Source organism: Mastacembelus armatus, chromosome 7 (assembly GCF_900324485.2).
Source record: "Mastacembelus armatus chromosome 7, fMasArm1.2, whole genome shotgun sequence".
NCBI lineage: Eukaryota > Metazoa > Chordata > Actinopteri > Synbranchiformes > Mastacembelidae > Mastacembelus > Mastacembelus armatus.
In genome coordinates, this window is record NC_046639.1 from 6,081,424 (window position 1) to 6,225,602 (window position 144,179).

General features: G+C 39.5%; 7 protein-coding genes across 11 annotated transcripts; 3 read left to right on the forward strand and 4 right to left on the reverse strand.

The window, feature by feature from the left end:
* Positions 1–3,398: 3,398 nt before the first annotated feature.
* On the reverse strand, positions 3,399–43,490 carry LOC113145097 (acid-sensing ion channel 1-like). The gene is made up of 10 exons (XM_026331470.1): positions 42,923–43,490; positions 36,839–37,034; positions 7,039–7,189; positions 6,696–6,823; positions 5,952–6,102; positions 5,762–5,818; positions 5,484–5,637; positions 4,624–4,715; positions 4,458–4,537; positions 3,399–3,974 (listed from the first exon to the last, which is right to left on the reverse strand). Exons 1-10 carry the CDS (start codon positions 43,282–43,284, stop codon positions 3,855–3,857), a joined length of 1,491 nt encoding a protein of 496 aa, XP_026187255.1. The 5' UTR covers positions 43,285–43,490; the 3' UTR covers positions 3,399–3,854.
* Positions 43,491–46,730: 3,240 nt separating this feature from the next.
* Positions 46,731–49,568, forward strand: spryd4 (SPRY domain containing 4). Its single transcript, XM_026331472.2, has 2 exons — positions 46,731–46,910; positions 48,074–49,568. Exons 1-2 carry the CDS (start codon positions 46,778–46,780, stop codon positions 48,613–48,615), a joined length of 675 nt encoding a protein of 224 aa, XP_026187257.1. The 5' UTR covers positions 46,731–46,777; the 3' UTR covers positions 48,616–49,568.
* Positions 49,519–61,521, reverse strand: gls2a (glutaminase 2a (liver, mitochondrial)). 2 transcript variants are annotated; one of them, XM_026331460.2, is made up of 18 exons: positions 61,116–61,521; positions 60,142–60,229; positions 58,637–58,758; positions 56,405–56,534; positions 56,247–56,326; positions 55,944–56,107; positions 55,442–55,500; positions 53,459–53,491; positions 53,309–53,367; positions 53,158–53,224; positions 52,987–53,037; positions 52,253–52,429; positions 51,995–52,126; positions 51,788–51,880; positions 51,584–51,645; positions 50,995–51,071; positions 50,764–50,827; positions 49,519–50,679 (listed from the first exon to the last, which is right to left on the reverse strand). In XM_026331460.2, exons 1-18 carry the CDS (start codon positions 61,325–61,327, stop codon positions 50,523–50,525), a joined length of 1,827 nt encoding a protein of 608 aa, XP_026187245.1. In that variant the 5' UTR covers positions 61,328–61,521; the 3' UTR covers positions 49,519–50,522. The 2 variants fall into 2 exon arrangements, with proteins under 2 accessions (XP_026187245.1, XP_026187244.1); XM_026331459.2 differs by having other exon boundaries at positions 60,142–60,232.
* A 7,766-nt stretch (positions 61,522–69,287) lies between these two features.
* Positions 69,288–90,951, forward strand: col2a1a (collagen, type II, alpha 1a). The gene is made up of 54 exons (XM_026331458.1): positions 69,288–69,381; positions 71,309–71,515; positions 72,588–72,604; positions 72,739–72,771; positions 73,530–73,562; positions 73,756–73,809; positions 74,243–74,344; positions 74,518–74,595; positions 75,184–75,228; positions 75,367–75,420; positions 75,634–75,687; positions 76,065–76,118; positions 76,249–76,302; positions 76,416–76,469; positions 76,605–76,649; positions 76,780–76,833; positions 76,978–77,022; positions 77,128–77,181; positions 77,661–77,759; positions 77,854–77,898; positions 78,039–78,137; positions 78,226–78,279; positions 78,402–78,509; positions 78,630–78,683; positions 78,855–78,953; positions 79,129–79,182; positions 79,885–79,983; positions 80,230–80,283; positions 80,386–80,439; positions 80,580–80,633; positions 80,869–80,922; positions 81,286–81,330; positions 81,561–81,659; positions 82,378–82,485; positions 82,636–82,689; positions 82,854–82,907; positions 83,068–83,121; positions 83,808–83,861; positions 83,976–84,083; positions 84,200–84,253; positions 85,182–85,235; positions 85,346–85,507; positions 85,705–85,812; positions 86,068–86,175; positions 86,350–86,403; positions 86,541–86,648; positions 86,783–86,836; positions 86,947–87,054; positions 87,143–87,196; positions 87,796–87,903; positions 88,027–88,315; positions 90,136–90,323; positions 90,440–90,682; positions 90,805–90,951. The coding sequence occupies exons 1-54, from the start codon at positions 69,288–69,290 to the stop codon at positions 90,949–90,951; spliced, it is 4,473 nt and encodes a 1,490-aa protein (XP_026187243.1).
* Positions 90,952–93,314: 2,363 nt separating this feature from the next.
* On the reverse strand, positions 93,315–99,093 carry aaas (achalasia, adrenocortical insufficiency, alacrimia). Of its 2 annotated transcripts, none has more exons than XM_026332689.1 (17): positions 98,976–99,093; positions 98,639–98,779; positions 98,297–98,424; positions 98,076–98,131; positions 97,891–97,982; positions 97,486–97,532; positions 96,804–96,902; positions 96,340–96,483; positions 96,102–96,222; positions 95,878–96,002; positions 95,557–95,617; positions 95,380–95,470; positions 94,872–94,965; positions 94,212–94,279; positions 94,028–94,109; positions 93,845–93,929; positions 93,315–93,544 (listed from the first exon to the last, which is right to left on the reverse strand). In XM_026332689.1, the coding sequence occupies exons 2-17, from the start codon at positions 98,747–98,749 to the stop codon at positions 93,389–93,391; spliced, it is 1,560 nt and encodes a 519-aa protein (XP_026188474.1). In that variant the 5' UTR covers positions 98,750–98,779; positions 98,976–99,093; the 3' UTR covers positions 93,315–93,388. The 2 variants fall into 2 exon arrangements, with proteins under 2 accessions (XP_026188474.1, XP_026188473.1); XM_026332688.1 differs by having other exon boundaries at positions 94,872–94,968.
* Positions 99,094–102,590: 3,497 nt separating this feature from the next.
* Positions 102,591–109,073, forward strand: map3k12 (mitogen-activated protein kinase kinase kinase 12). The gene is made up of 13 exons (XM_026333020.1): positions 102,591–103,053; positions 104,468–104,651; positions 104,756–104,947; positions 105,052–105,210; positions 105,496–105,654; positions 105,806–105,914; positions 106,165–106,274; positions 106,487–106,603; positions 106,719–106,853; positions 106,970–107,693; positions 107,788–107,855; positions 108,031–108,328; positions 108,918–109,073. Exons 1-13 carry the CDS (start codon positions 102,591–102,593, stop codon positions 109,071–109,073), a joined length of 2,874 nt encoding a protein of 957 aa, XP_026188805.1.
* Positions 109,074–110,901: 1,828 nt separating this feature from the next.
* On the reverse strand, positions 110,902–116,469 carry LOC113145840 (poly(rC)-binding protein 2-like). 3 transcript variants are annotated; one of them, XM_026332954.1, is made up of 13 exons: positions 116,331–116,469; positions 115,420–115,552; positions 115,215–115,238; positions 115,091–115,123; positions 114,831–114,947; positions 114,618–114,749; positions 114,411–114,539; positions 114,164–114,238; positions 113,937–113,978; positions 113,523–113,595; positions 113,358–113,413; positions 113,040–113,209; positions 110,902–112,128 (listed from the first exon to the last, which is right to left on the reverse strand). In XM_026332954.1, exons 2-13 carry the CDS (start codon positions 115,486–115,488, stop codon positions 112,092–112,094), a joined length of 957 nt encoding a protein of 318 aa, XP_026188739.1. In that variant the 5' UTR covers positions 115,489–115,552; positions 116,331–116,469; the 3' UTR covers positions 110,902–112,091. The 3 variants fall into 3 exon arrangements, with proteins under 3 accessions (XP_026188739.1, XP_026188738.1, XP_026188740.1); XM_026332953.1 differs by having other exon boundaries at positions 113,919–113,978; XM_026332955.1 differs by lacking the exon at positions 113,937–113,978.
* Between the last annotated feature and the right edge of the window lie 27,710 nt (positions 116,470–144,179).

Below are 144,179 nucleotides of genomic sequence, written 5' to 3' on the forward strand. Positions count from 1 at the left end.
AGTCACAAAAGCAACCACACAAAGATCACTGTGGGAAGAATTATTTGGTCTGGATGTCTCGAACAAAAGGGGACCTTGTTGCGTAAGAGCTGGACAGCAAACTGAGGAGAGAACATAGGAAGGAATTAAAGTTCAGATTCAGCAGTCTGGTTGTTATGAGCAAACACAAACAGAAAATCCAGCTTAGTTTGTTAAAAAAAAGTGTTTATGATAATATGTTTGTCACAAGTGCTTCCTCTTTGTATTAACCCATCTGAGCTCTGACACTCACTCATAGTGAAAATTGAAGGTTATATTAGTGATTCTGTGAAATGTGAATTAAAGGTGAAGTAACACACTAATGAGTGGTCACTAATCCGTCTCGCTGCAGTGTGCTGAGAATAGAAACAAGTTCATCAGGGCACTGATTGACACAGATGTTTATCACAGGAAATGTAAATACTATTTTTGAGTGTAATGTTAATGACCCTTCCTGAAGTATTTGTAAAAGAACAGCCATGACAACATGTTCACAATAACAATGCTAATATTTTATAGTGATGTTTGGAAGGTGTTGGTTTAGCATGAAGGTATTACATTTTACTATTATCATCAAACATACACAGCTGAGGTGTGTGGAAATGTCATGAGTTTTGGAGGCATTTTGACATAAAGTATTGTAGAAGTTAAACTTTTCATGTGATGATGGCACAGGCTGAATGTCAGCAGTTCAATGAAATAATTACAATTCATACAATTATGTATTATCAATAACTGTACAAAAGTTTGTAGCAATTGGTCCAAAAGCTGTTAAGATATTTTAGTCTGAAACCTACTGAAAATGGTAAATCAGTAGAAATTAGTGAGAACCATAGATGGTGAAGAGAAAGCTTTTGATTGTGCATTTCCCCCCCCCCATTTTACATGAGTTTAAATAATGACACAGAACACATTCAAGTGAATAAAAGTTACATAAACTTAGCATTTAATCTTTCATATAACAACTGCTTCAAGTTTATTCTTTATTTACACATCACCAGACTAAAATAATGAGCCTTTCATATCTTAAATAAAAACAGACAATTGAAAATGGAGACTAAAATACAGCAACAAAGCATTAAAAATACAGCGGCCAGAGAACCTGTTTTGAGATGTATGACCTCATGCAGTGGACGCTGGAAAACAACAATCTTGCTGTTCAGTTCTATTTACTGATGAATAGTCTCAGCGGTTATGATTATAGCAATACAAAGAAAAAAAGAAGAGAACATCATTTGGAGAAATAAACCATCTACAATTATATGTACAGAAAAATTGAATTGAAATGCACAGCAATATTTATATTAAATAAATTCAACTAGTACAACATCAGACAGATCAGACTATGCTAATACATTAAGATTATTATCCATAGTCACAGCAATATTTATGCTAAATTACAGTTGATTGCATGGTTGCGCTTGATAATAACACACAGCTACATAAAATTCCCATTTCCTGTTGAGAATAACATAGACTGGAATGAATGCAAGTAGATTATCTCCAGTAATATATTTTAAGATAGTTTGATGGTCTAAATGATAACAGATAACAGTGTTTTGGATATGAGGGCAACATTTTGAATTTTCCCATATCAGCTTCTGAATTTGGCACAGATGTCAGATAACATCACTCACAGGCACACAAATAAATACATGCTCACAATCTATAACCAAACACACAGACAGACGCTGACACAATCTGCAGTCATCAGTCTACCACATTTAAGATGCTACATGCAAATTAGAGCCCTAAAAGATGGTAAAAACACATTCAACATATTTATTCTTGTCATGTTAACACATCCAAAGGTAAATGCCCTTAAATGTGATGGACAACATTTACATACAAGTCCAAATGTATGACATTCCTTTAAATGTATGTACTGAAGTCTGGTTTGTACTCTTGCCTCTTCCCCTGCAATACCGTGCTGCCTGCCAGATAATTTATCTTTATTTTGAATCTCTAATGAGATCTGCAGTATAAAGTGATTGTCATCGAAAGGGACTTTGAAGTCGAACCATACAGTACTTAATACCCAGTTAACATGGAGAAAACTTTTAAGATATTTATTCATCTAGTTTGTGTACCTAAAATTTTATTTGCTGTGTACCCATCTCTTTCTTACATTCAAATAAAAAACTGTTTTTGTTCTATGTTCTTCAAAAAACATGGAAATGGATATGGACAGAGTTAGACAGGCAGAAATTCTCCTTTAAATATCAGGCTACAGTTGGGTCCATTTTTCTTAGTTTACCTTAGCAGAATGACTGCAAACAGTCAACCAGTTAGTCTGGATCTTCTGATAGGATCTGCAAACGGTTTGTTTTTTTACTAATTAAACTAACAAGCTATAATGAGTTAATTAGTGAGGTGTAGCAGTACTAGACCAGCCGTTTCCATTGTTCTTTGTGCCATTGCTGTTGAAGGTTCATATTTTATCAACACATACAAAAAAATGTAAAGTATCAATCTTCTCATCAAACTGCCATAAAGCAAATATGTGAATTAAGTTGACTGATTCTTAATTCGGTTGAGTACATTCAGGGATGTTGCTGTTCCACTCAGCTTATGGTGGCTAATGTTATTAATGTATAATGAAGGTTAGCAGGCCAGTTTTCTGACCCTATAACCTTTAGGTTGCACTACATATTCACATTTAACGTTATCCTGTTATGGTCACTTTAGTTGTAGTCTTTTTCACAGCAGACATCTTCATCACCTTCAACCTGTTGTATTTAGATTTGTATAGACAAAAATTTGCTTCGTTCATAAAGCCTTCATGGCACTGGCACCCTGCAATATGAGGTAGTACAGTATACTGGCACAGTGCACAGGGAGGGAGCACAGGCGTTAGATGATGCCACATGCCACTAATACAAAAGTGGAAATTTGCTGGTAAAGGAAAAGTCTTTTGAATTTCTGAAAACAAACCTTTAATATCTTGTTGTACAGGGCTCCTGTTTCCTAATCGTTTGGAAAGAACCATATAGTTTGGACCTAATTACAAGAAACACAAAGATCTGAAATGATGTTGTTACCTTAATTTGTTAAGTTTATTATTGACTTGAAGATTCATTTCTATGAGAGACATTGCTCTTTCTGACCCCTGTACATTTCAGAACAATTTCTTTGGATGACATATTTGACATTTTGTATGTGTAACTCACCTGCTATCATCTGAATAAATACTAAAAAAAGTTTGTGTCAGCTTAGGAAAGAGTACCAAATGATCACATTAATTCCTATACTTAGCAACAGATTATGGATATTTCCAGGAAACTTGTTAGGAATTTCAATTTGTGGACCCATGAAATAAAGCACTACCAACAAACCTTGAAGGACAGAAGTGAAAAACATAGAGCGCTAGAGACAAATTTCTAAACAAACCATGATGTTTTGAAATTCAAAATAAATCTGTCAGACCAGTTATTTTACAAAAGACTCCTTCAAATTGACATATGACAAACACCACTACACAGCTGGAGTTACTAATGCTGATTCACTGAACGCATTTGAACCTTTGCTTAGTACATGGTCTCCTTTGCTGTATCTGCTACTATGTTTTGAAAAGCTCTTTACAGATGACCATGCAGATATTCTAATGTTTCTGAATTCATCTCATGTCAATCACTGCTGTCTTGCTGTCAGTGTGGTCATGTCTTTACTTTTTAGCCACATTCCTGTATTCATCTTGTTCACAAAAACCTGCCCCAGGCACAGTCCACACACCTTCTCTGTTGCTTCAGCAGTCTGGGAAACTGTAATGAACAAAGTCCACGACACAGCTCAGGGACGAGGGAGTGCAGCACCGTCCTCCTCAAAGCTGCAAGAGCCTAATGAAAGTTACTGACGTGACACTTGACATCATCTAAGCTCAAGACTGTACCTTGGTCGTTGTTGTTGTGCTGCTTGTGCTTGTTATCAGAGCAGCGACTCAACTTGTACTTTATCACCTGAGAGATTAAAAAATAAACAATCAACAACCTACCATGGCTCCACAAAGTGCAAAGGAAAATAGAGACACCATGCTGAGTTTGTGTTATGGACTTTAGAAATAAAAATAAAAAATAGTCTGCTTTTTATATTTAGTTTTTTTCATGCAAATGTTCAAATATCCATTCAATTTTATCTTTTGTAAGCTTTATTTCTCAACATGAAAAATGCTGAGTCAAAGCCCTCTCCACTGCCATGAATAAAATTGTGGTGAAGAAATTCTGCACCCTTTTTGTCAGCCTAGATGTAATCAACATTTAAAAAAGAAGTCTAGAATTACTGGAATTTGCTTACAAATACAATCACAAACTAAACTGTTTAAAATGTTGACTGTACTATTATACCCCAAATTCTCTGAGAACTACTGAGAACACTACACCAGTGTCCGCGACGGTAGCACAAGAAAACAGCAGTATTATTCCACAATTTAAACTTTTTCTCACCTCATACAGGTAGTCAAATAGCTCCAGAATAGTAAGTATGCTTGCCCCAATGAAAAGTCCCATTTGGCCACCAATATCACCTGGAATAAGAAAATGTCAGATTATACTAAGAAAACCAATCTGTCAATCAATCAATCTTACATTAGGGGATTTATTGAAGCTGTACCTAAAAGGCCTGCTACTTCATATGCTTTCTTCTGTTCAATTGTTTCATAGTTGAGAGCCTCAAAAAAGATGTCCAAAACCAGGATATTCTCCCTGTGCAGAAAGAAGAAGCAAGTCAATACATTAATATCCTATTTTAGGTAACATTTAAAGCAGCGGATAAGTATATAAACATTTAGAGGTGTGATGTGTAAAATGTGAAAGCTTCATCTGGTGGTGAGATTGAAGAATGCAACCTTCTGAACAACCACCACCTCCCATTTCCAAATGTGAGGGAGGGTATGGTGGCCATCACCTTAAAAACAAAATATGATTCACTGTCTTGAGCTAGCTAGTGTTTGGTTTGACCATTGTAGGCTACTGTAGAAACATGGCAGCACAGAAAGGCTGCCTCTTCTCCTTATGTAGATTTAAAAAGCTCTTTCTAAGATTAGGAAAGTCAATGTTTTATTATTTAATTATTTTACAGTGATTACAACTAATAAGACAAGACAAGACAAAACAAGATAAAATAAGATAAGATACAATAAAATAAACTTTATCCACCCTCAAAGGGAAATTCAGGTAAGGACAACATATTTATGAATATTATATTCCATTTCTGCCAATAGATCCTTCTAAATATTAGATATTGAATCTTTAAGAAATAGTAAAAAGAACCAAAAAAAAAAACCAAAAACAAAAACAGCCAGTCATAAAGATTGTCTACAGTCACAAGAAAAACTAAAAGTCCTGCCTGAATCCACAGAAGCGCAGAACTGTGAAGAACCTGGACGTGTTTTAAAAATGAGCACAACTGTAACTATGTACTATGGCTCATCTCTCTCATGGATACCTTATATGGTAATATATAGTACTTACTTAATATACTGCTCAGATTTGTTGTATTTCTTTGCAAGATATTTAGCAGAGGCCTTGCTGGGAATCTTAACAAAGGACAGCTCTTTGCTGTATCTGGTCATGTTGCATGGTGTCTCACACACACAGAAATCAGTGTCTCTCTCCACAAGGAAACCTGAAGAGAAGAAAACCAGAGCTCAACTTGACCTTTGTTACAGATCTGCAAGCCGTGAAGATATCATGCAACAGTCTCGATGTGTGTGTCTAGTGTGTCAACATAGTTGTGGACTTTCTCTTACCAAGGGCTGGGTCAGCACATTCTTTGTACAGCTCAGGAGTGCAGTACGGTGCATCGCCTGCAGCCAAAGCAACACACACTCAAATCAAAGATTTTTTTTTCTGCTTTCCTTCCTTTTGAAGTGTGCACAGTAATTTTTAGTGGCACAATGACTGATGTAACTCTGATTTATGATTAGAATGATTTCCCACCAGGCATGTGCACCATGCGACAGTTGCAGTTGTCCACCAGGTAGCGAGTTTCACAGTCAATGCGACAGGCTGCGATGCTGTAACTGTCAAAGAAGTCTGAATCCATGGGTGTCACCTTACAGTCTCCCCAGGGTGGGGGAAGATATATCAGCTGCAACAACCACACAGAAAACATCATTACTTATGACACAAAACAATTGTTTTTCTCCAGTAATAGTTATGTAGTGATGTATGAATGTATGAATGAACAACAGTAAATCCTCACAATGTAGCTGGAGCCAATGCAGTTTTTATGTTTTGCTTAAAAAAATGTGAAGGATTGAGTTGATTGATTCATCTCTAGTGCACACACATTTTTCTTATGCAAAAAGGTTTATGACACTGTTGCGATCTTTTTGTTTGATTTTTGTTTTGTGAAGCAATCATTCTTCTGGATTAACAAAGTTTTTCAAATCTTGAAACATTTGCGAAAAGGTTGTTTAAGCAACAATGCAAATCATTGCCTGGATACAGCTCCTCAAATGTTTTTCTTTGTCAGTTATGATAATAAAATGTAAATGCTTATTCTTTGAACTGTTGAATGTGAAGACATCTCCAAATTGTGATTTGTCAACAAAGGCAGGTCACATGTTTCATGGCCTTGTTTGATTTTGGTGAGTATTGTTCATAAAACTGATGGATAAAAATACACAAATATGACCCAACCAGGATAATTTATCAAATAGCATAAACAAAAGTTCATACCCTTTGTTCTTGACAGGAAACAAATGTTTGAAACCCAGGTGCCACTCCGAACCCAAGCTGGTCAATGAAGGACGGCTCGTCCTGACTGTGGATCTGAACCTTGATTCCAGCTTCAAATGACGTCTCATCTACAGACATTGTGGGATCAACTTAATACGCTGTGAAACACTATTCCACTAATGAATCCAGACACTTGAAAGAGTATTGCCTTGTGTTTTGGAAGAGTTTTGTCTCTGAGGTAACCCACACACCAACACGGAAACCATGCACACATTTGCCCACACAAACTGCCAGATAACCAGATCTGGCAGCTCTTGAGTGGAGCAAATGATGTTCCCCTCACCTGTTTCTCCCCAGACTGGCAAGTACTCATCCTGCTGAATGTCCAACATCAGCTCGAGTCCATTACCCATACCTCCCTTTGTGGTGATAAGGAGAGGGCGTCCGTCACCACCTGCATTAAAGGTGTAACACTTCCCGTAGCGGGTGAAAACCTGAGAAACACAAGACAGAAGTTTCTACTCATCTATCCAGTGGTGGAAGTACACAGATCTTTTTCTTAAGTAAAGGTACCAAAACACAATATAAAAACACATTCAAAATCTTACAGAAGCAAAAGTACAGAAGTATTATAACTGAAATGTGGCTGTAATATCAAAAGTGCTCATTCTGCAGAAAAATATGCCACTGAGTGATAAAATTACACATCTAATAACTGAGGCATCTATGTAGTTTCTTTACATACAGTTATAGTTTAGTCTAGTGGTTTCCAAGATAGGTCGACCACTGTGAGAGGATTCATGGGAGGGGATAAAAGAAAAAACAAAGCTGTGATACACAAAACTGTATTTGTTAGTTGGACACTTCTATAATCTTTGCCGTTATAAAACAGTTTATGAGAGATTCAAGGGAAAATGTTTTCAAATAACAGACATCTGAAAACAAGTCACAGATTTTTGGAAAAAGTAGTTTTGATCTGATTATATATTGTGGTTTTTACACAGTTTTGATTTTGGATTTAAAACCCTTAAAATTAACTAGTATATTTCCCCATGAAATGTAGTGGAATTATAAAGTAAAATTTAAACAGAGATATTCAAACTATATGGACATACCTCAGTGCTTCAGAATAGCACTTGAGAAAATGTCTCTTGGTTCTTTCCACCATCGGGCATACGCCTTAAAAACTAGTTAGGAGACCTTTCATCCTGTTAAAGAGTTCAGTGCTTTTCCACTGGGGGTCAGTGTTTGTCTCTGTTTCTGCTGTCCGTGTGTGTGTGTGTGTGTGTGTGTGTGTGTGTGTGTGTGTGTGTGTGAGAGAGAGAGAGAGAGCGAGAGAGAGAGAGATAGAGATAGAAAGAGAAACAGAGAGAGAGAGGGGGAGAAAGAGCATGTGTGAAAGAAAGAAAGATGAGTGACGGCGAGTGAAAGAGAAGAAAGAGGAGAGACGTGGCATTCCCGTGGGTTTGTGGGTTACACAATCAACCCAATGAGGTGATGGAGACTGGCAGACTGGTGATTTAACATTCCCTCACATGCTCTTTATGGCACTTATAATGGACCTGATGTTACCATGGAGACCACGCATCCCAGCCAGGATGAATGTGGCCTTAATTTTTAAGGAAAGCCAATGCACAGATGTCAGTTTGAAGCTGTGTGGGATATCAGCAAAGGCCCATATGACAAGTTTTACAAAGCCACGAGTGCATGACAGTTAACTGACATCATGCCTGCTACCAATATTAAGCTTTCTTTAGCAAAGGCGTAATCTTGCATTTAGTGTTGTATGAGTTACATAACTCACAAAGGGAGAGTGAGAGTGTGGGAGAGCAGGAAGCAACGGAGGGCAAGGATGCAAAATGAAAGAGACAGAGAGAGAGAAAGAGGAGGGAGTTTAGCCGCTAACGCTCGAAGGAGGCTATTGTTCAGCATTATGGCACAGAATGACATATCTATGATTAGAAAGAACAAACCAACCAAGTAATTGTTGAGAAAGAGTTTGGGTCCTGCCACGGGCGGTTTAAACATTCTGGCCATCTATCATGTAAAGTCAGTGAGAGGCTGCTGGTTACAGAAGCACACATCAATGTGAGTGTGAAAAAACATTCTGCCGTTATCAAGAAAGGGAAATGAAAAGTACGGAAAGCCACAAAAAATACTGTGCACACATTTAGACTCTGACTGACAAACCTGAAAGGAATGTTTCCTTCAGATGAAATATTTGCTTTAAGTGAACAAGACAGAGTCACAGAGCCATGTTAGCGGCTCTGTGGTAGTATACTCCATCAGAACTACTATTCAGATGGTTACACAGCTTCAGAAACCCTGATCTCTCACACCTTTCTGATGTCAGAATTAGGACATTTTTATAGACATTTTCTATAAAGGGTATGAACTTCCCTCTGTGGCTGTTTTTTCATTCTTGGCACAACAAATAAATATCAACTTCCTCAATCGGAATCACAACTTGGACACTACATGAATGCTAACCTTAACAAGCTTCCGGAGATACAAGTACTCCTAAGATAGTGAATATGGTTTAGATGGTATCATGCTAACATCTACTAATTATCAAAAAGTTCAGCTAAGACTGATGGGAATATCATCGGTTGTATAATTTCTTTAAATGAACATGTCTAATGAACATAGCCTGCACAGCATGCGTACGGTAGATACTTCTTCTGCTTGTTATGATGAATGAATGAATTGAAGGAAGTTTTCTGCAGCAGAAATCATGTGGAACATGAAAACAAGATATTACGACAACGACAGAGGGAAACCGTGACTTCGGAAAGTTCAGGTTCAGCTTCATTAACTGTGATGTGTCACTTTTCACACTCTTGCCACAGTATTCACTCTGTGACCAATAAAGCTGTCACTCACACACGATTTCCCATGTACTGAAAAGCACTCAACAGTGCTCTGCTGCAATTAATCATTATGCGCATAATTATGCATATCAGTTTTTAGAACTACATTGGATTTTGAAATACTTTCTAAATCATGCACAGAACTGTGCACTTTGCCATCCCTTTTGTGTTAATACAGTCTTACAATCTGTGAGTCACTAAAAGATGTCTCAGCAGGGTAAGTTCAATCCATTAGTACTCTGTTGTTTTATGGGAATGTCTTGGTAAAGTGCAAACACTTTCACTGTTATTATGCTGTATGCTTAAACAGCTATCAGTGGGGAAAATGTCATTTAAATGCAACAGCTAGCAGACAACAGCTCATGGTGACCAGTGTTCAAATATATCCACATTTGTTCTTTGTGTGTAATTCAGGACAGTAATCTGGTAAGGATCCTGTCATCCTTGCAAAACCTGAAAATTTCATACTATATTGGGCACCTTAACACATGAATACACTTGGTGAAAATAAGTTAAGGGATTAATGTTTAGGCAAATATAAGAATATGCAGCCAGTGGTGGAAAGTAACTAAATATATTTATTCAAGTACTGTTATTTTGTAGGTTCTTGTACGTTAGTTGAGTATTATCATTTCATACTCCACTACAATTCAGTGGAAAAGTACTTTTTACTTCACTGCGACGGTGACTAAGTTACTTTAGTTACTAATTTTCAGATTAGAATTTTGCATCAAAAACATATGATTGAGTTTATAAAATTCATTTGGTATGATTAAACTGGTGGTTTATTCATTTAACCCTTGTTCTTCTAATCTGTCAACTATTCTTGCATTTCAGTCTGGGCCAAAGTGGTGGTCTGATATACTGACCAAAAGACCAATCGTCTCCCAGATCCATGTATCTGGCATAGCTAAATCCCACCAGCATAATAATTCACCTAGACGCCAGTGTGTTAAAAACTGCGGAAATCAGCAGACCCACATGCCAACAAGGCCAGTGTAGTCTGGCACCTCCTGTAAAGGTGACTGATGGACTGATTACAGTTTACACTCGAGGTGATGGTGATCTTGAAGTTTGATCACTCATGGTTGCAGCACAACAGTCAAAATAATTAAAAACATTAAAGCAGCAGAGCGAAACCATCCTGCTCCTGTTTTGTCCTGAATGAATAGCTGAATCACCACGCTAATAACCAGCTTTGGGTGGAACAGAGATGCACTCCAAAGAGAAAATAAACTAAGCAGGGGATTGGAAGCCAGAGGCATTGTGGCGCGTGTGTGTGTGTGTAATAATGATGCCAAGAACATGGTATCAAAACTGAGTCACTCAAAAAAAGAAGTCAAGATGAGAGGCAAACAAGAATAGGTAGAGGAGAAGCACAGGGATCCTCGGGCAGTATGGATAACTAAAAGGCTTTATACAGAAACTTTTTCTTCATTAGACAGACAAGGACAAAGACAAACATCACTTTGGCCCAGACTGAAATATCTCAACAAATATTACATGGATTGATATGAAATCCTGTGCAGACATGTAGACTTTCCCAAACACATGATGCCCTGAGGTGAACGAAACAACTCAACAACTGGACAGACTGCCATAAAAAGTTAGTACAGAAATTTTTAACCCTCTCATGGTTAACTCTGGGGATCCTTTTAACTTTTCATTTAGTCCCATCGTCATTTCAAAATGTTCATTTCTCCAATACTGAAAAATATTTCCCATCATCCTCAGCTTTATTTTCTATTTAGTGTTAATTAGCCATTTAGTGTAATAGCACACTAACACACAAAAGCCTATTAACCTTAATAATGGCTGCTGTGCAGGGCTGTAATTTGAAATAAGTGGTAATAATGTAAGTCACTGCTGCCTAACTGCAAAGTCAGATGGGTGAGAGTTAAAATACTGTTCTTGTTCTGTATAGCATACATAAAATTTCTGTTTCATTGCCTTTAATAATGGATGTAATTTACACGTTTTGTACCAACTGGAATATGTCAGAACAGAGTAAAGGTGACTTTCTTACTCATAATTACAACTTCCATGTGGACAAGAACACTATTTACAGGCAGGAAACTGGTCACTACAATAACTCCAGTATAACATAAAAATGGCATTAATCAATCATCTGCTAAACATCAACCTTTAGCATCATTGATCTAGTGTTGCTGTTAACATTAGCATTAACTTAATGCAAATAAAATTATTTTAAATACTTTCTCTGTAGTTTTTAGCAAACTTTACTTTTTTACAGGAATAAATAAGTAAATTTGTTTTCTGAGTGCTTTCAAGAATTAAACATATTTGATTTGTGTTTTGCAGAATTTTAAAAAGATTTTGTCTAGAGGTCAAAGTCAGAATAATGAGTGAGAATTGATCATGCAAATTGAGACCATCCTGTCCAGTGCACTGACTGCTGAATGACAACTTGAGTTGGTGCAGGTTGCAGGGCAGAGCTGTGGTAATGATCAGCTAATCTTTTTCGATGGCAGGTCCTCCTAATGTTATTGACTATAGAGGAGACAGAGGAGAAGACAGGGGCTGTTGGGCAAACTTTTCCAGGGCTTGAAGAAAACTAGTGTTTATCTGAAATCAGTTTAAATGTCAGAATTTGACATTTCTAGGGAACCATCATCAGTCTTTCTCCTTCATTACCTGCTGTTTTATGTCTGAAATATCATAAAATCTCCTCCACTGTTGTGAGGGGAATTTTTATCTATCATATTTGGGACTTTAACTACCAGCTCCCACACAATAAAAATATTTCTTTCTTTCCTATATTTCTATCCTTCCCAGTCTCCATTGCTCTTCCCTTATTCCCCTGCGTCTCCTGGACTCTAATGTTTTTCCTCCCGTGGACTCCTCTCCATCTCTTGCTGCACTTGCCCACCCGTCACTGCTTCATTTGATGAATATTTCACAGGCCAGTAGAGACAGTCCACCTCCTTTCTCATCCTATTCCCAGACACCGTCCAGGCTCTTAGTAACTATCACACCTTTACAGACAATAGCATCATAGTGCCAAGTGAGGGGCATGTCAGGAGACCGGAGGAAAACAGAGAGCATATCATATATAGTGTGTATTCACTAAAGTTATATATGTCTGAGTGCTGCCTCTAAAAAGCACTGACCTCAGCACTGCCACAGTATGATAAGCATCAAGTTTGATTCTCTAGTTTGAGCCTGTAAATTATGATTATTTATAATTTTCTTCTATGATAGTAAACTGATTATCTTTACATCACCTACCTAAACATCACCTTGTACTTTGGAAAACTGATTTTTCACACAAATTAATACATTTAGATTAATCAACAATTAAAATAACCTACTACTAATATTATAAAGCTGCACCAACTCTTCATGTCACTTAGATGAGTATGACTTATTGTCAGTTCCTTCTTGAGGAAAATGGAGGATATTCACAACAAAACAATATAATAGCTGATCAGGTGGAGGCAAGTACACTACATGAGGCCACACTAATTGTTACATTAATGCAGCCCCTGCTCTTCATGATTAACGGACAGTGGCACCAAACACTTAGAGAAAATAATGCTCTGGGACAAGAATCCATTAATTTCCTCCCACCTATGGCTGATAGAAACAGAAATGAAAAGGGAAGGGAGATTTTGCTGACAGGATACTTTAAATAACTACAAGAAATTATATTTTCAAATTCCTCCTGTGCAGAAGCTTCTTTGTGAACATTGGAAATGACTTGTGAATTTAGATGGGAAACATAAATGTCTTAGAACTGCCAGTTCGTAAACATTCAGAGCTGCTCAATTTTCTACTGAGGCTCCTGCAGTTAGCAGGCGACCTCTTATTCCCTCAAAGTGAGCAAAAGTAGAACAGAGTGAGATTGTAAATAGCTGCTTGAAGGACTAAGACATTCATTCACCAGTTATGTGGTGCAGTTATACAGTTGACTTATTTATTATGTATTGATTAAGTTCTTCCACTGCCTGAAAATGGTGACTTGTACCACTAATGTCGCTGTCACCCCCCTCCTCTTCTTCACTCCTCATCCCTTGTGCCAAACCTTGATATGCGGTGGAGACATATGGGATGTTAAAACCTCCTCTGCCTGTCTTTACCCTGCATGTCTGAATTTTCACCATCACCTCCAAATCTCAGTGTTTCCTCGTGCCAGCCATGAGCAGAGCCCACGCTCGCTCTTTTCCGTGAGAGAAATGCCAGGCAGACAAGGAGGCCATCACAGCAGCATATAGCTGACTGTAACTCCAGTGTGCACCGTCCTCTTGTCACTCACAGTTGAGTAAACATTGAGGGAAAAACAGCCCCGGGCCCAGTCACAGGGGCACAGACATTACTACAGCTGAGGGCATTTTAAATGGCAGACAGCAGGATTAAATAGGTTTAAATCCTCATGTGTTGAGTGTGACTACAGTATTTTATAATGTACAGTCCATTCACATATATAATAATAAAGGCAGGGAAGTGTTCTATCACTGTGGTTTAAGGCTGTGTAAGAGGAATAATGCACAAAAATGTAGCATAACTATAGTTATACTATACATGTTAAAACCTCCTCTGCCTGTCTTTACCCTGCATGTCTCAGTTTTCACCGTCACCTCCAAATCTCCTCTGTGTTTCCTTGTGCCAGCCATGAGCTGCATTCAAACCACTGTTTAAGAAGTACAGAAAGTAAGACATGGGTTCAGTATGAAATTACAGATTCTACAGTGAAATGTGACTGATGTATCTGACATTATTAGATTAATACTGATTCATCACCGCATAAGCAGCATTTTCTTGTACTGTTAATTTAGTCCAGTGGTGTTGGGTATAATGGGTCATGAGATTATAAGAATAAAGAAAATTTTCTACTAAACAGTCAGTTATTTTGAACTTTTCTGTAATTTTGGCTTGGTTGGGAAATATTGGATAATTCTCCTGTCGAACCAGCCGCAGCATTTACACCTTTGTGGAACAGGTTAGTGTTGGCCTACTGATAACCTGTTGCTGGACCCCCCCCCTTCTTTCCTCAAGCTGGTAGTGTTAAAACAATGTCTGAAAGCAGAGAGCTGAAAGACTAATTGGAATAAATCTCACCCGATATTGTGTCTAGACATACAATCTCTAAGGCAGGTCAAGGTCTGGCAGTCTGATGAGAGAAACTTCTCAGCCTCTGTGAGCCTTCTCTGAAGCAGCTATTTGGATGGGTGCAGTCCCTAACAATTTTCATTGCGTTTGTCCTGCAGCACTTGTGGTGGACTGGGTAATGCAGCCCATATACTGCTGTGACCACGCCGCCCATCAGTCAATGACATCCACTGTTCCCAAAGTCCAAAGTTTGTAATGTTTCCAAAAACTGATTGAAAAAGGCATAAGGATGCATGCCAGATATCGGTAGCAAAGGGGAATGTAAGATTTAGCAGGAGAGAGACAGAAGGAGGTTGTGGTACAGCTTTTATAGTCTCGAAAGCCTAGGTGAACTAAATCAGCTGAAAATCCTCCCAGGTCAACAAACTGCCTGCTGAGGCTGTTGAGGCTGTCAAGAACAGCCATCCAGAGAACTTACTGGTCTGCTCTGATGTACCATCTTAACCAGTGTGTCACTATGTGCATCTTCTTTTCCTTTCGGCTGCTCCCTTCAGGGGTCGCCACAGCGAATCAACCCTATCCTCTGTATCCTCCTCACCCACACCAACTATCCTCATGTCCTCCTTCACTACATCCAAGAACCTCCTCTTTGGTCTTCCTCTAGGCCTCCTTCCTGGCAGCTCTAACCTAAGCATCCTCTTACCAATGTATTCACTGTTCCTCCTCTGAACATGTCCAAACCATCTGTGCATATACTCTATATAAATGAAAATCAGTCCACACCATTTGTAAATAACCAGGCAACATTGTATTTTGGGGACAGCTGTGGCAGCTCTCTGCAACTTTAAGCATCAGTCATTTCCGACTCTTGTCGCTGAGGCTGTTATAGCAGCAGTTTTTATTGTTATTGGCAAAGTCCAACATTGTAGTGAGGGGTTGCAATTATATATATTACATATTATGATATATTTGAGATATGATACTGCCTGTAATCCAGTGGTAGAGTTTTTTAAAAACTTTATCTTATTGAGAAAACCATCCTTATTTACTGTCCTGTGTTGTATCAGAGCTGGATTAAGTTGCCATCAATATACATTGAATATAGATTAAAAGATCAAAACTAAGCATTCAAGATGTGGTCATTTTTGACACTAGATACGTTTTAAATATCACAGTGAATAACAATTGATAGTGAGCTGTTAGATGCTATTATGTTAGGTGCTACAGTCTGCATACTGTACTGAAATAACCAATTCCTTTTACTTGTTCATGGCATGATGAAAACATGCCAATTATGTACTTATAGCATGGTAGCACAATGTGCACTGTAAACAGATACATCCACTGCTCCTCTGGTCCCGACAACAAAACCACATGCATTGCTTCTTCAAAAAGGTATGACTTCAGATCTATGCTTCTGTTGCAAGTTTTGTGAAAAATAGCTATAAAATAGACTGCATAAGACCTTTCCCCATAATTGTTGTTGACTCACGTATACACTATAACATCAACCTATCTGCTGATATTACTTATCTGCACAACATCAAAGAGAAGAGAAAATACACAAAAATTATATAAATTATGTTTAAAACACAAGAGATTTGCAGGCAGAACAAAAAAGCCAGAAGGCTTGAAATGAGGCTCCTCTGAAAGAACGCCACCGTATTACAGAAACAAAGTATGTACAATCAACAATCATACACTCACCTGTGCAAACTGTAATCTGCACTATTATGCAAAACAGAAAAGTACTAAAAGTTGACAACAAGGATTTTCCATTTGTGGGTAAGCTGATGAGTGTTCCTGGTTTTGAACTGGTGACCAGTGTTAGACATTAGAGTGTTACTGAAATAGCACTAGATAAAAGTTTGCAGTGTGTGTTGCTAAATGTGCAGAAGTCTGAGCTAACTATGGTGTTTGGTGCCACAGCCCAGAATGGGTCTGTGGGAACTGTACCTGAGAGGAGCCTTATAATGTTGGGCCATTTGAGTTGAGTTTAAATTAGTCTCCAGACTCAAATGATTACATGTCTGTCCAGCTGCAGAGAACAAGACAAAGGTGAGCTGTGAATTACACTTGATGATCTGTAATGGATGGTGATAATATACTTCTAGCTTATAATGGGCGCTGATGTTTATTGGTAGTTACAGTATGTGAGTGTATTTTCTGGTGTGTGTCAGTCCACCTGTATGTGTTTAGCTCAACTGAATTTTTAAATTTGTATGGCTGTCTCTCTGGTGCATGTCTAATAATATGTGATGTACAATAATGAACTGTAATCATCCCACAGCAGGAGGGAGAAAAATTCATTTAGGAAAGCCAAAAAGCTGTCACCAAGCATTTCACCTGATGCCTGACTTGAAGTCAGTATGGCCCCAGAAAGCTCTTGAAATTCCATGTTTCACTTAGCACATTCATCCTGGCCTCTCTCATAATTTATTCTGACTTAAATCAATGCTGTCTTCACCTGCTTAATGAAATTGTGTATCACGCTTAAGTTAGTTTTAATTACTTTTTTTATGTCATCAGAAGTAGACAAAATAAATTAAATCGAATCTGATTTACGAGAGCCTGCAACCACTTTTCTCACTGTTGCTAATGCAGTGCAGTGGTGCCATTGTGCTCCTACTGTGTGCTGTGAATGCTTGACAAAATAGACACCTGGCAATAGGAAATGCTGTGGTGGCTGTGCAAAAAAAGCCACATAATTACACGATGTGCTCTAAAGTCAGAAGAAATCATAAGTATGGAAATATGTCAAGTGGGTAACAGTACACATATAATACAATCATGCACAATGAGCATGTGCCAAATCTCCTTTCCCTCTGGACACACACAGTTACACTAAGTCCAGTTGCACAATAGAGTACTCATAGATTTATTTTTGGAACAGCACCATGATTCAACATCTGAGTGGTTATAATAAAGCAGCCAAGCTCCTCAGGGGGATGAGGTGGGACCAACTACTACAGTAGATGTGGCCCCAGGCTGGAAGTTGGACAGTAAGTAAGAGTCATTGCAGCCAGCCCTGAGCTTTTGTTTACCAGCCAATTTGATCACAGGGGACAGCATCCTAACAGAGGAGAGGGAGGAAGACATCACCCTCATTAATAAGAAAACATCAAAAGATAGAGGCACTCTTCTATGCTAACTAACCTGTTTTTCAACATCTGGGTTTCATTTTGCTTTTCCCAAAGTACCGCTGAAGGTGGGATGGACCTAAAGTAATGAATGCATTCATATCATGGGCTCCTGTCACTGTTTGGTGCAGTTTAGAGGGCGGGAAAAACTGTCAGCAGGGAAAAGAGGCCCTGCAGCTCTTTCCCCGGAGTGAACCTCCTCCATGTGACAAATTTCACACTCTGCTGAGAGAAATCCGCTGAGGCTTTAGATTTCCCAGCCTGTCACATGCTGTTGCTGAATACCAAGAGATTAATTCATTTCGCAAATAGTGCATGTAGGCAACTCCGACTCCCAAACGCACAGCGTTCACGCCATCACTACCTGCCCAATCTCAAAGTGACAGCAGGGGAAGATTCAAGCTGGGAGACAAGATAACAGACATAAGAGACACACACAAGTCAACATGTCCAACAAAATGTCCTGTTTGTTGAATGAATGAATTGCTGATTGAAGAACATCTTGGTCAAACTAACTAAAAAACCATAGAATTTAATTAAATGAATGAAAAATGTATTAACTGTGCTATTTTTAATACTTCGCTGCAGTTGCAGCAATCATCACACAGCATAATACTATATGCACTCTCTTAATAGTCCTCCATCAACCGAATAGCAGAGCCCTGGGGCGTTTGATTAAAGATATCACCATGCTTCTCGTAGAAAGAGAGCTGAGGCAGCGGTCAAACTACAAAACAAAGATAAGTTTTAAAAATCTTTGGATGAATGTTCTTTTTAAAGATAGAGCAGTAGACTACACACTCATACCCTCTGGCTAGCTACGATATTTTTTTTTTGCCAATGCTATTACAGAGAGCCTGAAACATAATATCTTTTACTATAGGATTTCTAAGAGGAATGAGCCATTGTTCAGTCATTCTTTTTTGTGCTATGTTTCAAAGAATCAATCCTTTGTTATTTTCCTCATGCTGTGTGTGTTTCTTTGGTTGGTTGGTTGGTTGGAAGTTTGCAAAAGCATATGTCAAGGGAACAGGAAGAGTAGTGTGTTTACTGTGGACTGAGAAATAAACAGAGTGGACTCATCCACTCTGTTGTGTCTTGTCAGAGTGGTGACAATGAGTGGTGAAAACATACAGTATGTGACACATACACATAAGTTCAAATGAAACGTGCCTGCAGTCAAAAACAATGTCAGCAATTTTTTAATGCACTATTAATAGTTTTTATTATTAAGAATGAAGAAACAATGTATCTGGGGAAATATCAGAAATGCTCCTTTTCCTCTCAGCTGATTGTATTGACAGCAGCTGGCAGGATAAGACTCTGTAGGAGAAACAAAGTAAACACATCTGCACTTTCAATCGATGGAACGACACAACTCGATTCAGGACGGTCTCCACTACACAGGAGATAGCATCAGAAAAAAAAAGTTTAGGGGAACTCCTGGCACTGCTCTTTCATGGAGATAGGAAACATCAACATCGCTTAACTCTCTATTCTGCCTGTGGTACAACACTGCCATAAATGCTTTATGCAAAGAATTGATTGGCTGTGTGGTGTCGGGTTCTCCATGCATGCACAGTAAATGGAGAACAACAGTAACAATTGCATGCAATACAGTGGGCTGTTATCATAAAACCAAAACATATATAAACGATAAAATTCTCCTTTTCAGATTCTTAGTTTTATTAAACAAGAACAGGACATGTGAGTAGACACTATATATATTGTAGCAGACAGGAAAAACATCTATTATGTTTCAGTTGGACCTTACAGGAGCACGACATACAAACAGAAGGCCATGCATTCAGGCTAACAATCACATCTGCTCTGTCAAATCAGTCACAAAGACTGTCACAACTAGTTGCGACGGCTGGTGGCTTTAAGCTGGAAATGGCCTCGATGTGAAAGTCACAATAAGAAGACCGGGAATAAAAAAAAAAACATTCCTGATGCATGTGGAAGCCAAGACTGAGTGCAGTCTGGGCTCATTTGCAAAACATTCAAAAATAATTGGAAGCTGCTGAAAATTCATTTCAAAGAATATTCCAAACTCCCAGCACATTATAAAGAGAAGCAATTATGAGCATGCCAATCTGTGACAAATGGATATGACATTGATTTGCAACTGTAAAGGATTGGCTCTTACATAATTATTACTCCAGATTCTTCTCTCTCAAATGGCTGATATGGATTTCAATTGTTTTCTTATCAGTTAGAAATGGTGGATAAAAGATGCTTTCAGCATTGGTGCATTTTGTTTTTTCATTTTTACTTGTCCAAACTTGTTCAATTTAGAAACCCAACTGCGTTTATAGCAAGTGAGTAGTGTCGGTGAAGGTTGAGGGTCAGGTCTATATCACCTCTTAACAGACTGTGGTTGCCATGGTGACCCAAATAAAGACATAGTGGGTGTCTAACCGCTCATTCAGACAAAGATTCACTGTAATCCTAATCCACAGATCCTTCTACAGGTGTCTTCTTCGCCTGCAGACTTGTAGGTAGACAACAAGGAGACAAAAGAAAATGAACAAAACATTGCAGTCTTCTTGTCTGAGGCACAGCTAATGATGGACATCATTTCAAGGCAATAGCATCTTTTTTTTATCAAAATAAACAATGCAATCAAATGATGACTTGATGAGCGCCTCTCTGCTGTGCAAATCAGACAGAAAGCCAAGAGAAACTCGCAGCCCTCTCTCCAGAGCAGCATCTGCATATTGACATATTGCAAATGCATGTGAGACTCCAATTAAACTGAGGCACGCTTGAAATACAGGGGAAGCCTGAATTCAACTTTCAATGTGGAAACCAGTTCACTACTGCTGAGGACTAGATGAGTTCTCTTAAGTGTCAAAGAAGAAGACAGCAGGGAGATTTCAGAAACATATTAGCTGTTATCCAATGGGGATTTTGGAGTCCTGACTGCCTATAAACAACTGCCAGCACTGGCTCCTAGAGTCATATGTATATCCTAAAATGCTTCCACCACATTGACATTCTCTGAGCATTCAAGAGCCTGGCTGGTTGTTTTCAGGACTGGAGGGACACCAAAAACTTTCCTGAAAAAAATAAAAATATATACAGCTCCCTTTTATCTTTCCTGGCCTAGATGTTTCTTTGAAGCTATATGTTTTTGTAATACATTGATCTGCACAGCACAGCTCAGCAGGAAGTCCCAAGGGTATCCAATGCATGCTGGGATATGTTCTGTCCTGTCCCTGGGACTGTGAATAAGAACAGCTGGCTCCGGTAGCTCTACTCTTCAGATGAATTTTCTCATTCTTCTTCTTATTTATTTATTATTTCTTTACTTTTTATTTTAATTTAAAGGTCCTGCAGCCTGCACAGGTGCTTTCCCTCATTCTGGCAGATTAGACCTTGGCTCTGGTAGAAGATGGGTTCAGCTATGTTGAAAAAAATCTCACAAGGACACCACATGTACTAGTGGCTATTGCAAAGTGGGAGAAGCAATTTTGGGGAATATGGTTCCCGAAGTAAAAGTTTCATTCATTTTGTCTGAAGGCAATATTGGGTGACTCAAGAGCTTTTCCATGACTTGATGACATGATGGGTATTATATTTTCCCAGCTGAATCAGAACAACTGCATTAGAAAAGATCAGCGTCTATACACTTAAAAGGCGAGATGTTAAGTACGATTCCCAAGGTGCACTGTGCATCACTGAGCTGAATAAGTCTCCTACTTGTGCTGCTAACTGTGTATTGAGAGCTGTCTGCAGCTTGAAGTGGCTATAAATGATATTTATATTAACAGTATGAAAATGTGATGGAGATCACTTGAAGTGAAGAACGTACTGAGAATTATTATCCGTGGTTCCCCTTGTCTCTACAGAGATGTATAGTGAGATTTAACTCATTGTTTAGCATCCTGGTTTGTAAATGTACTGTTTTGGTTCCCTCTCACCTTTCTCATAGTGTCATTCTCAGCTACAGCAATAGTAGTGGTGGAGTATTAAGCAACTTAAAAGCCAGTTATTTCCCTCAGGAAATGGTAGAGACTGGAAACAGCACTAAACCCTTTTAGTGCTGAGTATATTCTTGTTTAAATTTACAAATCAGTTAGTTTCAATTATATAGACATTATCTCAAGGTAGTGTTTCACAGCATACCAACTGACTTTCTCTTTCCCTGTCACCTCTCTCACTTTGTTCTCTTTCTCCCTCTATGGCTCAGTCATCCTCTGCTGTTTATTATACATCCTTTCTCACTTTTCTGCATATGATCCTGCGCAGCCCACTTTCACAAAGTGGAACTCATTTGTCGGCCTTCAAATGCTAATAGAACACATAACGAATGCCACTCAAAATTATCTTCACTCGCTGATATCAATGTATAATTAAAACAACACTGTCCTTAATAAGGTGTCAGAGGTGATAACGCCAGGCTCTGATAACTCTTTAAAGACGCACTCATACACATGCATGCACCCCAATCACTCCCTTGTTACCAAGCAACAATAGAGTTATAATGAGTGGGACCGTCAGGCCAAAACTAATTTCCAAGTATAAGGACTAATGCTCTGATTGCTCAGTGGCCTTCCATAAGTAGGTTATTGTCTTTAGTTATTTATTGTTTTAATTAACCTCCTGCTCCCTTTATTTCTCTTTAGCATAATTCACATTTTCTTTTATGTGGTTTTAAATCAGATATTTCTTATATTTTATTCAAATTTATTATTTCTAATTAGTATTTTATATTAATGGCTTCTTGCTTCCATGCAGAAGTTTTTGCTCATAATGAGAAAAGAGAATTATTGCAGACAGATGTGTTCAGCAAAAAAGCTGCACAAAAAAGCTGCAATCCCAGTGACAGCAGACAAAGTTGGATCCTAACTGGGGAATATAGCATTTAGCAGGTCAAAACATATTTCATTCAGGACTTAGCTGAACACAGAAAAGAGATAAATGAGGAATGAATACTGAACTGATATTTGTGTCCATAAATGTGACTTAAAACATTGCACTGCAATAGCTGGATGTGTAAATAGCTAACTGCATGCTAACAAGTTCACCAATATGTACCCCACTAGCCCAAAATGATGAGCCACTGCAGACTGCAGTTCAATCCCCAGCACCAACTCTATGAAGTAAAAGGTTCCTCATAAAATTTAAAGGCAGAAGCTCTGACTCGTAAGGGGTTAGAGCCAAAATTACAACCTGAGGGTGTTTAATAAGTGTGACGAGTTGTTTCATCAACCTTATTTTCTGCTGTTCTGACTGAAAACATACTGCCTGTTCCCTTAATTGAGCCCTAAATTGTTACTGGAGAGGTGGGAGAGTTGCTGGACTGGAAGGGTCCTGCAGGGCAGACAGCAGCATCTGCAGGCAGTGGAGACTGACGACACAGTGAGCATAATAAGTTGCTGCTGCTACTTTAAACAGGTGTGTCCCTGTCAAGCAGAGGACACTGAGAGAAAGAGAGTCTGGCCAAATAGCCTGGATGACCACTGGGCCAAAGCCTCAACTTCAGCATCGCCCCACTTATCAGAGCGGCAGAGAAACAGAGACCAGCAGAAAGTAAACAAATGCAAAGTCAATTTACTTTTGTTGATATTCCTGCCATTCCCAACCGTGGCTACACACTCCAGTGACTGATGTCCTCTACTCAGAGTAGTTGTCTGAACATCACTCACTAAGTGGTAATGCCTGTTTTACCTAATGTCGATCTATAGCTCCAGGAGTGATGGGTTTAATTTCATTTCATTAAAGGAAGCAGTAATAAATCATATGACTCACTCAATATGACATCATATTTACTGTTGGTGTGTGGGAGGTAAATGGAGAAAAATGTTCATTCAGTCTCTACTTTGGTTGTAACTCTCCTTGATTAAAAAAAAAAAAAAATCAGTTTACATCTGATAAACCTACACATCAGATTAGAATCAGACAGTAAACTAGATTTTTGTACCCAGTGACGCACCAGAGCCATTCCACCTCTTCACAGCTAGAAATATGTACCAACAAAGGTAAGTGTATTAATTTGTGCTGCAAGTTTTCCACTGCACATGTTTAGATGTTTAAAGAAAGTAATCACATTACCAACACTCCTGTCACACAGACACACACTGCTACATTGGTCACTTTTTTGTTTTTATATCATGTTATTTTTAGTTGGTTTTTTTTTAGTGAAATGATGCACATCCTTACTTGTGGACACTTCATTCATTACATTTTCAAGTGTTTTTGTGCTTCAGTTATTAATTATATTCTTCTGTTTTTATTGTAGCTCAGTTTTTGTTGCATCAGTGCTTATTGTGTACACTGTAGCACTCAAGAAATGCAATTTTGTTTCTCCTGCATACTGAGTACTGTATATGAAGTGAATGGCAATAAATTCCACCTTGAATAAAGAGCTTTACTGACAGCAAAATAAACAAACCCAAAACAAAAAAATGTGACATTTTCATGAGTCAAATCTTTTTATGGACCTCCAGATGCTGCTGCACTGCATAACTTTTCCTTTGGTTAAACCTGAATTTATTGATTTGCAAGATATGATCACAACACTGACACACAATATTACCACCTAGAAAAGGCTACAAACAGTTGTTTACACATGTAGAAGTTAAGAAACCTCAGTACCACACATTTGGAGTTGTGTTTGTGTCAACCTGACAACTGCAGGACCAATATTCAGTCCTCTTCCAGCTCTGTTTTGGTCTCCAACCAAGGGCATTTTTTCCCTTTTTCCAAATCCCATTATTCATTTTATCTACTGTTACAAAAGATTTTGATTAAAGCAGCTTTAGGGAAAGTCTCATTAAAAATCTCTAAGACCTGGCAAAGAAGGTTGCAGAGCATTGTTATAACTATGAAAACAATGCAAACAACAGAAAGAGACTTAGATAAATGTTACAAAAGAGAATAATTTATTTAAATCACTTACTTATTTATTTTACATGACTTTGTATAGACATGACCTTACACAGAATGGTCTCAGCACATTCAACCAAAAAAAACAAGCAAACACTGGGATTGCGTCTAATATCTGATGCCAGTTCCAAGTTGGTAAAACATGCAGAACTGCTAAGCTCCAAGGCTAAAAAGTCTCTTGCTTGAAAATATATTCATGCAAATAACTGCAAATCTTGATCATTTGAGAAGAACTTGGCTTTAGCCTAATGACCTATTACCACCTATTATTCTGTGACCTGCAGCAGTGAAACAATGATTCCACCTTCATTTAATGTTGATTGCATTATAGCAATAAGTGCAGAAAACTTTAGTTATTCGCTGAATGATAAAGTAGGAATATTATTATCACTGTGTTGTTTTACTTTAGTTTCCACAACTCCTGCAGCTGCAGCACAGCCCCCAGTGAGAAGCAAACGCAACAAAAAGAAAAAAGAGCGAGGACAGGGTTAATGAATGTCACAGAGGAGTGACAAAATAAATGGTGAAAGTCCTTCACGCCTTTAGCACACTAGACTCTGTGGTTTAGGTTTTATAGTGAGGAATTTTTTTATTCTCTACAAAACTAACTACATTCAGTCCATAAAGACATTCTAATGTGTTTATATTCAATAAACATATTCATAAGTGGACTCAGAAACAATAAAATACTACCATTCCCAAATGCTGGTCTCTTCAACTACTAGTGGACACTTTGAATTCTGTTGCTCTTTAATCAATAAGAAACTAAACTCTACCATAATTGCTCCTGGCTTCAGACATAATTTTTAGTTATTGAACATTCTCTCTTTGGCCATATTGTCCCTTTCTCTTTCCTCCTTCATGTTCATGTAAATGTCGCTCTATCCATCTCACAACTCTCCCGTCAGTCTGCAATGTATTCTGTGCCGTAAACACAAAATGCCATAATGATAATCTTTTAAGAAACTGCAGCATCCCGAGGAGCCAGTGGCTAAGCAAATCAACAATATACACACACACATCAGCCAGTGAACTGTGGCTCCTGCCACTTATTTCTGCAGACGTGCCATTATTTCCCAGAGACACATTAAAAAACAGAAAAACAACAGAAAGAAATGTTGCCCAAACTCAGACGGCAGGCCATGACGGAGCCATCGCTGGTTAACTGATTAGTTCAGTAATTGCAGTGGAAATGTCACTCTGAGGTTGATATAAAAGTGCAAAGGCACATTCAGGAAATACTAATCAGTCTCCCGGCTGCTCTCCTGGGAGGCTGCCACTGTCGTGAATGCCACTGCCTCCTGCGACAGTGCTTTATCTGTGTGTAGGTTTGTGTGTACCTGTGTGCTGTATCTTACTGAGTAGAAATGAATATCGACTATTTTCTCAACAATTTTCCCTTTGACAATAATAAAAACCTTTAATATAAGCTAAGTACATTAAGGCAAGGCCTACCTGTATGTTAGCGGTAATGACATTATAGCCCTCTCAGAGTTAAGACATGCTAAGAGAACCTTCCATGTTCTCTACATGTTCCTATGTCCTGCCTCTTTATTTTTCCGTTCAAAACCTCCTCATTATAACCCTCATTTTTTGCTCTAAATAATGTGCCTCCAGCTCATTTTCTTTTCTTCTCTCCCATTTTTTTCATCCATTTGTAGGTTTGTGTGTACCTGTGTGCTGTATCTTACTGAGTAGAAATGAATATCGACTATTTTCTCAACAATTTTCCCTTTGACAATAATAAAAACCTTTAATATAAGCTAAGTACATTAAGGCAAGGCCTACCTGTATGTTAGCGGTAATGACATTATAGCCCTCTCAGAGTTAAGACATGCTAAGAGAACCTTCCATGTTCTCTACATGTTCCTATGTCCTGCCTCTTTATTTTTCCGTTCAAAACCTCCTCATTATAACCCTCATTTTTTGCTCTAAATAATGTGCCTCCAGCTCATTTTCTTTTCTTCTCTCCCATTTTTTTCATCCATTTGTCCTTGTTTTGTTCAGACCCAGTTCATTTCTTCACTTCTGTCTTTCACACCTAAAGTGACTACAGTCTATGTCCTCACCTGTCACACCAACTGCTCCCATCTGTCTTTTCTCACATTGCCCTGCCCTGTGTCCATTTCTCTGACCTTAACACATACCAAGCCTCTGTCTGTCTGCACACAGTTTTTGTGCAGTTACACACAAGAAAAGACAGTTTGAGCTGAATGAAAAGCAGCAGCTATGTCTCACTTCTTCTCTGTGTTTGTGTCTCTGTCAGCAGTGTTTGTACTGTGGCAGGATTATTTGATTGTTTACAGGTTTTGTGCGTGTCTGCTATCATTCAGCTATGTTTACAGTGCATGTTCCCTGACAAGGTAGGATTACTGGGAATTACTGTGTGTGTGTGTGTGCATGTCTTTATGTGTGCATCTGTCTGAATATTCCCCTAAGATTCTTGCTGTGTAACTGACTTCCCTTCATTACAGCACTATCACATTCACACTGAGTGAAATATTCAAATCCAGTATGTCATGTTTTCATGGCTGCACCATTACTGCCAAAAAAAAAAAGTCTTGTGATGGTGATTCAATCTGACATGGTAACCTTGGAAACATTTGGATTTTGACTTGAATTTAACATAAAGCTCAGTGGGTTTAAACAGTGACTGCCTGCATGTCACAACAGCCCTGACAAAGTCATCATACAAACACAATAAGGTGGAAGATCGTTTGCTCATGAAAAGTATCAACACAACAGTGTAAAAATTCTCCAACACAAATAAAGGCCCTGCACAGAAAAAGTAAAAGTGCAGAAGCATCTTCAGCAAAAAGAAGAAAAGACAATGTGTTAAACTTTAATTTGCTTACATTTTCTGCTCTTTTGATGTGTTTTTGTAAAATATTGCTTAGTTAATATAACATCTTCAGGCCTTAATGACTTATTTAAATAATAATAAATGTCATGGTCAGACAACTGCTGTTCTGTGAGGCTTGGAATAAGTGGTTTAATTTCTAACATTGCATTATATTTTTTCAGAAAGGTTCACATCAAGTCTTGGCTTTTTGTGGATGCTGGACAGGTACAAACATATGGGCTACCAATCACAGGAGTGCTTCTGGCTAATTAAGAACCAAGTAATAAGGAGAGAAACCAGTTTCTATTGCCTGGAAATTCTGCTGTGGATGTTATTTTTCCCATCATTGCGTGTGACACTCTGCTGTTTTCTGTGTTCTGATGCAACAGTAAATTTTGCTCTCTTCCATATTAATCACTTTAAGTGAATAGCAAACCAGTTTTTCTGTCTGCTAGACTGTGAGTAGTATGGTCTCACTGGGGACGCACTAGAGAAGCATTTTATATAAATGCAAGACACACTGCTTTCCCAAAGGTCCCTTTTTTGTCTATGTTACACAATTACACCTGTTTCAGCTGTTACATGTTATTCAATGAGACCACAGAAATAGGTCAGTAGGGTCCTACTCTACCTCCTAATTGGCTCAGTACCATTATCATGGGGCAGACTTTGGTTGCCATGGTAGCTTACAATAATACCATGTTAGGAATGATAACAACTTGGGGAGCTTTATAATAGAATCATAGTTTAGATTAAAATAACAACATAGTAAAATAAAATACTTACTTACTTAATACTTTTTTTGGTTTGAAACAGGAAACAAACAAAAACAAAGAGTCTCCCAGTTTAAAATCCTAGATTTTTTCAGGGACTAAATGAAATATGTGTATTAACTGGTAATGTGTGTGAAGCAACCTACAGCACTGAAGAGTGTAATGTCACAGCAGAAGATTTAAATAGCCTAATTAATGTGAAGACATGTATTCAAACAATAGTCTCACAGCTTAGTAGAGTCTAAGAAGTTATATCCTAATTTGTTTGTCAGTGTCTGATTTTTCAATTAAAAGAGTGAGAGTTTCCAACACTGTGGTAACTTCCCATTTGAAATACAGTTAGACTTGGGTACAAATAGCATCCACAGGAATATCAATATTGCAGTCAAGTACCATTTGTGTCCCCACCTGACACAATAAGTCAGATTTGGGGTCAGATGAGTACAAATGAACTCAGAAGTCTGTGGCATTATCCTCCTAGGTCTCCTTCCAAACTACATCCAGCAGTCTGAGTCACAGCTAGCCCTTTACCAGCGTGCCTTCAACCCACACAGAGCCCGGCCTTCAAGTCACCTGCACTAAGCCTCAGGATAAATAAACCATGCGAAGAGTACTGCAGCCAACCCGAGCTATTTTCAGCCCCACTGCACTTTTTTCCCCTGCCTTCATTCCCCGTCCGAAATGTCTTCATGAAAAGTGTTTCCCTCTCTCAGGTCTAGGCAAATAGAGCGTGCTTGAGCAGCATTACTGATCCGTCTAGAAACCAGCTGGAGCCATGGAGACGCTGTGTGGCCGGTCGTCCTTTAACAACATGGAATGAAATATCCTGTGGCTAAGATGAGCTGATTTGTTTGGGGTTACTGAGATTGGTATTAGAATTTAAGAGGACGTCACTGAAATGTATGATTGGGCTATTAGTATGCTAAAAGGGGTGGCGATGTTTTGGAGCTCAGTGATCACAGATGATCAGTCTGGACATCCATCTCCCTGGGAAAGCTAATTTTTGCTTTTGGCAGAACTGCACCCAACTTTCCTTTTTGCCCTGCACTTAATGATCCTCTAAGGTTTCCCCTATTCATCCTAAAAATCCCTCTTTGGGTCAAGTCCTTCGGCCTATAGGGGTTATTCTCTCTAATGACATGAAACTAAAGAGTTTTTCCACAAAAAAAAAAAAAAAAAAGAGACAAATTGAGAAAATGAAAAAGTAAATCTGTTTCACTCCAGCTGAGTGAAAAAATATTGAAACATCACAAAGCTCTGTTAGTGGATGATGTCGTGTATCAATAAAAGCAAAATCAAATGGAAAGGCTGGGTTAATAAATTATGATATTGTGGGTGTTAAATGACACATCACTGAAGAAACAAAGACATCAAATCTGTGTGAAGTGATGAGGAGACTGACAAATTAATACACAAACCAACCAAACCACATGAGGGAAATTGACAGACTTGTAATTTAACATGACTTTTGGTTGTATGCATAAAGATATATGAGGGTTTAATCTGGGAGGGTGAAAGGGAGATAAATGTTTATTAAAGTTACACTTGATCCCTCCTGGTGTGTTTGGCAGTCTTACTGCTGACAGATGGTTTTCCGGTACAGGATCTTTCTACATTTTGAACCTGGACTGTTCACCTGCTGATCTGGGTAATGTGATTACTCTGCCCCTCAATCAGTCTTTGGAGGTGGGCAGCAGTAAATACTGCACATTGAGCACTGCAGGGCTGAATATTCACACAGAGATCCTCTAAAAATGCATTGATATGTTTATGACAGTGGTGTGGGATTTGGTACTACATATAGAATACTGTTAAAGTGATTTTCATGCTTTTAGTAGCCGATCTCTTAATAGCGATTCTCTTTATCTAAATGCTTTTGTTTCTTGTTCTTATTTATTTATTTGTGGTATTGCTTTTTTTTAATAGAGGCTCCTGATTTGGGGAGCGAAAAGGGGATGTCATGGGAGCAAAGAGAACAAAGGAAAGGGCATAAGAGTGAGGGGGAAAAAAGTGAGATAGTAAGAAGACGGGAAAGCATGACATGAAAACATAATGAGGACTGTCATGCTCATGGGGGTTGATGTGAGGAATGCACTGTGCAGGGGTTGAGATGAAGGAGGAATGTAAACAACTAGAGAAAGGAGGGACAGAGTAGGTGGAAAAAATGAGGATATCCACTTTGACGAAGAAAGTGACATAACTTTGCTAACTCAGCGCTGGAGGATGTGACAGGTTTAGGAGCCAGGATGTGGAGTGTAGCTCGGCTGACCCACAGGGCTCTTGGTGTTGTGGTGGTGGCTGCGCTTTGCATCTGTCGCTTCAGGCTACAAAACCCAGAGGAGCCTAAGTATATTCCTGCCAAGGGAAAGATAGGCTGTTCTCCCCTCAAGAGTCTGGGTTTTATGCAGCTATCAACATGGCTGGAGTTCTCAAAGAAATCTGAGGTCATTATCACCCTTGGGGCAGCTTTTAGAGAGTCCAGGTTAGGGCTAAGGACCATCATTACATGAGCTTTACAGTAGTCAAACTGAAATGAAACATGAAAGCACGCTGGGCACGTCTGCAAATGTAATCCTGCACTCAACAAAAACATCACTTGGCAGAAACTGCACTGTAACTAGGACTTCAGGGCAGCATAGCGGGGCTTATTCTAGTCCTTGAGAGTAAATTTTACATTTCTGACAATTTTAGTATTTATTTAAGACTTTCTACCTGCCAGACAGCCATTGGTTTCAGTTTATGTCAACACAGTTTAAAAATATATTTACCAAGAACTGCCTGAAAAACTAATCCATCACTGAAAATGTAATTTAATGTATGTTCTTAGTATAAATGAAATATAAAGGATTACTGAACAGACTGAAACATGCAAACCTACATCTGTGTTTCTTAAGCAGACCTCAATACATTTAGAGCAGTTTCTAAGTAAAAAAAACATGAAATGCACTGATCCTTATATCAGCAGGATTTCTCTTCCCTACCCTGAAGTACAGCATGTCTTACATTTTGTATATAAAATCTACAAATGCATGTTGCCTAGTTGAGACATGACAGCAGCAATCAGAGTACAGAAATTATAACAACTGTCACGACAGCAGCGTGCTGGGAGATTTGCTAACACACTTCTATTCCCCGGGTGGAGCTGTCAAAGGCTGAGTTTGACAAACAAGAAAGGGCCAAGCATCCAACCACAGGAAGCGATCATCAGAGTGGGAGTCTAGTTTTGTTCTCTTTTACTGGAGTTCACTGGTGAGTGGGTTTTGAAATAAGCACAGTTTGCTGTCTACTACAAATACCTCAGAGTCCAATTATCAGTGATAATTCTCTTCAACTGTTGAGGAGCAGAGGGGGAGCACTGGATGCTTTGGATAACTTAGATAACTGCTCGAGCCATTTAGACCTTTCTCTTTGTGTGAAAGAACAGAATAACTTCCCATGTCTGTGTCTGGGCCTCGTTCCCAACGTCTTATAAAATTATCAATCCAACCAACAGATTTCAAGCCTGAAATAGTGGAGAAGTAACAATGTCAATTTTCCATTTTAAAGTTTACTTCTTGGCTCTAAGGAGCAACCAGTAAAGACATGCACCGAGTGATTGAGGCCAACACATAGATCCTGTAAATTGTTCAGTTATCAAGCTTTTTCATTAGTTTTGTATACATTGAACAAGAGGTGCTGATTGTTAGCTTTTGATAAAAAAACTGGTTCCTCCTGTTTCCATCTTTATACTAAACTGTAGTGTATATAGATAAGTCATGTCTTTCATCTAGCGCTCTGCCAGAAAACGAAATCCGAAACTACTCTGTGTGTTTAACATGTTGGCAGGACGAATAATAACTCCTTAAACACAATATCATTATGCTGACATTAGCTGTGAAGATAAAAAAAAATGATTCTGTACATTTATAACTATGTGACAACAGATGACAAAGTATGTCAACTTCATCTACCCTCAAGGCATCTTACAGCTACAGAATCGTTCTTTTGTTTTCTACATAATATGGTATGAAATAATTTATGAAGACGAAATGATCTTGTCAGTTCAGTTGAGTACTGAATCTGTATTCTTATTGCAAACAGCCTAAAATAGTTTCTTATCAGGCCTCTTTTTTTTCCCCTTTTGATCTTTTCACAAAGAACAGTCAGTTGGGATATACCTTTTTCCTTATTCATCAAGCACTTTGCAATGAAACAATGCAAAGATTAACAATGCAATGCATCAAAGACAGTCTTCAAAAGAAGTGCATTTTCCAGTTTTCTGGAGCTGTTCGGTGATGTAGATAACAAAGGGAGGTTGAGAGGCGAGAAATAAAAACCTTAAACCTCTCCAGGGGAAACACCTCTCTGCTGCCACTATGTTCTGGCCAGATGAAATTTCCTGAACACGATGCTCTTCAAAGAGAAGGGAAACTGCTCTAGCACAGCAGACAGAGCACAGGCTGTTTGAGAAACAGTCTTGGACTTGTGAGCTACATAAAATAACTATTACATAAATTAACCATCCCGCTAAAATTAGAATAAAACACGGAAAGGTCAATAAGATGCTTCAGTGGGTGTCAGGACTACAGTCACACCCCGCAGACACAAACACTAACACACAGCTGTGCACTAAACAACTATTTTCATATTTAATGTGCGCATTAAAATTCTAGGCCTAAAATGAATTAGTGGGTAACAATAATCAAATGTTTGGGAGCATGTGCTCACAACCAGAAGGCTGTATCCAATCCTGTCAGGTAGGAGCTGTGATGCAATGTTTGGGTTTAGGACAAGGTCACTCTGCATGGCTAACAATTACTGCATCATTAAAATGCAACAGTAACCACGATCTTCACCTCTCAGTTCAAGACTGTCTCCCTGGGGAATTGAATTTTTCCTCTTCTTACTCTGGAGAACAAACCAGTTAAGTGAGATCTTGGTCTATGTACTGTAGGTCTTTTTACTGAAAATATTCAGACTTGTCACAGTAGGAAAAGCAGGGGTGTTACTAATGATGTTAATGTTGCTTTGCATTACTCAAGTATCCCAGTAAGCCGTGACAGCGTGACAGTGGGCCAGCATGCACAACAGCAGAATCCTGAAACTGAAGCAGCTAAATGGATTTCAGCTTTGTGGAGATGTCAGCAGTGTCCACAAGTTCAAACACTGAGCAGCACCAACCTCAAAGGCAGGGGCTCTTTTAGTTTTGAGCCTTGAGGGAGCTACAACAAACACGAGCTCATAATCAGACTGAGCTGACATTTCATGTCCTTTCACTTCATTTTTTTTCTTTTGGCATCACTGAACAAATCCTTAAATGTGGGTACCAATTTAGAGTTCTGCAACAGGCTACAACCAATAACACCTAAGTCTGGTTTCACAAACACAGACTTTGACTGACTATGGCTCAAATGAGTGTTTTACCCTTTTGAACTGCAATGTCACATAGTCAGATAACATTTTCCATTGTGGCTGTTCAGACTACCCACGAATAACCTGATTTCTGATGTGACACATCTTTTGACTTAGTTACAAGAGACCATAAACCAGCCCTGAGATCAAACAAATAGTCAGACCACAGTTTCACAAAGTCCAGTCTAGCCCGTGATTACCTTAGGGTGGACTAATTTGCCATGATTTGTGGGAAATAAACCCTTATTTAGTGCACAGAGCATTACATTTACCGTCTGTTTAATGCATCCACTGTATAGTGCACTCAGAAAGCCCAAGAGGAGCAAAACAAGTAGTGTGCATGTACGTCTATGTGCACTACATTCTGCTAACAATCCCTCAGTGCAATTGTCCATATTTTTAGATTTGTCACAGCACCTCTGTCCTGTTTATTTTGTCCATGCTGCCTCCGTCACTGCCTTCAGGCATGTTTTCACTTCCCCACTCTGCTACATTTCTATGGATATTTCCAATACCTTCTACTGACTACCTGGCCAAACACGCCCTTAGACTTTCCCATCAGTCCCAATGCCTGATTCACACCATGACCTGCACAGATGATTCTCATTCCCCAGTCCCCCTGTCAATATTGTCGACTGTGGGCTCACTGCCTTTTTGAACTAGTGAGAGTGATTATGGACACATCCTATGGACTAAGCAACTGCGTCAAACATCCAAAAAAATCCAGCAGTTTATGACCTCACTGCAGAGGACACCTGTAGAAGAGCTGAGATGCTTGACAATCTGGTTAAGGATAATTTCTGTGGAAAAAAAAAAAAAACTGTGGTAGCTATGGTTCCTAAAACTCTTTCCCTTCTCCTTACTCACTCCTACACATTAACATAAGTTCAGAGTTAGCCGAGGGGCAGTGTGGATAACTTCTTAAATGTAAAAAGTCCACCTTTATCTATGTTTGAGAAGCTGTTCTCTGATCAGAAGACCTAGATACTTGGCCCCACAGGCACAGCACAGTAACTAATCTACAGAAGCAGTGAAGTGAAGAAAAAATATCTTAAGGTTTTCAGGAGAAGTTGACTGATATGGGGTTTTCCTGTGGCAGATGCAAATCTGAATTTTTAGAAATCAAAACAGCCGATGGCCAATTTAGCAACGATTGTAGGATCGAACTTTTCGGGATGCTCAGTTCCTAAGGAGAATGTGGCATTTATACAGTGCTTTCATAAATGTGCTGTAAATATACTTTCTTATGTAAATGCATAACAAGTATGTGTAAAAATGACTTAGAGGTGGTTTGGTAATTAGCCATGTCTTAGTGTTGATTTATGCAAATTAGCCATGCAGAGTGAAGTTGATGTTTAATGTAAACATAAAACTGAATTTTCTTTCATTTTTTAATAAAGACAAAGTACAATGCTTTATAACTATATAAATATAGCTCATAAACTAGTTTTAGCCCTGTGATGGACTGATGACCTGTCCAGGGTGTATTCCACCCAAAGAGAGCTGGGATAGGCTCCAGCAGAAGTGATGCTAATGATGATAGATAATGGATGAATGAATCAATGAATTAGTTTTAACCAAATAAGTAAATGTGATTTGTCTTGTATGGTAACTAAATGAACTAAATTTGAAAAATTCATTGTAAAGAAATCAAAATGAATCTGAGCTGCTACTTGTTCCCTGTAACATTTAATAAACGAGGAACTCCAGACTAATCCCACTGTTTAAAAAAAGAGAACGCAAAGGCGTAAAAATCCATCCAGCAGTTTCCCTTTCACTGGGTCAGGAAAAAATGGTAAAATTGCTCATAAGAAGAAACATCATTTCAAACCTACTTTAGTGCAGCTGCTACATTAAGAGGCAATATGTAGAGCTCCTCTCTGGTTATCAAATGTGTATATTGTTCCCCACAAAAAAAAAAAATCTCTTAGGCCAACACATGTAGTTTTAGTCAACTCTTCTGGTTAAATCATGGTAAAAAAAATAAGTTTAACAAATAAACATATGATGCTACTAACAACAGTTGACACACTTGACACAACATGTTTACTTACTGGGAAATTTCTTCCACATCTCCACTGAGCGGGATTGAATTGGGACAGAAAAACTGGCATAAAACTTAATATAATCTATTCACGAACCCTGCTGTGTGGAATGATCAATGCTTGGCTCCAAATTAAAAACCACATCCGATGCCAACTATCACTGGCAACAGTGTCTGAATGCACCAGCAGCAACAGCATGGTTTTATTACAGACATTACAGCCGTGGAGCTCGACTTTGTGCTGCAGGGAAAACTTACATATGTATGTCAGTTGCACATATATAATGTGAGTGGACTGTGTAAACACATTTCTTTGACCAGCTCAACTGCTTTGTTTCATATCCCTTCAGTGTTTAATTTCAATAGCAACCCTCCATTATGTCAAAGTAGAACAGTAAAGATGAAAAGGTAGATGGAAACATTTACACAGCGTAACTGGAACTCAACTACATAAAATAAAAAGCTAAAAACAATATTGATCAAAATTTTAACAAGAGCTTGTCAGCACACATTCAAAGTATATTTTATACACTGGCTGATAACGCAGCCCTGCGAGCTCATCACAAACCAAGAAAGAAAAAGAAAAAAAATCAATCGTAAAAGTGTAAATATGACTTTGCCATGTGAATGTCTGTCTGTACTTCTGAGAACAAAAGTTGAACATGCCCACACAAATATTATGTGCTGTGACACATTTTTCACCAGAGAAACATCAATTCAAATCAGCAACATACACAGAAAAAAAAACACAGTAGGTATCCTCAGGTCAAAAAATGTCTTTTCCTTCAGTTCACTCAGAGGTTCATGCTTTCTTTCCTTTGGGGGTTCATCATTCTTTAACCCACTATAAATAGATAATACAATGATTTCTATAGGATCTCTTGTCTGCATTCTACTATTTCAGGACTGATTGGTGATATTTTTGAGCAAATATAAGGTCTATTCAAAAAGCAAATGTGTCAGGAACTACTTCAGTAACACTGCATTTTACAGGTTCATCATTTTAATTTAAATTACAAAACCCTATAATATGCCACAGTCACTGGCCCCCAGTGCAACATGGCGACGGGTCTGCTTAACATTTAATCATGATCAGTACTTTGTTTGTTGATGACTTACCACTTTGAAGTCCTCTGCTCTGCACTCGGTCCCATGGAAGTGGCAGGACAGCAACATGTCACTGATATCATGACCAGTGCGGTCGTAAAATTCCCGCATGTTGAAGGGTCGTGGCTTGAAATTGTGGAAGTCAGCTTTGACCTTCAGGCTTTCCAGAACACTCTCCTCCACAAGGTGAATGTCCCTGATCTCATATCTGGACACACAAACAGAAAAAAAACAAGAAAGGTCAAAAAAGAAATTTATACTTCATGCAAATTTTGTGTGTTATACTTTCCTATGGACTGATGAGAACATCTTCACAGTGAAAAATCACTGTCAGATGATAAAGTACAAAATGTGAATTTCTGCATTTGTGTTATTTCAGGAAGGTTTATGAGTCTTTATCAGTGATCAACCAGAGCTAAAAATAACACAGTCCAGAATGAATCAAAAAGGACAGAAGCCAATAAAACAGTACAGTAAAAATGTACAAGCTATTTTTTCTGTGGCATTATCTGGCTCTAAACTGATAGCACTACCAGAGTGTAACACGTTATCGCACAGTATATAATAAACTTCAGACAAGAGCTGTATGGGCCCATAAAATCAGTCGTCCATTCACTGTCGACGCAGCAGCTTCAGGCTACATAAGTGCATCAACTCCGGTCTCATGTACCTGCAGTCACACTAGGAGACAAATGTGTTTGTGCTTATGTTGATTGGATTGTTTTGGCCATGAGGGTATTAAACTTGCATACAGGTTTTTACACTGACTGATGGGCCCCCTTATAAAAGTAAGTCTGTTTCCAATATTAAAAAGCATGGCAAGGGTTGTGCTACTTCTGACTTTGAGTGAATTCAGTTAAGTGTGTCTCTGCTCATTATTTTTCATCAAAGGCTGTAATCTCTTCCTCTGAGCATTTCCAACACAAGAAGATACATTGCCATGACTTAATGACGCTATTTGCTTTGAATCAAATCCCACATCAAAAAATTAAATAAGATTGTGCAGAATTAGACGCCTTTCTTCATGTTGACAGTTTTTTATGTGGATCAGATATTTTTAGATTTGGTCCAAGGATGGCAATGTCACTCTGTCACAACTTTTCATCTTGTGCCACCAGCAGGTCAAAGTCGTTATTTATCCACTGAAACATACTGGATGGATTTGCACAGTGCAGTGTGTCCTAATGACTTCTATGGTGGCCTAACAATTCTTTCCTGGCTACCCTGCCTTTCCCATGACTGATTTTCTGGATAGGTTGTGTTTGGTGAATCAGAAACAGAAAGAGAACATCTCAGAGGATGTTAGGGAAATGATAGTTAGAAAGCAAGGAGGGCAGTGGCCCTCATCATAGGTTGACCACGCTTGCATTAGAGCCACCATGAGCTTATGACATTCATGTTTCCCTCAGGATAAACTGGACTGAATTTAGGATCTGGACCTTTCTTGTTTTGATCAATATTTACATATATATCCAGACCCCTGAAGGGAGCAGCTGAAAGGAAAAGAAGAAGAAGATATCCAGTACTTTGAATAAAGACTATATTAGGCATGAACATTTCAGGCAAAAATGCCATTTTATATTCGCAGGGAACTGTTCAAAAATGACTGGAATTATTATTTGCACCAAGTTGCCACCTCATTTTCTGCTGGATGCCTATCCTTCAAATTGCTCTGCACAGTTGTGATATTCTAACTTTAAAGCTTGTGTTAAAAACTTAAATTGAGTCAGTAAAATGATGCACTGACCTATTATTTGAAGGCACTATTGGATTCAAAGTTTATTTGAATATTGAAAGTCATTGCCAATCCCTACACTATATACTGCAAAATCTAACTCCCATTAGCCTCAACTGTAGCCTACTTTGTGCTTAAACTAGGGCTGTTACTAAGTTAATAAGAGAGTGATGAGTTAACACAAATTCCTTTTAATGCCACGATTTTTGTGATGCACAATAAATGCACACATATTCTGTAATTATTATTTGCCTTTCCTGCTTCAGCCCCCAGACCGAAGCACAGAGGAGACATCAGGGCCGAAGTTCTCTTGACTTCGGAGTTAACCCTCCCCCTTTAAACCCTGCAGCAGCTGACAAGCAAGGCTCAGATAATTAGTATGGAGCTGTAGCATTTATTAAATGCACCACGTACCTTACAACTGGATATTTTCCATATGCAATACTGCTAATTTCTCTCCAATCGTCTGTTGTACTCCAACCTCTCCCTCTGCTAGTTCTCACTCAACACATCCTCTCCCCTGATGCACACAACATGCACAGTCTACGCACTGAGCCATGCTCATAGGAACTATGCCACTCTTACACTCTTATCCACTCTAACATTATGACCTCAACCTGCCCTGTAATTTGGGAAATCAGGAACTGATGCAGTGTAAAGTTACCCATCTGTTGTTGCTTGTTGGGATGGAGATTGCCAAGTTATGCTTTCAGCATATTTTTAAAGCATGCAGTACCCTTGAGGTTATACTGGAGAATATTTTGGACAGTATTTGTCATTGTTTTGCAATGATAGGAAACATACAATGCAAGCATGTTCCCCATGACATGTTAAGAGTATTAAAAACATGAAAAATATTTCTAACTAGATATCATCACCTGCATCATCTGCATATTTAATGTAGCGTATATTGTGTGTTGTGTTTGTATTCATCTATGTGTGTCCATATGGGCTAGATTTTTTGATAAATCGTAAAACCAACAACAAATTACCTTACCTCAAACAGTCTCTAACCTGGATTATATTTGTCTGTGCCACTGACCCCCACTGTTGTTCAAAAGCAAAAATATATCAGCAAAACACACCACTGCACTGGGTGACAGGTTTCTTCATTGTAAAACATATGACCCTAATATTTGTTAAAAATGTTTCCTCAAAGGTCCCTGAAACTAAATACATTTTTTTTAGCATCTGATGTTAACAAGAGTAAAGTGTGTGAGCACCTGTTTAGAAGACTCAGTACAAACATTAAAAATGAGGATGAATAATATCAAAAACTAGACTGAATTGTCTAAATTCTAAAACTAACAAAAGAGACCAAGACCAAGACTGAAGCTAAATCAAGCTTATATTTAGATGTTAACTGTTGTGATGTTAACATCTTTTCTTGATCTTACAGAAAAGCTTAGGTTAGCATGAAGTGATATAATGTCCTAGACTGGCAATGAATTTCTCCTCATGGGTCATGATATCATTATCACTAACTATAAGTTCTCAGGGATTTTCTTGCATATTGTGTGAGTACTGACAAATTTTTGATAGTTTGGCACTGCAGTTCTGTGATAGCTCATTTACAGTACAGTGAGAATTAAAGTATGCGAGTAACTGAGTGAGGCAACCCACATCAGATGCAACATTGTTCATTGCACTGGGAAAGTTCCTTTCATTTGTAATGGCACTCACAAAAATCTGACCACCCTAATAAAATTGAGCAGAATAGCTGTAAATGCAGGCACTCTCGACCCTTGCTGTGATCTCCCACTATGCTATTATTAAAAATGTCACCATTTTAATGGACTCAAAGAGTAGATTGCTGAGCACTGCTTCAAATGAAAGGCCTTCTTAAAAATTCTCACATGAATGTAACTACTGTTGTGTTTATTGATCTTGTGTGACATATTATTAATACATCCAATGTGTTTCATGCATCAAATGACTAAGAATGAAATTCAGCAGCTTACTTAGTTTAAACAAGACCTGGGAATGTATGATATGTCTTCACATTATAGTATTAAATTTATTATAATACTTGGAATAATTTGAAGTAATCCTTTTGATTTTTCATTTTTAAAGAAGGCAAAGGGCCATTTACCACTACCCCAAATTTCCCAAATATGAAATCAATAATAACTAGCCTCATTCAGGTTTAAAAATTAGATCATAGATTTTATTGTGACATTATGATTAAGCTAAACCCCATTATGGCAGAGGCAGGGAGTGTTTGACTGAAAGAGAACTTAATTGAGGAGAGGCATTTGATCCCTAGGGCTTGTATAGTGGTCAAACATGCCACTTATGAGATAAAATACCATAAGCATGAGCCAGCGAGATCAGCGAAGGCTGACGCTTCAGCGTGTGTGCAGCTTAAATATCATGCCACAAGACATTTCCCAGACCAGTGACTCCAAACATAGGAAGTGGGAGGAGAACAGCTTTAAATGGATTTCATGCCACAAGCACTTTCATTTCTGGCTGGGGGTATAACTGCTAAGTGTGCCTCTCTACCTTGCCAAGGGAGGCAGGATAATGAGCACTAAACCTACTTCAGAGTGTAAGAGTTGAGATGAGTACATGGTGAAGGAAACTTAGAACGCCCGTTGTGCTTTGGTCTCCAACTTTGAAAAGCCTTCTTTGTGAACTGCTTCTTGGAAATGTGAGATTAGGAGATATTTTCATGTAAAAAATCCAGATGGTAAGTGCTGATTATCAGTCACGCCACAATCACAGGAAGAAAATGCTAAATTTAGTCTTCAGTCTGGAATGTTCATTAAAGATTTAGGATCAAAGTTGGCTGTATCACATAAAAGTAAAACCACTAGAGGCCTTTAGCACTGTATGCCGAGTCCTACCCGTGATCTCTTTAACTGGCAGCCTGTCAGAGGTTCACAACATTTGAGCTCTGAACTTGTACTTTTTATGTTTTTGATCTCTCAGATGACATGCAGTGGTCAAGAATCTCTTCTCCTGAAATAATGTACAGTAATAAATGTGGAGAATGACACCCTCTTGCTGATTGTCTCATTATTGCCGCCCGTATTGATATTTTGAATAAATTACAACACTATGGGGATAGCGGCATGTTTATCAAATGGTTTCCAAAACCAGGATTACTCATAGTCTCTCTGAGATCATTTCTCTGTCTTGTCTTCTTCTTGGACAGCTCTGAGCATGATTCCAATCACAAAAAATGTTTTATTCATTCAAAACTGCTCATTTTTTAGTGTGGCAACTATTCAAAGAAGTAAAATTTTTGACAGCTTAGAAACAAGAGAATGTAATGTGCAGGAGTGGAGTGTTGCAGAAACATGAGAATTTAAATGTATAAATGACAAAATACCCACTGCAACTGCCAGTTCACTCTCCACATCTTTTCCTCCTGTGCATACAGTGCATGCTGTTGGCAGCTCCAGTATCCAGAGCCTTCAGCTGCACCAACAAGACAGCTGGAGTTACTGGCTATAATGCCTCAGTTAATTCAAGCCTGACAAGCTTGCTCTCTAAGCACCAAACGACTCAACAAAGTAAAAACTATTAGAGCTTCTTGGATGAGTGAGACACAATTACCACAGGCTTTACGTAAGTAGAAGTACCAAGGCCACATCGTAAAAATACATTACCGATACTGTAAATGTCCTGCATTGGAAACATTAAAAGTATGTGAGTATTATTAGCAAAATGTACTTTGCATCCATCCATTATCAATACTGCTTCTGCTATAGAGGACTATAGAGGACTGGAGCCAATCCCAGCTGACATTGGACAAGAGTCAGGGGACACTCTGGACAGATCCCCAGTCTGTCACACACTGTACTTTAATTATCAAAATGCATTAAAATTAATTTGATTGATTACTGAAGAGTTTATATGTAAGGAGCATTTTGTGGTTGCAGATGTAGGGGTGGAGCTAAATTTAACAGTTTTAGCCTATAACACTTATCACATTATATCAGATTATTGTACGATTTGTACTTGAAATCTTCATCTGCAAAAAAAAAAAAAAAAAAAAAAAAAAAAAGGTGTCAACTAAATGTGATGTGTAAATTCAACATTTCCCTCTAAATTATAATGGAGCAGAGGTATGAAATGGAAATACTGAAATGAGGTGTACAAGTACCTCATGAAGCCTACAGAACCTGAGTAAATGCAATTCCACCACTGAAGACAGACGTAAATATTTACAAATGTATTTGTAATGGTAGGTTACAGAAGGAAAATGTGGAGAATTTCTATGAGGAAATCATTTTATAGCGTGTTAAAAGGAAAGATAAAATATAAGTAAAAGCCACATGCAGTAGAAAAAGCGTTAAAGACTGAATTCTGGGTTTCATTTTAGACTTTTGAAATCGGATTGTGTGTGGTACCTCTGGTTGAGCAGGGCCAGCAGCTCCCCTGCGTGGTACAGGTCATTGCGCGTCACCCTGCTGAACCTGAACGCGTTCAGGTTGCAAAAAGTGACCGCGGGGAACGTCATGATCGGGGTCGTGACCTCGTCCAGTTTGGTGACGTGTGGGTACTCGAGGTAGAAGTGGATCCGGTCCACGCACACATAGAGCAAGAAGGTCAGAGAGCCCAAGAAACACAGGAGCCACAGGGAGCGTTTGATGCAGAACCGCTCGTACGTGAAGATGTGAGCGATTCCGTGCAGGGTAGAGCTGTGCGCAAAAACTTCTATGGGTGGAGGCTGATTTGAGTCCATTTCTTCGGCTTCTACTTTGAGATCCATTGTGCAACAAGCTAGATCTGATTTACAGAGTCAGAAAACAGGTTCAGAACAGTCACTGCTGAGATAAACTGAGCCGATATTCATTCACCTGTGGCATAAACTGTCACTGTCCATCCGAACAGGTGCAAACGTGCAGATACTCATGGACGTGGTGCGGTGTGATCGCCATCTCTCATTCAGAATGACAGAAAAACATTTTGAGCTCTTTAAAAAAGTCGGTGAAGCGGGAACTGCAGACTAACACATTTCACAAAAGCTGGAATGCAAAAACGTGGGGACTGGAAAACATGCATAACCACGATGTGAGAGCGGAGGTGCATCGCCACTGAACTACAGTCATGTTTCACAGGGTTGCAGTAAAGCAGAGAATGACACGGGCTGACAAAGTGTTTCATCAGCCTGCAAATTCGCTGGTCGATGGTAAGTCCAGTGGAGCACGCATCTTTCCTGCACGCCAACAAGAGGAAACCCGGAGCCCGAAAAGAGAAAGAAGAAAATCCTTCCGACGCTTTTATTAAGAGTTCCTCTGTAGCTCCGCTGCACGCGTGTCCCTTTCAATCAGCAGATTCCCAGGTCAGAAAAAGAAATGTTTCCTACCCGTGAACCCGAAAACTGCTTAGGACTCAGGCGCTCGGTTATTCTAGTGGTGCTACGTGAGGTTTCTTCCTCTGTTGTTTTGTGTTTGACGAGCAGCAGCAGCAGTGGATGAAAGAGAAGAGGACCGACGCTCGGCTGTTCACCTGTGACTTACTGTAGTTTCTCATCTTCACCCCACAAGCCCGCAGGGAGAGAGGGAGGGCTGACTCCCTGTAGTGTGGACTAATGAGGTGACTTTAAAAAGTCCTGTCAATCAGAAACATCTTTCATTGTAGAGAGAAAGATGATAGATTAGAAAAACATTAAACCAATAAATAAATAAAACTACTGCACATAAACACAAAGTAAACCTTGATGCTACAGCATATCAGCATCTAAACTGACATTATCCAGACTGAGCAAGACATTAAAGGGGCAATCCAGTGATTTGGTATTGTACATCCCAGAGGGGCTCCTATAACAGCTGATTTTTGAAAGGAATGGTTGAAATGGAAGAGGCAGAGGCCAAGATATCCTAAGATGACCTTTAGTTTCTGTAGTATGAGTCAAAGGCACTAGATCCTACAGTTCCCATAATGCAATTTTAATAGTGTCTTTCAAAGTCATAACATCATATCAAGACTAGCTTCTGTTCAGTGTGATCTGTCCTACTGAAAAAAATAAATGTGTTCCAGAGATTATTGTCCATATTCTAGGACAGATCAACATTTGATACAGCAATTGCTATTGAAAATAGAAAATCTTTTGATATTCATTAAAATTAAAGGTAGAATATGTGACGTGATAGATTTAGCGGCATCTGGTGGTGAGATTGCAGAATGCAACCTTCAGAGTGCCCCTTAATATGCTAACTCCACTAATTTCCAGGCTCGAGGGAGGGTACTGTAGTTGTCACTTCAAAAATAACACAAAAAAAAACAAAAAAAAAAACAATTCGCTGTCTAGAGTCAGTGTTTGGTTTGTCCATTCTGGGCTACTGTAGAAACATGGCTGCCTCTATGAAAGGAGACCTGCTCCCTATATAGATTTAAAAGGCTCATTCTGAGTAAGAAAATGCAATAGATGGTATTTTCTGATGATTACACACTAAAGGTAATTAATACCAATACCAATATAGATGAAAGCAGCTAATTTACTGAATGAGATGATTTTATGACATCAATACACTGAGCCATTTGTTTTTACTGTTCTTTAACTATCCACAAATATGTTTAAACACAAAACTGTTTTTAATCATAAAAAAAAAAAAAGTTCCTTATGGGAATGCTTTATACTCCAAAGGCGATTACTGCATGCAATGGCAATAATGCAGAAATGTGCTTATGTACCTGTGATGTGATCTAAACTGATAGATCCAATTTTTATTTATTTATTTATTTATTTTGAATAAGTCCTTTGACCCACATGGCCTTGCAGGTTACTTTTCCCTAGCCGCCAATACAATACAACAGCTTCTCCTGAAAGAGCGCCACCTATGCCAACTTGATTAGGTTTCGATTAAAAGTGACCTCTATCTGACCATTTAGACTATGGAGTCTCAGTGTGTCACTTCTTTATCCAAATAAACCTCAAATACCAAGAATTCAGCAGATTTTCTAAACATTATTCAGTTTAAACTTCGACTATTGTGAATAATGACATTGCCATAGAATCAAATATGTCAGAGCATGTCACATCCTGAAGGAAGAATTTAACATGAAAGTGTACAGGCTCCTTCAAAGCTTGATTGCTTCATGTGTTTTCTTCCGTGGTACCCATCATTACCACTGCATTATTAAACTGATGAAAGTGACCTTCACAATTCCCCAAAGCCCAAGTTAACAAATTCACACAGCTCACATTGTGACAACTAACAATATTAAAACCAAGGATAATTCATCCATCCATCTATGACCTATACCCACTTATTCCCATTTAAGGTCATGGGGATTTGCTGGAGCCTATCCCAGCTCTCTTCAGGTGAAAGGCAGGGGTACACCCTGGACAGGTCACCAGTCGAACTTGATTTCAGTGCAAAGTAATATATGTCATTCCCCAAAGTGACTACCAGTCAACACAAAAGAAAAGTAATGATACTGTTTTTGCAGTGTTTTGATCAGACCATGAATGAACAATGACATTTAATCCCCAGCTCGATCTGGCTGTGCCACAAGGCCGAATCACTCTTTAGTAAAATTACACAGTATTTAAATATCCACTGTAAATGCATCAGCACAAAGGAAAAAGAATCCAAGTTCATTATATTAACAGCCCTGCTGCATTTTGCCACTATGCCCAGAGGTTGAGCTAAAATCCAACATGGAAATGTATTCAAATTTTTATATTTATGAAGCTTAAACAAACCTTAAACAAATTGGAATCCAAACAGGTCAAAATGTACTGGCATGTCATACAAAATCTGATCACTTTGCAGGGAGATGATAAAAGGCAAAATTTAAAAATGACCTGAGACCAAGCACAAAGAATTCAATTTAAAACAGACATGGGTAACAGACAAAGACACAATCAGACCAGTATGTCTAACAAGGAAGGTAATGAGGTAAATGGAGGCAGGTGTGCTGTGGCTATGGTGATCAGAGTAAGGAATGTGAGTCAGGTGTGGAGAAAAGAAATCCATGGTTATGTAAAAATAATATATCCTGTGACTGACGTTTCTTTACTGCACCAGTTTGTTCCTGCTCTTTATAAAATAAATAAAATAATAAAAACATTGACCGCGAGGGCATGCTGGCTGCTGTCCATGGTGCTGATATGTCCTGCCCGGCCGGCGGCTCTGGGCGTTGCCCTCCGGCCCTGCGGGGGGCGGTAGAGAGCGCGGCCGCTGCAGTTTCATGAGCAGAAGAAAGGTGAGCAGCAGCTCCCTGCACGTGTGTCAGAGGAAGAAAAAAACAAGAACATGGCGGTGGCCGTGACTGCAGCTCGTCTCTGTCAGCTGGCAGGACGGACTGTCACCTCCATATCGGTCCGACACAGGCGAGCGGTCAGCCTGCCGGCGAGGAGATGCTACGTATCTGTTTCACCGGGGAAGAGTGAGTGGATGTTGTGTGAACTGTTAAAATAAGCCTTGTTAGCAGAGGTCAGTGTGGAGGCTGACAGCTAAAGATAAATGTGTTATTGTTCTGTCCTTTCCTGCCATCAAAATATCCAGTAACTGTGCTGCAGCCTCCGTAAAAACAAGGCCAACCCGACGCTCTTTGCTAACCTGTTAGAGCTTTTCAGAGAGACCACCAACCACAGATCTGGCAACTTTTGAGGCAGATTTTAACTCATTTCTCCTGAGGGGAGAGTGTTTTCTGGTAAATGTGCTGTCATGTAGCCGTGTCTCTGTGGGTTAACCGTGAAATGAAAACCTCAGGATTATAGGTTGACATTTCACAGCTCGAAATGGTACAAAAAGAAGTCCAAACCTATAAATAACAACTCACCCGAACTTTTTTCTAACCACCAAGTTAAAGCAAATGCAGCCGCACAGTTTGACAACCTCAGACTGTTTGATGTCGTAATTATGTTACACCAGAGAAAGTAATAGCTGCAGCCCGTAGAGCTGAGTTCAGCTACCCCTGCTGATTACCTGGGTCAGGTGTGCTCAGTCAGTCAGGAGCTGGAAGTGTCCCCGAATGCCTCCATCAGGGATTAATAGTTTATTTTTTTAAATGTTTCTACTGTCAACAGTTTCATGACAGCTCTGAGTGACAAAACGAGTCCAGTTTCTACTGTCACTCCTTAGTTTAATTTGAACTTTTCGGCCCAAATTCCTGAGGTTTTCTAAACACAAGGGCTTCCAGCTCTTCTGCTCTAAGAGATGTTTTTTGTTTTGTTTTTTTTTCTTCTTTTCTTTAGGAGACATTTTGACTTGGCATTACCAGGAAAATTACAGGTGAAAATACTGGTGACGACAGTGATGTTTTCCAGTATTGTAATACTGCAGTTAATGTTAAAGTAGTCACACATGTGCTTCACGGGCCAGAATAGTGACTGCAGAAGTTTTTTTTCAACTTTTGTTCCACTAGCTTTGTAATCACTGGCTTGCACGTTAACTTCCTGTGTGTAGACATATAAATATTCCAGTCAATTCTTTAGACAGTACAAATCAGCCATAAATTACACTCCACTGAGTTCCTTAGTATTTAATATGAAGGTAAATTCTTTTGTTTTGTTTTGTTGTTTCTTTAAATGTAATGATTCACTGTAGATCTGCAGTTCAGGCTTGATGAGCGGACAGCTCACAGCAGCCTGGACCTCTTCAAGAAAGACACTGGTGTCATCTACCGCATGCTGGGTCTGGACCCCAGCCACGTGCAGGACAACCCTGAGCGTTTCCGAGACTGGGCCGTGGTGTTTGGTGATGAGAAGATTAGCCGCGGACGACACTACTGGGAGGTGACAGTCAAAAAGTCTCATGAATTTCGTTTGGGTGTGGCAGAGGCATTGATGTCCCGAGATGACTGTGTTGGCACCAACGACTCTTCCTGGGTCTTCGGCTACGCTCAGCGCAAGTGGTTCGCCATGACCAGCAACAAGATAGTTCCTGTGACACTGGTGGGCAAGCCAGACCGTGTAGGCCTCCTTCTTGACTATGAAGCAGGCATCCTGGGCCTGGTGGATGTCGAGAAGCCCACGATCATTCACACGATAAGAGCCCAATTCAAGACTCCCCTCTGCCCTGCGTTTGGACTCTGGGATGGGGAGCTGATCACACACTCTGGTCTGGAGGAGCCTGAAGGCCTGAAGTGAAGCAGGGTGAACTTGTGACCGTCAGAATGGTTGTGACAGGCAATCAGCTGGTTTTACTACCACAACAGTACCTTTAAAGGATAATTCCGGTTTATTTTAATAACATCATGGCCAAACAATAGCTGTAACTATGGCTATGGTGGCTTTATGGGTTGTGCTAATATTACATTCACCACCTATGTTGTAGAGATTCAGGGAAATGAGGACTTGTGTAAACCTCTACAGGAGGTGGTGCGTGCAAAGTAAGCACAACTCATAAACAGGTTTCTTGATTAGAGTCAATCAAGGATGCAGGAGAGCCTTTTGTAGACAACATGTTTCCACAATGTCATACCAGTGTGTGTACGGACATTTTCACAATTTACAAATACAGCATCTTGTTAAATGTCTGAAGTTATTGTTTAGAGGTGAATGCAGTATGTGAACAAACTTCTAAGCACATCCTTGCATTGCATAGCAGCAGTGGTAAATCACTGAATCTAAGTTCCACTCTAATGCTAACCAGTTCTGTCTGACAGGGCTTAACCTGATCCCAGCCTCTCTACCTACTGCTGAGCCCTGGGATCCAACATTTGCCCATTGATGGGGAAAAATGGCAGTCTGAAATAAACCAGAATTATCATTTAATAATCGTAAGGAAAGAAAGCAATATCTTTCTTGGAAATCATTTACAGCCTAATTACAGGTGATTAGTTCTTTCAAAATCATGACTCTTAATTCAAGTGCATACTTTATGTGTGTCATCCAGCCTGAAGATATTTTTGTGTGTACCTCATGTACTGTATTATCTCTGACTAACTGATGTGAAAAGGATGTTTGGTTGTTTTTCAGAGTGACTCTTTTACACTTAATTTTCTGGTATTACAAACAGTAACAAAGCTAAAATTATTACAGAACCATTTGTGGTTTTATGCTTGTATTATATATCATTTAATAAAATAACTTCACTGAAACAGCTCTCTCAAATTATTTACAGCAGAATGTTACATATATACAGACTAAAGTTGAAGTCATGCCAAGGAACCATTTCATCGCCATAGTTTAAATAAAAGGTATGAAGAAAAGCTATTTATTTGAGATTATTAAGTTATAGAATGCTACACTTTTATCACATAACATTGTTTTGCATAGATATCATCTTCCTTATGTCACTTCAAACGCAACTGTGTCAAGTTTGCAATGCTCATGCACAAATTATAAATTCTGTATTTTGTGCTAGAGCAGCCTAAATCTACATCATTCCCAGCACCTGAAACTTGCAAATATTTCTTTGGCACACAGGTAACTAATAAAAATAACTCACATTAATGAAACAAATTCCTCCAGAAAGAAAAGAAAAACATAACCACAACAACACAAAGTATCAGCTACCGTATGAGCTTCACGTCAACTGCAGTGAAACAGTATTATCAGGGTTAAAGGCACAAATGCAATTGAATCAACTAGTGCTGAGGTAGAATAATTAAAGCAGCTTTAGGAATATTTCAGTTTATCACTATGTTACAGACGAAGACAATTTATTCATTTATCATTATTGAATTATTTAAAAAATACATAAGCAAAATATATTAAATTATTTACATTTCAGTGGCATTTTCAATCAGGAGCACAAAAACTTTAATGCTACGATGAGTTACATCAAGGTATAAACATAATTCCCACCACATACACATTTGCCTTTTTATAGTGCATTGCTGATGAATTACACTGTTGACTAAAATTTAAATAAATGCATTAAAGAGGATTTAACTAAGCTAAAAAGAATGACCCTCATGTTATTGATAAATAGCATTAATTATTATATTTAAGATGAACACATTCATCATTTCTCTGCAGCATTTCAGGCCTGTCTGCTACATAATAAAATACATTTATTTCCATTACAAACCCCCTTAATCCCTTGTGGTTTAACCAATGCTCTTCAACATATCCAGTGTGGTCTTCTGCTCCTCTGTTAGGCATGGTGAGTCACTGTCTGTGTAAGCACGCTGATACTCTTGCAGGATTGAAACAATTACATCATGGCCAAACTGCATTGCGTCATCTATGGGTGTGTTGCCCCATCTGATAGATCATAGTTCAATATGTAATTAGTAATGCCACTTTTAATCTCACATCATATTAATGAGTCTATATTTAAAGTCTTACCTGTCTTTCATGAGGGGATTCACTTTACATATTTCAGTCAGAAAGATTACTGCTTCCACATGGCCTGAAAGAAGTGAGAAATCCAACATTAAAGCAGAAGTCAAATATTTTCCAGGTGATCTAACTTCCAAACCAGCCCAAAAATGTTGTAATGCAAATGTCATATTTAATTTGTTCTTGTTTGAATATCAAAGCTGAGGAAAAATGAATTAACTTATAATGAGGTGTCACCTTCAGCGGCAGCAATGTGGAGAGCTGTGCGAGAGTCATAGTCTCTCAGGTCCATGTTCACAGCGGAAAGGGCAAATCTGGAGGGATAAAAACGGAGCAGAGAAGTTGGACGTTAACATGGATGGAAAGGTTAATTCAAGTGATGGTTAACTGCCGGAAATTGAACTGAGTACAGCTGAATATCCTTACACAAGTGAAGAACTTGTTAATGTAAAAACAGATATTTTACAAAATAGTGAAAAGCTCTTAAAGGAATAGTTTGGCATTGTGGGAAATATAAATGTAAATGTCTTTGCCAAGAGTGATCCAATTTTATATGCCTGTTAAAGAGTTAGCTAAAGTGAGGTGATGCTTAGCATAAAGACTGCAGGCAGGGAGAACCCACTAGCCTGTGTCTGTCCATTCTAATCTGCCCACAGAGAACCTCTAAAATGCATTTTTATATTTGTGCAAAAAAACGAAATAAAAAAATACTTTTTTTTTAATATGGTTTGTGTGACAGACTATTTCTTTCCTGGCTGTGATGATGAAGTGATGAAAAAAATAAGTGTATTTTTCAAAATGTCAGACTTTTCCTGTTTTTAGTTACCTCCTCAGAGTAGAGATATCACCACTGTAGGCTGCAAACATCAGGTTTACCACTGACTTGTTCTAATGGGTCAAAAGACAAAATCCACTTTGTAATAGAGGACTAGTTCTTAAACTTTTTATATAACAACGCTTCTACATTATCAAGAAGCAGCTCCTTTTTAGTCTGGATAGGAACATCTAAACTTTATGGCACCAAACTTACTGGATCATCATCCGATCTTCGTCTTGGGTCATGTTTCTTAGTGAAATGCCTCAGGTTGTCATAATTGTGGAAGTTGAAGTGAGACACCAGATCCTAAGAAATCCGAAATTGAACAATGACAACACTTTGAAGCATACAAATGCAGACAAAGTGAAAATACCACCATTTGCCAGGCAGACTGATAAAAAGGTGAGGTCGACTGATTACCTGACAGAAGTGAATGCCACGAACGCTATTTCCAAGTCGATCTAACGGTGGGGACCAACACATCATACCCATGACATTAGGGACCACCAGCAGTACAGCACCTGAAATGCCAGATTTAGCAGGAAGGCCCACCTAAAGAAGAAAAACGAGCAAAATGTCAAATTAAAACCTGGCTTCATCATTTCATGATGTGCTATCACTCAACACTATGAGGCAAGCAATGCTTTTAAACAGATCTTTGAATCCCTGCGTACTCACATGGAAAGCAAATTGTCCAGAGAAGTCGTACATGCCACAGGAATGCATGAGACTCAGCATGTTGCGAACTGCTTCAGCGCTCAGCACGCGCTCACCTGTGATTGGACAAATACCACCATTTGCCAATGTGGCAGCCATGACGCTTCCTGACTCACAAGTCACCTCAATGGAGCACAGCTAGAAAAATAAATAAATAAATAAATCAAAACTTGTTCAGCTCAAGAATCATGTAGAAGTGTTCTGAAGCAATAATTGGATGTTGTTTGTTTGTTAACATAGTTAATTAATGAATTAACTATTTAACATGACGTTGAAGTGGATAATCTGGAGGTAAATGACAGATTGATGGATTAACCAAACCACTGCTTTTTTTAAATTTGTAAAAACAAATTGCACAGCAGCTTATTCCTAATTTCTTGATTACATGCTAAAAAAATGTGATTCTCAGTAGTTTTTAATTTAATAAGTTAATAGTTTATAGTTTTTTAGGGGGAGATATTATTCACGGCTCATGCAATGGTTTTCTACTGTCAGTAAGAGGTTGCCAGCAACCAGAACAGGCTTTATTCTAAGCTAAACTACCCAGCTGGTGGCTAAAGTATCACATGTATCATACCTACAGGAAAGATCTATAAACCTCCTTTAACTAACTCTTAAAAAAACAGTTAATAAGTATCTTACCCTTGAAACTTGCCTCCACAGAATACCATACTGTTATAGACAAACACACTCACCTGAAAGTAGAAGTCAAGGGCCGCAATCATATCTGCATTGTCGGGAAAGCACTGCAGGGACAACAGCCTACAATCAGCATTTACTGAAGCTATTCACTTTTTCTGAAAACTTGAGCACCGAATGGGCAGTTGAAGTGATGTTAATTAAACACATAACACAAAAAACACCACCTTTTTCTCTTTGAGGTAATAACCAATTGCATAATTCCTATCCCCGGTCTCCCTCTCTGACTGGAAACTGCAAGAACATAATAGGTCTGAGAAAATTGCATTGCGGTGAGGCAGAGGACAACTGGGTTTCATTTCCAAGCTCAGTACTCACGTTGCATTGCTGAATCCCACATACTCCATACCAGCCATGCTTTTAAGGAACCCCATCACCTAGAATAACATATTTACAGATAGTTCAGTAGGGAGTGTAAACCAGTGAGTGGAATAAAAAAAAAACTTGATAATGAAAAGATTTACTTACATAGTCAAACCTCTCAGCCTTATTTGAATGAGGCTGTCAACAGAGAGGAAGAAAATCACTTTCTGATAATTATACAAAGAGTCAGTCAGTCCCTACAGATGGCAGTGTTTGAAAACTTTGACACTAAAGTGTACTTGTGATCCTCATCTGCGGTGAGTCTCTGAGTTATGACATGTACAGTACATGATGTCTTTGTGCGTGTCAGTCCATGTCGTACTCTGCTCACTGGGGCCTGTTTATGACTGCACTCAAATTTCACAGAATAGTAAGTGATCATCACCAAGAAGTAAAGTTACCAAACAGGGACAGGAGTCATAGTTATATTTGATGGCTTTACCAATAAATGGTAAATTATTTAAAATGATAAAATGAGCTGAGGCTAAAGCTCAAGGAGTTGATTTTGCATATTTATAGGTCATTTCCTTCCCTGATCTGTCAGCTAGTTATCTGGGCAAAAGATATAAATTATGATATTTACAATTTTAGAGGTACAGCTACAATTAATTAATTAATTAATTCACTATTTAATTAATATTAGGTAAAAAACAATTTTGTGTTGTATCTTTTTCTGTGCATAAATGATCAGGGCTCGTAAGTATGTAACCTCCTGTGCATACAGGAGTATACATCCCGTGCATATAGGACTGAATTTCAGTTCCAAGCCCAGTACTCACGTTGCATTGCTGAATCCCACATACTCCATGCCAGCCATGTATGGTAAATATAGTATACGAACTGTTTACATAACATTGCCTCCCCTCTACACACATGCGTAAAGAAGAGTTGCTAACACACCTCCTATTCTCAAAACTGTAATTGGCTAGAAGGACTCACACACCCCTGTTGTCCCAAACACAACTTCAACCTCACTGCTGAACCTGACCCATATCTCTCTAGTCAGCTGTAAAGTAAAAACTGGACATAAACTGGAAAGTTCCACGGAGAAAACACACAGCCATATATGGCTAAAATCCATCCTGACATCTTATAATACGGTCAAAGCTCACAGATAAGTTTGACAGCTGGTCTGTCAGCAGTGAGGTCCATAGTCCAGCTGCTGTGAGCATCAAGAGACCAGCCAGCAGATACCTGATTATTGTGATAGCTGTTGGTGATGTAACACTTTTGCATTTGCTTATTTATTCTCAGGCCAGATTGTGTAATGTTCTGTGAATAATAAGACATAGTAAATTACATTTTGATGTAGCATTTTGTGGCTTCTCACTGGGCTTAAACACAGTCTGCTGGTGTAAGGCCCTCAAAACCATAATGTACGACTTTAAAACACCACAAACTTTACATTCTTTTAGACTGGTGCTGTTCTTTGTTAGCACTGCTTACACACAGATTGCAAATAGCAGCCACATCACATTTCACAATAATTTGTCCTTGACTGACTTGGGGTACAGGACTCTTGCATTCTCTTGCATGGGTTGCAAGGACACTGTATCATTAGTTTTGATGAGTGAAACGCGCCAGAATTAACAGGAGAAAGCAGTATTTCATGTTGCAAATAGCTTGCATTTAGTGGTGAAACTAGCCTCTGTATGTTTTTGCCCCAATGTCCTGCTGCTACTGAGGACGTATGAGAGACTGAAGTGTAAAAAAAAAAAAAAAAAAAAACATAATTTGTGGAAATCTTTGGGAACATACCTGACTATGCTGTTCAAATTCTTCTAGTTACTTTTGAAGACCTAAATGTTTGCCCCATCTGAAGAGTATTTCTAGTGTTAAATCCAGTGAGCAGCTGCAGCACAACAGGACCATGCACAGTCGTAACTGAAGAGGATGAACATTTAATAAGACCTGGGTTTAAAAACAATGAGTAAACTTCAACAGGCTACTTCCTCAGAAGCTACTCTTCATTTTTTCATGACACCTTCATCAGTGGCAAAGAACAACATAACATGCTAATTCAAAACCTCTGTGTTCAGCAACTATCTGCTATCATATCGTCCATGCTGACAAGCCTTAAGCTTTTACCTTAATTAAAGAACTGATGACAATAGCACCGGCATTCACCATCGGGTTGTGTGGTTTATCTGCAGAAGAAATAAGGCAATGTTATCCTTGATTTGCCCCTAACCACCAGAGCAATAAACTGTTGAGATTAGAGAGTATATTTCATGAGGGGGACTTAGCTAATAGACTCAGCTAATTAGACTCAGCTAATAAACTGAACACATACAACACAGTCCTGTTTGCTTCAGGTGAGATAATGATACACAATATGTCTGGGAGTCCAACAGGGATTTTTTTTTCTTTTCATATCATGGCTTGTTCTTGTGCTTCATCACAGCTTTGCCAACAACCAGAGTGTGTTTAAATTACAGATCAAGAACCAGGTTTGACATTCTAGTGGAGAAGGTGTCGTTTGTGTAGTTTTACTTTTTACAAAACTAGGATTGAGTTTAGTTACACTCTGCATTAATGCTCATTGTTGTGTGGTGACGATAACTGCAGTCTAGCTACATGAATTACTTACCATCCTCATTTAGTGACAGTTTGTTGAACTTGAATCCACTGGGTTCTTTGCCCACAAACTGGTGAACACACTCACTGCTGAGGTCGTGCACAGCAATGGCATACTCCAGGGGCTTCACACATGACTGCAGACAGAAGGGAACCTTGGTGTCACCCACAGAGTGTCTTTATTACATGAGGATGTGATGGAGGAGCATGGAAACAAAATTTTAAAAAAATGGAGGTTTGTTAGTGAGGTGGTACAAGTGGTGGAGGTTCTCAGAATGGAAACATAAATATTCAAGTTAAGACGTTGTTATTGTACCTCTGTCCATCGATTGTGCACAGAGATACACCCCAAAGGTCAGGGCTGAACTTGGCCAGCTGAGGAATGTAATCAGCTACCTGCAAAAAGACACGGAAATGTGACCGAGCATCCTATAACAAATAACCAAACACTGAATCTGTATGTGTGTCACTTACTTGCCCTCCCTCCTGCAGTTGTGCGCGGTCATACATTTTATTAATTTGCTGGGCAAATTCTTCAAAGTCGGGGATGATAAACTTTTTTCTAAAAGCCTTAGTGAGCAGCAAGATGTTGTTGCCCACACACCTAAAAAATGACACATGGGTGAACTGATGTCAAGAGGAGAGATACAAAACACTTCAAAGACATCCTGCAATTATCGCTGGGCTTATGATTCAAATAACTGTCACTGACAACATGATTACCACAGCCAAAAAAAAAAAAAAAAATCTCTGGAGGCAGAAAAATAGTTGTCTTTAATAGTGCTTAAGGTGCTAGTGTCATCCATTTCTTCAGAAAATGTCCTGCTTTAATTGAAATCATCTAGTTTTCATTTTAACTACGTTCTAGTGAAAACATACTTTCCATAAAAACTGTGGACATGTGGGTTATAACAGTCAAACAAAATCTAAATCATTTGCATTATATTGTATAGTGGAGGCATTACATTCTGACAAGGCATCCTCAAACCTTTGCAAATAAAAACAAAGCTATCAGCAAGCCACTCCAAACAAAAGGCAACAGCACTGAGTGCATCTGGTCACAGTTGGCTTGTTTCACAGCAGACGTTCTGAACTGTCACATTAGGAAACGCACGGGTGTTAATAATAACATTAACACCGCCTCTGTCGCATTCGAGCCGAGGCAGCTAAACGCAATTCAGCAATCATGTTCCTACTGTGACAAGTCAAAATATATTGTGTGGAAAGGTCAGAGAAATGTGCCATTGTTTCTCTACACAAAATGAAAACCCACTAACTTCCAGCAGCAAGATAAACACCGCTACACTAGTAGTAAAGGAGAAAACATGTTTATTGTGATTTGGGTGCACCAGTCCCTTCATGTGGATAACTTAGGCAAACAAACTCAAACACTAACTTTATATACAATTCAAACTTGAATGACAAAGACTGATTATAATATAAACCACTGATATAAATGGCAATGATTCATTAATTAAACAAACATAGCATTCAGGGTGTTGTACGTTTAACGCACTTGCTGCATGCTAGTATGGTTGATTTGACTTGTTTTAAAAAGTTATGTTTAAAAAACAGTTATGGTAATTAACTAACACTGAATTATGTTTTTATGGATCAGTAGCAGTTTTAGAATCACCAAGGACACCGGGTTTTATAACACTGTTCCTAATGGTAACTGTCTTTATTTTAGTTTATGCTTTTCTCTGGAATTTAATCAAGAAAATGTTCACCTTGTTTGACTCCACCACTTGGGCCTGATACTAGTTATCCTTGAAAAATGTCAATGAAACTGAAACACTGCTGAGTTTAAATAACTAGTTTTAGGCCAGTAAACACTCAGCTAAAGGGGTAAACACATGCACCAGTTATCATAGCTTCCAATTACTGTGACTGGTCAGCAGTGGTGTATGCTCTCAAGGAAAGCCATACACACTGCTGGTCTGAACTAAAATAGCTGGCCTGCAACCCCCACTAATTCACTGCAATGTTAGCGTGACGTTTTAAGATACCAGGGAAAGAGAGTGGAGAAAGTCTGCATTATTTATATGGGTCATTTCCTAAAAAAACTGAAGATAGCTCATTCTATTTGTGGTGGCATATTTAATAGTAAGCTCCTGAGTGTTCTTCAGGAATGAATACCCTCAGAAATGTAAGAAAAAATGGACAGGAAGTCGGGCACGGCCAATTAAGTTTGATGAAAATGGCCTGTGTTTAACCCTCTCCTATTCAAGTCCAAGGGATGAGTCTAAGTGAAATACACTCGTTAGTTGTACTATACTGTACTGGCAGGAGTCTGCATATAGCTTACAGCTCTGTTGAGTCCACTAATGTGACTGCCACAGTCTGGAGCAGTCCCAGAAACCCCTCTGTCTTCCCATACCCTCTACTAGTTTGATTGGCACATGTGAACAAGAATGTCATTAGTAGCAGCTGTCAGCCATAAAGCACCTGTCTCTGTCAGTCTGTTGGACTCAAATAGCACTGACCACAGATATTACCACTTTTACATCAACGCTAAGAAGTATGAAAGAACCTTAACCTAACCTGAACTAATGCTTGGGATGTTTGAATTAAGAGTAAATGCCAATTATGCTGCAGTGATAAGTGATAAGATGTTGTTCTGTCTATTTTTCACATGCAGCTCAAAGTTGTGTAGTCCTCTTTGAGCATTAATGTGTCTCCATAAATAATTAAATCTTTGATCACCTTCTGAAGAACTTCTTGTCCATCATGACTGGCCCTACAGATTCGTGGGTGGCTTGTCGCATCTGATGGACACAGTCATGTAGCCGAGGATCAGATGTCAACAAACCTGTTTTTCGCAAAACCTAGAAAGGAGGGAAATGAGGTAGGTTTGAGCAGGAAGAAAGGAGGGAGGAAAGAAGGGAGTCATACATGACAGGGATTTCATAAGAAACTTTGAGTCATGCACAGCAGTGTTTATGTAATGCCAATTAGCAGGATATCAGTTAGGGGACTTTACAGGCTCAGTGGTATCAACATGGGACTGAGGAGAATATACAGGCATAGACCAGATCACTGTAATCCCTCTCATAAATCACATCAGGCTGACAATCACTGTATGAACCATGCGTATCTATTTTGGTGTTACCATGTACTCGACCCTTGTGGCCAGAGAGGCTCCAGTGGTTTTTTTGAGTTACTTCATTTCATGATAGACCCAATGAGCAAACAGACTGAGCACATGGCTGCGAGGTTGCTGTTTCTGAATATCTGTCCCCAGTGACAGCTTCAGGCCAGCAAATGCGGAAGTTGGGGCTCAGGTCGTGTTTCTGTGCTTATTTTAGATTTTTATCCTTTAGGTGACTCTGTGAGTATTCTGTGCAGTTTTGTGAGCCATCTTGCTATCACAAATGAAACAGCAACACAAAACACAGAGATGCCTTGTGAATGAGGGCCTGGCTAGTAAAATATATTGTTCAAGACTATTTAATACATTACCTGATGAAGTCAAATATCCCAAATGAATTTATATCTTAAAAAACACTTTTATATTAATTATTAAACAATTATAGTAAACTGTTAGTAGAGTACTGGATATAGCTTTGCCAGTAGGAATAATCAGCAATCAAAGATAAAATAAGTTTTTACTTAGACCATGACAGGGTTGTATACAGTTCAAATATTTTTGGTGGAATATGCAATTTATTTATTTATTTAGTTATTTATTGGCTGGTGGGTGAACATTAATATCTAACCAGACAATTCACTAGTATGTCCTATCTGGGCATTGGTATATGATTGGAAAAAAAAATATTTTTTTTTATTAAATGAGCAAATGTGTTTAAACTATTTCCAACAGTAACCACGTTGTTTTCCAGACTGACTTTAATTTTCTGCTTTTCTGGTCTATGGGACTGGCTACAATTATTGCAGTTATTTACATGCAAGGACACTAACCCTGTCAGCATCGATGTCCTGCCCTAGTTACCTCTACAAACACACCCAGTCATCCATGGGGTAACAACATGTGTTAACACACATCTCTAATAGATGTGTGCTGCTAAATTACAAAGTTGCCATGGACACTGTGGTCACTAGATGTCCACGTCAATGTTCATGTTGTTCTCTGATGGTCATTACCTCAGTGTCACACCTGCTATATATAGCTGTATAACATACAAAAATCTAAAGTTTAGTTTTTTACTGTTGCAAAGCACTTCGGTCAATAAATGATGCTGTTGACTCACAGAGATGAACTGGGAGAGGGGGATCATGTCTTTGCCTTCAGTGATGGTGTAGAAAAGTAGATCCTCCATACTGGACATCAACCTACTTCTGCTAGAACAAACGCACACAATATGTTGGGATCTTTAAAACTACAAGTGACAGCACTTATATTATTAACATGGACGACAGTGAAAATACTGTGTGGATGAGAGAAGCCATGACCTCTCTGCAATGACAGTAATAACTTGTCATTACCTTGTGTTACCTTGTGTTTAAACAACCAACCTCTAATTCCCAGTTTTAGTCCAGGCAAATTACTTCTGTCTTATTGTTCAAATTAAAGTTTCATTTGAGTTGATTAATTTACTTTTTTTTTTACATACTGGTCTTAGGTACTGGCCATTGAAAATAAAGTTGGCAACACTGGTACATCATAATTTACATCAAAAATCATAACTCATTCTTTGAAAGATGTCACTATCACTGATGTCCATCACACATGAAGCCCATAAATCTGCTGAGAGATAATAGAAAAATATTTCTCATTATAACTTTAGATGATAAACAAGTAGGGGCTAAAAATGGGGTTCATTTTGTAGCCCTGAATGTCCTGTTTCTTGTAAAAGATTACATGGGTTAATTTCAGTGAAGGAATTCATTGTAACATTTAGTAAAATAGTTTGTAGGAAAACATCATTTGAGCGTTACAGTATATATATGTATGCTAAGCTAACTGTCTTCTGGCTGTAGTTTTAAATTAAATGTTGCTATTGACTCTATTATCTCACAAAAAAATCTAGTATTTATATGTATTATTATTTATACAATAAACTGACAATCCAGTACACCAACCATCTTAAATGCTTTATATTTTGGGAGTGTGCCAATGTTTTTAAGACAGGAATAATTTGTGGAAAATTATTTCTATAAAGAATAATATTTTGGCTAATTAATGGTATTTAATTTCATTTTCAGGCAACCTACTGTGACCTACTTGGAGTGTCCTTGGTCTATATCAGGGTCCTTGTCCTGGTGAAAAGCTCTGTGGGTGTGGGGTGAGGCCACAGCCCGGCAGGGGAGAGGAACAGGTTGCTGTGTCCTGGACAAAACAATGCTGTCAGCTCCAGCTCTGGCGGAGATCCCTGCATTTTTAAACAGCTGCAAGATTCCTGGGTTAGCTGTCTTCAGACTTCTCAGGCAATGCATTGTGATAAGTAGAGCTTAATATTTAATAATTCAAAACTGTTTTTTCCCCTCCAGTAGCTTATTTTGAGATTTTTTTTTGTGTCCAGTGCCTCTTGGTCCTCAGAGCTTTAATAGCAGCTGCTGTCTTACAGACTGGCTCAAGTACAGGCTGTTGCTTGGGGGTGGAGCAGTGTCACAGACTGTTGGTCTAGATGATGAAATCAACAACCAACATTACTAAAACCAAACAGGTCTGCCCCTTTTAAGATAGTGTTTCCCTCCTATTAGGTAGGGGGCTGGGAGCCAGCTAAAGCATCTGAGTAGCAGTGACCTAGTTTTGGAATAAGGTCAGGTTAGGGTAAAAGGGAAGCAGACTACACAGCCCTGGTTATGGATTTCACCTACCACAGTCCTACATAGACTTAGTTCATTCTCAGAGTAGCATTTTTCACCTAATGATATTTTATTTACTGTGTCACTGTAAAGTTAAACTGTCTTTCATCAAGAGAAAAAAAAGTTCATTGCTGTATCACCATGAATTACTGCAGTAACACTGTTGAGTTCAAAGCTTGATTCAAGTTTTGTCCTTCAAACTTTCATTATTTAACATGTAAACTGGCCTTGGACCAGTCGGTGTTTCCAACAAACAAATTTATTTAACTGTTAACCTAGTAAGGAGACATTTCCTGGAATTAATATTGTGCTAAATAAATTTAATGTTTTTTCTGCAAAATTTGTTATACTTAGAGACAGTAGTGTGAAAAAGTGTTGGCCCCCTTCCTGATTTCGTATTTTTTTTGCATGTTTGTCACACTTTAATGTTTCAGATCAAACAAATTTAAATATTAATCAAAGATAACAAGTAAACACATCATGCAGTTTTTAAATGAAGGTTTTTATTATTAAGGGAAAACAATATCCAAAACTACATGGTCCTGTGTGAAAAAGTGTTTGCCGCCTAAACCTAATAACTGGTTAGGCCACCCTTAGCAGCAACTACTGCAATCAAGCGTTTGCGATAACTTGAGTCTGTTACAGCGCTGTGGAGGAATTTTGGCCCACTCATCTTTGCAGAATTGTTGTAATTCAACCACACTGGAGGGTTTTCGAGCTTGAACCGCCTTTTTAAGGTCATGCCACAGCATCTCAGTCAGATTCAGGTCAGGACTTTGACTAGGCCACTCCAAAGTCTTCATTTTGTTTTTCTTCAGCCATTCAGAGGTGGACTTGCTGGTATGTTTTGGATCACTGTCTTGATCAAACCCAGGTTCACTTCAGCTTGAGGTCACGAACAGATGGCTGGACATTCTCCTTCAGGATTTTTTGGTAGACAGCAGAATTCATGGTTCCATTTATCACAGCAGGTCTTCCAGGTCCTGAAGCAGCAAAACAGCCCCCGACCATCACACTACCACCACCATATTTTACTGTTGGTATGATGTTCTATTTCTGAAATGCGGTGTTACTTTTACGCCAGAGATAATGGGACACACACCTTCCAAAATGTTCAACTCTTGTCTCGTCAGTCCACAGAGTGTTTTCCCAAAAGTCTTGGGGATCATCAAGATGTTTTCTGGCAAAACTGAAATGAGCCTTTATGTTCTTTTTGCTCAGCAGCAGATTTCGTCTTGGAACTCTGCCATGCAGACCATTTTTGCCCAGTCTCTTTCTTATGGTGGAGTCATGATCAGTGACCTTAACTGAGGCAAGTGAGGCCTGCAGTTCTTTGGATGTTGTTGTATGGTCTTTTGTGACCTCTTGGATGAGTCGTCTCTGCGCTCTTGGGGTAATTTTGGTCGCCCGGCCACTCCTGAGAAGGTTCTCCACCGTTCCATGTTTTTACCATTTGTAGATAATGGCTCTCACTGTGGTTCGCTGCAGTCCCAAAGCTTTAGAAAAGGCTTTATAACCTTTTCCAGACTGATAGATCTCATTAAATTTCTCTCTTATTTGTTTTTGAATTTCTTTGGATCTCAGCATGTCATCTAGCTTTTAAAGATCTTTTGGTCTATTTCACTGTGTCAGGCAGGTCCTATTTAAGTGATTTCTTGATTGCAAACAGGTGTTTCAGTAATCAGGCCTGGGTGTGTCTAGAGGAATTGAACTCAGGTGTGATAAACCACAGTTAAGTTATGTTTTGGGGGGCAAACACTTTTTCACACAGGGCCATGTAGTTTTGTAGTTCTCTTAATAATAAAAACCTTCATTTAAAAACTGCATGATGTGTTTACTTGTGTTATCTTTGATTAATATTTAAATTAGTTTGATGATCTGAAACATTAAAGTGTGACAAACATGCAAAAAAATAAGAAATCAGGAAGGGGGCCAACACTTTTTCACACCGCTGTAATTACTATTTGTAGGCTATATTACAGAACATCTGTGTGTTTGTTCTGTAGCAGACCTACTGCTACTGCTACCAACCATAGCAAAAAACATTATTATGCTGTTTCTATCACTACCATTACTAATGATGATGGTGGTAATAATAACTAATAATAATAATATTTTTTATTATTACAACTCACGCATATCAGATATATCTACACTTAGTGAATCAGTTGCTGGTACTACAACAGGAATCATTATAAATGTGTGTCTGCTTTTGGTCCGATTTAATGTGTCAATAATTTCTCATAAACATGGACTGTAAATTGTGGAAATAGCTAAGAGGTCAGGGTGTCACTAGAGAATTGTTTCTAGTGTTGTGAGGTGGCGACACCCCATGGCCAATTTGCAGCACCCAAACACTGAAACTTTACAGTTTTGTCCTCTAGGTGGCACACTCACTCCAGTGTCCACATATTGAGGTCAGTCATTTCTCTGATGTTTTGTTGAGGGGTCATGTGTCTGAGATCCTTTCTCTCCAGAGGATTTCTTGGGCTGCTTCAAATGCTGTTCTGTATAATTTGTGATTTTTTTGTATTTTACTCTGCAGCCTGGCTTCCTGGCTTTAGTATCAGCTGCTACATGAGATGCTCAGCACCACAACACCTTTTACTCCTCAGTGAGACGAACGCTCTGATGGGGTACTCAAAACTCCTTTCGCTCTTTAGCAGACTTTTTGAACTGTTTTTCATTTGTCCCACTTTTTCTGTGGCGATTCTAATGATCCCAGTTTAAATAACTCAGGACACAATCAAGGATTCTGATGATAACCTACCCTGCCCATGTTCAATTTCACAACACACATGCTAAACACTCACATTGTGCCTTTCATGCAAACTTTGTACTAGCACTTTCCAAGCAGATGCTAGATGGTAAGATGATCATTTCTCTATTAACAAACAAATAAAGCCTCACTAGATTCTGGTGCTCTCATTTGCACTACCTATGCTGGTTGTAGCTTCTCTGTTTCAGAAGAAAATGTTTTTCATTCCTGGGCCAATGAATGCTACCTTTGTCCCTTCATCCTCCATCTTGTGTGAGAAAGCGCCCCTCACCACTCTCACCAAGCCTGCACAAACTTAACCTCTTCCCCCACTCCACCTTTCACAGGAAAAGAAACATACCAGGCCTGGTGCTTTGATTCAGACTTGGTAATCTAGACTCTGGATAAAGCCTTGGCTTAGAGACCAGTTTTAGGAAAGTTGATGGTTGCTGGTGAAATGCCAAAGCTGCAGTGTTTGGATTCATGTGATAAATTTTACTTTTAAGTAATAAAACAAATATAAGCTGCAGGCTGCAGGCTATCACTCTTTAATCTCACTTAATGTAGCATAACTATGTGCTAGAAAATGTGTTGTGATAACTATAATAATAGATCTTCATTAGTTTTATTCATTAGTTTAATTTCCAAAACACATTGACATTCTCATTATCAGCCCATCCTGGCCACATCACACCAACTGCTGTGTAGGCTTATTTACAGCTGAGAGTTTCATCTGGCAGGATAGTCTACTCATCCTGCCACACATCACCCATGTGGGACTGGACTGCTGGACTAAATTTATCAATCTATTGATCAATTTCTCATTTCAGTGCAGCCCAAGACTCTGTTGTCAGATGTAAAACTGTCTGCATGGTAACGATTTGAAAACTAGAAACTGTTAAATGCTTTAATAAGAGATTTAATGCATCATTTAATTCATCTCGCAAATTAAATGATAAGGACATTTTCCCTGTTTCATCCAGGGTGGAAAGAATCTCACTTAGCCAAATCAAGTAGCTAGCTTTCAAATGTGCTGTCTCTTTAGAATAAAAGCCCCTTTTTGTCTACTGTGAAGGCATCTAGCAGTAAAAAGAGGAGATTTTCTACTATCTCTGCTTAATGTTAGCTTCAGGTAGACTTATATACCTACCCTGGGCCCACCTGTGGACCTGACCTATAGAAAGATATGTTTCCAGACGTATTACCAAAAATCTTTGGCCAATAAAGTCACAATAAACTAGAAAGTGTTTCCTTTCCAGTGATAACAAGCATGAAATTGCACAAGTTTCAGCCTCGTTGGCCACTGGTGGACCAGACATTTTTAAAAATCGTCTAGAATCTGTCCACATCATCAATGCTACCTTTGTATGATACACCTGCAAGCCCTGAAATACACATCTGGATAACAAATACTTGGCTAGGCAGCATGCTAATGAACAGCTAAAAGCACAAATAAAAAATACTGGAAATACAGCCTATTTATTATTGTCCACAGGAGGATGGATCAAGACACCTTGCACTAATGAAAGTTGAGAGAGGTCTAAGGCTCACAAGTTGAGTCTGAGATGGCCACATTTCTGAGGATAGACCCTTTTGATTTACCTAATAATGCTCATAATAATAATGTGAATTTTTTCAACAAAGTCTTCAGACTAAACGTTAGCCTGGTAAATAGCCTAGTTTTCACTGCATATTTTCACCAAAAAAATAATAATAATTTGGTACTCAGCTATTTAATTAGCATTACATTATATTAAGCTACTGTAAACCTCAGCACTGAATATGCTTTGTATTTTTTCAAAATCTTTTTAAGCTAAATTCTTTTCGTTGTGTCACATAGTGATTTTCGAGAACAATGCACTTTGAGCATGTTCTAGCTGCAAGTGTCTTATCTGTCCTTTAATGATTGACTTTTGGTTAATTAGAGTCTGAATATGTACATCAGTCACTTCTCATTAACAACAGTATACACTGTGAAACACTCTGTACTCCCTCAGGGCTTCTTTGTCCTCTCCTCTCTGGCAGGTGGGTGCTGTTGACTACTCTCCTGCCACCAGTTTGTGTGTGTACACAGAAGACCAAAGTCACCCCTCTGCTGTGGTCACGGTGCTGAAACCTAGACACCTTCTAGACCTCTGGAGCCTCTATCCACCCGTACAGTTGTGAAAGATCAACCCCCCACACCCACCTGCATTACCACCCTCTCTCCGTCACTGCCACCTCTTTTCCTTCCCCTACCCTCAAACCAACTTCTATCCCCTCTCCCTTCATCCACCAAACTTCCACACCCTTCCTCACCCACCAACCCCCATCCTCACCATGCAGCTATCCCACTGCCCTGCCATCTCGCAGCATTCCATGGGCCGTGCACACAGAGGCCTATTGTGTGTGCTGGGAGACGGCAGGAGGCAGTCAGGGCACCGTAGAAAGAAGATATGTAGAGTTGAAACTGACTCAGTGGTCCTGCTGCACACTGATACAGATCTGTAGTTAAAGTTGCACTGGTATTCTGTGACATTGCTGTAACAGATGCAGCAGATGAACGTCAAGTGATTGCTCCACAGCTTTCAGCTCTGTTTTTGTTTGGAGATTATACATTATGTATGCACATGTAGTATGCTATAAATGGCGGCAATTACTTCTTTAGTGATTCGAGAGTTGTCTTGATTTCTGCTTTTCTTCGCTGTTGCTTCTGTAAACATGGCAAGACAAATGATCTTTATAGCCTCATCTCTCATCTCTCTTACATGTATTTATGACTTAGTTTTGTATTTGTAGCCTATAATAGACTGACTCTGTTTTACTATACTGAAGATTTCCTCTACTTCCTGCCATAGTACTAATGCTAACAGCTGTAAAATAAGTTAAAGCTTCTCCCAGCACAATTCCAATCTCATCTTTCACAGTAGCTTGACCTAACACAGCAAGCTGGACTGTGTACTCTGCCTATTGTAAGATGTATTGATTCAGCTGGGATGCTGGCTGTTTAAATTCCTGAAATGTTTTTGGTATCACCACTAGTTGTATTGTTGTTGAAATTGCTAAAAACCAGAAAGTCCTGCTAAAACAGGAACTTTTTTGGGAGCTACTTGCTGAAGTTTGATTATCATACTTTATAGTACAGTATAGTGAAGAGATGCCTCTGGGTTTCAGCTGAGCTGATGTGGGATCAGTTTTCTATTAATTTGTGCTTTAAATGTTATGTCAATATGCCAAACGCCTCACAGACCTGGTAGATGAGGGCTAAGATGGCGGTTTCAGATCTTTCTTTCCTGTATGTGGAATGAGAGGGGCTCTCTAGAGGGTCATGACCCTGGAATTACTGTGCTTCCCCTCATGACAAAGCCCCCCATTCAAGCTCAGTCACCTGGCCCTGTATACTGGAGAGGTACATGATAAAGACCCTGCAGACGTTTTATCATTGTTCTGTCTCACAAAAGATAAATATAGTATTGATGTGCTATTATGTCAGGAATGTTGACATCAAGGTAAATAAATCCTGTCACAGACTGTCTACTAGACAGTTAACCTGCATATTGGAAGGATACACCTTCATACAGGCATGAACATAAGATGATACCTAGATTTAACTGCGGATTGTGGAAAGTTTAGTTCTGTCTTGAAGGAAATTTCTTTTTATGTGAGCCACAGTAGAATTTTTTTTAACTGGTTCTCATAGCCTTTATTCTCTCATAGCCGTCAGATGAACCTCTCAGGTGTAAAGTGAACATGACATAACTGCACTGATTGGTCAGCTCAACACTTTAAGGTTGTCCAAGGGCTGCAGATTAGTCTATAATCCAAGAGACTGAAACAAACAACCCCACTGACCCAGTGCGGAGTTCCTGTAACTTGGGTGTTTAACAGAAAATGGCTTTTCATTATAATCTAGAAACATAAGTGGTCATTGTGTCTCCTCACATGGGTCAATCCTCTTATAGAAAGAATATTTTCACATGCAACTAGCAGTCAGGTAAAACTTTATAGCCTCTTAGGACTTGCAGCTTAGTTTATCACAGCAGTTACCAGTTTTGTGGTAAAGGTTTATTTATACCTGTGTATAATGTTCGAGCTACAGTTTTTCCTAGAAAAGTCTGACCTAGGACTGGAAAGACCAGGTTTAAACCAGGCCTGGAAAACACAGATTTCAAGATATTGATTTTTAAATATTTAGACATTGTCTTTTAAAAATGCAATAATTTTATTATTAATTGCAAACCTCAGGATATTTGACTTTCAGTATGTATGCCAATAGCAATGTCTATTTTTAAGCTATACTTTATTAATAAAAATGCATATTGTAGCATAGAAAATGGGCCTGAAAGTTCTGTCAGCTTTGAAATTTCCTAATTGACTGGCACAGTTTCATGTAGTCAGGGCTTGACCTGTGCTGTGCTGCTGGTAGTTCCTTATTTGATGTGAAAGTGAAGGTGCATCTCTTGGCCAGGCCAGGCCAAGCAGGTCAGGGGAGGAAGGAGGGCTTGAGTTTAAAAAAAATCTCTGGGAGAGTTGATGCTACTGGATTGAGGGGAGGGAGATGAGGTTCAGGTTTCAGCATTACAGGGGGTCTGGGGGAAGGACTGGCATTTTGGAATATACGAAGATCCATACAAGGCACAGTGGACATAAAACCGCGGTGCTTGCCCTGACGTGGTGGGTGCAGAGTGCCAGCTGGGGCCCCGCGGTGGATTCCACTTAGATTTTGGAGGGTTTGACTGCATGGTGCCATAAGTCTCTGGGAACACACACTCAACACACCACTGACTGAAAGCCTGGTTTCCTCCATCCGTCCACTTCTCATCCAAGCTCCTGCATGTCTAATATTTAGACATGTTCAGCTTTGTGGACTCGAGGACTGTTCTGCTACTTGTAGCATCCCAAGTTGTTTTACTATCCGTGGTCAGATGTCAGGAAGAGGATGACCGTAAGTTGCTGAGTTTTTTATTTTTTATTTTTTATTTGCAAAAAACGAGTTTGAAGACACTGCTGAGGTTATTTATCTGATGTTTAAGAAGAATAGTGAAAAATATATTGAATGCAAATGGTGTGATGTCAAATTAAGAACAAGAAGAGTAAGCCAGTTTCATTATGTGCTATTTACAATGATGTAGTTGTTTCTGATGATATGAGTCTGTACTGACAAGCAGTCTGTCAATGGTCTTTCCAAGTGCCTGCATATGATAGGCTGTAAAGGTACATCTGTGTGGGATGGAGGACCAGGTCAACAAGTGTCCATTTGTCATCTCCTGGGACCTACTGCTCAGACTGTTGTGTTGTGTTTGCTCTTATTGCAGTACAAGATTTCAACAGAAAATCTGCTTAATGTGGGTTCCTGATGCTTTCCTTTTTTTTCTGCTATAAATGAATAAAAAGCACTTGTCAGTTGACAACTCAGAGTATTCTAAAACGTTAAAGTGATTTCAATAGTAAATAGTAAAGAAATGTAAAATAAACCTCTCCCACAGGGTTTAGCTGCAGCAGGTCCAGGGCTTTTACAATTTGAAGTGACAGGGTCAGACAGTGCTTGACCCCAGACTAGCAGGCTCAAAGGGTAGCAGGAAGACAGTGGCACAGATGACTGGGTGCACAGCAGGAGTCAACAGGTGACTGACATATAGTTGTATTTATAGCAAGATGGACATTACTGTCCTACCCTTCCTCCTTCCAGGACACCTTCCCCTGGCATTTATCAACTTTTAGCATTACATTAACATGTGAATCTAAGAAAAAGAAATAATGGATACAAAAGTTTCAGCTGGAAGTTGCCAAAGTCATTTCTGTTCAGAAATGAAACAGGTTTGAGGCATGTATGTGCCAACTATTACTTTCACAAATATACTTAAAAAACAAATAAAAACAGTAATTAGGCCCAGCCCTAAACTGTATACATTAAACAAATCACCCATTCTTAATTCTGCAAAGTGTTTGCACTGGCACTTGACACAGCTATGGGATCCAGATGGAGACATTTAGAAGAAACCCCTGTTTACTTAAGGCAGCAGCTTGTCAAATGGGCACAGTATCCCTGTAAGAGAGGTTCATTCATACGAGCAGCAGAACAGGCAAGCAGGTTAAATATCCTCAGCCCATGACTTTGAAATGCCTCAACTAGATTTTCAGACACAGCCATTCACTGTGGCTTTTGTTGACATTGCATTTTAAGCTGCTATAAATTCTCCACATAATAACCTGGAACTTTTTCTTCCCTCTAGCAAGAGTTAACCTATATTTAAAACTTGTGAGTTATAGTTGTGCTCCACAGCTACCTGTTTGTGTCACTGTATTTTCGGGAGCAAACCAGCATCTGACCATCAGTATCATAGCAACAAAGCTTCATGTAGTCACACTCATATCTTTCATTGCTTTGCTGTTCTGCTCTTTCTTCTTCGTTTCCTTCCGGCTGCTCCCTTCAGAGGTCGCCACAGCGAATCATCTGCTTCCACTTAACCCTTGTTAACCTTGTTAACCCTTGTTCTGCTCTTTGAATGTCACTTTTTGTACACTTTAAGTTACTTCATTAAGGCTAGTTTTAATTTAAATTAATGCTGTAGGACTTTTCCCTTCTTCCTTCTACATTCCTCCCTGTCACTCATTAACCACTCCTCCTCCATCTTACCCCCAAGGAGTTATTGCTCCTCCTATTTCCTCCCCTGCCCTTTCCTCCCACTTACATCCTCTTATTCTCACTTCCCTCTCTTAAAACAACATTAACATCTACCACACAAATCCACAATACTGTATACACTCCAATACAGCTTCCATTTTAACTAATCTTCTTAACCAGCCACTGTCTTTATATTGCTCTTTTTCCTCCTGTCAACCTGCAATGCGCCCACTGCTGGCCACCACAGAGGAGGCAGGTCCCTGCATCCAGGAGGGTCAGCAGTATAATGATAAGGATGTGTGGAAGCCAGAGCCATGTCGTATCTGTGTGTGCGACAGTGGAGCAGTTCTGTGTGATGAAATAATCTGCGAGGAGATCAAAGAGTGTGCCAACCCTATCATCCCATCTGGAGAGTGCTGTCCCATCTGCCCTGCTGATGCCACTGCCCCCATTGGTTGTAATTTATTTATTCACATAATCATAAATAAATTACTCTTTTAGCTTTGCATTTATCTCCCACCTGACTAACACTTCTGAATGGGGAACAGCCTTAGGATCCAAATATTCTGCAGTGGTCACTGATTATATGTCTAGCTGTAATTTCCATAGTTTTACCTGCTTTAAAAGACATGTTTTTATGATTTGACATTTGTAATACTGACTTTTTAGATGAAGACCCAGTCAGGACTTGATGTTTCCTATTCTGAAATTAACCTGTAGTTTCTTAGAGACCAGATAAGCAGCATTATCAGGATGACACCACTTCCCAGTCAAAGTATTTTCTGTGTGGGAATGGGTGGATCCTGAGATGTGTTGACTGGTTCTCATTTAAAACAGTAGAGATGCCTCTGCCTGCTTTAACCCATGTCTAAAATTATACCAACATTCATACTGAGCCCAAACTCAGTGATTAATGTGACTCATTTAGAAGTCTTAGACAGAGGAAGGGTGTCTCCAGGTAATCTAAACCAATGCATGGATGTATGAGGCCTCATGTCAGACTATATACAGATAAACATGAAAGTTAAATACCTTGAAAAGAGACACTGGTGTTGTGGTGTACTCAGAAAACTCCTGGCCCATGATAGTTTGAATGATTTCAGACATATTCCACTTAATTACTCATAAAAGGCTCATTGCCTTTGCTGAGACACTAGTTTTTGCCATCAAACATTACTGGAGATCACTTGGGCATTAATTAATGTCTCACACTGGCCAGAAACAATATCTAATAACAGAATAACCTAACCTTATAGCTTGCTTGTTTTTATTTACTAACAGTATGTTAACATTTTCTTCAATAATTGGATCCATACACACCTAATCCACGCTTGCTTCTGCATCATCGCTTTCATCATTAATATAATCTAGATGGGTTCTTTTCTTTGGTGTTCGGTGAATGGAGTCAATCACTTCTGACATTGTTAGTTCTCTTTGCAGGTCGCATTTTCAGATGAGAGTTACATGTCTCACTTTTAATGTTGCTTCCTTTCTTGTCCCCTTCATCAATCCATCTGCAACATCAGAGACAGTTGGCGCTAAGGTGAGGATCCATGTTGTGGGAAAATACTGACATCCATACACACTCATAAGCATCAAACATGAAAACAGCACCAGTCTCTTGGTTTGTTAGCAAAGTGATTGAAAGCACTGTCACTTTTTTCTTTAATCAATCAGGGCCAGAAAGGTGAACCAGGAGATATTGCAGATGTAAGTATGACTCCTCTGAAGTACATCACAATAAGTAATACAGTAGATAAAACTTCCCTCTCAACTACATTATATACAAACTCATTGGATCGGGGGTTCTTAGGAAGCTGCCATCCATTTACCTCTATGGTTACTATTTTCAATTTATTTATTTAAAATAATTATCAAATGGAATCAGTTTGTTTTCTATCTTGGCAAATGTCTAACACGAGCCCATTAATTTGCATAATAATTACCAATATGTGCACATATTTTTTTGCTTTGTTGAATTTCGCAACATTAATATTGGCTGTTTGGTAATCTAGGAAACCCAGAACAAGTATCAATATAAATTATAAATATAAATATAAATTCTGTTTATTGCACTTGTCCTGGAGTTTAAACATGTCTCCTAAAGGAAGCTGTTCTTAATGTCAAACTGGACTCTATCAAATGAAGAAAAACCCTGCATTCCTTGGACATAATGAACCCAATCAAATCCTCTTAGATCCTCTCAGAAACGTTGCTGCAAGTGCACATGTCAGGTCAGCCAAAACATGGGTTAAAAGGAGGTAATGTTTTTAGCAAAACTCTTTCTGTCAAACGAATCATCAAGTTTTTAGCTTGATGTCCCCCTCCTACAAAGTTGGAATGTACTTTTCTACTTTTAGCTGTTTAGAAGCTGGCACAGTGGGACACTGCATAACAGACAGGTCTTGTAATAAGGACTCATTTACAAGAACAGCCATTTCAGCCATTTCATTTTTATCTTTGTGCAGGTTGTAGGACCAAAAGGACCACCAGGGCCTATGGTAATAATCAAACTGTTCTATTCATTTTATTGAGATTTTTAAAAATACAGAAAAATACTTAGCATGCTTTGCTACACTTATTTAAGCAATGTTTGATGAGGTTGTTCACTGGTGCACAATTCTTGCTCTGAATAGTTTGAGCCCTGCTGTGAATCTTCGTATCATACTGAGACAACCACTTTTGTTTGTGCAGGGCCCCCCAGGTGAGCAGGGACCACGCGGAGAAGCTGGAGCTAAGGGTGATATGGTAAGGAGCAAAAAAACCAGCATCTATGACTACCTACTCAGTACATCATTTCTCTCGCATTAATGTCATGATATGATCACAGAATGTGCCTTCAAAAGGCCATCACATATTGAGCAACAGCAGTTCATCATTATTAGAATTGAATCACCAGTGTGTTCTGTATAGCTTGATATTTCAATCTCATTACTACTGAAGTGTGAAAACATCAAAAATCTAATCACGCACATTCCATGAAGCTGTTTGGGTTATAATCAGAATTAGTACACTGCAGAAAGACCAGAGGAGGAATAAAATACATAACCCAAAATACAGAATGAACCTTGTTAGTTAAAATAACCAAGTGTACAGCAGATGATCTCTGACCTGAAATCTTCCATAACTCTTTTGGTAACAGGTGACTTGGAGAAAATGACCATTTTCTCCTTTTCCCTAGGGAAATCCTGGACCACGAGGAAGAGATGGTGAACCTGGCATCCCTGGAAACCCCGGACCCCCCGGTCCACCTGGACCACCTGGACAACCAGGGCTTGGAGGAGTGAGTTTCTGTAACACATAGCACAAACAACACTACCTGCATGTGAACATGTTTCTTTCAAGGTAAAAGTCTGTGCATCAGATAACATTTTGATTTGCTGCTGTGTGCCCAGGTAGCTCAGGTGGCATAAACTACATAAACTGACTGTGTCTGTCTGCTCTGTGTTTTTACAGAACTTTGCTGCTCAGATGGCTGGAGGTTTTGATGAGAAGGCTGGAGGTGCTTCAATGGGTGTGATGCAAGGACCAATGGTAAGTGGAGTTATATGTTAATCAGCAGATCAGTAATCAGTAAGAGTGTGTGTGTGCTTTCTGCAGTGTAGACAACTGATTTGCCAGAGCAACAAAAATTTACTGGCATTCGGCCTGTCATGGAGTTGCTGCTACATACCAGTAATAAAAAATATACTGTAAACGTTGGCTTAGCTGAATGCAATGCTGCCACCTGGTGGCTCAGTAGTTGCAATTCAATAATTTGGGCTGATTTGTAATTTCAAAGTTGCTGTTGACACTAAACCTGAGTCATATTTATTTGTATTTTTGGGTATGAACCTCTTTAACATATTTCCTAAGAGCAATATTCATAAACTATATTATGATTTATATAGACATACAGATTGATTTTCTTTTAGGTTTTGCAAAGGTTTTGTAGAATAGATGTTTTAGGGCAATATCAATTTTAAATCTGAGGGATATGTTATTTAAATCTTCTGAGCCCAAAATAAAGTTATCACTCTCTCAGTAGCTTTGAATATTGAGTTCATTATTCCAGGTATCCAATTAGTTAAACTGTGATTTAAAAAAGCTAATTTTTATGTATGTCTTATGTGTCTCTTGCAGGGTCCTATGGGTCCTCGTGGTCCCCCTGGACCTTCTGGATCTCCTGTAAGTACATACATTACGACACTACATCATGATGTGATTGATCATTATAATCAAATACATACTGTGGATATATAGAGAGAAGAATTGTTGGCATAAAGGAATATACTCCTAAGACTGCATTGTCATTTGCACCTGCAGGGACCACAGGGTTTCCAAGGTGCCCCTGGAGAGGCTGGAGAGTCCGGTTCAGCTGTAAGTAATAACTATACCAAAAGGCACCTGGCATCCAGACTTCATCATCACATTTGTGTTACCTATAGGGTGTACCAACAACACCTACTGCCATGTTCATTTTAAGTTTATTGCTGTTTATTTTACACATTTAGCAGTGTTTATAGTTTGCACCACCTCTCTAGTTGTTGTTATGTGGATTAAATCAGTAGCTATACCTTTGCTTTACAACAGGGACCAATGGGACCTCGTGGGCCACCTGGACCTTCTGGAAAACCAGGAAGTGATGTAAGCACCAAAGCTTAATCTACATTTGAAACCCACTGCTCATTAAAAGAAAGCAAAACATGTCTCTACACTGAGGTCAAATTCCAATGCAAACCACAATTTAATGAACAGAGTAGGAAAAAATTTCTTGCTCTTGTTTCACAGTGACTTAATCAATCCTCCCTTATATACTTGCTCATAATACACTACATGAATCAACAGGAGGCACTATCTATCTCTTAACAGTAGTGATGAATTGATGACATCATCAAACATCGGCTGCATGCTGAAAGAAGCATCCCATCATAGTAAAGTACGGTGGAGATACATCTTACCGTGCAGCTACTGTACACCAACTACTTCGATCACTAATTCTTTCACTTCTCGTTTGTTGCTAGGGTGAGTCTGGCAAACCTGGCAAACCTGGTGATCGTGGACCTGCTGGGCCTCAGGTGAGCAAATAATAATTGATCAAGTGATTATTTCACACTTAAATGCGGAATGCTTCAAAGCTCAGGATTAAAAGTGAAAATCAAAAAAAAGAAACAAAAGACAAATTAATGTTTTTTGTTTTTCTTTCAGGGAGCACGTGGATTCCCTGGAACCCCTGGACTTCCTGGAATCAAAGGACACAGGGTGAGTGTTTTAGCTTTTACTGCTAATAGCAGCTCCTTGTAGCTTCTCATTAATTTCACCTGAGGACTGACTGCTGTGTGAGTCCTGATGAAGACCTTCATGTTTCACTGTAGGGTCATCCTGGCCTGGATGGAGCTAAGGGAGAGAGTGGTGCTGCAGGAGCCAAGGTAGGCTCACCACATTATCATTTGTGACAATATAAATTTAAACAAGTTAAATTAACAAATTACAGATTTCTGTGGTTTTATTTGCTTTTCCAACCTACTTCTATAAACTCTTCTGTTCACTTCTGTTCCTGTCAGGGTGAGTCTGGTGCCCCTGGTGAGAATGGTGCTCCTGGACCAATGGTGAGTTTCCTGATTTTTATTGTTCTTCTGCAAACAGAAAAAAATAGCTGAATTATTGCCATGTTTAATCTATTTGCTTCTCAATATAAACTGGTCATGATAAACTGATCAACTGTGTCCTCTGTCATAGGGCCCACGTGGTCTGCCTGGTGAGAGAGGACGCCCAGGAGCTGCTGGTGCTGCAGTGAGTACCAGTGTTCTATCTGCTTCAATCCACTGGGCAGAGACACATTTTACTCTGCAATTTTGAATCTGTTTATAAAACTGAATGTCATGGTGTCTGTATTATGAGGCACAGAACTGACAAATCTGTCTTTTCATTTTTCAGGGTGCCCGTGGAAATGATGGCCTCCCCGGTCCTGCTGGTCCACCTGTATGTATCATAGTTCAGCATCTAATTCTTCCATTTCATGTTTTATTTAATATGTTATTTTATCAGACATGAAACCTCATCTGCAGATTTCTCTTCTGCCCACAGGGCCCTGTTGGTCCTGCTGGAGCTCCTGGTTTCCCAGGATCCCCAGGAGCCAAGGTCTGTAAGACTGCATTATCATAAATGAATATTTCCCCATAGCAGGCTTCAGTTATTAAAATAAAACAATAAAAGCCTGGTTATTGTCTATTAAACTATTTATTGTTTTTTACTTTACCACTAGTTAAATTCCCACAGATTTCTATAATAATTTCTGGTTGATGTAGATCCTGTAACATAAAACATCAGCTTCAGTAGTGTCTATTCTACAAAGAATACTATGATATTTTTGTTCAGGAGGAACAAGTTGCAGTTTCTTCTCATATCCCTAAAATAAAACTCTATTATTAAATCTGATATGCAGCCCTGTCAATTGGAGACATACTGTGTTATGAGAGAATGATTCCTTAGACAGGTGAAAAACACATTATCTCAGATTGTCCAATACTGAGATACAAATATTGGATATAGAGATTAATGAAAAGCAAAACAATTTTGTTTTTCCACCTATAAATGATAGATTTATTGTGTCCTGCCAGGGAGAAGCTGGTCCTACCGGTTCCCGTGGACCTGAGGGCACACAGGGACCCCGTGGAGAGGCTGGTACCCCAGGATCTCCTGGACCTGCTGGAGCATCGGTTTGTCATCACTTATCCTGACACTAATTACTCATACAACATTCATTCTAAAAATATTTTTGTTGTTTATTAATTTTTAATTCTGTCTGTGCAGGGTAACCCTGGTACTGATGGTATTCCTGGAGCTAAAGGATCTGCTGTAAGTCTGCTCTCTCTCTCTTCACATAATTTTAATCCTATGTTACCTCATTTACTCACCTTATTTTGCTTTATAATTTATAATGTTAGTATTTTACTTTATTCTTGTCTATCAATCTTATTTATCTTTCTTCCATGAAGGGTGCTCCTGGTATTGCTGGTGCTCCTGGATTCCCTGGTCCCCGTGGCCCACCTGGACCACAGGGAGCTACAGGACCTCTGGGGCCAAAGGGACAGTCTGTAAGTCACTTGGGAATAAGCTAAAACTACATAAAACCTTGTTTCTTATTTATGTTGATTGATTACTTGTTGTTCTTTGTATGTGTAGGGAGACCCTGGTCTTCCTGGATTTAAAGGCGAAACTGGGCCCAAGGGAGAGCTTGTGAGTTGCTCAGTTTGTTTTTGATTTCAGTGAATTTTTGACCATATATGCCTTAACCAGTGGGACATGTCTACTAGATTAAAATAAAGAGTAGATTTACTAAGATACATACATTTTTCCAGGGCCCTGTTGGTCCTCAAGGTGCCCCTGGCCCTGCTGGTGAAGAAGGAAAGAGAGGAGCCAGAGGAGAGCCGGGAGCTGCTGGGCCAATCGGACCACCTGGAGAGAGAGTAAGTATTACAGGATGTACAATAAAATTGGTAGAAGGTGAAGAAATTAAGTGAATGAGTTGTTTCTATTTTATGCCTATACCTAATCAAAGTTGTGTTTCTTTCTGTGATCTTTTTCAGGGAGCTCCTGGTAACCGTGGATTCCCTGGTCAGGACGGTCTGGCTGGTGCTAAGGTGGGTCCTGGGTAAAATTACATTGCTAACTTGGACTTGGATCAAACTGATTGGAGCTCACAGGCTAAATCTGTGCCCTTGGCTTTGCAGTACGACAAAGATGCTGCTATGATCACAAAATAATTTGCAAATTCCTATTTAGCAGGCTGATATTTACAATGTCTTCCTCAGGGTGCCCCCGGTGACCGTGGTGTTCCTGGTGCTGCTGGCCCTAAAGGTGCTACTGGAGACCCTGGACGCACAGGAGAGCCTGGTCTCCCTGGAGCTAGAGTGAGTTCTTCATTGTCACTTATTCGCTGCTCATAATTAGACAGATAAGGTTGCAAACTTCTAGTTTTTGTCAAACCAGATGGATATTGCTTGTGACTTAATTTGATTTTTTGCTTTGTTGAGGTTTTCCTGACTTCCTGAATAATGCTGATGATCTCTAAAATTTCTGCCATAGGGTCTTACTGGCCGTCCTGGAGATGCTGGTCCTCAAGGCAAAGTTGGGCCCACTGTGAGTGCAGTGCTGATCCTTGGACACGATGTCTTATCATGGTTATGAAAAGTGCAGTCCATAATTTCTAAAACAATACAAGTCAATAAAAAAATTCAAGCAAAATATTTTATCATCACTAAACCAAAGTTTACAAGAAATCTGATTCATAATTTGATGCATTTTCATGAAAGCAAATTGTACAAAGTGTCTTAATTATGAAATAATACATTCCCTTTTATGTTTACAGACCTTAAAACAAAAAATAGAGGGGCTGGCCTTGTAATTATGGGCTCTCAGCAGCATTTTAACACAAAACAACAACAGTGTCTTACAGCACAATAAAACTACTGACACGTAAAACTGCAGATAACATCTGAACTCAATAAACAAGACACTGGATTCACCACATTTTCTGAAATGAAAGCCTATTATTGACGTTTCCCTGTTATATCACATATTTAACACTACACATTGTTATCTTAGAGTACAATTGATGAGTATAATTGCACACTATGTAATTGTAGCTACAATGGGTCCATATAGCTGACAACTCAACAATGTACATGCTCTTCAAGCAGCCGCAGTGTTTCACAAACAACTTTACAGCCTTTTTTCAGGGTATAATCATAATTAGCACATGCTAGTTTTCAGTTCCAAGTTATAATTTGTAATCTTTCATCTCAGTCCTGATGTGGGATTTTTACCTTGTGCCTTTGACAGGGTGCCCCTGGTGAAGATGGTCGCCCAGGGCCACCTGGTCCTCAGGGAGCCCGTGGACAGCCAGGAGTGATGGGATTCCCAGGACCAAAGGGAGCTAATGTACGTGTGTGCAGGCTTTTATAAAGGATGTGTTGGGGACACTTTACTATTACACACATGTGCATACAGCATTTTTTATACTGATTAATATGCGCTATTGTACAGCTATATCCATATTCTTTGGATATATCATGACCTGGATGATCGAGAATCTCATGTCCACAAATTCAGGATTTAAGTAGCCAGATAACACTACTGTCATTAAGCCTGTTGTACTCGATCTTTAATGTGATTTCTCTTTAACAGGGTGAACCTGGAAAGCCAGGAGAGAAGGGACTTGTGGGCCGTCCTGGTCTGAGAGTAAGTCACGTTTTTGCATACTTTATCTACTTCCAAGCAAGTAAGTTCATCATGTTCTGTCTCCAGACCACTTTCATAATGTAAGTACGCCTCTCTGAACAGGGTCTACCTGGAAAAGATGGTGAAACTGGTGCTGCTGGACCTTCTGGACCTGCTGTGAGTATTTCATTGCAATTAAATTCATCTGAAATTTCATAAAATTTTAATTTTCATTAAATGAAAATCACTTACACTTAGCTGACAGTTGCCATGTGCCTTTGTCATAAACTGATCAACTTTGTTTTGGGCTTTCATAGGGACCTGCTGGAGAGAGAGGAGAACAAGGACAGCCTGGACCTTCTGGCTTCCAGGTGAGTTACGGTATTGATATATCCCTAAATATCCCTGTAAAACCAAAAATAACAAGGCAAAGCTTGAATACTAATATGAGCAGATATCAGTATGTATTAAAGATACAAGAGCAACACACTTCACAGTTCTGGACACTTCTGTGTTATTCACAGTCACCCCAAAGTCAATAACTCTGTCTGGCGATCTATATTTACAGATATCATATAAGATAATCCTTTTGCTGTTGCTTGATAGGGTCTGCCTGGACCAACTGGAGCCCCAGGAGAGTCTGGAAAACCTGGAGACCAGGTGAGTTGTTGGTTTCTCTTCGATAAAAAAAAACAAAAAAACTCTTCATCCCTTCTGACATAGACTACATGCCAAACTAATGGTATTTTGAGTAGCTTTCTGGTAAAATAAATATGCTATGTGTGACATATATGTGTGGCAACATGCCATAAGACTAGAAATACAAAAAAAGCTGTAAATAGCCTCTGGTTCAAAAAGGTAACAATAACTTGGTATACTTCATATTAAAGGCTGCTACAGTTCATTCAACTAAGCATCAATATAGAGTAAATATCACATTGTACTTAAATGTGGTACTCCCTGTTGTCATGTGCCATTATACCTAAATCTGGAATAAAAGTGGTGTATCTCTACTCTCTGTAGGGTGTTCCTGGAGAGGCTGGAGCCCCTGGTGCTGTTGGACCCAGAGTGAGTTTCAATGTTCAGACTTTGTGTTTTAAAAAACATATTAGTATTTACACAGCCAGTTATGACTTTCATTTTGTGTTCTACAGGTGATACATGGATAATATGCTTCATCTACATTGGTGTTTTATATGAAAATGCAAGCACTTTGTCGTCCTTGCCTCACATTATTAAACAGTGTTTAGCATTTCCTGTTTCTCCTATTGATCCACTGTGCTTCTGTTTCCTAACAGGGTGAACGGGGTTTCCCTGGTGAGAGGGGTGGTGCTGGACCTCAGGGACTTCAGGGACCACGTGGGCTTCCTGGAACACCTGGAACTGATGGACCAAAGGTCAGTGGATGACTCAAACTGATTTACGATATGAGTATCCTCTATGCAAGATTATTAAGACAGGGGTACTGGTGTTTCAACTATTCCACATATCCAGTGACCAGTCCAGAGGTCACTGTTTCCAGACGAAAGATAGTTGAGGACATAAATAACAACCTGTAAACTACAGTTAACAGTCTTGCATAAATACTTCAGGTTTTGTACAAATTAAATAAGTGAAATGTAAGATGTTAATTAATGGGCTGTTTGTAGATTTTGTTGCCAGGCAGCTGCTTCCTATTGTTTACATGCTCTATGCTAAGCTAAGCTAATTGACCGCTGGTGGCAGCTTAACATTTAATATGAGAGTAGTATTGATCTTCTGCCCTAAGCGTCAGCAAGAAAGTGAATAAGTGTTTTTCCCATAAAGTCAAATTAATTAAGATGAAATGTGCAAACAGAAATAACGATGACCATTCTGGTTTCTTTTTCCTTGGTGAGCATGCTGAACTCAAACCTGTAGTTTTGGTTCTCACTTTCTGAGATGTGACATGTTATAGATGAATGATGAAACTCTTTTCACAGCGTTTATAAAATGATGTATGTATGGTACATCTCTAGCACTGTCAGTAAAAAGAGAAGACCAGCACATCATCGCAGGTTAATTTAAATTAGTTCATAAGAAATGAGCAGACATGAAAAAAATACACTAACAGCTGATCTCCTCATTTTAATTCAGGGAGCTATTGGACCAGCTGGTGCTTCTGGACCTCAGGGATCCCCTGGCCTGCAGGGTATGCCTGGAGAGAGAGGAGCCGGTGGCATCCCAGGACCAAAAGGAGACAGAGTGAGTAGTTTCTTGGAAGTAGTTGTAACAGGCTTTTTTTCATTATAACGCATTACCTTCAAGGGTGAAACGGTACATTTGAATAAAGCAGATGTCATGCTTTGTAGTTTCATGTGTGATTAACACGCATCTTTCTTCTTTGTTCAACAGGGTGACAATGGACAAAAGGGACCTGAAGGTGCTCCTGGAAAGGATGGTGCCAGAGTGAGTTCAAAATAAATCCTTGCTGTCTTATTCTGTTTAGTCTGTTATTACAGAATTACATTTTTAAGCAGGCATCAAAGGAAAAGAAAAATTGTAAGATTTGATATTAGATAAACTCTGTTCTCATCCTCTTATCTCTCCATCCATGCTTTCTTCTTCCTCAGGGTTTAACTGGACCCATTGGTCCACCTGGCCCAGCTGGACCCAATGGTGCTAAGGTAAGAATAACAGTGCTAGGATTTGGATTGTAAAAAGGATAATAATCAGCTGCGTTTAAATTAACTTAGTTGGGTTTACTTTACCTTCAGTATTGTATGTTTGCTTACTTGGTAGGTTTGACTGATTAACATTAACATTTAACATTTCTCTCCTCTACAGGGTGAAACTGGATCTAGTGGACCCAATGGTGCTCCTGGTGCTCGTGGTGCTCCTGTAAGTGCAGTATCACTTTTTCTCATATTCTGAGGGTCATATTTATGTGTCACTGTATGCAGTATACACCAGAAAATAATCAGCTGGTGTGTGAGAAGGGGCTCAAAGTAATGGACTTCTGTCTTAATAAAAGATCTAGTGGACACAGAAGCATGAATATTTTAATGTTTATCCATTTTGTGCGTTCTATTTTTATAATATGTCCTACTTATATATCATATTTAACTTGATTTGACTACAAATTGAGAAGAAACGTGTTTACTCCAGATGTTTCCCATTCAGAATTATGTAATATAAATACAAGTCTTGGCTTTAGGTAAACTGATTTAGATTGTAAGAGGTAAGGCTAAGGAGTTTTCATAAAACTGCTGAGAACAGTAACATAGTGGTGAATATGAAGGGAGAACAGGATTATGAACAGATTGTACAATACCCATGCCATTTTGTTTCTGTGCAATTACCTATTAACATTTCTACAAGTTATTCTGGTTTACCAAGAATCCTGTATACTGGGAAATGGATGTGGAGATTTTGCAAGGCTGTTTTTATTTTTAACAAAAGCCAATAAACACAGTGTTTCAGACAGTTTTTGAAACAATACTAAGTAACTAAAATCACTGAGTAACTAATATTACTCTCTCGACACACGCTTGCTCTAACCATCAACCTCTGCTGTCTTCTTGTAGGGTGACCGTGGTGAGGGTGGTCCTCCTGGGCCTGCTGGTTTTGCCGGACCACCTGTAAGTAAAGTCAATGCAATAGCTTTTGTTAAAATGAGATGCTGGGAAAATGTATTTTTAAAAATTGTCTTCACTAATATTGTGTCAATATTATTGTTTGATTAAACTATCTAGGGTGCAGATGGTCAGCCTGGTGCAAAGGGAGAGCTTGGTGAGGCTGGACAGAAGGGAGAGGCTGGTTCTCCTGGGCCTCAGGGACCATCTGGGGCCCCAGGACCTATGGTGGGTATTTGACCTGAAAATAATCCTTTCAAAAGAGATGCAGTATCTTAAGTGAAATCTGTGCTTTTACATTCAGTAGAGTGCAATATAAACATAACTAACTGCTGTTTCTCTAGGGACCCACTGGTGTAACTGGACCTAAAGGAGGCCGGGGTGCTCAGGGACCTCCTGTAAGTAAATAGTTTTGGCACTTTGAGCAAACTATCATACATTACTTCAGCTGAATGCACATACAGACCATACGCATTACATTACAGTTTTAGATTTTGAGTGAGTCACTCATCGATTTATTGATTTATTCTGCTGCAACAGCAATGAGCATGTGTATGGCATGAATCATATAAAGAATTGTGTGACCCAACATCACAGTAACAGATTCTGACCCATCCCAAGCTCTCAAATAAGGTCCAATCTGATGCTGTATGATAAAAATATAGGCTGAACACAGTAAAATCAGCCAATATCAACAACATCATGTTGGCTTCAAAGCTGCTTGTTAAACCAAGTAGCAGTGATTGGCAAATAAAAGCCAGCATGGTCCCATAATAAAGGTTTTCCCTTTTGTTTTTTAAAACCTTTATAAGAGTTTAAAATAAATTCTATGTAAAAATACACACATAAGGTTTGTGTAAATTCTGGGTGATATGTGTCTTAAACACAAATAAGTAGCAGTGATGATTTTTATCTATGACAACAATAACAGTAATTTTATTAAACAATAAATGAAACAGGCTAGTGTTGAGTATGTCTCCTGCCTTGTAGTGCAACACAGGACATGTTAGCCAAATAAGCCTTACATAAGACAAGCTGCTGTAAATGCTACAATATACACTTGTAAATCAGGTTTATTCCTATATGAATTTAAATGATCTAGTTCTGCATCTCAACTACACCTGTTAATCTATGCTCTTCCACAATTGAAAAAGACACATAGCAAAGCGCTGCCACATAGATTATTTTGATCCACTTTAGTGTTTTTGCATATACTGTGAAATGCATAACTTGTATTTGCTCAGTATTTCATTGTATAACATGGCATGACATCCTAATACGACTTAACTTATTGATGATGATGAGCTCTTTTGTTTTCTTTGACAGGGTGCCACTGGTTTCCCAGGTGCTGCAGGCAGAGTTGGACCTCCTGGTCCTAATGTGAGTATTTCCTCAATAACAAATTCCAAGATGAGATGAGCATGTTGAATCATTTGTGTTTGTGTCCTTCTGCCATTATTCACTGACATCTTCTCTTTTTCCCATCACAGGGTAACCCCGGCTCTACTGGTCCAGCTGGTGCAGCTGGTAAAGATGGACCAAAGGGTGCTCGTGGTGATCCCGGCACCCCAGGAAGACAGGGAGACGCTGGCCTTCGTGGACCTCCCGGCCCACAAGGAGAAAAAGGACAACCTGGAGAGGATGGGCCACCGGTGAGTTTGACTTCTAACCTCACACAAGCCATTTAATAAATATCACTGTAGCTGTGGTCTGAAACAACACTGCCTCAATCACCTGCTATATAATCACAAACTGTACTCTACTGGCACAAGGAGATCTTCATACTTTGAATTCAGGCAGCTAAATGAGAACATTTCATGGCTCAGTCTTCTCCTTCCTGATGGTTTAGGGTGCTGATGGGCCTGCAGGTCCTCAGGGTCTTGCCGGATCCCGTGGTATTGTTGGTTTGCCTGGTCAGCGTGGAGAGAGAGGCTTCCCTGGTCTCCCTGGACCTTCTGTAAGTGATGTCTTGAATGTATAATTTTCATTCTCAAGGTGTAACCTTGTTGGTAAAATGACTACTGAAAGTTAGAAGTTCTGGGCCAAAGGAACTACTATAATATTGCTATGCTATATTTAAGCTGTTACACAAACTGAGACTGAAAAGGAACCCCTCTACCTGTTGTATGTCTACAAGGTCAGAGGATGAATGCAGTATTACTGCCTGAATGTAAACATGATCTATATCTATACTATTCCTGTCTGTTCTTAGGGAGAGCCTGGTAAACAGGGATCCCCTGGTTCTGCTGGTGACCGTGGACCTCCTGGACCTGTGGGACCCCCTGGAATTACTGGACCTGCTGGAGAGCCTGGTAGAGAGGTCAGAATTAAAACAATAGTAACAATACAAAAAAATACAAAACTTCTGATCATTCACAGTAGCAGTAAGTTAAACCATGGGCAAATGTACAATACATTCAACAAATACCACTTTCATTTTGATCTATTAAATGAAATGCATGCCTGATCATAACAATATGTCTCTGTGTTTTAGGGTACAGCTGGATCAGATGGACCTCCTGGTAGGGATGGAGCTGTTGGAGTCAAGGTAAGGTCAAGGTCCAGCTTAACATAAAACTTTGAAACTAGCTTAAAAAAATCACACTTATTGACAAAAACCTATTAGATCAGTCCATTTGCAGATACTCTTGATATCCTGAATCATCATCCTGTATCCTCCTGTAGGGAGAGCGAGGTAACACTGGTCCTGCAGGTGCCCCTGGAGCTCCTGGTGCCCCTGGTCCCCCTGGACCTGTGGGACCCCTCGGCAAGCAAGGAGACAGAGGAGAAGCTGTAAGTACCACACTGCACTGTAGGGATTCCAGTCACGAAGGCACAGTGTTGAGTACTGATTTATATTTGTATATTTGGGTACTGATTTATATTAGTATGTAACCAGTCATAACAACACTGATTTCTTTCTTTAGGGTGCCCAAGGACCTGCAGGACCCGCTGGGCCTGCTGGTGCTAGAGGAATGGCTGTGAGTATCGTTATCTCTAATTGCAGTTTTTTTTTCATTCAATTTAGGTAATTAAAAGTGCCACATTTATGTAGCCATGAATTTTGATACATGAAAAACCTTCTCTTTAGGGACCCCAAGGACCACGTGGAGACAAGGGAGAAGCTGGTGAGACTGGAGAGAGGGGACAGAAAGGTCACCGTGGCTTCACTGGTCTGCAAGGTCTTCCTGGACCTCCTGTAAGAAATATAGATCTAATATATTCTTGCTGCAGTAGAGTTTTCTATCTATGTTTTATGTTATCTAATTTGTCTTTTTTTCTTTCAGGGTCCTGCTGGAGATTCTGGATCTGCCGGACCTGCTGGACCAAGCGGTGCAAAGGTGAGAAAGAAGGAAAAAAAAGGGAAAAAAACCTCTTACTATTCCCATCATGCAGCTTTAACACCCAACATATATGATAATAATGAAGGGCACAGGTTAGTCTTTTTGTAATTCTCCAATCAACTGACGAAGATGGGGACAGGAAAACCAACGTGCTTTAATTACCCACTGCTGTGATAAGATGAGCAGCTGAGGCATTTTGTAATTACTCTCTGCAAGGAAAAGAGGCAGACAGACAAGGTAGACCATGATTTGTGAAGCCACTCCTGCTGAGATCGGAAATGGACTTCAATATCTATTCTAGATTAGCTAAGCACTGTGCATGATAAGAAAAATGAAGGGAAATGTCACCATACAAATAATCTTCACACATAATAAGGCAAAGGGTCTGTAAGTGATTGGACTACTGGAGAGACACTGCTGCTGCATTTCAATTGCTTCATTTAATTTTTTTTCTTATCCCAACTGTATAGTGGATCTTAAAAACACTATAGTTCTACACTTTGAAAAGAATACAAAAGTTCAGTAAATAAAATAATTAAAATCTATTGATATATATTCTAATTTTTTATCTTAATGCTAACGCACCGTGTCTGTAGGGACCACCTGGACCAGTTGGACCTGCTGGCAAAGATGGATCTAATGGACAGCCTGGCCCCATCGGACCTCCTGGACCTCGTGGACGTTCTGGAGAAACTGGTCCTGCTGTATGTTCCAAGTCCTTATAAAAACAACCACAACCATAACAAGCTTCACACCATTCTATTTAAATGCTATACTTCATTGTGCATACCCTCCTGATCCATATCCTGCTTTCGCCCCTCCATCAGGGTCCTCCTGGTAACCCGGGACCCCCTGGTCCTCCTGGTCCTCCTGGCCCCGGTATTGACATGTCTGCCTTCGCTGGTCTGGGTCAGACTGAGAAGGGCCCTGATCCTCTCAGGTATATGAGGGCTGATGAGGCCTCCAGCTCCCTGAGGCAGCACGACGTTGAGGTTGATTCCACCCTTAAGTCCCTCAACAGCCAGATTGAGAACCTGCGAAGCCCCGATGGCTCCCAGAAGAACCCTGCTCGCACCTGCAGGGACCTAAAATTGTGCCACCCCGAGTGGAAGAGCGGTAAGTAGGGAGAGGAGGTGAAAGAGAAAAAGAAAGTAAAGAAGTTCTAGTGATGTGCTGACCTTTTGCCTTAAAATGTTACTAAAAAGAAATGCACTGTTGTCAGTGTCAGTTCTTTTAGACATTTTTAAAATTACCCCAAAATTCTTATGTTCTGTGTTGAAAACAGTTACATTATATCTTTTTGTGTTCTAAGTATTGACCTAGAAAAAATGTTCACAACCAACTTAGTAATCAGCTAAGAACTCACATAAAATCTGTCTATTCTTAAACCAGATTTAGCTCAGATCACATGTACAGACTGTACTTGGCTGACGTTAATGTTTTTGGCACCTGTTATAGTCATGTCAGTGAATAAACTTTGATAATTCAATTCAATTCAATTCAATTCAATTCAATTTTATTTGTATAGCGCCAAATCACAATACAAATCATCTCAAGGCACTTTACAAAAACTAAAACTAAAAACCCAACAATTCCCTTGATAACTTCGTAAAACTCCCAGCATAGCTCCACGAAAGTCCTTCTATGTTTGTAACATCTGGATCCCAGTGCTGAATTTCACTCAGTCTCAAAATAACATATCACTTACTTGTATTGAATTAGACAGACAACCAGTTTTAATATGTTATTATACCTTTCTATTTCATTTAATAATTTGTAAAAGTTTCCCTGCTTAAATACCAAATGCTGAAGGTAATTTTCCCTACCAAAGACAAGAGGCAGGAAACCATGGAAACATTCATAAAACCTGTGGACCAAGACAGGAACCGTATTATCATTGTGAACTGCAACATTATGCAGAAGCTGTCAGTAGTTTAAATATCTTGGGGCTGTGACAGATGGGCACCTTAACTTCCCAGGGCATACCAACTACATTGTGAAGAAAATCACCCAGAAGATGTATCTAAATAGGAAATGAAATGATTTTAATGGTGGACAGCCGTTGTAAATGGTGCTTAAGAATTTTTGGTTTTTTGTTTTTCAATGTACATAGTATGGAAATCTAAATGTTGGGACTGAAATTGCAGTGGATAGTTAAAACAGCTAGCAAAAATTAGGGGAAAACCAATGTTGCAACCAAGTGACAATTATGAATATAAATATTAAAGTTTCTTCTTAGAAAATGCAATCAGGATATTGAAGTTCACAAAACCTAGCCCTTCCCTCATTTTATCAGTTTTTACTGTAATATTTTTATGTTGCTATCTGTGACCCCTGCCCTATACTGCCTGTCACCCTATATTTTTTATGGTATTTTAATGCTGTGGTGGGGCAAGATATAATTTTATATAATATGAACAATAACATTCATAACGTCACCTAAAAATAGCAACAATCTAATATCTAATATCCATAGATTCCCTAGAAGTAAATATACATTCTTTTTAGGCCTGGCTCCTTCCAGAAATGCAAAGCATATTGCTGTTAGTTTCTCATTAGGACTCTAAAAGGGTCAGTGTGTAATATTTAGAGCAATCTATTAGTGGAAATGGAACATAGTATTCTTAAACATTTTATCATTAGTGTGTAATCACCAGGAAATACCAACAATTCAATTTTTTAAATCTTAGAATGAGCCTTTTAAATCTGCATAGGGAGCAGGTCTCCTTTCATAGAGAGTGCCATGTTGTTCCACCATGTTTCTACAGTTGCCCAGAACGGACAAATCAAGTACTGACTTAAGTGATTTTCCTTCAAAATACATATTCAACTGGATATAACTGGTATGAGCTATCCAACAGATTTGGTGTCTGTTTTTACAGTACAAACTATGTGACAGTTCTCTCCTTATTAACCCACTTTTCTCACCTCTCCAGGAGACTACTGGGTTGACCCCAACATTGGTTCCACGGCTGATGCCATCAAGGTTTATTGTAACATGGAGACTGGAGAGACCTGTGTCTACCCGAGCATCGCCAAGGTACCGCAGAAGAACTGGTGGACCAGCAAGAGCAAGGATCGCAAACACATCTGGTTTGGAGAGACCATGAATGGAGGATTCCACGTGAGTTCCTTTTCTATATTACTTAAGATCTTTCCCTGAAACAATACTGTTGAACCAAATCATGTTCAACTTTAATGCTACTAATTAACTCTTCCACTGGTTGTCTGGTTCTGCAGTTCAGCTATGCTCAGGATGGCCCTGCTGCCACCGCTGCCAGCGTCCAGCTCACCTTCTTGAGACTTCTGTCCACTGAAGCATCCCAGAACCTCACTTACCACTGCAAGAACAGCATTGCTTACATGGACCATACCACAGGCAACTTGAAGAAAGCTTTGCTGCTGCAGGGCTCTAACGATGTGGAGATTCGTGCAGAGGGAAACAGCCGCTTCACATACAGTGTGTTGGAGGACGGCTGCAAGGTGAGTGCACACAGCTGATACACAAAACCAGGAAACATCATCATCATCTTAAGTTTAATGTGTGTATAATTGTCATAATGTCGTCAGATGGCTGTTAACACTTCACCATTTTCAACCAACAGAAACATACAGGCCAGTGGGGCAAGACTGTCATTGAGTACAAAACACAGAAAACCTCCCGTCTGCCAATCGTGGACATTGCTCCTTTGGACATCGGAGGAGCTGGCCAAGAATTTGGAGTGGATGTAGGCGCAGTCTGCTTCTTGTAAAGTGGAGTATCACAATGGCCCCCCAAATACCGAAAACTCAACCATGAATCATTACACTCACTTCCACAATAAAGAAGACTGGAAATTACAAAAGAAAATTGTTTTTCTTTCACAACGAAGTGCTCTCCAAGTTGTACTCCCTGGATGTTAGCACTGAAGGGCACCGGCAATATCTGTACACCACACCAGCATTCTCTGTCAGCCCGCTTCCTGAGATCCAGTCATGTTTCCCATGGCTCACTGTTGACAGGAATGAGTCAGAGCTAGGAGGAAGAAGGACCAAGCGAACAAGTTATGGAGAACAGAAACATGACTTGATGTCATTTATTTATTGTCCAATCTGAATGGGCAGAGTTGAGGTAGGACTGGGTAGGTTTACTTTGTTAAGACAAGCCCCCCCCCTTTCCACTACAGAACAGCTGCACAACCTCTATCCCAGTCCTACTCCACCTCCCTCCCCTTTTCCCTCCTGACATACAAATACATTTTGAAGCAGATAAGACCAAAAGAAAATTCTCAGTAAGTAGGCTAAAATAAAAAATCCAGGTGCTCCAGGCCTGTACATCACGAGCAGGAGTAAAACCTTCACTGTGTATTATAAAGCCTTGGTTCTATTGTTGTAAAAGTCTGTTTATAAACAACCAGATGGTTTTATATATATTTCCACATTATGTGTGTACATGTGTCTATATGCACACCAACACTTTTTGGAAAGTGAGTTTACATTGGGATGTTATGATTCAGTGTCCTGGACCCCTGGACTGCCCATCAGAAGAAGGCCCCAGCTCTCATCCAAAAAAAAGAAAATTAGTTTGAAAGAATTTGAGGGAAATTTGTTTTGCTTTTTTGATGTTTAAAGCTACCTCACAATGATAAACAACGTGGAGTTTAAATCTGAGCTGACCATAACATTAGGTTTCAGGTGGATCTAGGGCTGAATGGCCATCTTTTCTTTGGGTTGCTCTCTCTTCAGAAGGTGCTAATAATGAGTTCTGTAATTCTCCACCAAATGCCCCCTGATTTCCACTACCCTCACACCACACACTCACACTCCACCAGGGAGGGAGGGTAGCAGTTGGGTAAAGACAGGGCAGACTGAGGCTATTTGGTGGCCTCCTCAAGTCCAAATTCCCAAGAAGCTGAAGGAGGGACTCTGAGGATGGTCACTCAAAAACATTTAGGGTGGGTTGTCTGTGTGTGTGTGTGAGGGCGTGTACATTTTTTAATTAATTTTATGACCATGATCATTTTTGTTTGCTATGTTGTTACACTTCTAATGGCTGTAAATTGGAAAATAAAAGGAAAACCAAGTTAAGAATGACATTCATTTTTGAGTTTTGAATAAAAATGGAGTGGGGATGTATTTCTTTCAACAGAACAATGAGTGTGCTTAAATGTTTTTGTTTTTTTTGTTAAACGTGTTTCCTGAGGTCAGTTACTCTGATTGTGTACAGTCTGTGCGTGAATGTGTGTAAGTTTAAGGCTGTGATGAAAGTGTGTATTTTCATATGACAGAATCTTCTAACAACAGGAACAAGAGTACTGTATTTGTTCCACAGTTTCAGGGTGGGGTTGAGGATAGTTTGCTCCTCTTTGAGCTAATAACATTTTGTTGACTGGAATCAAGCATTTTGTAGAGTAGTGATGCATCTCAACAGCTGCATCACTACTCTTCTGTCCTGAGTAATAAAAGTTTGACTTATTCTTATTTAAAATCCAATGTGCCATTACTGGAAGCAAATACTTTAGTTTAGATATGGTCCAAGTTATTGTTCTAAAACAGGGGTCTCAAACTCCAGTCCCTTAGGGCCACTGCCATGGTTCTTTTCCAACTATCCCTGCCCTTTCAGCTTCTGATTGGCTAAACACACCTGATCAGCAGTGAGTAGGGCAGGGATAGTTGGAAAATGAGCAGGACAGTGGCCCTTGAGGACTGGAGCTGAAGACCCCTGTTTTAAAAGATACACACATACACTGAGATCATTTGGAGAACTGTCACAGATGAGTTTGTTATTTGAGAAATAGGTATAAACACATAGTTTCGTTTAATTTTTTTGTTTCATTCTTGAGAGGTTTAGTTCACTTATTCTAAAACTAATCACGTATTGTTTTACAATCATGTGCATTTTTTTCAGCTGGATAGCTCATCCAGATCTTTTTTAAGCTGCATTTTGAAATCACTTCCTATAGTGTGACACAGTATATAACAAACAACTACTTAAAAACAGGGCAGGAAGGACTTCTTTGGTTATAGGTGTCCCAGGTAAATTCTTTTAGCCTAAGGCATAAATGCCACATTACATCATTTCCTAATACTTTTTCATTCAAACGGTTTGACAAATAAGAAAGCAAACAAGTCTAAGTACAGTAACATCTTTTTACAAATTTATTGACAGACAACAAAACCAAAAGTGACTTCTGAGTGTGTGATGGTTGGTCAAGACATGAACTCAGTAAAGAGCGACTGATTGGCGAAGTCAGCAGATCTTTCCTGTGAGCAAGGCAGTGACTGAGTGTCACTAAGGCCAAACCGGGGGACACCAGTGCTCACGAAGTAGAAAGGCACATGGGTAATTCTTCCAGTGGACCAACACTGAGAACAGACAAACACCGCTCGCTAAACTTCATAAAACAACCAAGAATAGTACACAAGAGGTTATACAAACTGAAAAATGCCACAGTGACAGGATTGTTTTGGTGGGGTTTCAAATAATCCCAGTCCAGTTGTTAGTCCACATCAGAGTTTGATTGGCCAATTTGTACTAGAGTTTATTTCAATTGAACCAAACAAGTGTGAAAACACTTGCAGATACCCTGGTTACAGCTAAGCTCTCCACATTATTTTTAAAGCATAATCAGAGAAAAAAACAGGAATTTATAGGTTAATACTAACCACAGTAAGCAGAGCTCCGTGCTGGAAATTGGGGTGGAACTGCATCAGTCGTGGCTCTGCACCAGGCTCCCCCTGAACAAAACCACTAAACAAGGAAAAACAAAAAATATCAATGGTATATAAAGGGGTACTAACATGGAAGCTCTACTAAAGCTACACAGATACTTGCTACAAAGTACAAACCAAGGCAAAAGCTCAAAAATGGGGTTGGTTCTTGTCTTGAATATGGCTATAACTGCAGGCCTGTCTGCAGCTTGTGGATCACCTGGGAGAACAGACAACATGGAGACAGATGACTTATTAAAACATACACTAAAAATAATGTGAGGAGTATTCTGAAGAAAAACTGAAGAAAAGCAAGAAAGACCTTTAAGAAGCACAGCAAGTCTCTCTCCTCTTGGATCCCAGGCTAAAGACTGGACCTCTCCACCAACACTAGTAGACAATTAGTCGTGAGAGACTGTCCTAGGTCACATATACAGTGGCTGATAAAGTGTCCAAATGTAGTAATGCTAGCAAGTTAAAAGACCTGTATTCAAATGATACTTAGCTGAGATTAACAAACCACAATTCAAATATCAAATGCCCTTTTTACCTATTATGTAGAATGGGCCATCAGTTTTACATTATTATATTTCTTGATTATTTTTATTATTGTTATAATTGTTGCATTAACATATCAATACTTTAAACTTGTACATGGTAGTGGTGAACCTCATATATACTGCTGGCAGTTTAATCAACATCACATTTCATAAATATGAAGATGTTAAGTCTTAATCTGGGAAAGTACCTAGAAACATAGCTGTCACTCAGAAAGGGTTAGGTTATGTAGTAGAGCAGAAGTACAAAGTGGCATAAATATGGAAGAACTCAAGTATGTGTATGAGTACCTTAAAGCTGTGCAGTACCTGTAATACAGTACCTGACTAGTTTCGACCATAGTGCATATTGTGATGTCTGAGATTAAAAATGGATGTAGTGAGGCTAAAGATACAAAATTACCAATTCAGTTTAAAGCTCTTACATGATGTCTCCATCTGGTGTGTTAAAGGTTGTCTCTGATAGGTCAGCCACCACTGCTGCCGCCTGTGGCCCTTTTGATGTGCTGGTCGGTACACCTACTGAATAACAATGACACCAGACAGGTACTTTTTTTTTTTTTTTTTAAAAACCACTGGAGGCAGTCGTGGCCTAACGGATAAGGGAGTCAGCCTTGCAACCCGAAAGTTGTGGGTTCGAGTCTCAGGTCCAGTGGGGCGGAGTGAATGTCTGCCCACTGCTCCGGGTGTGTGTTCACTGCTTTGGGATGGGTTAAATGCAGAGCACCCCCCGAGTATGGGTCACCATACTTGGCCACAAAAGTCACTTTATTTTATTTTTAATCTTTAACACATGATTAAACCTTCTAAGCTATCAAAACTACTACCAATGAGTCAATCAACTTTTAAAGAAAACTATTCAAGCTGAAAAATAAATGATGAACAACACTATATATTCTATCAAATAACTGGTAACCCTGTATAAAGACAAACCTGTTGTGTCAGTGAAGGTCAGAGCATAGATGACTGTCTCTTCCTGCACAGTGAAAAGAAGTCGACTTCCATCTGGACTCCAACAGCCAGACTAACCAAAAAAAACAGATTCATTTGTATTGGATAAATACAAGCAGAAAAATATCTTAAATAATGCCTTTGAAACTTGAATCTCACCTGACAACGTCCTTTCACACACGGCCAACGCTCACAAGTCCACATTCTGGTCTCCCAAACCCTGAAGAAAGATATTTGACTTATCCATGTGTAATGTACCCTTGTGGATTTACTTACCCTCTTTCTGCCCACTTATTATCTCATAATACCTGCTAAACTGCAGGATATGCCACTAATCCCTTACATGATTGTAAATATTCAGAGCTGAGTAAGCTTTTAATATAGCAAGTAGCTACTGACTCTTGTTCACTTGCATTAATCATGACAGCGAAAATTTCACACATATTGACATGCAGCTTTACATATCTTTAAACATGAAACCTGAACAGGGCCGACGGTGTTGAGGCCAGGACATGGCTGCCATCAGGAGACCAGGACAGGAAGGTGACCCCACCTCCTCCGACACGCTGAAGTGGTACACAGCTTTCTGCAGCTACATCCCAAACCTGAAGGATACATTTATGCCAAAAGTAAAACAGCTAGAATGTCAGTCAAAAGACTTTTTGAATCACTTTTTCCAAGATAATTTGGACTTTGCATCATACCATCATTGCGGTGTCCACAGGTGAGGCCGACACAAGGAGAGACCCACTTGGAGACCACGCAATGGAGGTGACTGGAGAGTGACCCGGATGAGACAAAACCTGAGCACAGCCAGATGAAGGCCTGAATGGGGGGAGAAAAAGCAGAAATTTGTAAATAAATAAAATAAATAAACAAATTTCAAATCCTTTTATTAATTTTCCACAGAACAATGCTTTTTCAAGACCCGACTTTATGTACCTGGTTGACAGCGAGCAGGGGTCCACATGCCAGACCAGTAAACAGTTCTGACAAGCAACAGCCAGGGCAGATGCACAAAGCGGCTTCCACTGTACTGCTGCCACACTCCTCTGCAGGCGGTGTTTCAGTGTAGGAGTTGTGGCACTCAGAGACAAAAAGAAGACTGAAGCGTGACAATACTGTCACAAAATTACAGAGAGGTCAAACAACAGAGCTGCTCCACGAGGCTGACATGCAGACAGATTTCAGGCCTGTTCATGGACACATACAGCTTTGTTGTGATTAGAAAAAGTGAATGCCTGGGCTGTCATTTTGCGCTGATCAACACATCAACTACTGTCTGCTCTTGTGTAAAATGTGCTTTACAGAGTTAGTTATGGTACTGCTTGAGTTGAAATGAACTGGAATCAACTGTTTTGAAGATACATATTTATTTTACAGTTCTGCAGAGTGTAGTTCAGTACCTTTTAGGGTTGTAGATCTTAATGGAGTCATCGAGAAGGGCTACAGCAAATTTATCAGTATGAGGATGCCAAGCAAAGGCTCGCACCACACAGTCAGACCTGATAAAGTAGAGAAAATATATGTCTTTTTTTTGTAACTTTCTCTTTTCATTTTTGTTTAAAATGTAGTTTTAAGTAATTTCTTAAAAAACAAACATGCAAATGTCACAGAAGTTCACAATCATTTAAACAGAGCTGCAACTGAGGGTTATCCTAATCATTTTCCACACTAGTGTGTTAGGTCCATTAAACATCAGAAAACAGTAAAATGTTCATGACAATGTCCTATATAGTAATGTCATGAAATATCTTGTTTTGTTGATCACATGTGACTTTATTTTAATGTAGGGTGAGGAAGCTGATTCTCACATTCGAAAACATGGAACCATCAAATGTTGTGGAAGTTTGCTCGAAAATTATTTCCCTGATTAGTCAACCATAACTACCAAAATTATCACCATTACATTTTCTGCTGATCAACAGTTTAATCAGTCAGCTGGTGCAGCTCTACCTTTATTACCTCGATTTAAAAAAATGTCAACCCTTCACCACAGCTTCTGCTTATCAGGTTATCCATAAAATTATCTCTAATCAGTGCCACTGTGACAGCAAAACTAAACTACAGATTATTGCTGGCACTTACCAGTTCAGCACTTGTGAAAATTCTGCAATCATGTCCTCACTGCTCAGCTATGAAACAAATGACAAATGGGTGAGGTACATTTTAACATAAAAACAACTGTTAATCTAGTGTATTCCTGTCAATAGTGTAATTTAAGAGGCCCTCCACACGTTTAGTGAATGCATTGAATAATATTTTGTCTGATATGGGTATCCCACAAAAACACTTCCATTACGTATGTGACAAAAATGTTTAATTTAAGATATGCACAGTGAAACATGCACTAGTCAGCAGATGGATGTAAAAAAAAAAAAAAAAAATTTATAGTGTCAGACTCTACACATACATCATTCTGCACAAGTGAAGTGGAAAAAGCAAAACACATTTTTGACTGGAGGGAGATATTTACAAGGTGTCAAAACCTACTGTAAGATGAGGAAACAGGGAGCCGTGAAAAGAAGACACCCATCGGAGCAATGCCAGGATACAACCAGAACTCACTGACAGCCACTTAGGCACTGCAAGAGCACAGAGGCAGAGGGGAATGACCCAACAATGGATACACGGGTTCAGGTCATTATGTGTCAAAGGGATAAAAGATTTTGGTGTACCCTCTGTGTGCGAGTTGGTAATTTCATTGAGCAGCCCAGTGAAACCACCATCCCTCCTGGAATAGACAGAGAGAGGATGCATAAATAATCTTGGAGAAGGGACTCTTGTCAAAGAATATGACAATCAACAATTTTACATTTGTGTGCCGCTGAATGCTGTAATGTCCACTGCTTGTGGGCAGGGTTATGTGGGTGGGTGTGTGTGTGTGTGGGGCACCTACCATGCCGCTGCGCTCCTCATCCACAGCGTTTCACAGTGGTCCAGAAAAGCCGCTTTACTGCTGCTTTCTGCACGACTGTGGAGCTTCAGAGACTCCCGGGGGAAATACAGATTGAGAGGACTAGACTCCTACAGAAAAAACACAACAACCTCATGACCTTTAGCCAATACTTTAGTTACTGCAGTTCATTAACCAGATCATACTCGGGACGAGGCTGTGATTTTGCTTCCTCGCCATAGGTTACGCACCAAAATCACGTTTAATCAACATAAGTCGCTTCAGGTGGTTATTAGCTCAGTGTAAACGGACTGTGAAAGATAAAACACCGGCCCTAAATCAGACCTGCTTCGGCCCCGCTCCGGTGTTGGTCCCTGACAGCAGCTCGTTGTTGGACTCGCAGAGAGTGGTCTGTCCAGAGGGCAGAGGAGGGGGAAACAGCGACAGAGAGCACATCTTCAACACGGTGAAACCGAGCCCCGGGCCCTGGGAACATACCGTGGATAAGTTAGGCAGTTAAACACAACCTAAATGTCACGATGAAAACCGAGCTAATAACTAAACATAGCTAACATTAGCTAACGCCGGTCATACTGTAACGTTATAGCACTAACGCTCATATTAAGTTAGCTAACAACATCCTAACGTTATCCCATATGATGTATTAAGCTACTGAAGTTACCTTGTAGTGTGCGCTGTCAGTGTACACAAGAAAAAAGTGACACTCTCCAAACCACTTCAAGTCAATCCCGCCCTGTGCACTACGGCAAGCCGAACGGACAAAAACACAACATGCTGAGTTCTCCTTCTTGTGTTTATTGGCGGTTGGCAAATAACAAAGTGATGCATTACTACCACCTACTGGTATGGGGTGGGATGCAGAGTAATAAATAAAAAGTGCAGTGGATATTTTTCAGGAATGTAAATCAAATTTGAATGGAGGTTATTGAAGAAAAGGCCAGTGATGCTAATAATGATGATAATGTATGTATGCTAAAGAAGTCCATTAGACATACAGTCTTTTTTATGAGTTTTCCTGATGTTTGATAATTGAAGCCTACCTACCTACATAACCACACATTCCAAATTAATACTAATATTTCTCAACTTTAATGACCAATTATTTGAAACAGCTATACTGAGCTGACTTTCTGCATATGTCACAATTCAAAATAAATTCCTTATATTTGTTTTTCTTTATGATTCATGTAAAATCCACCATAGGGTCAGGATTTACAATCTGTTACAGGTGCATCTGTGACTGACATTAGGTTGCTACTGATGCATCAATGTAAAATAATTATAATAACAGTATAATTTGATTTCTTTGTGGCTCTGAATCAGGTCAATACTCTCAGCTTTGTCTCTTTGACAGTGAGTCCATAGAGGAATTAGTCCTGTATGACCAAATCTATTCATTATCTATACCTGCTTATTCCTATTTAGGGTCACGGGGATCTGCTGGAGCCTATCCCACCCTATCTTCGGGTGAGCAAGGCAGGGGTACACCCTGGACAGGTCACCAGTCCATCACAGGGCCACATATAGACCAACAACCTCACACACTCACACTCACTCCTATGGACAATTTAGAGTCACCAATAAGCCTGACATGCATGTTTTTGCACTGTGGGATAAACCAGAGTACCTGGAGAAAACCCACACAAGCACAAGGAGAACATGCAAACTCCACACAGAAAGGCCCTATGCCGGGTTTCAAGCCAGGAACCTTCTTTCTGTGAGGCAACAGTGCTAACCACCAAACCACCGTGCTGCCCACTATAACCAAATCCTAATCTGTATATTACTGGCCAGAGTTCAGTCTGAACATTTAACTGCTGTGAGTGATCTTAACCATTCCTGTAGTTATAACCTTGTGATGATTTTGACCACAGTATTGCTAAAAAAACAATGAATGCAACTTATTGACCAAGTCTGTATTAAAACAAAAGTCAAGTGTGAATATTAACAATGAAATAGTTTTTTTTTTTTTCTCATTGGGATCTTGCTGTTTGTATGGGCCATGAAAAAAAATGAAAAAATTCTTATTAAAGCATTAAAGCAATTTCAGTGTGAGGAATAGGAGAAAATATCCAGTCTTTGTTTTGTTCAAAACATGAATGTGAAAGTTTGAAGTCATTATATGAGACGTCAGCAGTTTCAGTTGGTTAAATCAGACGAATATATGTGACAGTCTTTTTAGTATAAAATTCTCTTTAAAGTGGAACAAGAACTTTTGTTCCCCTATCAAGAATGAGGAGGGGGGTAAATGGCTAGTATAAACAGGAGGAACAAATAAAAATTAGAGGTAGGCTATTTAGATTTTTAGAGCCAGATGTTGAACTAATAATGCAGGATACAGTTGAGCTGATGTCGCAAATAAGTGATGCAAACACATCTGAACTAATCTGAAGCCGAATCCCACTACCACGAGTGGACGTGGATGAACAATAGGCTTTTGGGGGCCCTCGCGGTTTGGGCCCTGAGACAGTTGCGGTCCACCAGCATAACAGGAGCCGGCGGCCAGAATCGGCGTGTCTTACTCGAGGACACGGGCCGTCCAGACTGAGCCACGGCTCACACACAGAAATCAGTGAATGAAATGCTCCCGTAATGGCACATTTTGCGAATGGAAATGATGGGTGCAATCATATAAAACTGGTAGCTCAGTTGTTATCGGTGTTTGCAGAGGGTGATGGTAGCGCCTCCTTGCGGCGTAACTTTCGCATTTCCGTGACGTCAATTCAGCACTGGGAAGGAGACAGCTCCCTCCCCCAAAAAACCCAGCGCGCCTCACGTTGCATGGGTCCCCGGTTATTGATAACACGATTTGCCCGCTGGGATCCATCCCAGTAACGTGAAACTCGTGGATACAGGGACTGGAAATACAACAGACATCCCGACCCGAAGAAAAGCATCGATTTGCTCATTATCACCGACAAATAGAAAGCCGAGCCCACCCCTTCACTTGACAACGCGACATCAACCAGGCAGAAAGGTATGGGAATGTCATACTATCCGGTTAAATGCTGATTGAATAACAATTTAGGTATCTGTGGACCCCTAGGTATGATGCCATTGCTTGGTGCGGTAGCGTTCATGCCGCTCGCACTGCACCACCGAAGTGATGCTGCCAAGAAACGAGTCAGCGTCGATGAACGCTAGAAAATCATATTTGTGCAGCGAGAGAGAGCCCACATTACGAAATATGTGTGTTGATGCCAGCGTTGAGTAAATGTACCGACGCTGCGGCAGTTTCACTTGGCATGGACCATAGTAGGCATCGGGCTTGCAATTCATGCACGTCGGCTATGATGCTGCTGAGTGTCATCATCACATGCTCGGTTATTTAAAGATTGATCTTCCTGTGCTTGTGTGTGTGTGTGTGTGTACGTGTGTATGTGTGTGTGCGCGCACTGGTCCTTCGCACAGGCCCGGTGGCTGCTTATTGCCCGTTTCTTCACGCTCTCATTGCTCTCAGTCTTCTCATGCAGTGGTGCAGTACAGGACATGGAGCTGGTGTAGGATATGTGAATAGAGCACATGTGCTCTCTCTCTCTCACACACACACATGCACGCACGCACGGACGTAAGTACACATCCACACCGAGGTGGTTATGCAATTCGTCATATTCTTCAGATGCATATAATGCTCTTCACTCGATGCATGACCAACGACATATAGACTCTGCTGAGCAGCTTTTCCGTGATCCTGTCAGGCTCTGATGCTCCTCGGAAACACACAGCTGAACAGGTGACAGTCGGGGCTCTGGACTGGTACAACCACCTCTGCTCGATTCATTCATAAAGCCCATCTCCACTCTGGGTGATGGCTCCACTGGGCAGGCTGCTTTTTCATTCATACACACACAGATGAGGCCTTACTGCATGATTCAGATAGTTTTGTTGTGGAGCCGGAAAGACTGAAAACTGGGGGACTGCCTGAATGCCCAACTCACAGCACAACTACTGCTTTGGGGCCTTGTGTTGCTCTAATGAAACAAACAAAAGTTAGAGAAAAATCTGGTAACTTAAAAGATTTGAAGAGACACTAGCAGTACAGATAGATGTTTCAGCTCTGGACAGCTCTGTTTTACTCATGGAGCTGTCCTGTGCTGATATTAATCTCCACTTATTTATATCTTGAACCAAAGCAAGCACAGACATAAAATATAGCTACAGTGGAGATTATAAATCACCCTAATATATCTGTTGTCACAATTCTTCTCCTTCAGGCTTCATTTCTCATCTTTCCAGCCTCCATCCACCCTAACCTGCTGTGTTGGGGAAACCCCTGATGAGTGGGACCTGTATCCATGAGCCCCGTGCCCCTTCCCCCTCCCTGTCAGGCTTCAGCACCCCCATCTCAGAACCTCCTTATCGAAGACTTGATGGAGACACCCCTGCCTGCACCCCTGAAACGGACCTGACCCCCACACAGTGTGTCCTCCGTAACGTGCTGTCCATTGACACCGGTGGACCGGGGGCCCCAGGTGGCAGCAGCCCCACTCCCAGTGATGGACCCTCAGCCTGCTTTGACAACAGCGTACTAAAACTACATGAACATGAGGCCTGCCAGTGTGGCGGCGGGGCCGAGGCGGGGCACAGTCCAGAGGCTGGTGCTGTTCGGAGCCAGTCTGAGAATATTCGGCTCCAGTCAGGAAGTGGAGGTTTTTTGGAGGGACTGTTTGGCTGCCTAAAACCAGTCTGGACCATGATTGGGAAGGCCTACTCCACTGAACATAAACATAGCCAGGAAGGTATGTGAAGTTAACAAAAACTGTTCCACCTCTATGCTGTCTGGCCTTCTACTATCTCTGGGTTGTGTACTTAAATGCCATATTACAAGACTAGTTTGTGATTAGTTTGTGGTTAAATGTGAACTCCATGGCAGTGAAGAAAGTATTCAGATCCTTTACTTAAACAAACTTATCAGTACAGCAATTTCAAAGTAGAAGTAAAAGTCGAAATTCTTCTTATTATATGTATCAAAAGTATTTGTTCCATAGAAAATATGCACCTATGACGGTCATTAGGTTGAAATGTGATTGGTGGTGAGAAAATTCTGCTACACACATTTCTATTCAATTTTTGGACTTTGAAGTTTCTGTTACTAAACATTGAATATTTTGATGTCTATGGACCCTGAACAGTTATTTAATAAAACTGTCTGTTGGAATTAGACTGTAAATCACTATTTGGTGAAATTGAAACAACACTGATGTCTAAATAGTGACACAGGCCACAGTTACACAGCGTGTCTTTGTAAGGGGTCACGGGCCAAAAACTGATGGGAACCACTGGCTTAACATTTAGCAATGCACTGTTTTGACGCATTCTATGTATTTGAATACACCTTCATCTGAAAAGCAACTACAGCTGTCAGATAAAGATAGTGAAGTAAAAAGTACAATAAAGACAAGTGTAAGAGCAGAAGACAGAAGTATTTAATTACAATGGCCTGAAATTGTACTTACAGTACAATGAATTTGGTTTGTTATTTTTTATAAGTAGATCTCTGTTATTTCCAATGTTGTCTGACTGCCACGGTGTCCTGTTGGCAGCATGACTGTGTTTACTCATTCATAGTCATCAGCTACAGTGAGTTTTCACAGCTGCCCAGGGGCAGCACCATGTGAATCTGCCTGTGCTGCTGCACCTCTCCAGAGAGCTTGACACTTCAGTGGACCCCATGAAGAATTGATCTGCCTGTCTTTTTTATTCTGCCTGGCTCATCTCTCTTTAGTGATCATGCTCTCATAGTCAGTTAAGTAGTGTTAGCGTGACAGATAAGAGATCAATCAGACTGTGAGCGGATTGTTGCTTTACCAAGATTTTTTTTAACTCTGGATTGAAACATTCTGGTCCAAATTGTCAATATACAATTTGTTTGAACATGGCAGATTCCTTGTATGATGTAAGTGAGTCCTCCCAATCTATTGTGTAGCAGGTAACTAGCATTTGTTCAGCAAACCTGCCTTCCCCCCTCCCCTGCAAAAACTAACAAAAGTACATACTGGCGATTGAAGGCTGCACTATAAATATAAATTAAATAAATATTCAAAGAGTGCTAGGGAAAAATGTTGAAAATTCAGTGTTAGTTCTGGGTGATGTTTTATGATTTCACATTTCCTCATGGAGTTTTGTTTTTTTGACTCATTGGCCTGCATTTAGAATCCTGGGAAGTTCCTTTTGAGGAAATCTCTGACCTGCAGTGGGTGGGCAGCGGGGCACAGGGGGCCGTCTTCCTTGGCAAGTTCCACGGAGAAGACGTTGCTGTAAAGAAAGTGCGGGACATTAAAGAGACTGAAATCAAGCACCTCCGCAAACTCAAGCACCCCAACATTATCACTTTCAAGTGAGGAAATTTGTGATATCTTACAGAGTCACGTATCAACATACCAACGATTTATCTGCACAAATTCTCTTGCTATGCTAACTGATTGCCTTTCCCCCTTCTAGGGGTGTCTGCACCCAGGCTCCTTGTTACTGTATCTTGATGGAATATTGTGCCCAAGGCCAACTGTATGAGGTGTTGAGGGCGGGCCGTAAAATCACCCCTTCCCTCCTTGTTGACTGGTCCATGGGCATTGCAGGTGGCATGAACTACCTCCACCTCCACAAAATCATCCACCGAGACCTGAAGTCCCCCAAGTAAGCGCATGGAGTCAACACAGCTATCTTGATGAAAACCTGACATTTCACAAGAGATTTCTTATTGTTCCCATGTAAATTTCTCTTCGATCTCACCTTTGCAGCATGCTGATTACACATGATGACCTGGTAAAGATCTCAGACTTTGGCACCTCAAAGGAGCTCAGTGACAAGAGCACAAAGATGTCATTTGCCGGCACCGTAGCCTGGATGGCTCCTGAAGTGATTCGGAATGAGCCAGTATCAGAAAAAGTGGATATCTGGTAAGTCTAATAAACATTCACATTAGTTGTATTTTACAACTACATTAGCACATGGCTTTCCTTCACGTGGTGTAGCAATTTAGCAATTATCTTTAATGCACTGCAGCAGATGTACAGATTATGTTTCACTACCTTTCTACTTAGTAATAATGTCTGTGCGGTGACTTCTTTAAGTGACTGAATTGTCTTGTTATAATGTCATATGTATGTAATTCGTTCTCGTGTCTCTTGACTTAATCTGTTCTCGACATTTCCTGAATAAATAAAGTTTGTTATAACTTAAAGGTCATTTGGAGTGGTGCTGTGGGAGATGCTGACTGGAGAGATCCCTTACAAAGATGTGGATTCATCTGCTATAATATGGGGTGTGGGGAACAACAGCCTTCAGCTGCCCATACCTGAGAGCTGCCCTGATGGCTTCAAGATCCTCCTTAGACAGTGCTGGTGAGCAACACCTGGCAATGGACAGTGAAGGGAGGAAAACAGAGGCAGAAAATGATTAGATGGGAGAACATTGTGTGGAAAAGGCTTTAGTTATTTTACAGCACATTCATTGTAAGTGTACAAAACTAACATTCTCATCTTGGATTTGCAGGAACTGTAAGCCCAGGAACAGGCCTTCTTTTCGGCAGATCCTTCTTCATCTGGATATTGCGTCAGCTGATGTACTGTCCACTCCACAAGAGACGTACTTCAAGTCTCAGGTAGGGTTCCCTCTCTGATTACCCATATGGATAACAATTAGAGCAGGAATATATGAAGATACACACAAAAAATCACTAATTATACAACAAGTATTTAAATATGGATGTTAAGAGAAACAAATATACATACATGCACCCACACATGCTTGCACAGTAATCAGATAGTAACTGCTGTAGAAAAAAAAAAGGAAGAGGTTTAAAGTCAACTCTGGCCAGACAGTGTTGGATTATAGAAATGTGCTTTCATCAGGCTGAATGGCGTGAAGAGGTGAAACAGCACTTTGAGAAGATTAAATCTGAGGGTACTTGTCTCCACCGACTTGATGAGGAACTGATCAACCGACGCCGAGAGGAGCTTAGGTCTGTTTTTTTTTTTTCTTTTGTTTGTCACACTGTACCAAATTTCTTCTAGTGTGTTGATTTACATCCATGTGACTGCTCTCATTTTGCCCTGTTTCTTGATGTCACTCTTTTGTGGATGAAGTAAGTGCCTTGAGTGAACGTCTGTTGTAAAGTATTTGGATTCTCTCATGCGTATGCACAATGACATCAGCAGCCTCTTTACTTCTCAGGCATGCTTTGGACATTCGCGAGCATTATGAGAGGAAACTGGAGAGGGCTAACAACCTTTACATGGAGCTCAGTGCTGTCATGCTGCAGCTGGAGCTCAAAGAGAAAGAGTTGCAGAGGTGCGAGCAAATGCATGAACACACAGTACATTTTTATAAATTGCTGATATTCTTTACAAATAAATACACTGTAATATATTTACATTTTGTTTTTTTTTTATGTATCTAATTCCAGAAGAGAGCAGTCTTTGGATAAGAAGTATCCAGGCTTGTTTAAACACCACAGCTCCAGACAGAGCAGCTCCGCCAACTCCATGGACAAACTCATCAAGAAGAGAAATGTCCCACAGAAGCTGCCCTCAGGAAAGAGGTGTGGGAGCTCATCTCAGTGGCTATGTGATAAAAGTTTGATACTGAAAATGAAAAATGAATATGCATTAGGCTTGTGGATTATAGTTGTTACAGTAATCCCTTCTACTCTTTCAGGCCAGACATTCTCAAGTCTGAGGTAATAATTCCCAAAATGGATTCATCTGTAATGCAAGTCACTATCCCAGCCTGCCCCAACAGAAGCTCCACTTCTCCCAGCCGGGCCCGGAGGGTGAAGACCCGTCATCGCAAACCTGGTAAGGGCAGCAGTGGGGATCTGGCTGGACTTAAGGCAAATCAGTCTGCCCCTAACAGAGACACAATCGTCCAGGCTAACAGTTCTACCACTAACACCTCCAAGCAGCTCCTGGAGCCCTCTGCAGCCCTGAGGGGCCTCAGCCACGAGCAGCAGCAGAGGCAGCTATCCTCCTCCAGCCCTGACCTCATCTGCACTACGCTAGAGGCAGAGGGCCAGGGAAAAGGGGAACCCTCAGTGGGTGGGCTGGAGAGAGGCGGGAGCCTCAGCGCCTCTGCAGGCTTAGGAGGGTCAGAGGTGGGGGCAGCCGGTCTGGATGATCTAACAGAAACTCCTCCGCGCAGTGACACTCCCAGCGAGGATGCTGCATCGTTCCCTTTCTCCAGCAGCCCTGACTCTCCGTGTGGGAGGGGGGCAGCAGCAGGTCGGGGATCACTGGGATCACCACGCCTTCCTCATGATGGGGAGGATAAAGAGGAGGGAGCTGGTGCTGTGAGGTTGCCCCGTGGGGCTTCAGGGGGAATTGGTAGTCAGCACCTGACACCTTCAGCCATTTTGTACAGGGCAGCTATCACACGCAAACAGGTACAGCACTGGGCATCCACTCGTCTGCCTCCGTATTCCTCTGGTAATACTTTTATCATTTTCACTTGTGCATTTTTCCTGTTTCTGACTACAGAGGCGTGGAGTGTCATCAGAAGAGGAGGAGGGTGAAGTTGACAGTGAGGTTGAGTTGCCACGGAGACGGTGAGTAACTTGATGTCCTCCTTCATTGGAAAATTCCCTTAAGCCATCTTCCCTCTCTAATAATTTGCTGACAGTCAGAGATCTAAGAATAATGTTTAATTTGCGTCATTCTTTCATATTGTCACTTTGATGATTATAACACCCACTTGTTGTTTGTTTTTTTTTCTCTCTCCAGACGTCCGACCAGCATCACCAAGTGCCAGTCGGTGTCTACTTTTAGCTCAGAAAACCTGTCGGTATCAGACGGTGAGGAGGGCCACACTACTGACCACTCTCACAGTGGTACTCCTGATGTGGTCAGTACAAACACTGACGACAGGTTGGACGACCGCAGTGACGACCTCCTCTCTCAGGGGTCAGAGATCCCGGCGGACAACACAGATCCTGCACATGCTTCCGATGGCCTGTCAGAGAGGGATGGAGCACTGGCCCAGGCCAAAGCTCAGTTGGATGTGGGGCAGAATTCTAATGAGGTACAGCAGCATAGTGGAAATATTGTTCATTGTACTCCTTTATGTCCAATGTGGTTATTATTAATGTTTTACATAAAGATTGAGCTCTAACATGATAAAATGTCTGTAAAAATAAAGATTGAACCAGTGGTTCCCAACATTTTTGGTGTTTGACCCCTTAGGAAAAACGGTCTCTGTCAGATTACAGATGTCATCACAAAACTGTGCAAAAGTCAAGTGGTCATTACAAAATCCTATGGTACCCCTGGACTTGCTTCATGACACACCATTTGGGAACCACTGGATTAGAGAACAGCCGAAAAATGAAAATCGATGTGTGTAGCAAAACATCTTTCCCTCTTTCTTACAGCCCCTCACAGCTTGTATATACAATACTTTATTTTCCTGATTAGTTTTATCTTTGAAATGTCAGGTTTTCTTTTAGTTTTATATTGCATTTTTACTTCGTATTTGTATTCATTTTTCTTTTTTGTATTTTTACATTGTTGTACTGATATTTTGACTTGAACAAAAAATCTTGATAGATCATCCACCAATGCCAAAACCCTTCATGTATAACACAGCTTTGTTCCTCCCACTGTCTCTTTAGGGCCGGGCCCTGTGTGATGATTCTGACTGTGACAGTGCTGAGCTGGATCAGTCAGGTAGTGGAGAACCCAGTCGTCCCCCCAGTGCAGGAGCATGGGTGCCGCTATCTCAGCCCTATCAGGGGTCTCCCCAGGTGCCCCATACAGGACCTCCATAGGTTACTGGACATTAACAAAGACCTCCAGCTACTCTACAGCGAACAAGCATCACAGGCGTACACCAATCTGTCAGTGCAGTACATTACTGTTGTCATGAGGAATCACACCTACTACACCACTCAGACTATGACAAGTTGACTTATGGTGTCTCATAAGTTTGTTGCCTGGCAAACCTACATCAGATGACATAGGACATTTGTCATAACCTGACATCAAATATTTTGGCAGCTTGTGACATGAGATAAATGTCATTTCAGTTACGTAGGGATTTTGTTAGGCAAAATAGTTACCAAGGTAACCTTAGCCACTGCGCCAGTTCAGCAAAAACCCTCCACCAGACGCACACGCACGCACAAAAAGATACCACACTCGTAGTCCTTTAAACACTCTAACCCTCACTCTGGGAGCATTCTTCATGATACTCCACACACACACTAATGCATCAGATACTAATAAATAATAATGTAAATATCACATTACATACCACATGAGAAATATCTAACTTTATTTTATTTGTAAGATAAAATGTAAGACTAAACTGTATGCAGCCCTGTGAACAAATGCATGACTACATGTTTATAATTTATGGTTCGAATGTGTCCGTTTTATATTTTGTGAAAGTTTACACTTTTTTAATCCTGAGAGTATTACTTGAGTTATTTTGATTTTTTGTTAATAAATGTCAGCACTTGAAAAAAATGGAATGAAAATCTCACCAAGACATTGATCATGATGCATAATTAGGGTTCTCAGTAGGTGATTTTATTAACCCTCCTACTACTGAGTTTCAAAGACACCTAAGACATGCTTGAGGTTTTTATTAATCTTATCAAATTTGTGATAGGATGGGGGGCATTTGGGTTCACTCAAAATGCTCAGTTTTGCCACTGTATATACACTCAGTTGCTAGTTTATTTGGCAAATCAGGTTAAAACATTCAGCATCCTGCAATAAGTAAATAAATCTTCCTTTGTGAAGGAAATGTTTAAACAGTTTCAGAGACATGTTGATTCAGCTATAATCATTTTGGAAGATGGAGTTTGTGCTGCAGTTGAACTGTACTCTATTATACAAATAGAAGTTTCTGTTAAACGTATGCTCATAATGAGATGAACAAAATAATAGAAACGTGTCAGATCGATGAAATACGATTCAACAGAAACACAACTTACATCTTCCAAAAGGATCATACAGTTAAAATCAACACCTCTCAGAAACCTTTTTTAAAGCCACAAAAACATATATGGCAACTTTGCACTACCCGAGAGCTGTAAACATTAATTTGTAAAATCAGCAGACTTCCCTTGTTGTAATGAACCAAAAAGAGTTGATAGGCTTCATGAAAACCTCTACTGTTCCTTTTACCCTTTAAGATTACTGCGAAAGTAGCCAGATAAGGAATAGAGCACTTCTCTGTGGTGGATATTAGTAGAACTGTAAGAATCTTTTTGATTTGAATAGAAATGTTTTGTTTTTATACAGCATTGCACATTGTACCTGTAACATAGGAGTTATATCGAAAGCAAAATATTATGAGCAACAATAAATAATGTATTGGTTAAAAAAAAAAGTGTGGTGTTTGAGTAGTTGTGCTATTGTCGTGCCATATCGGAGAGCTGAACACACAAAAAAAAAAAAAAATCTGAAAAAAAATTAAATGACTTTAAGTGGCTCTCACTTTGAGTCACCACATTAATAATTCCATTCATTTCATCTTGTAAAGGGTGTATAAAATGGGTTTTAACAGAAACTAACACCAGCGAATCTTGTAAGCGGTTCATAAAGGTGTATTGTCTGCTGCCTTTATGAATAAGCACAATACATTGGTTAAGCATTTCACATCTTTTTTATTTCTGCATTTCATTTCTTCAACAATTTAATTGCACCCAGCTCTACAATTGTTTGAAAACGTGCACAAAAACGAGTTTCTTCATCCTGCAAAGAATAATAAAAAATAAAATCTGACCCAGGCAAAAAAGGATAGCAGGAAACTAGTGTTAATTCTATAATATTCCTTCTAGTTAATCATTATTTAATACCTCAGCATATATACTTATAAAGACCAATATGTCTTGTAGTTTTCACCCCTTGCAGCATTCCCCAGCCCTGCAGTTAAAAAAAATATTTTCTCTATTTAAAACAAACATTTCAATGTTATTATCATCATTGCCGTCATTACTATGGTCTTAGTAATTTTCAAAGAAAAGAAAATATTTTTGTCATTGACACCCACTCCTGCCCACCAAGGCCCACCCACCCTTATCAGATTCCAATAAACAACAATGCTCAAAAGTCCTGATCGAGAAATAAAATGGATGGAAACACAGGAATGACACAAAACAATTATTCTGCAAATTAGAGGTGAGACATAACGTAGCTTAAAATTCTCCTTTGAACCCACACTTAAGGGATAAATTACCTGCCGACTAAAAGGTGGTTCCTGCATACAGCTTCAACTGGAGATCACTAACACCCACTAAAACCCATTAAACCCACAATGCCTCTCATTCAGGAAGTACAGCTTCAAATAGATGATGACAAATATCAATGAATTCTACTCTTACAAGGAGCTGTGTATTAAATAAAAATAAATAGATATTTAAAAAGGAAGGGAAAGAACAGTCCATCTATAATGTTACCATGTGTCTTTTTTTTCTTCATTTTTACATTTTCTAAGAAAAATCTGACATAAGAAAAACATTATTTATGCCTTTTCAGATTTTTCTAAAACATTTTACCTATATCAAGAAGATCATACAGATATACAGCAAAATAAGAGGAAAAATACAACGGAGGAAAGTCTTTAAAAACTATATGCAAAGGGAATTTAAAAACATAATAAATAAATAAAATACCAATATCATAATAATGTTGTAATTACAACCAAGTAGGTTTCTAAAAGCAGAGGAGAAAACTGTGAGTTTATAGTACTTGGTTTTTGCATTAAGTTCAATAAGGGACCTGTGGTAAAAAGTAGGGGGAGGGGTTACATTAGGTGCTGATGAAGATCCTCCATGTCAGTTGGCTGCAAGTCCAGTAGCTTCAGAAGACAGCCTGAAAATCAGAAGGAAAAATTTAACATTCATGTTTGATTAAAAACACCACAAATTAAATATTTAGAGGGTTACACATTCTTCAATATGCTGCTGTATTAAGGAATGGGATGATCACTTTAATGTTTTTGCAACAACAAAAAAAAAAAAAGCTCCCATCATGATGCCTGCTGCAGTTTGGCAGTAACTCAAACGCTGTCTCAAATGATCGAATGATTGAACCCTGAGGTGCAAATATGAATTATTCACTTCATACTTAAATATTAATCCCACCTTCCACAGAATTCTGGTATGCAAAAATGGATTATTACCATTGCCTAGAAATAACCACATTACAATACCCAAAGTCTGTTTAGCACCCTCAAAGCTGTGGAATTCAAAGTAAAAAAAAAAAAAAAAACCAAAAAATACAAAAAAGCTAAGCAAATATAAAATTGAATAAAAGCATTTGAAAAGATGAATACTGTCAAATTATTAAATAGACAATGGCAATAGGCATTCTGAACAAAGGCAAGACTGAAGTTCAACCTTCCCATGTATAGAGACTTAACATATTTGGATGAGTTGTAACTATAACCAGCATTATTTATAAGGTCAATTTCCAATTCCTGCTGTTTTTTGCCTTAGAAATAGTAGTCTGAGGAAAATAAAACTTTGATAAATATAAACTACAATGACCCATTTTTACTGTGATGGTGATAAGGGCACTCATACAACAAGTAGATAGTCAAGTGGACATATAACAAATCAGAAAATGCTTATAATTATCATTGCCCTTTGAATGTTGAACCCTCATGAAGTGGCTGAGAAACTGCACTCTAGACAAAGTGAACAGGCAGACCTAAAACTGCTGTGTTCCTGTCAACATTCTGGTCAGTGATGTATGGCTTGCACTAGCCCACAGCCTCTTACCGGGCATTGATCAGGTACTCAGCCAGACTGATACTGGCATGGGAGCCAGTGATGGTAACCTGTCTGTCAGTTGAGCCCTCCACAGGGTTGGCAATCTTAATCTGAGCCCCTGACATCTGACGGATCTCATTAATCTTTGCGCCCTGACGGCCAATGATGCAGCCAATGAGCTGAGGAAGAACATCAAAAAGTCAGGAACACGTCAATTTGCTGGTCAAGTATTGCAAACAAGAAAACAGACTACTTAAGAAATCATCATGTTTGTTTTTTTTTTATTATTAAACAATAAATAGGAAAAAATATATAAATTCAACATACATCATTTGGAATGGTCAGCTCATGAGAGCCTGTTTGTGCAGAGGCATCCATCCCAGCTGAAGAAATGCAAATAAACAAATCAATAAAATCCAATGACAGTATTGACTAACTGGATCATTACAAATCTACAGCAATCACATTCTCTCTTTCAATCTGTCCACCTACCCTGGAAGCCCTGGTTGCTATGTGCAATGGGGAAGGGGCTCTGCTGCATGGCCAGCTGGTGAAGTTTGGTGAGCTGTTGAAACAACAGAGGAAAATATACAGAGAAACACAAACCACGAGTGAGGAAAATTTAAAAAGACATGTTAAAGCTGAAATTGTGTAATTATTTCCCTTTTGTAAGTGGTTACAGTGGCAATGAGGGGAAAACATGAAATGAATGAGACCCATGGTTGAGACTAAAGTTAAAAAAAAAAAATCTTTTTAACTACAGTTATCAACGTATTAAATGGATGTGTATATCAAGCAGTGGTGGTTGGGAATACAAGAGTTAGGAATGAAATTATAAGGTGGCATGGCTTCCCAGGACCGAAGTTGCAAATATATTGGATCACTTACAGAAGGCCCTTCACTTACATCAGGCTGTGGAATGGCATGCTGCCCTTGGACAGCATATGCCTGCAAGGAGAGAACGGCACTTAGGAGGGTGTGGTAGTGTCATTCACTGTACTCCAATATCTATCAATCCTCTACCCTTGGTGTGGTACAAGAACAAAGCCAAGCATGCTGGAGACAGCACACCAGCGGGGCCAGTTATTAGCAGTGACAGAGCTAGAGCAAAAACAAATGCTTCTTTTATTTACCTGACCACCTGCAAAGATGACAGGAGAGCCTGAGGGTTTGGGTCTGTATGGGATAGTCACTCCCTTTGGTGGTGACTAAAAAAAAAAAACAAAAAAAAAAAAACAAAAAAAAGGAAAATTTATCACTTACTATTGAAGTCAAAGAGTAAAACACAATGCAATAATAATACAATACGTATCAATAACAGACACTGTAAATACAAAAGTAAAGGCACAATACATGCAAATGCAATCTATGTGTCACTACCTCAAGCATGACGACACAGATCTGCTTGACACACTCGATAATGGACTGTGGGGTCCCTGCAACAGTGATGGCACGCTCTGTTGAGTTGGGCAACATGTCCCCTGCTACTTGTACCTGAGCTCCTGCTGACTGCAAAGACAACAGTTTGGTCACATCATGGAGAAAACAGTTCAAACACCACAAAAAAACTAAACCATGATGACAGACCTCTCTGATTTCCTTGATCTTGCAGCCGCCCTTGCCAATGAGTGAACCACACTGGCTGGCAGGCACAACGAGGCGCATGGTGACTGGCGGTTTGCTGGTGGCCGTACTGTTAGTCATTGAGGTGCTGATGTCCTGGAGGAAAAGTAAGAAAACGTATAAAACTTGAAAGTTGCCATTTTGTGTTTCATTTAAGATGAAGTGAGCAGTTCTAACCTCCTCTAGTTTCTCAATGATCATGGAGAAGGCTTTGAAAATGGAGGTGGTGGGCCCTGCGAGGGTTATGATCCGTTCCGGACAGTTCCCCTCTGAGATGTTAATGCGAGCACCACTCTGTGCAGACAGCGGGAAAAAAAAGAAAAGAGAAAAAAAAAATAAAAAAATCAGTTCAGTCGCAGCATTATCATATGATGCATGACTCAATGTCAACATGTGTCTTTGCGTTTTTAGCCCACATGAAAAAAAAAAAATCTTACCTCCTCTCTCATCTTCTTAACTGACTCTCCTTTCTGTAAGGAAAACACAAACATACTATATTTACAAAACACACCAAAGGACAAGCTGTAGATGCTATCAATCTGGCAGTGAAAACAAACTTACCTTGCCAATGATGCTTCCAACCTCCTACAAAAAAAAAAAAAAAAAAAAAAGAAAATGAATAGTATTGCAATAAATGGTCACATCAGAAAATCTGCAGTCACTGGAAATCAGATTTCCCTGATTACAGAGTGGAATGAATGCTGAATTTTGAGTAGAGCTCAGATTACAAGCTTCTCATAAAACACTGTTATGCAGTCACACTCACCTTCCCATGCATGAGTAGCCTGATGGTTAAGGTGACATTAAGTCCTCCTTCGACCAGACTTGAGTCCATTGCTGCAGCTGAGTGCCACACTAAGCTGGCCAACCAACAGAGTCTTTGGTCACTGGCTGAATGTCTGCAACAAAGTGGAAAGTGTGACCATCAGAGACAAATGCAGCTGCTGGAAAGTGTGAGGACATGGCAAAGGAGAGCCTTGTTTACGAAGAATCTGCGCTCAGTGTAGATCAATGTAGCCACTTAACATATTGGAGACTTGCACTGTACTTTAATGACGTTGACGAGTCACTTAGAAAAAAAATGAGACGCTTCAGTCCAGTAATTCGCATTAGCCTGGCCCGAATCCACTCATTCACGCTAACACAATGACCTACTGTCCCTCTGTGGCGATGGCTATTTTCTGGCATTGAACTGCTGTGGCGACACAGCTTTTCGCTTTATTTTCGGGCCTACACACGAGTTGCCAGCACTTTCTTTATATCACAGTGAGTTAATGTCGAGTGTGAATCTATACTAACAACAAAAGCCTCGTGGCTTAACATTTACAACGCAAATCCTGTTTTGGAGAAAGCTTCACAGCTAGTCACGCAAGACTTGAAGGCTAACCGTATGTTAGCTTGCGCCGTATCATTTATCATCTTAACTTCTTACGATCCTAAAATAACTTCAGTTGCTTAGCTTCATTGCCCATCTCTAAAATGCACTACAAATGCAGCAACTACAATTAACTCTGGAGTGGCCATCAAGCCAACACAATTCGGTAATTTTCCATCCAGCGCGTTAGTGTTAGCATCCACCGTCCAGGAAATAGTCTGCTCCTGCGGCCTACGGAGCGCACTCAGTCATCCCTGTCCTTCACGATATACGAAAAAAAGCCATATTTCAGGACGTCTTACCCGAACCGTCCCTTGAAGTGTGTTCAGGGGGTGGGTAGGGTGGCAAGGGTAGAAGGGGAGAGGTTCGGGAGGGAGTTTTAAAAGGATCCGGGGAAGAGGGAAGAGACACCGCTGTTTGATCGGACTCCACTCTTCTACTTGGCACAAAAGACAAAACGATTGAACTTTGACCTCTCCAATACCCCGCCCCTACACCCGACCAGCCCCGCCCACCAGGGTTACCGCCCGTCCCCCACAGCAGACGAGGAAAACATCAGACCTGGTAAAATGTAAACAAGGCTGTTGATTTTTGTACGTAAACGTCGTTTTGTTGATTAGTGCTGGATTACTAACAGAAATAAACAGGCCAAAAAATGTTCAAATTTGACATATTTCTTTTTCTGTGTCATATAATGAACCCACAGAAAAAATAGAGCAAGGTTGTAGGACTCCATAAAAGGAGAGCTAGGACACAGCAATCAACAATTGTTCTCATCATCAATAGGGCTGACAATTACAGTATCTCACTCAATGGCTTATGTAAAATGTCAGAATGTAGTGAAACGTGCCCGTCATTATTCCCTGAAGCTCAAGTATGTTCAAGACTTTTAATCTTTTGTTAATAAAAACACCCTTAGTTTGTTACTGGTTCCCAATAGATGCCTAACAAAACTGCCATGTATTATATGTGTCAAGAGGTTTCTAACAAAGGTTTCTAACAACAAAGTCTGCCTAGTACCACCTCATAGGCTGATCAGGCATTTCCTATATGCATCCTATATGCATTTGTTTCTGATAATTAAACTTAACATTAAAGTTAACATCAATAAATCTAAATGTACTGTCTTCCAACCCTTGTTTCCATTATTTTAACATTGGGCAGAAACAGTACATTAAAGAGGACATGCAAAACCCTAACTCTTATTCTGGTTTAAATGATTTTATAATGACTTTCTGTAACGGCTCTTTTTACATATGGTAATGTTTTTATAGTGACGTTTGGAATGCAGGAGATTTACTTTTAGTAGTGATATGTTTTTACATTGTGGCATTTTTACTTTTATTGAAGTAGAGCATCTGTTCCCACCATTATCCAGTCCTTAGTGAATAGTTTGATAAGCTTGGAACTTTTACAATCCTATAATCCAATGTTTGAGAATGCCAAATCTATATATCTATATTATTCTTACATTTTATGGATAAATAAGTGATAAAAATATACTAAAATGTAAATAGCGTTGCCATACTTTCTAAATACTACAAAAACATTCATATTTGAACTGCAACTTCAACATACAACATACACATATGTTTCATAATGAAGAAAAATACGTGTCTTATAAACCATAGAGCCCGAATATTTGTTATAAATGTTGCCCCAAAGGATCTGAACAACCGCATGTTTTCACAGCGTGGGCAGGATTCACCTGCACATGCGCGAGATCTCATCTTTACAGGCAAGTGGCTCGTCTCGCTACGCACACTTTGACTTTGGATTAGTCACAGTTTGGTAAAAAAAAAAAAAAAATCATTGCCTTTCTGTTTTTAGAAAACGAAGTGTGCAGTACCTAGGTTGCAGAAATGTCTCCACTGTGTGCTGTGTTGTCAATGGCTGGAAGCAGCAAAAACATCCAATGTTTGGTCCAAAACGTGCTTTTGTGCGCAAAAATCACCAACAACCATGATGTTACAACACTATAGTGAAGCCAGGTGCTGTTCCATGGACATCAGCACATTCAGACAGTGTGCTGACAACATCTCTATCACATCATCAGGTAAGGCTGAATTACTACTGGTAGTAGTATCTATACATAAGCTCTCTTTCAGGAGCACTCTGCATTACTTCAAACATAGTGCAGCAGTTTGTGTCACTGATGAGCTTTTAATCGTTTTGTAGAACAATAGCGATGGTCTGCAGCCTAATTTATAGAATACTATAAATATGGCAAATGACCTGCCTTATTCCTTAAAAATTGAAATTCAAAGTTACAGCTGCTTTTTATAGTGTACAGGAACCTCACAGACAAATAATATCTTAAATTTGAGTCAATGAAAAAGCCAACAGTGATGAAAAAGTACACTAGACTTAAAACAAAGTGTACAATGAAGAGTGTCTATCTATCTATCTATTTATCTATCTATCATTTATTTCTGAAGCTCTGTCCCTGTCAATAACATGCTACTGCAGTTATATGTAAATCCAACAGATGGCACAATAACTCTGTTAGTGCTCAGGACCTTCAACTGTGCTGGTTGCAGTCCTCTTTAATTCCAACATCCCTTCATCGCTCAAATAAAAATCATTCATAGCTTGCTGTGTTGACTGAAGGGTACTGACCTTAGTGATTAAAAGAATGGAATTTATTGAACAAGTAGCACTAAGCATAGCCCTGTGAAAAAGGCAATTCACCCACTTAACTAGATAAAATTAAAGGTAGCCTAATACTGAGGGTGATAAGTCCTCACTCCCAGGAATAGTTTGTTGAATGAGTCAGCACTCTAAATATAACTTTTCAAAGAGCAGCCAGCAAGTGTGAGTACTTACTTTTAGTTACAGATCAGTACAGTTAGATTAGTAAGCACAGAATTATAAATATATCTGCTAATAATTGTATTTTTTCTTATAGTACTGCAGTTTATCTCAGCATAGCCCTTTTAGTGCTCCACATTTCAGTGTTTCTTTACATTTACATTTCTGATGAGAATATAGAGACAGCACTTGGACTATATAGTTGTGAAATTGGCCTTTGCTATCAGTGGTAAGTTGGTTTTACTAACATCTTTAATAATGTGCAAACACATGGTATGGAATATTTTAAATAAAACTACATATCAGTCTGAGGCTTTTACCTATCATCATATTTGAAAACTGGACATAATGATTTTTAATAATACAGTGTGACCAGAAGGAAGACTTTAGGAGCTTGACCTGAAAATAATGAATTTCAGCTGCATTATTATTATTTCTTTTTCTCCTTGTGTGATTGATGACTTTTTGCTGCATGATGGATGGACTTGTTTTCTTGCGTGGCTGTTATTTTGTTGTTTTGTCACATGATTGATGGGATAAACAAGGCTCTTAATCGTCTGCTAGTGTTTATTTAGAAATTAGAAAGAATACAATCAAAGCTCTGGATTGTACAGTTAAATCCTCAGAGTTGTGATGTTATTATAGTACTACAGCATATATAGCAGGCAAACAGAAGAGACAAAAATAAAATGGAACAGTATAGCCCTATAGCCATGTGTTCATGGTCTGGTTGACAGAGTATTCTGCCCTAACTCATTCACCACATGTTCATTAATCTGGTGCACATCAGAGCACACACAATACAATTAGTCAATGGCCAAAATAACTAGCTATTGTCCATAACCAAACCTCTATTTCCATGAATTGTTAATGATTTATAAATCCAGCTCTCAGCAATCATATCCTACACATGCATGACTCATGAATCATGCCTGGCTCTGTTTCATTGATTCAAAATCCCCCTGCTTTCGATAGATTGCCTCCACACTGGAAGAAATTGAGCTGAGCTATCCTGAAAGCAGTTTGTCTCAGCACTTCCTGCTTTTTTCTTTCAAATATGAATTCAGGCAGTAGATATTGGAGCTCACTTTTTCAAAACCATCTGCAGCCCTGCCTGAATGGTGCCAGGCTTACAAGGTTGGTGTTTTTAAAATAGAACCATAACTGACCAGATTTGCCCCAACCAGAGACATTCATAGTCTAGTAAAAGGTAAAAGATTGAATATTGGTGTACTCGCTACATGAACAATGTTGGTTTTAGTTATTCCTAAAAGAACATGAAAGGGAAAATAAATTAAAAACACACAAAGCAAAGTACATAGATATAGTATTTTTTGTCATAACAAAAGATGTTCAGTGAGGTTAAATATGCTTATTTCTTTGATCTGAAGAGTGATGATTGAGAACACAGAAGAGGCCTTTTATGTGTCTCCCCCTGTCAACCAAATGCTTACATAATCATCTGCTTATTTTAATCTCTGCATCTTTGTCACAATTTGTGCTCTTTTACAAGTCCCCACTATTCTCGGGTGTACCCCCTGCCAAATTCAATGCATCCTCCACTTGTTTCCTGTTTTTCTCCTTCAGTGCTTTTATCTGACATGCCCACTGGCACTCTCACTCTCTCTCCTGTCCTTCTTCCCTCCACTGGTGAGTGGTCATTGATTACTGTACATGGATTGTATGATGAAATGCCACTCGCCCACCTAGTATCCTCTTGTTAGCTGCCCCTCACATCCCACTGCCTCTGTGCATTGCAGACTGTCTTTGCCAGTTTATTATCCACAACATTATATTACCATACTACAACATCTAGATTTACATCTGGAATCTCCTTTCTGTTTTGGGGTAAAGTGTGGCGTGTAAGCTGCGCTAACAGCACATATTTGCTGCACATGTGATGCCAGAGTAGTTTTGCAATGATAAAAGGAGTCTAAATTCAGTTTATTCTCCTTAGCTGTAAATTGTCTGTGCATAATAAAGTAAATGATCTGGATTACAGTGTGAAACCTGATGACACACTCAAAGCCAGAGAGAGGGGTATCCAGTTAGTCACCTAATTAGCAAGTGAATGTTGTTTTAAAAATGAAAGGTCCTGAAAAGAGATGGAAAACAAATGCACAAACAAACAAAAAAAGACAAACCAGAGCAAGCACCGCCAATATCAAGTCTGTTACATTTGGTATAATATTTGACTGATACATTTAGCACAGTTGTTTTTCCATTCGTGATTTGAGATATCAAAAGGAATCTATGTGCTATATGTGTGAAAGGTGCAATTTGTGTTGAGCCATGGGCAAATTGTACAGATTCCGTAGCTCACTAAAATGGAGATGCAGAGATACACAGTGGGACTGAGTTTACACTGCAGGGGTACGAACAGAACCGAAAGCCTGCGCTTGTATGGTGACTACAACATCACTACCTTTCCACAGCCATAGTTAGATGGTCCTGCAGAGTCACAGCAAGACCGGACACGTGCCCTTGTAAACTGTCCAGTCAGGAACCAGAAAGGATGTAGAGCGGCTGTGACTCCCCACTCTTATTTTAAGAAGATCTTCTACAAATAGGTTGCTCCCACAGAGACAAATAATTGGCGTGATATCTTGGGGGCACTAGCAGTCTGCATTTTAATGCAAATCCACCACAGGAAGAACTCAGTTATGCAGGCCGCTGGGCACACTCTTTGGACTCTAGTGTGTTTAGGGTAACACATACTATTGGAACAGAACCTAAGGCTGAGTATGCAGTTCAATGATATGTCACTTGTATAGGTTGTGATGAAAGAATGTGGCAAATATTATTCTTGGTGGAGTGATGTATTTGTGGTTTTTCTTTAATGTTATGGTCTTAGGTTTGCGTTTCCTGTTTGTCTTTTATTTTGGTGCCTTAGTCCCTCTTGCCCCCTAGGTTAGTCACAGGTAGCTTTATGTTTATTAGCTAAATTACTTTCACCTGCGTTTAATTAGTTCTTTGTTCTGAATGTATTTATACCTCCTGTGTTTCTTTGTTGGAGCATTAGTTGTAGTTGCAGTGGATGTTTTGTTCGTGTATGTTTGAGAAGAGAGGGTTTTTATTTTACGCCGAGTGGCAAAGATTATGTTGCCTGTGCCTAGTGAGGCCAGGTAAATAAAACTTTTTTGTGTCATGCACTTGGGTCCTCTCCTCTCCTCCTTCATCATCATCACACCACCAACATAGTAACATTTAAAGATGGGAGGCATGCAGAGTGTGATTTTATCTGTACCCTACATTATGTTTATTAGCCACATTAATGACCAGCTGTTTGGTCCACCACTTTAGTCCAGATTGAAATATCTGAACAAAATTTTGATAGATTGACATGAAATTGTTTCAGACATTTTTGGTGACATTTCGTCTAGCACCACTATACAGTTTTCACTTATTCAATGAATTGACTTAACATTTACTATGTGGATTGATTCAAAATTTTGCCCAGCCATCGTCCCAGGCAACTAATGGTAATGACTTTCGTTACACGTCTGACTTCTCTACTGCTATCACAGGGTTCCCATTTTTGGTTCAGAGTAAAATGTCTCCACTGCGGTTGGATAGATTGTCATGCAATTTGGGTCAGACATTCATGTTCCCACAGGATCCCATAATTTTCTAGCTAGCAACACTACCCAAGCCAGTGTTTCTTTGTGCAGCGATTTGGTTTTTGACCAAATCTCTGCAAAACCAATGACATCTCCATCAGAGACTAAGTGCACCCTCACAGAGCTAGAACTATTATTATGTAGAATTAATAATTAATGATTAACCTTCATTAGACTTCTGTCTCCACGTCTGCCATGAATTCAATCTAAAAACAATTGCAAATACAAAATGACAGTTTTAAGCAGTTGTTCACATAAAAATGATTGAGATTAAAGCAAGACATACATATACATCAGAGGACAATAGCTCCCAGAAAGAGGTTTTTCAGATATTATCATTTTACATACCAAATAAATGGAATATTTTCTGACTATTCAGGCAGAGACAGAGATGAAATTTCAAAGGGAATATAGGAAGGGTATAGTTTTGCTGTGGCCTGAGATTTTATACTCATTTAACGCTATACAACCAAGCACCATTATCAGATATGCTAATGTTTAAATACTTCCGGTTTCTATCTATCTATCTATCTATCTATCTATCTATCTATCTATCTATCTATCTATCTATCTATCTATCTATCTATCTATCTATCTATCTATCTATCTATCTATTGACACCTGGCAGAAATGCTGTCTGAGTAATCGGAGAAACAGTTTGTTAGTCCTGGAACAAGTGCTGAAGATGGGGATTGTTATATAAAACAGATTGTCATTGACAGAATGGACTGATCTGATCACGCTCACAACAGAGCTTGGCAGTTGATGGTGGAACAGCTTTCGCCCTCCTCCAAAACACTCACTACATATCATACACTACTCACTGGCCTGCGTACACACAGGGAAGCCAGAGACAAAGCTAAAACTATCCCACTATTTTCACTCTCCCTGCCAACAATGTGTCACGATTTTGTATGGGTTACAATGTTGAAAAGAACCTCATTTTGTTACATACTTATTTTCAGAATAAAATAGAGAGAATAAAACTGCATGCTTTTGCTTTTATTTGAAATTTCTGCATTTGGACTACATAAACCCCTAAATAAAGGATACAGTAAGAATGATCACTGGACAATAGTAGCAATTCTTATTTTTCTTCATCTGAAGCATGAAATGTCTGTGAGGAAAAAACAATTAAGGCAGTAATTATCCAAATAGATTTATATGTAACATTCAAGCAAAACATTGTATTTAGACAGACTGTAAAAACCACAGTAATTGGTTTGTTTTGCATTTACCTCACTAGATCCAGCTTGACTTATACAAGCTGTTGGTGCTAAGCTAATTAGACATGGTCTGTTTATCTCCTAAGCATTTTAAGGAGAGTGCTATTGAAGAACAAAATAATGTACCGCATTAAAGCTGTTGGATATTATTTAACTCCTTTGCCCTTTTAGTATTTTCAAAATCAAACCGCAGCTTCTTAACCGTTTTCTACAGCTGCTTCAGTTTTAATTTTGGTCTAAAACAACAAGAAAAGGATGCTGCATGAAGCACAGGAGCATGACCAGACCAAAAAGCGTAAAGCTTCAAGCCTTTGTTCGGGGCGTTATTTGTCTTCACTATGAGTCAGTTTGCCTAATGGATGTGTCTAAACAACAAAATACTTGAGCGCCTGCATTATGGGATACCCGTTACCTCAGTACTGCCACATTGTGATACGATATGATAGGACAAAAAATCAAATATATGCGCTACAATACCTTGGATTATGTAAATGAGATGTGCAATAATTTTGCAAAGGAAATGCAGGAATACAACTCCAGCAGCTGTTTTTAGATATGAATAGTGAACACAATACACAGAATTATATTGTTAATTATAGTTATAGTACTATGCATTCAGTTTACAGTTTATTTAGTACACCAAGCTAAAACATGTTGTCCTCCTTCGTCAAGGTGATAATGCTGAGTTTGATATAACTGTGTAATCATTTTGGAGGATGTAGTTTGTGCTGCTGTGCCACATTATACAGAGAGGTGTTTCTGTTATTTATCCTAACCTCACTGATATAAATGGGGTGGACCAAATGATAGAAACACCTGTCAGTATATTACAATACAGTTCAGAGGAGAGGCGAGGCACATCACATACATCCTCATCCTCACAAAGTCATTAACTGTTTGGCACTCAATGAAAAAACTCTAGCTAGAGGGCTAGAGGCTAGAGGGTTCGGTCAGAATGGCTTCGAAAGGCTTCAGTCAGATGGTGCATATATCTGTGAATCACATGCAATCTTTGCAGGGTGTTAAAAGACAAAACTGACATCATCTAAATAACAAGTCTGTCATTTGGACCGACAGGCTGCTAATGTCAAAGTCAGTCACACAAAGACAGCTGAAATCCCACTGTGGAGGTAGAGTTACATTCACTATAGCTGAACTGGAAGATGAGCTAATTGTCTGTCTTGTTGAGAGGCAATATGTGAGGAGATTATTGTGAGTAACTTAGCTCAGTAGTACGGAAAAAAGGACAAGAAGAGCGAAAAGTATTCAGTGTATACAATACAACCATAGCTGCATTGGTGCCCCTTTGGATATCTACCCTTGGATCAGATGCAGCCTTATTAGTCATGGTCTTATCCAATCAGCCATCCTTAATGCTTGTGCTACTGGGCATTACTCTGGAGAGGACAGATCATCTTTTATTGTCAGTTTGATTTCAAACTGGAGATTAGTCATTTTTATGCGGTTTCTGGTGGCAGAGACCAGTGTGTGTGTGTGTGTGTGTGTTTGTGTGTGTTTGCATGCACACAAACATCTGTGTCATTATTCACTTTGACAAACATTCATGAGTAGCCGTAGCTTCATAGATAAAAAGAAAAATCAGTCAAAATTGCAACCACAGTTTGTATTTCATTACAGTACCGAAAACACACACTGTAATGGTGAGGTCCTTCAAACCACAGTATATAACTCAAAGCATACCTGACAGCATCATGGTCATTTTGACAAATGTATGAGTTGACTATGGCAAGCTGTTTTAACATTTAATAGATCCCCACTCCTGTGTAAATTACATTTTAGATATACTGTACATATCAGCATTTCCTTTGGTCAAAATGTTATATCTACAATCCAATCCTTTTCAATTTCAGAAGAAAACATGTCAACAAACATAACAAACCTACATTAACAAATATTTTGGCCACTTGGGGGCAGCAAAAACATGCTCTAAGCACTATTTTGACATATCAGCACAGTTTGGTAAACTTGTTAGCAAACACTTCATTATTCACACAAACATGGAACAACATTATCATTCATTTGGTGTAGTGTTCCTGGCAAGATGCTTAATGTTAGTCCAATAGTCACTTTTAGCTCTGGTTTGAGTCTCTACCAACCTTTCCATGGAAAATGGCACTTTAGCTGTGAGATGCCTGCTGGTTAGGCTAGTTGCGAACTTTGTATGTGGTTTGGTTATTGATGAAAACGACCTTATCTGAGATTCTGACTGAAGTAAAACTGAAGTTGGAGGAAACCCAAGCTGAAAGATGCTAAAACACGCCATAGAGCTGATGGGACATACAAAGCCAGGTGGTAATTGGGTAACACTGAATCAGTGAACCCTTTTAGATATTTCTCCATTGTTATAATAAAAATAGAGCTCTAAATAGATAATATAGCATAAAGAAATGCGTTCAGTCTTATCTGGAGACAGTTGTGTGGCAAGTGTGCATCAACTGAAAAATCCATTTTTGAATGAATGTTCCCTTTAAAGCCCCTTGTCAGTCTTCTTGAATCATCAAAGAGCATCACCCCTCAGAAATAAAACACACACACTCTGCCTCTCTCTGCCTCTGTGCGCATAATGATTCATCAACCACCGTTTGCTCATGAGACCGTGCGTTCGGGTCCGATGAGTTCATTTTCGGAGCTGACTGTTTCATGTCGTGGGCCCTCGGATGCCCCCACCCCCACCTCTCTCATCCCGCGTCTCGACGGACCAAACGCTGCTGCAGCAGCATCACCGGCAGCCTCCAAACTGCGTTTTCCTGCCGTGATGGATCCCTGTGTACACCGGTGAGCTGCTATCAGAAGACCGCTGTACTGTGAGAAGGACCGACAGGCAATGACCGCGGCCAAATTGTGCCATACATCCAAGGGATAAAAAAGGCTGTTATATTTCTAGTAATGTTGTAGGACCGTATTGTTTGCCTTGCCGACAGATAAACAGCCGGGTGACAGTGATATTACGGCCGACATGTAAGAGCTGGGTAACTATTCCTGTGTGAGCGACACTCATCTGCAGCTGCTTCCAATAAAATGAAAAAGGTAAGCTTGTCGACGCGTCCGGGATTTACATCGGGCGTTGCGGGTTTCGGTCATAAACCTGACGGCTCTGTTGGAGCTCCTCAGGCTGCATTGTTGCATCGTCCGCCCCCTTTTGAGTTGAAATGGACGATTTGCCTGTTTTGAATAGGTCTCTTCACCTGTCGACTCAGGACTGTGCCCATATGTGACTGGTAAATGTTATGGCAATAGTCTGCTTTTAACACGGGTTTGACTGTGTCACTTCAGGATGCCCGCACTAGAGCTGGCTCCAGGCTGCCAAAGCCAAACTCAGTTTACAGTATGTGTATTTAACCATCAGCTTTCACATCTGATTATATTTATCTATGATATAAATGTGCATGATATGTTTTTGACAAAGTTATGGGTCTCGGCTGCCTTGCTTCCTTGATATCTGTAGGGGGAAGCAGCCACTGAATTTGGAGTTTTGAAAAGGAAAAAGACGTCATTTGAGAACAATTAGGCAAATCTCTGTTAGCGTTTCACTCTGAGCAGATTTGGAATTAATCAGCACTAAATTACAATTTACTTGTGCTTGGTTGTATGGCTTTAGATGAGTATAAAATCTCAGACTACAGCAGAGCTCTACCCCTCCTATATTCCCTTTGAAATTTCATCTCTGCCTCCACCTAAATAGTCAGAAAATATTCCAGTTTTTTTGGTGTGTGAAATGATAATATCTGACAAACTTATGTCTGGGAGCCATTGTCCTCTGGCTGGACCAGGAGCTGCTTGCTTTATCCCTGTACATCAGTACACTTCTCTGATGCTGATGAAGATAAAGGTGCTTTCATTTGAGAGGGATTGATCGATTGTCAGTTTGTATCGAGGCCCATGTTTCAGTTGTTGCTGACGATCAGGAGACCCTACAATTAAAAGACCATTTTGTTAGTGGAAGGCTGATTAATAATTCATCCACAACTCACTGGGACCACAAATCTGGGGATGACACACTGAAGGATGTTGGAGTGACAGTGTATGAGCTTCTGCTGCTGACAGGGACACACTGAGTGCTTGGGCAGCCTGAAAGGTTTACACATCACAGTATAGGCCTACTGGCAAACAGCCCTTTTTCAGTTTTCTGAACCTGTACACACTTTTAAACGTGGATAGGATTGTTAAGGCTTATAATAACAGCAAGGAGGATGAAAGCACACAAACTGAGAAGTGAGCGGCACAGAGTGCAGGAGCAGCTCTGAGTATCCAGTGTAAAACAGCTCCGTTGGTGGTGGACTCTAGGCTCTCACTTAGGTGTCAATGTCAGAGCTGCTTGCCAGGGAGCCAACAGCTATGATGATACTGTACCAGAATTTGAAGGAAACCCAGCTGGCTTTGATCCAGGTTGATTTTTTTTTTTTAAACTGGCTTTGTCAGGGCTACTGCAGGGAAGCATTAGACAAGACAGTGTACAGTATCACACTTCAGTATGACGTCAAAGGACACAGCGCATTGAAAGTCTTTTCACATCAGGACTCTGTGGAATCCTGCAACAACTGAACCAGTATTGCACAAACAGTCATAGTGAATACATTGCATTGATATTTAGGTCGTTGTGCAAATTGTCTGCAAGACCATATTGTTGTCTCTGTCTGAAAAGGTTGCAGTTGGTGAATTGTGTCTTTCCAGCTGTTTCCAGTTTTCATCAGTAACCAGTCGAGCAATATAACTTGGAGTTATTTTTACTTGACTGCACTGTATATTTTGTGTAGCATTTGATGTCACTCTATTTAGGATTTATATGCTTAATATAAACATTTATTAAATGCTTTATAAAACCACCATAGCAGTTATAAGCAGATGTGAGTATTTATTAATGTATCTGTCAACAGCTATAATTAGGCAGGTGAGCCTCCACTATTGGATGCTAGTTGGGGCTGCATGATATATATGTTCAGCATCGTCATAGTGATATGCTAATGCACCATAGTCACATTGCAGGACGTATGCTGTCAAGAAGACAAATTAAAACCTGAAACATACTTCACAGATGCAAATAACAACAGCTGGTCCACCGTACATCTGTGGTGAACATAGTCAAGGTGCATTCTTGTGGGCCACTGCAGTCTCAGTCCACAGTGGGGATATTGGCCAGTTGAAGCACAGAGTGTTTCCAGGGCTGTTTTGAGTGGAATAAGAACAGTAGAGGTCAGTTTCTCTTGTTTGATGCTTCTGCAACTCTAGCTGCAGCTCTCACTTGTGTTGTGTAGGATTTCCAACAGAAACACTCAAGAAGAGAACGACGCAGGAAACCAGTCTCACATAAGGAGCTTTCAGACTAAACAGTTCTTGGAATCAGTTCTACCATGCTGATTGGATCAGAGAACTACGGAGCTTAAGGGCCTTTTTTCTGTTCATATTTACACTATCAATAGGAACACTGAAGTAACAGTCAGCTGATGGTTGGTATTACTATGTCACTTATGCACGACATTTGACCACAATGGTAGTGAAAATTTTCACATTTTGCTTTGACCCATCAAGATCATCATGAATTTTTTCAATTGCATAGGCAGCCCAGAATTTGGCTTCGTTCCATATTTGTTAGTTTTTTTTCCATGTGAAAAATACAATGTAGGAGTTAAAAAAAGTCCCCGAAAACAGTTTTGTAAGAACTGTTATAGTTCTGAGTTCCTGCAGTGTGGACACACAAAATAAAGGCACTTAAAGCATCAGCATTTGTATACTTGGGTAAAGGATGTTGTGGGTCTAACACATCATACTGCATCTTTTTAGTTTGATACAAAAGGAAAACTTGCATGGCTGTTTTTTTCCTTGAGTGATCTACAACAGAGGTCTGCCCGACGTAACATAGTTTACTCAGGTTCTTGGATGCACAGTGTTAGGTGACAGTGAGTGACATCTCATATTAGTGCACACAACAAACTGATCACTTTAAAAAAAAAAACAACCAAAGCACCCCGCTAGTTGAGGAGCAGGAGAAAATCACATAAAATCAAGATTTGGTTGCAAATGGAAAAGCTGTGCTTGTAGAATTACTTCAGCTCTCCAAAAGAGTATAATGATGTATTATTTTAAAATGACAATATTAACATATATATATATATATATATATACACACACACATGTATAGGTAGAGCAGTTTGTACACTAACCAAGGGGTCAGTGGTTTGATCCTCAACTTCTCTAGTCCACATTTTAAAGTGTGCAAGATACTGAACCCCAAATTGCTCCTGGTGGCCGCAGGTGTGTGAGACTGACAAACAGTGCCTTGCATTAAATACTAATGGTCTGACAGACACTTGAAATACAGCTTTGAATGCAGCACTGTTACTTTTAATGTCGTATTTAGGCATTGTTGATTTGAAAACTCTTTTACCACTGCTGGGAACAATAAAAATGAAAGGACTTTCCATTTTTGTTTTAGAAACTGCAGCAAACCTAGGTGGAGTGTTGAAATCTACCATGGCTGACGTACTTTGTTAGAACTTCTCCACTACTTGCTGAAATATGACTACCCATGCTGGGGTGCATTAGCTGTATCATGAGAAGAGAAAGAGCAGAAATGCCACAAGCTATTGGCCTAATTGGCATTTCACTGAACATGGACAACAGTTTCTAAAGCCCAGTTTCTTCTCTTCTCTTCCTTCTGTCTCCTATTCTTTCTATTGACATGCTGCCTTTTCTCTGCCCCTCAATACTGTGTCAGCCATATACAGCTATACGTTGTAGATGTAAGTTGATAAACACACCAAGGTAGTAATATTGTAAATTCACCAGCCTTCCATGTCATGCAACACGTTAGGATATAGTCAGTGTTATAGTGCCACACGTAGTCAGTATGATTACTGAATTTCCTGTTATTACTTCTGCTGCTGCTTTAAAACCTAATGTTGATGTCAGTCTGTCTTTACTATTGAATCCACTCTAAGTTGCTGGATTAAAAAAAAGAATAAAAGCAATAAAACCTCATACATAGATGAATAGATGTGTTGTTGTCACCACAACATTCAGTGGTGGTCCGGATCTGTCTTATGATTCATGCCTGATGTCTTTCTCCACACATATATAATCCAGATAAACTTAATCCAAAATTAATATTATGATCAAGATATTACTGTTTACTAAAGATGCACCATTGACAGATGTACCATTAATATTATGAAAGCTGAAATTGCTCAGTTAGTGAGTTACACTTTGACTTTAACGATTATATCCATTTTGGAATAATCTGCATATATTTAATCGAAAAGCTGCAGAATTTTACTTTTAAGAAAACACAGAACCATGAAGTTTTTGCCTGAAAACTATGATTAATATGAAAACTATTGATTAATTGTTGTAGGTCTACTAATGATCCTCTAACCCAAACAACCATATATGTTCCTTCCTTCTGATACAGCCCATTAAGTTTTTTCCTGAAGCATTAGCATTTAATTCTATGTGGGTTCAGATTTACCAGTGAGAAAAATTGAAAAAAGGTGCGTGAATGCCATTGGGTTTCACTCATCATAACAAATATGGCGGAAGCAGGGGCCACACATACACCAGCCACAAATTTAAAATTTAATCAGTGGTAGCACTACAGGTTTTATAAGAGAAACAGAAAACTTGGCAAAAGTAAAGTAATTCGTAAAATGTGCCCTGCTGCCATAAAATACACTTAATTACTCACTTTTTATTTTTGATGGTTCATTATATAGAATTATGTTCTGCTGCTTACTACTCATTTTTGTTGTTAAATTTGAGCTTCTATATGAGCTCGTTGATATAAATGTGTACTGTAACTGTACTAAAAACTTTAGTCAGACAGCATAGTTAAACAGAATAAACAACACTAATTGGTTGATAAATAATCAAAATCAGTGTGTTGCATTGTGTCATTTCTTGCATTGATTTGAATGGCATTGCACTGTATCGTATTGCATTGTGTTGAACCAAATCGTGTTGAATCGTTGTGTATCAGAATTGGGAGTGAATCTTATTGTATCACATCGGTGGTTACTGCATTAATATCTTCAGTGTATCAGATTGTTGGCAGGATATCAAGATACGCATGCTATCAGTCTCAGAGCAGAGATGCACATCCATATTATCATAGCTAAAATTATTAAGGTTTTAGAACGAAATGTCCATAAGAAACATTTGAAACAAGAAGCAAACGGCGGCCTCCTTTCTTAAAGTCCAGTATGTTGTCGATGGATCCATTTACCCAAATCTCCATATGCAGATCCTACTACAACATAATCTAACTTCTACTTTCGCTCCCATCGCAATTACTATGGACACCAGAGGGCATTGTTACTTCAACATAAACATGTTGCTTTGGGGCAATTGCTGCAAAACTGGTGTCTCATATGACAATTAGATGTCACCTTACAATAAAACGTAACTATGGGTTGTAATAAGCTGCTTTAATAAATAACATATGGTGTCCATTTTTACCAGTTTAATTAATCTGACCAGAAGACTTTGCGAATAATGAAGTGAAACACGTTAAAGAGGTTTAGGGTAAGAATAAGAAAATGCTCTTGTGTTTACTAGGCACAATACAGTTGGATGACGGTGTTACCTGCTCAGCTAGCTTGCTTTCAGACAGTGATATTGCCTTGTGATGGTGCTGAAGATGTGCAGTCAAGTCAGAAGTTTTTCCATTTGAGTAGGCAACACGTGTAAAAGAGTGCTTGCAGACGGTCATTTTTTTGTTTACTGGTTCTCTCTCATCATATTCACCTTTCAGATCTGAGAGGTGATGGTGCTTTCCTCATATTGCCGCTTCTCTTCACTGCTCACCATGTTAATGTGTAAAATCTGACACCAGTATTCTAAGCTTTTTCCAACTTTAGCACATGGTCACTGCATATTTACTCACAGGGCGCATGAACTCACATGCACACACGGAGACAATTTATGAGAGTAATGTAATGCAGGGAAACTAGTTACAAATAAAACCAAAAGTCCTGCAGATCACAAGTGTGTATTGTACTGTGGATGGCATACCGAAAGGTTCAGTTTTATATTGAGAATTGTTGCAACCCTACTGCTTATTTGACTTTGACTTTGATTGCATATCATGTACAGTAGATATATAATTTCAAGCTGTTGTTTCTCTATATTTACCATAGCAACAAGCCACCAATGTAACTTCAGTTAAGGCAGAAGAATGGCGCTCTGAACTCGGCCATGTGTACACTTCCTCCTTACCATCGGTGAAGTGTCTTAGTGCTCCATCTGTTCAGCTATTGCCTCATCGTCGCCCTCTCACATTTGTGGATAAAGAGGACTCAGATGGAAAGCAAAAATGGTGTGATTTCATCTCTAAGGAGAGCGGCTCATCTCATTCTATATATCCTCAACAGAGAGAGATTTTATGACCTTGGTAATGTCACTCTCAGTCCATCTCATGGAGGAGCTGATGAAGTGGATAGAGGTGATTAAAGTCTGCCTTCACAGATGTTGTTCTATACTGCTGAGTCAGTGACCTTTCCTGCCATCAGGTCACAGTGCTCAGAAATTTCCTCTCCTCTACCATCTTCTATTATCCCTTTGTCTCCTCTCCTGTCCTTTCCTTCTTTTTTCAGTCTTTCAGTAGCGCTATCCAGTCCAGTTCCATCCTCACTTCTCATTCTTTACTTCTATACTTCCACTCCTTACCTCTCTTTTAAACTTTTCTCCTTTACTCTGTTTCTATTTTTGTTTTGTCTCCTCTGCATCTTTGTCCCATCTCCTCCTTTTGCGTCTCTTCCTCTTAGCTTCATTTCTACTCTTCTTTCCTTTCAACCTCCCTCTTCTGTCCTCTTTCATCTCAACTTTCATTCCTTTCCTCTTCTCACTTCTATTCCCCTTTCTCCTCTCCCCTTTCCTCCTCTCACTCTGCATCTCATCTCATTTAATCTTTTCTCCTGTCCTCTCCTGTTTAGCTGTTTGTTTAATGCTACAACAAAGGACAAAGTAAATCGAATGATAACGAATCTACTGCATCGCACTGAAGAACTTGTTTCTTCTTGCATTTCAGCCCTCTCTCAGTATTCGTCCAGTGTAATGGCTTATATTTTCCACTTCTTGCATAAGAACTCAAAATAGAAACAACCGCTTAACAGTTTGACCCTAAGAAACATCTTGTTATCTCACTACATGTGTCATTTTACAATAAGTCCCTGCCTGGGCTGCGTTGCTGAATGGATCCTCTGACACAAATTTTCATGTTAAGCTGAACGTTTTTCACCAGAGACAATTAATCAGCACATTAATGAGTCTGTGTCCCCTGGTGATTAATTATATCTCATGTGTCCAAAGCAGGGAAGATCCCATCCCAGCTGTTTGTCCTTGTAAGTGCTTCTATACCAGTCCATATTTTTCATTCAGTGTCAGAGAAAACAGTTTTTCTGGGTTATTAAGCATTAAAATTGGGTTTAAATGAAATGGAAATTAGAATAAACAGTTTTGGTTTTTGTCTCCTCATGTAGTTCACAATCATGTGCAACTAAAAACTAATTGATCTGGACAAGAAATAAAGTAGGCTTAATGTAGAAACTGCTTAATATGATTGAGAAGTATTTGCTGTGTGAAATAGAAGCGGTACAGAAGAGTGCCCTGGATACTGCGGAACAAATGCATGACGATATTCAAAGCTCAGGGATATTTTGTTTTGTGACTACAAAGAGAATTTCTGTAACCTTCGATTTAATTTCTGGGGCAGTTCTTGGTGATTGTGCCTGTGGGTGGTTGTGTGTATATGAAAAGGCTTTGTGGACAGGGACAAAGCTCACTTGAATCACAAGCTGGCTTTAATTACTTCCATGTAAATATAAGAAAGCTGTTGTTCAATACAGATTTTGCCTTTTGGATGGCTACTTCCATCTGGCTGGGACAAATAAAAGTCACATACATTCCAGAAAACCACAGGATGACAGAAGAACTTTCTCATATTGACTGTAATGTATTGCTGACCAAGCATGCGGGAAAACTGCGGACAGATGAGCTAGAATAAAAAAATATGCTTTGTTAGGAATTATTAAATTCTTGTTGCATTGCGCAGATAAAAAGATCTGCTCCCACCTTATACTTACTGCACCATTAATGCCAAGTCATCATCACTTTCATATATTTGCTGACTAGTGACCAGTTGTCTTTGCTGAAATTTCCACGTGTTGCTTCACTGTAAAACAGACAGCATGCATAGGCTGTGGGCTTTTGATAAGGACAGAGCAGATCTGAGCCCTCTGAAGATTAACACCATGGGACATCTGCCTTCTGGCTCTTGTCACTGATTATATTCACTCAAACCAAGACCTGATCCTGGTGTGCCTGTATCACAGCCCCAGCCCTGAGCACCATATGGACATGAAGATCGCTTTCTCCTTGTAGCATGCATGGCTTCACATTATTTCAATCAGAGGTACCAGTGTCAATAGCAGTAATTAATATATCTGACATATGCAGATTCATATGTGCCTGTGGTGGCATTTCATGGCAACCGTGGTCATAGAAAGTGTGGTTTAATATTTCAAACACTGCTTTAGCTGCTTTGTCAAGAATACAGCAGAACAGCTGGTGTATCTTTTATAGTGCAAGCAAACAAATCTATATTATTTTTATCTGTCAAAATTAATTGCAAACAAGATCTGATTTCACGCCGTGTTTTTCACATGACAACAGGATACAGTTAAAGGAGTTTGTTAGCTTGCTGAGGAGTTGAGAGTGTACAGCCTGTTGCCTGCTGTTTTTCATCTTACAGCTCACTGGTCCATTGGTCCTTTGCAAAAATTAAAAAATGATGTGCTGACAGATAAATGAACAAACTGACAAAAAAGTCAGTTGTAAAGTGCAAAGTGTAAAGTCAACAATAGAGTGACTGTTATCAGAGATGAAATTGTGGTGGTTTACATGCTACATCATTTTCCTGTAGATCCCTTGCATGCTGATTTCAGTGTGGAAATACTCAACTACTATCTAGAGAGAATATTAACAGCGTCAGATTCTGAAACAGCTACAGGCTGTGATTACTATATGGTTGAAGTGAGGGAAAGCCGATTACTACATACGGTTAGAGTATACTGTAGTTAAGGTTAAATAAAAAAATATTTCATCAAGGTTAGGGAAAGATCTTATTTACCGTTATTAAAAAGATATTAACTGTAGGTCTCACATGCTACAGCCATTCACCACCAGAACCCTCTTACCTGACATATAAAACTCCACAGTTCTGCTTGTGGTTAGCAATGTCACCTGGGATTGGCCTTAGCCCCTGTGACCCTGCAATGACAAGCAGTAGATAATGGATGAATGGATGGTTCTGTATGTAGGCATTGGAAGTTACTTGTGAGGTGTAGCGTAATTCAAAAAAGGAAATATCAAAATTATAGCCCAAAAATGTACCAATTTATCATAAAAAATACAGAGAACAGTCTGTATTATATTGATAGAGAACACTAACCTTGAGGTAACAGTTTTTCCCAGAACCACTAAAACATCTGGACTAAATGTCCTTCACACCTTTGTAAGTAACTGTTTCAACCCATATTCAACCAACTAGGAAAGAAAGTCATAGTCTATAAAAAAATCTAGGCCTTGCTGTGCTACCCACTTATTATTGGGCCTTTTTTTAAATAAAGTATCCTCTATTTCTCAAGGAGAATACAAACATGTAATATGTTAATATGTCTTTTATGCTGTATTCACACTGTATATGAATACAGTGCATATTGAAGCGAAACAACCTTCCTTCGAGACCCAAATTGCTACATAAACCAATACAAATTCTATAATAAGTATTTGTACATACAAAAATTACACAAGCTGGACAAGCGCATGTGCAAGCAGTGCAGACAGTAAAATATATAATGTACGACATAGGACAGACAGACAGTGGACAATTAGGGAGAGTACAGCATCGGTTAGTATAGTGATGTAGAGAGGTGCACAACAAAGTAAAATATTTACAATATGTGATGAAATGTAACATTGGCAGTAATACTGGGATTAGCAGCCAAAGAATGGGCAAGATGCCACCCCATGTTATGTTAATTAAACTTGCATCAACTGATTTTTGGCCACTTTAGAGTAATTCAGGAACCACTTGTGAGCAATTCAGCATTTATCAGGTTGTTCCTGATTTGTCCCCACTTCACTCACCTAATTTTCTGAAATCTGTATTTCTGACCTGTGGCGAACATCTCTAAACCTGAAATAACTAATCTTTGCTTTTGTTGAGGGCAGAGGAAAACAGTAGAGACAACACATCATCATGTTCTAATAATAGTACAACAATAATCTTTATTTGTAGAGCATTTTTAAACAGAAAAATAATAAGTAATGGAATAAAAGAAAAAAATCCATCATGTTGAAGAGATTTACTGTTTACAAGGAAAGAAATGTTTCAAAGCAAGTCAGGTAGTATTTTAAATGCAGGTTTGTAAAAGTTAACCCTTTAATGATCATCAGAATAATGAGAGAATAATAGAGAATTGCCTTTCACCTTGCCTTTCATCATGCATGCACTTGGTGGGAATCTCAAACCATATTTTAGGTTTGATGGTTTGATTCTGGGCAGCATGGTGGATTGGTGGTTAGCACTGTGTGAACTTTGCATGTTCTCCCTGTGCTTGCATGGGGTTTCCCTGGGTACTCCAGTTTCCTCACAAATTCCAAAAACACATATGTCAGGTTGCTTGGTGACTCTAAATTGCCAATAGGTGTGAGTGTGAGTTTGTGTGGTTGTAGGTCTATATGTGGCCCCGTGGCGGACTGGTGACCTGTCCTGGGTGTATCCTGCCTTTCACCCAAAGTGGCCTGGGATAGGCTCAGCAGATCGCCATGACCCTAAGTTGTACTAAGCGGGTATAGATAAAGGATGAATGGATAGTGTGATGGTTTGATGGCTGGTTTGCAGCTATATGCTATACTGTGTCCATGTCTTGTTTACTACTTTCATAATTCGCAACCATGTTTGGTCAGTGAGAGACTCATGCGCACCCACACAGGCCCTTTACTGTCAGGGCCACAAAGAGTCAAGAACAACATTCAACCTTGTGACATTACACACCCGCATCACCTCATCCCACACATATAAACACATACACACAAACTTTGACTGTAGCTGGAAGGAGTGATAGTGCACTGTGTCATCCTCAGCAGTGAGGCAATTTGAAGCCTGTCTCCCTTTTCACAGAGAGATGCAACACATCCCCCAGGACCGCTGAACACAAACACTCTCATGATCACTCACCCTCACTCTAACCTTGAAGCTAAATAGAACAGTTTACCACATGACACAAAGTGCGCTACTATATTTTTTTCTTTATTAGTGATGGTCCTTTCTACACCTGCTCTAACATCCTGTATAATGTTAGTGTATTAATACACTATTGTGTATTGTGTATTTGGTTCATATATATATATATATATATATATGGTGTGTGTTTGTGTGTGTATAAAATTCTAACTTTACCAATGTCACACCTGTATATATAGGAAATAATAGTCTCCCAATGGTACACTCTGTCAGCCTAAGGGTATTTCAATTTGCAGAACATTGTTTTTTATTCTCTGTGAATCCCTAAGGTATAAATCCTTTCCAAATAAACTGATACAAGATCTAGTGCCCTCCCATTTATCTTAGCAATTAGCATTGCAAGAGATTTGCATGCTAACATGGTCACATCTTTACCCTTTCCAACTTAACAATGGCATTGGCACATTTGGGCAGCTACCTTTACTGCCTACAGTGGCAAGAACAATGTGTGAACACCTTAGTATTTTTCATTTTTGTTTTTTTGGTCATTTGGTCATTTATTGGTCATTTATACCAATTATAGTCTAAAATAGCATATGGAGAAAAAAGGCTATAACAACAAGCAGAAGTGCAAATTCATTCATCCACATCAAGTAACGTTAAATACCTGTGCCAACACTGGGGAGAAAGTGAAATGGCGTGTCATCCTCCTCTCTCAAGTTGTCTGAATGCTGACACTCACTCCGAAGTTTGTTTCAGCTGCAGACTTTATTACCTGCACAAGTTTTGACCATTCTTTCTTATATTGTTGTGACCTGGATGGACATCATATCAGATTTGATGGTAAATTAATGCAGAGAACCAGCTAATTGCAAGGGGCTCACACTTTATATGATTACTGTATTCATGTGGATTCACACTTGCTGCAGAAGGTTGAGCTTGTGTGTAACTAGGACGTAAAGTCACATGAATAATCGCAAACATACAGTTATACGGTTAGAGTTTGTCATACATTCTACACATTCTAAATGTTTAGCGTTTTAAGTGTAAAACGGCAGAAACCGACTCTCACCCAGCCTCCATCCTCACAACAGTAAGGACATACGTCCTTTCTAAAGCAATGCGTCTTCACGGTAAACACCACTGTTGCATAATTCACAGCTGGAGAGGAGCAGCTGTTCTTGAAGATTGGCAGGTAATGGGGCAGCAAGATCCTCTTGAGCCTCACAGGAGGCTGGAGGGCAAATCCTGGATGACTTGGAGATGTAATGCTGTTCCAGCCTTTCCCAGAGGGATCCTGTCTGGAAGCATGGCTGTACTGCAACGGATATACAAGCTGTCTCTGACGTCCTACTGAATACTATACATATTACTAGTATATAGCTACAGGAATATACATAGTCGAGCACTGGGAACTGACTAATGACAGAGTTAGTCAGTCTTAGATTTGCCACCTGCATTGAGAACATCTGTTCGTCATCAGAAAGCAATCTCACTCTTTATTAATCTGTTGGGGTGGTAATGAATTTCATCTGGAGAATTGTAAGGGCTTCCAAAGGTCACTGCTTATACTCTTGTTTCTCCTGTCTCCTCACCTCTCCATCTAATAACCCTCTCTTCAATTTTAATTGGTATAGCCCATGTAGTGTTGTTACATGCATTTAATTTTTGTCATGCAAGCAGAGAATTCCTTTTTGTCCATTTTATGTTGATTGGAGACGTTTGAGAGACAAGTTTGAGAAAGTGAGAAAAATCACTTAGCAAAATAAAAATTTCAAATCAGTGTACTTGTGTATCCATTGTAAATGGATAATGTCAAGCAAGAATCATCTATCAACAGCTTCTGTATAACATCTTAGTCAAGTCAGTGGTGATGATGACAGCCAAAAAAATCAGACTGATTTGCTCATCAGTTATACTCTGTCAAAATACACACAACTCTTGCAAAATGTTTACAATATTTACAACAAACAGTCTGACATCTTAACATAAGTCAACATATCAATCAATAGAGAACAATAAAATAAACCCAGCTTGCTCAGAATGACCTCAATCATTATTTTAATATAGTTCATTCATATGTAAATGTAAAAAACAAATATAATGCCCTTTGTATATAGCACCCTTACCCTAACCCCGATGAAGGTGTAACATATGAGCCATATCAAATAAATCTCTTGGAGTATTGGTTCAGTTTGTAGGTGACATTCTTAGAGTTTCACACATGATGCAATATGTGCACAGAGTATTGCAGTAATGTTACATTTGACATAATACTTTTAGTATTCTTGATACTGAATGAAAAGTATCTGTTTAAGTCTTGAATGCTGGGAATTCTCTAGTATCCACACACACTTTGTGAACAGTTTTATGAAATAAAGGTGTATCTCTCTGTCTCTATGTTCAACATAGCTTATTACAGAACACAAAAGTTAATGATGATTTTAATAACTTGTACCTGAATGCAAATAGTGTGTGCTTAGGTTGCAGCATATTTTTAAACTAGCTGAAGTTCCTGCAGTAACAAGATTGATGTGTGGTCTTTGCGGATGCTGTGTTGTTCTGAAGGCTCAGTTTGAAATAGATTTGTCAAAATCTTTCAAATGTTGAGAGGATTGAGATGGAAAGTGAAGATTTTTTTCTGGTGGCGAAAGAAGGGGGTTTCCATGCACTGTGCTCTCTGATGATTGTTTCTGCCTGATCCTCCTACATATGCTTGGTCACTGTGATGCGTAGTCTCATTAGTATGGGTGTCAGTGCCTCTCCTTCAGCTGAACCTGCCATGCCACTACTGTAGGAGAGCTGCTTGCCTGCCGCATTGTCCCTGGATGGCTGACAGGAGGCTGCCAGCTGTGTTGCTTCCCAAGGATGACTGAAAAGTGAATGTGAGTGTGTGAAGTGTGATTCAAGCAAATGGAGATGTGTTTGAATGTACATCACAGGACATATAAAGACCAGGGAACATAGAGAACACACATTACTATTATTATCACTACACAGAAGCAAACATTAGCTTATGTTAGAATGCATGTCATGTTTGTGGGCTGAAAATTTTTTTTTTAAATACATACAAGCGATGAAGAGCTGTTGTCAAACTTAGTGAATGTAAGAATAAACTGTATATTGTTACAGCTAGAGGCTAAAATGCAATCATCAAGTACCAGGTATGCTGGTATGAGTTGACCCATGATTATGAAATACGTCAACTGTGCATTTTTACTTTTGTAGATTTTTGATTTTAGTTGGAAAAGGTTCAGTTTATCTTAGATGCACATAGCTAACAGCCAGGCATATTTGTTTATTCTGGCAGTTTTTGCTGTAGATTTGCCACCTAAGAAGAATCATGCCACCTATGAGACCCAGCACCTCTCTTCAACCGAAACAGATGTTTGTGAGACAGGCTAAGCCTGGAACAGGGAAAGGAAAGCATGAAAAGTGTGAACAGGAGAAATAGAAAATAAATAGAATGGAAGAAATAAGACATCAGTCTCATATCCCTGTAAGATAGAGAATCACATCGTGGGCTAGGAAGGTACCAAAGCAGTCTAGAAAGTAATATATGCCACTGGTGAATTAAGGAAGCCTTAGAAATGTTGAAACTGGGCTACATGGCATTAAGCCAATATGACGTGGTATGAAGGGTACCTAACCCTTGGGATAGTCATCAGTCTATTTTCTATACTGCTTATCCTGTAACATCCATGGTCATGGAGGGCTTTCAGATTTTAAAACCTGCTGGGCAACACTGAAAATCGCTGTTTTGCCTCTTCACATGCAACCAGCTGCTGAGTCACATCACACAAGATGCTTCTGGTGAAAGTGGTGGAGCCAGAGCTGTAGACCAGAGACTTCAGCTTTAGTTACTGGAATCACACAAGAGAGGCCTTACTTGAACCTAAGAGAATATTTAGCATTTTTGGAAACACACTCATTTGCCTCTGTTGTGAGAGTTACATGAGAAGTCGATACCACTGTCAGGTCTGTATGGTATAGGTGATGCTCCAAACTGGACCAAGTTTGGTTAGCTTAGCTAGACTGCAGTTAAGGCACAGACAAAATTAACTATTCCTTTAAAAGATTTGAGCTGGGCAATTAAAAGTAAATGACACAGTGTCAGGATGGCCTTGATTAGCCTTAACCCCTTTGAGTATTTAAATATCAGTCCTTTAAGTTGAATGGACGAATAGTACATAATTGATAACAATGAAAACTTAAAAAACATCTGTGGGTGGAACTGGAGCCAAAACTGTAAAATGTCATCTTAAGGTCTGTCTGAATGTTAGAGAAATTAAAATGTTTACCCTCCTGTGACCTGATCCACCTTACTTTAGTATAACTGAAACACTTCTGAATAGGGCCTATTGTGCATTGTGGAAATATAATTGTTGCTCTCAGTGAGCACAGTTTGCTCTAACCTTGACTATTTGATAAGGGCTCAGATGTCTTTCTGTGAGAAATCCCCTCCCTTTTGTATTTCCATGAAAACTGATGTGTTAGGCTGCAAGCAGCCAGTGATCCTCATGCTGTACCAAGGTGCTGTGTGACTGTGACTCCTTGCAAGTAAAACTTCTATATAATCTTACTGAAGTTCGTTCTCTGAGTCTATTTGTTAAAAGAATTTACCTAACACTGAACCAGTTCAAAAGGTTTGTAGTTGTTCTGAATGGTCACAGTCACAGTCAGTGGGAAATGCAAGCTTTCAGCCAAATTATTAAGGCTTAAATATGGGGATTATGGCGCATATATTTTCAGACAGTCTCTGCTGAACAGCATTCATAATGTTGAACTTGATTGTTAACATTAAAAGTGACACCAGTAGTTATGTAACAAATGAAAAAGAAAGTCAGAGAGATATGTTCAAACCCTGGTTCCTTTTTCACCTTCACACAGCAGGCCATATTGAAGTGGGTGTGAATGTTGGATTGTCACTTTTGGAAAGTTAGTTCCTAAGCTGACATTTGAAAGGCATTCAGAGAAACTGGCCATCCAATGATCGCTCCTTAATACTGGCTGTTTAAGCCTGTAAGCAAGAATTAGCTCAAAAGCACATAGTGTTTGTCTCATTCCACCAAACTATTTACTGAGCAACTCTGTGATAATTTACTGTCAGAAGGCTCAGTCAAGAACGTCACTGGGACCTCAGCCTGAACCTTCAGGCTGTCAGGTTTTCACTTTCCTGTATCTTAGTGCTCAAAGCCATAGGGCTTTGTACTGGCAATGAATGGAAGGGATAACTGTGTTAAGATGGAAAATATCTGAGAGCAGAGATGTTTATATTTTTTCTCCCAGCATTCTCAGGCATTGTCCTTTGTCCTTCCTCGAGGACGGAGGATAAACTCTTCTCTCACTCACTGCTGCAATGCCACCACTCCTTCATTCAATCAGTGTAACAATAAGACAAAACTTCGCTGCCTTTGCAAAGTCACCTGATTATGCAGTATTCTGTTTTTAGCCTTTACAGCATCGGCTCATCTCTTCATGTACTTCGTGCTTCAAAATGTCACAGGACACAGTAAGTCTCAGATAAAAAGTGTTATTATTAGAGATTTACTTTGTGGTTCATTGATGTGATATTAAATAAATCAGTAGACAATGCTTGGCTTTGTTGTGCTGCCATTGCAGTGGGGCCCTGCCGTGTGGTTTTGCCATTTCCCGCTAAATCTGACTTTGAGACGTCATATTTTAGTCGTCATGGTTTCTTAGGCCCCCTCTCCCACCTGTTCTATGTAACACACACCACAGGAGTGACAGTTTTTCCAGTCATGACTCAGAGAAACTGACACCTACAAGTTTTGTTCCTCAAGTGCTCCCGGTAAGACATATTGACATGTTGTCTGTGTTTTTGATAATGCGTTCAGTCCTGCCAGATAAGAGGCCCATACATCAAGCTGTGTCTGCTCTGTCAGGCAGCAGCATCACCTCATCACTTACACTCTCTCATTCATCTCGTACAATCATTCTGGTCTAAGTTACTATCACACATTTCTGTTTACTTTCTTTTACTTTCACTCTGTGGGCAGCTTTCAATCCTGAAGGCTCCTTCTCCACTAGTTTTTCGTCTCTGTCCTTTTTTTCTCACGCGTTTCTCCTTGTCTCTGCCCTTGTTTCTGTTTGTTCCTTCTTTTTAATGTTCTTGCCATCCAGGCATCGACTCTGTCGTACTGAGACTCTGCCTCATCTCGGATTTCAGTTTGATTCAGACTCTCTCTTTCCATTTGTTTTCATTTCACTTTAAAT

Excerpts from the sequence above, each read along its gene's own strand:
- spryd4 (XM_026331472.2), top strand. The coding sequence starts at position 46,778 with ATGGCGGTGGCCGTGACTGCAGCTCGTCTCTGTCAGCTGGCAGGACGG. Across the intron at positions 46,911-48,073 it reads ATCTGTTTCACCGGGGAAGA|ATCTGCAGTTCAGGCTTGAT; the intron begins GTGAGTGGATGT and ends GATTCACTGTAG.
- gls2a (XM_026331459.2), bottom strand. The coding sequence starts at position 61,327 with ATGCATTGCCTGAGAAGTCTGAAGACAGCTAACCCAGGAATCTTGCAG. Across the intron at positions 55,501-55,943 it reads ACTGTCACTAAATGAGGATG|ATAAACCACACAACCCGATG; the intron begins GTAAGTAATTCA and ends TTTCTTCTGCAG. Across the intron at positions 50,680-50,763 it reads AATCCCCTCATGAAAGACAG|ATGGGGCAACACACCCATAG; the intron begins GTAAGACTTTAA and ends ATGATCTATCAG.
- LOC113145097 (XM_026331470.1), bottom strand. The coding sequence starts at position 43,284 with ATGGATCTCAAAGTAGAAGCCGAAGAAATGGACTCAAATCAGCCTCCA. Across the intron at positions 37,035-42,922 it reads CTGGCCCTGCTCAACCAGAG|ATATGAGATCAGGGACATTC; the intron begins GTACCACACACA and ends TTGTGTGTCCAG. Across the intron at positions 6,824-7,038 it reads GCCAGTCTGGGGAGAAACAG|ATGAGACGTCATTTGAAGCT; the intron begins GTGAGGGGAACA and ends CAATGTCTGTAG.
- col2a1a (XM_026331458.1), top strand. The coding sequence starts at position 69,288 with ATGTTCAGCTTTGTGGACTCGAGGACTGTTCTGCTACTTGTAGCATCC. Across the intron at positions 86,404-86,540 it reads ATGGAGCTGTTGGAGTCAAG|GGAGAGCGAGGTAACACTGG; the intron begins GTAAGGTCAAGG and ends ATCCTCCTGTAG. Across the intron at positions 90,683-90,804 it reads TGTTGGAGGACGGCTGCAAG|AAACATACAGGCCAGTGGGG; the intron begins GTGAGTGCACAC and ends TTCAACCAACAG.
- map3k12 (XM_026333020.1), top strand. The coding sequence starts at position 102,591 with ATGAGTGGGACCTGTATCCATGAGCCCCGTGCCCCTTCCCCCTCCCTG. Across the intron at positions 104,948-105,051 it reads CGAGACCTGAAGTCCCCCAA|CATGCTGATTACACATGATG; the intron begins GTAAGCGCATGG and ends TCACCTTTGCAG. Across the intron at positions 107,694-107,787 it reads CAGCTATCACACGCAAACAG|AGGCGTGGAGTGTCATCAGA; the intron begins GTACAGCACTGG and ends TTCTGACTACAG.
- aaas (XM_026332688.1), bottom strand. The coding sequence starts at position 98,749 with ATGTGCTCTCTGTCGCTGTTTCCCCCTCCTCTGCCCTCTGGACAGACC. Across the intron at positions 94,969-95,379 it reads GACCTTCACTGACACAACAG|TAGGTGTACCGACCAGCACA; the intron begins GTTTGTCTTTAT and ends ATTGTTATTCAG. Across the intron at positions 93,930-94,027 it reads ATTTTTGAGCTTTTGCCTTG|TGGTTTTGTTCAGGGGGAGC; the intron begins GTTTGTACTTTG and ends TTCCTTGTTTAG.
- LOC113145840 (XM_026332953.1), bottom strand. The coding sequence starts at position 115,488 with ATGGACTCAAGTCTGGTCGAAGGAGGACTTAATGTCACCTTAACCATC. Across the intron at positions 115,239-115,419 it reads GGCTACTCATGCATGGGAAG|GAGGTTGGAAGCATCATTGG; the intron begins GTGAGTGTGACT and ends TTTTTTTTGTAG. Across the intron at positions 112,129-113,039 it reads GAGTACCTGATCAATGCCCG|GCTGTCTTCTGAAGCTACTG; the intron begins GTAAGAGGCTGT and ends TCTGATTTTCAG.